This window comes from Macaca fascicularis, chromosome 8 (genome assembly GCF_037993035.2).
Source record: "Macaca fascicularis isolate 582-1 chromosome 8, T2T-MFA8v1.1".
Taxonomy (NCBI): domain Eukaryota; kingdom Metazoa; phylum Chordata; class Mammalia; order Primates; family Cercopithecidae; genus Macaca; species Macaca fascicularis.
Window position 1 is genome coordinate 29,937,694 of NC_088382.1, and position 144,179 is coordinate 30,081,872.

Here is a 144,179-nt window from a genome sequence, read left to right on the forward strand (position 1 = left end):
ATTGTGTGAGCCACTTTTATTTGGTTGGTTTTATAGATGAGCTTGAGGAGGCGGTGTCTCATTTACATGGGGCATAGTGGATTGGTTGGACCAGGTGTGTCATTTACATAGTGCCAGAGGAGGCTGGTCATCCCACCCTAATCTTTTATTATGCAAATGAGGTCTTTACCTGGCCTGTGCCATGTTACTTGCGCATGTGGCAACAAAGAAAAGGGAAGGGAAAACCTCCATTTTGAATATAACTGGCTTCCAGGTATCCCTTTTTTATTGGTATAACTGCTGGCATTTACCTATGCAAGCTTCAAGCTTGCTTGTCTATGCCTGCAGCTTGATTTTTCAGGCTGCTTTTTGTTAGAAAAGAAATTATTTTGGGGCTGCTTTTTGTTAAAAGGAAATTCCACCGAGAACTCTTTTACCCTAACTGCCTAAATCATTTCTTTTTAGCTCCTGTATTACTATTATTTGACTTATATGCCAAGGACTTTGGGTGGGAAATAATGATCCCTCCTCGTCGGGACGCAGATGCTCACCTTTGTGGATAGTCAAAGTGACAGCCACAAAAATCCCCCAGCAAGATCAATGAGAAAAAAAAACAACCTGTGATTGCTGAGTGCTAACTCTATGTCAGGCATTTCCTTAAATCATTACCTGCATGGTTTTATTTCATTAGCCCAGAAGCCCTCTAATGATGCGCAGTAGCCATTGTTCTCATTTTTGAGAAGAGGAAGTGAAGATTTGGAGATGTTGAAACATTGGCTTAAGATCTTCTAAGTGGCGAGTGGTTGAGGGAATTTGGAGCCTGTAACAGCTGCCAGGCAATCTGACTCCAGAGTTCATGTCCCCAAGGAGGAAACCATACTGCTGAGGAGTCCCACTGAGGGAGTGGGGCCGAAAGGGTAGCCCTGAGGCTTCCAGGTTCTGAGCCCTTGGCCAGAGAAGAACCTCCATCAAAGCACTCCACCAAAACACAGCTGTGTTGTCGGCGATCTTCTCTGACCTCGGCCCTCATAACCTATTGCCTTGACTATGGGTAATTTAATATGTCCTGCCTTGAACACATCCAACATTTCCATGTGTCTGACTTCTAATACCACATTCCCCCACTACCTGCTTCTAAACCTGATGATCCAGGTGTATTCTGGTCCTTGCCCATATCTTGAATGCAGTCCCTGTACACCCTATGTCCGATCTACCCTATTTATTATTTTTTCCAGTATACTTTCTATTTTATTTTTTTTAAAGTGAGGATATAAAAATGAGATTCTTGAAGAAAATAATAAAGTGTTATCTTTGGAAGGTAAACTTAAAGGTACCTTCTATTGTGCTCTTCCTATACTTATTTACTTATTTTCTACATTTTCTATAATGAATGAGTTATTTCTATAACAAAAAGATGCTACTTACAAATGGATAAATGAAGACAAATCTTAAAACAAATCTTAATACCTATTCATCCAAAAAGCAAAGGACACTTTGCAAACTATTACAATCTACCTTATGCAGCTGGCTGAAGATACTAACTTTCTTTGCGCTACCCACTCCATTTCTCAAGAGACATTAACAACACACCATGATTGAAGAACTAGGGTGTTATGTGTTTAAAGAAAGAGGTTTAAAATATTTTATTAGAGAACACATATCAATATTGAACAACACTTAAATAGATGGCATTCATATTAATAAGGACAATATAAATTCTTATAATTTGAACAGTCACTTTGTTCAACAAATAAAATAAATTCATTTTTATCAGTGGGCATGATCCATGAAGTGTATATTTTCAATAATTTATTCATCTGCTTAGTACTATATACATTCATTTTCTTTGAAAAGAAACATAAAATCAACGTGATTGTTTATCACATCACATCATAAACAGATGGACCTGTAAAAATGGCGTGTAGAAAATTCAGAAACACTTAAACAGCACATTCCAAGGATACTGAGTCCATTTAAGAGAAATTAAATGCTTTGAAGCCATTGTAGTCAGCCTGGGTGTCATATATATGCATCAATACAAAATGTTGCCACAAATTCAAGTATACTGATTCACACACATAAATATATTATTCTGACATAGGAGAGAATGCTCCCTTGAATAGTATAGCGTGCATACCAAACTCTCAGCATGATTCAGATTAACTTTTTTTTTTTTTTTTGTAAAATGGAAGGAAAGGTAATGACATCGTCAACTTAGTCGACCAAATACCAAACCTGGAGAAGGTGGATGTGGTTCACAAACACTGCACAGTTAGAAATTGCACCATACATGGAATCTTATTTGTCACAACAATTGTTAAAGGTTACAGAAAAACCATAGCAGCTAAAACCAGCCAGTCAGCCCACATTTGCTTCTGTGGCAACGTGGAAATGCTGTGTTTGTATTTTGAACAAATGTAACAAGGAGACAGAAACGCTGCAGCAAGCCAGGAAATGTCACCGGGTTCATGGTTAAATGGCGTCAGCTTTATTTACTGAAGTATAATTTTAATTTCACAGGCAAAATGAACCTCCAAATTTGTTTTCCTTAGCCCCAGCAAGTCAAGTCCTTCCTAACTGCTAGTTGATTGCAAAAGTGCAGCTTCAAGTCTGTCCCTTTTGCGTTCATTTCTGCGCCCCCCACCTCTAGTCCATCAGGTTTCTAACACGAGCAGACACTCTTTCATACGCTTCAGTGTAGCGTGAGATGTGACCCTTCGGTGATGTGAAAGTCAACCTTTGGGGGTATTATAGTGATTCAGTTATTTTCTTTGTTGTTGTTGTTGTTGTAAAACTTGTTTTTTAAAAACATGCTGCAGAACATCTTCTTGCTAAAAACAATTTCTCAATTAGTAGGAACACTGAATTGCCTTGTATATGATTTGCTTGTTTAGACGTCCAAAGCATTTGGTTATTCTTAAGAATTAGGCACTTCCATTCTTGAGCAAATATTTATTTGTGTGAAGAGAGAGAAATAGACCTCCTTTTTTTTTTTTTTTTTTTTTTTTTTTCTGTTTAGCCATCCCACTGTAATGCTGCACCAGGCCTTGAGAACAAAGAGAATCAGACAACTGGGAAACCAAGGCTTTGTGATTTTTAGCCAAGCCAAACATAGTCACTCTGTCAGGAAAGCCTTGGACTCACCACCGACTGGCTGTTTCAGTGAGTTCTTTCTTGGCTTAAAAAAAGAGTGAGAAGAAGAACAGTTGTGTGGTTTGCCTGTGGAGACTTGGGCAATGGGGGTTTGTAGAGCCAAGTGGTCACCATGATAAGTGAGACTGACTGCCCTGTGCCCCGACATTTGGGAGGAGGCAGCAGCCCCAGCACACGCCCAAGGTTTACCAACCCCTGGGCCTTTGCACAGATTCCTCCCTTCTTTGCCTGGAACAACTGTTTCTGTTCCCCACCCCACTGTGTCCTCCAAGACTCACCGTAGAGATCACCACTTTTGAAAAGCCTAACTCTGCAGTCGACTGAGGCCCTCCACCAAGCTCCCATGGCACTGTGTCAATATCATAGATGCTTGGAGGGCAAGGACTATGTCTCTGCCCTTGTTATTCTCCACCCCTTGGACTTGGCGCTGGAGCACAGTCAGCCTACACTGAATATTATAGAGTGAATAAAGAAATGAGAGAGCAGAGAGTGCAACAGCAGCTCTCTTTGAACAAAGGGGATTTTGTTTTGCAGCATGATTTTCATGTCTATGAATGTTCCAGAATTCAAGGGACACTGACTTTTACAAGTTAAATGTGCCTTTTTTTTCTTTTAAAAATATTTTATTCTGAAAAATTTCAAACATGAACAAACATAGAAGAACTGCGTGTGGCCTTGCCTGCCATTCTTATTTCATCTATCACCCTTGCTTCTCCACTTTTGGCAATAAAACTTTAAAGCAAATTGTAAACATACTTCGATATGCACTTACCAGTTAAGGACAATGCCATTATCACATCCAATAAAATTTAAAGTAACAATCTAATTATCTAACATCTAATAGGACCCAGCCTATTCTTAATTTTCTCCAATTACTTCAAAAATGTCTTTTTACACTTTGTTTTAATAAAGATCTAAATGAACAACGCTTATACAGTATACTTGATGAATACATCTCTTAAGAATATTTTAACCCATAAAAGTTCCCCTTTTTAAAATGCCATTTACTTATTGAAGAAACTGGGGTGCCTTATGGAATTCCTCACACCCTACACGTGGCTGATCATTCTCAATGAACTTTTAGGAATGAAATAGGGGAGGGAGGTTGTACGAAACTGATTTACAAAAAATCGAGCTATTTGTCTCCGAAGGCTCTTTTCCTCTTGCCCTTTGCATTCATGATCATTCCTTAAGTTACGTTTTTCTTGCATCAGCAACAGTAATATATTGGATTTGTACCTTAGTCAGGATTCTTGATAAAGAAGTAAATCCATGTGACACGCAAGGCTCCTGGGCTCCTGGGGTGGATTCCAAAGACAGTGGTTCACAGGATGAGTGGTGGGTTTGCTTCACTCGTGCATTTGCTTCAAATGCTCCCCTTCCTTGGGCAGTAAGGACAACAGTCGTAGACAGGAAGCTGGCTTCATGTTATGGGTGTGTGTCCCTTTAAAACACAAGGTAGACTAACCTTTAATTAATCATGCATTTTTAATATCCTAGGCATCATGCATCAATGTGATCACAATTTTACCCTTTTGTAGAGTAAGAATTCTTACTCCAGACCCAATGTGTCCATTTTCACAAGTTCAGACTCCGGTAGAGCGGGTTCTTCTCAAATTGAGGATCCCTCTAATTTTCTCATTAGCCAGGCTGCTCACATTCTGCTCCCTGTGAGATGATGCTTTTGGTCTTCTTTCTCCATACACTGAAAGAACTGAACACTCTTCTTTTTAATTTGGGCCAACACCAATCCGTTCATCCTTGCAGCTGCTTCTCAAAATCCAGAAGACTGAAATAGTCATAGACTGTGTTTACATAAAGCAGAGTTGGGCCAAGAACCTCATCCCTGAAAGTGACTTTTTTCCTCTCTTTAAAACAATTTTGAGATTCTGAGTCACGAGAGACCATTTGGCAGGGAGATGGCAGCAAGTCCCTGTCAAATTCAGCCTCCGAGCATGGCTGACTGCCCTGTCAGCCTGAGTTGTGGTGAGCTGAGCTTGCAGTGTGGACCTCCCTCTGAAGCCACCTGCCTAGAAGGCTGCTGGAGACCACTTAAAGGGCGCCCCAGAAATGTCTAGACTTGACTGGCAGAACCTGAAATTGGAACTAAGATTGTGACCTGGAGCTTCCATGCGAGTCTGGAAGTGCAGCGTCAAGTCTGTCCCTTTTGCTTCCATTTCCCCCACCCCCCACCTCTGCTCTGTCAGGTTTGTGACACAAGCAGACACTCATACGCTCAATGTAGCATGAGTCATGACCCTTGGATGATGTGAAAGCCAGCCTTTGGGGGTATTATAGTGATCTTCAACTTGCAGTGAAATCAAAACGACCTCTGTTCATGATTGGGAATTTGCGGTTTTGGCTTGTAAACATTTACTTCCAATAGTTGCCCAAGCCCGGAGGTGCTCATCCCATATTTCCTTAGATGATGTGACATCTTAGTTTTGCTTCAAATGCTGTACTGCCTTCCAGTGGTCAAAACTACTTCTCTTTCCCATAACATCATTTATATAAGCACACGCACGCACCCACACAAAGGCAAACACACACACCTTTTCTATAATGACTGCATTTTATGTAGTGTCTTTCATAGGACAACTATGATAACTTAAAATACTTTCTATTACTAAGCAAGTAGCCAATGTGAGGAAGATTACAAACACCAGCCTTGGATACTCTTGTTCTGGCCTGTCTACAATTCAGAGAGCTTGGTGGAAATCTTCAAAGTCGTGCAGTTTGCCTGATTTTTAAAAGCTAAGACAAATTTTCCAGGTGGAGATATTTCCAACCCAAAGAAAGTAGCGTGGTGTGGGGAATAACTTGAGAGCTGGGATTTTGTGCCTAGCACATTGATTGCAGGAATGACAGGACCTGACCCACGGTGCAGCAGGTGCTTTGTGACCTGCTTTCTAATTACAGAGAAATGAATGTCTTCGGGTGGGCATGACCAACTCCTGGAAATGTAAACCTGAAGTGAGATAAAGAGCAAAGGAAAGTGAAGGACTTATTTTCTCTCTTCCTGCACATGGCACTTTCAGTGCTTGAAGATACTTTAAAGGTCATCTAATTTATAGTTGCGTCTTATTTAGATGGCATTTGAGAAGGGAAATGAAGACGGGGAAAGAGTGCTAGCATTTATAGGGGGCCTACTATGATTTTATAGCTTTATCAGCTCATAAGGCATTTCATGTACACAATTTTATCTGCTAATCCCATTTCACAGGTGAGGAAAATGGCTCAAGAGAGGTCACATGACTTGTTTAGGGCCTCTTAAATAGGTACAGAGATGGGGACTGCAATGAAGTCCAGGCCTGTGACTCCTAGTCCATCACTGGTCTTCTCTCAACACCATTTTCCAGATCCTTCCAGTGCCCTTCCTAGCATGGGCCTTGGAGTGGAGTTGGAAAGGTCACGTTTAGCAAGCTAAGCGGTGAGCACGGGAGAACACCAGGAGAACATAGAAGAGAACACAGTTCTTTCCAGTCTTTCTCTTTTTCAAAACTCCCTGCAGACTTGACTTACTTTCCTCGTCTCATACACATAATGTATTTATTCTCTGGGAAATATTTCTTTTGTAATGTGACTATGAAATCTCATACCTTACCATACCATGTGCAAAAAGCTTGGCATGTAGTGGATACTCCGAAAATACCATTTTTACTATTTAAACTTTATCTTTGTATAGATCATCATGGATGCATTATAGGGAGCAAAATGATTTCATTGTTGGCAATACTGGGTTAAGTTTCTGTGTTAATACTGGAGAGTGAATTGCTTGTGACTTGTTATACCCAGAGATAAAAATAGTTTGTTTTCCCTCACATCTGATGAAGAAAGCATGTGTTTTTGATTCAGCTTTAAATGCTGAGGCAGAATTTCTGTTGCACAAATGTCAGCTCTCACTTGTTAAAGTTTAAGTATCAGGGTTGTGTATGATGTTCAGAAGAAGAAGTTGGGGCCAGACAAGCTGCTGGGAATGGAGATGAGAGCAAGCAACGGACCTCAGTTTTTATTCAATTATTTCCTAATAAAAGTTTGACTCTTTTTGTTTAAAGTATGTAGAAAACTAGCAATAGATTGTTATTTAAATATTTGTAATGCTTGCTTTGATCTTAAAAATACTTCACAGAAGTACTTTTTAATAGCCTTCCTACTTGTCAGATTGACTTTGGACATCCTTATTTGTAGATTCAAGCTGCTCATTCCCCACCACATTCATCAAGATCCCCTCCTTCTCTGCTCTTTACAACCACTGTCACCTCTGCTATGACTCCAGGACTGACGAGGGGAGGCACTGTGGGGCACGAAGTACTTTACCCGATGCTCAGCTTTTGATTAATGGGCCACAGCCTTCCTATCTCTTGAGACTTCAATTAGTCAAACTCTTTTCATTATGAAAGATAAGGCTGCATTTAGCAACAGGAATGAAGACAAGGGAGTGGAAGAAATGCAATGTTTAAAGATAAATCAATAAGCCATTGCTACACTTATTTGAACCTGGTTTTGGATGACTTTTGGGCTTGAATAGACTGAATACTTTTGTAGGCTTTTCCTTTTGATGTGATTTTCCCCCTGTCATTTCCAGATTGGACTAAAGTTGGTACATCACGTGACTCTAGACAGCAAAGGTGTTCTGATGTGATTGATATTGTGGAAGCAGAAACACTTGCAACCTGAGAGTGCCCAGGGAGGAAGGAGGGGGATAGGAGGCCACAGCGGCATGGTGTCTTGCCCAGAAAACACAACAGCAGGTGCAATGCAGTTAGAACAGTCCTGATTCTTCCAAATGAGGATAAATGCTCGTTGCTTCTTAGCAGGAACCAGGACAGAAGAGAATATATCACTCTGTGGCTGTCAGGGAAACACTGTGAGGCAATACAAGTCTCTTGGGTTGGGTGATTAAGTGGAAATGGCAAGGAATTTTTCAAGAGGCACAAGGTGTGCAGGCCAGGATGCCCTGAGACCAGGCAGAGTGAGCAGCAGGGCAGCAGGACCGTCTTATTGCGCTCACGAAGGCTTAGGCTTTAAGAGTGGGAGGTGGTCTTCAGAAGGTCGAAATTAAGACAGCTTTTAGCAGGGCCTGGCTGTCTACATCCTCATATCAAATCCAAACAATGCAGCTTCCTTTCCTCTTTTCTGTCAGTTTTAGGCTATGAGAAGAGTAGAGGAAAATTACATGAAGCTCTTTGGCACCCATTTTTTTAAGCCAGTTGTGTGATACAGGGTAGACAGCACTGATATACCCTTAACCCACCTATCACTGGCACGGGGGCCTCAGCGTGATCACAGGGCTCTCATGTGGTCCTCAATGCCCCAGTTCCCAAGATTGGGCTCTGCTGTTGGTTCTTATCCCATCTTGTTCGGTCTCACCCTCCTCTCGGAGTCTAGGGTCTATGCTAGTTAATGATGGGGCTCTGCTTCCTCAGGTGCAGATGTCTCTGGGTAAGCATATGCCCACTTGACTCAAGACAGCTGGGATTCCCCACTGCTGACCTGGGATTCCCCACTGCTGACCTGCACCCCTAACTGGATCTTACTGTCCCTAAGAATCCTCAGGATCATCAACTTGAGCCTCTCTGGGTGGATCTTCTGATGTTTCCAGGTCCCTGGGGACTGGCCTCCCAGCTGCTATCTGTAACTAGTGGTTGGATCTTATTACTTGTTCTGCTGTGCACCCCCTCTGAATGTTTGCTTAGGGGCTGGAGTACTGTCATGGGCATGCTAAGTGACAGACCATTGCTGCCATCCAGGAGTTCTCCTCTAGTGGAGAAGATAGGACTTATATAAGTACAGTGTATACAAGGTACCCTTTAAAATACTTTAAATAGATACAGACTTTTAAAGACAACAGAAAAATTACAATAGACTACAGAATTAGTTGCCAAATACATTCTACAGACAATTGCTGTAAGAACTTGGAGAGAAATTGGAATGATCAGAAAGGGCCGAATTTAAACTTCTAATCTGGGAAAAGAATTATGGATACATTTCGTATGGGCAGAAATGAGAGAGTGAGGAGAGAGTCCTTATGGGCTCAAATGAGTCTCCCACAGATTCCTATGTTGAAGTCCCCAAGACCTCAGAATGTGACTGTATTCAGTGATAGTGCCTTTTAAGGCATGGTGTGGTTAAATGAGGTGATGAGGGTGGACCCTAATCCAATAAAACAGGTATCCTTATAAGAAGAAGAAAATGGGACAGAGAAATGCACAGAGGAAAGACCATGTGAAGACACAGGGAGAAGATATCTATCTATAAGTCAAGGAGAGATGCCTCACAGGAAACAACCAGCTAACGCCTTTATCTTGGACTTTCCAACCTCCAGAATGGTGGGGCAATATATTTCTGTTGTTGAAGCCACCCCATTTGTTTGTTATGATTGGCTAGGACACTAATATGATGGGGCTAGAAATGCATGGAGCTGTGCTGTATCTGCAAAAGCAGGAGCATACTGGTTGGGAGAAGATCCTTTACTTAAAGCAGAAAAGTTCCTGGAACAAGAATATGATGAGTTGGCAGAAGGACTCCGTGAACAAGTTCCAGCAGCAGATGGGCTGCTGGGGACAGGGACAAAGAGCAGCGCACCAGAAGAAAAAGAACACCCTTTGCCTGGTTGACAGTTTTGCTTAGGGTATACATTCCGATGGGTTAAGCATTGCTCAATGCTATCATAAAACCAGCTTTACTTTATGGGATTAATCAAGGCCTGGAAGGCCCTCAGGCACTCTTAAGAGGGAAAGTCAACAGGAAAGGAACAATAAGGGCAAGAGACAGAAGATGCAGAAGAAGAGAAAGAGAAGGTGACTTTGCTGGGCTCAGTAGAGACTTTTGAACCATCAGAGAGTGGTAAGAGGTGCACACCACGGAGGCTGATAGAAATACTGCAGCCACCCACTCTGACCACCAACTCTTTTCTAAAATGCGGCTGCACGTTGTGTTTGTACTTGGAAGCAATTGTATAAGAACAGAAAGGCAGCACTGCAAGCAGAGGGTAAAAGTCCATGGGGGCCTTCAGAATGTCCTCACCCTGCTGGCACCATCTCCCGCCCTGGGCTCTCTGGAGGCTGTGGGCCTGGAGCTCACAGAATCAGGCTGACCTGGGAAGAGCATGGAGTTGCTGAGGGCAGCCCCATCTCATCACCCAGAGCTATGCATGGAGCATGGATTCCATGGGAAATGGCACCCTCTGGAGGAAGGGCACCCACCCCAGCTTCTTTCACTGTTTGTAACTTTAGCAAGAAGGGGACAGTGGAATTATGGAGAGGATGGGATCAGGAAAGGAGATGGGAAAGATGAAAGGGCATAGGACCAAGACCAAACGGGACAAGGAAGGGAAGGGAGGGGAAGCTGTCATGTGGCATCAGCCCAAGGTGGCAGTGGTGTTATTACTGAATGGCCTCAGTATTTCCAGGTTCTTCCATATCAGTTCTGCACCCACCACCGTCCATGCCCCACCCCAGAGCCCTGCTGTGGAGTCTCCTCTCTCAACACTGTGAACACTGTGCCTTTGGCTGCAGGAACTGCACCTTATTTCTGATTGGGAAAGTCTTTCTCTTCCTTGTTGCCCATCAGGACTGGAGAGAGGAAGGAACAAGAGGTCCCTCCAACAAAGTGTGTCAGCTCAGGGAAACATGAATCTGGTATTCCCAGGGGAGGGACAAATATGCTTCCCCATAGTAATATCATTTCTATTCCAGTTAGTCAAAGAGAAAGGAAAAATAGGAAAAGATGAAGTGGAGAAGGAGGAGAAGGAGGAGGAAGAGGAAGAGAAAAAGGAGGAGAGAAATTCTGCATCCTATCTGTCATTTGGAAATGCCTGTCATACCCAGCATGCTTTCTGAACCCCATGACTCTTCTTGGTGAGCTCCAGGCAGGCCCTCAAATGCCCTGGTGTGGGGTGCCATGTCCAGGACTCAAGGAGCCAAGTGTGGCCCTGAAATTCTCTTGAGGGCCTCTGAGGACCTCCACTTGGGCAGGTCCCAAGGGTCTGGGAAGAATTTCAGGTTGGCCTTGCTCAAGAGGTGTGTATTTATTATTGCTACTCTTAGGGTCAACCAGATTGTGCCGTGGGGGTTTCCCTGATGAGGTGAGGAGCTGAATGATGTTGAGGCTCCCTGGGCTCCAGTGTACCTTCCTGCTCTACGGACGACAGCAGTGGGGGTGGTAGATGCTCACCTCTTATCCTGATGCCTGCTTGGAAGGTCACGACAATTCATGGAGTGGGGCCACTCTGAATATGGACTTGTCACTTTATCCAGCAACTCATGCAGGCTGAGAACTTGAATTTAGCCAAGTGGAGTTGTGTCAATGGCATATGAAAAAATATTTATATGTTGAACACCGAAACCCATTGTTTAGCATCATCTGTGCTACACTGTTAGCTAGTAATGGCATAGATCATGACGGCAAATTATGGCCCATGAGCTCACTCCGACCTGCAGCCTAACCAGGTTTTGTTTGTTTGTTTTGTTTGAGAGAAGAAGGGTTTTTACATTTTAGAGGGTTGTTCCCCCTCCCCCCAAAAAGGCTAAACAAATAAGAATGTGTGATAGAGACTGTATGACCCCACGATGCCTAAAATATTTACTATCTAGTCACATACAGAAAAGGTTTGCAAACTCCTAAGGTACATTAAATAGATTTTTATTTTTTGGTTCATCTGGGAACATCCTCCCCCTCCCCCATTTATAACAATGCCTCTTGGAAAAATGCTTTCTTGACTTTGAAATAGATGAACCTGGACTCCATCCAGCTTGTAAGCTGGGGACTCTCTGTGCCTCTTTTTCATGCCAAGTGCAGGGCAGGGTGCAGGAGAGGTTGTTTGCTGCTGCTGATGACCTGGGTGTGCAATGACCCACAGGCTGACCGGGAAAATAATTATTCCCCAAACTCCCTTTGGGACCTCTGCATTCCTGAGGACATTAAGGTGACAATCACTGCCTTACATGTCACCCTGTGGAGCAAACCAAGAGCCTCCTGCCCTGCATATTTCCTTGGCTCTGCTGCTGCCATCTAGGGAGAAAGAACAGAATCACCTGTGCTTGTCTGTCAGTCAATGACAGAAGCATAGACAAATATGCCCTTGGCCCCTACAACAGTGGCATGCCGCCCAGCCATGGCAGAGATAAGGCGGGAGAGAAAGTGCCAATAGAGCTGGGATTATAGGTCAGGGACAAATGAGTGAGATATGAAAGTCAGAGTGTCGAGAAACACAGTGGACCTGGGAAACACTGAGGTGTCATGGAAAAAGGAGTCGGAGGCTGGCTTTGGGGATATTCAAATAAACCCTTAAATCTCCCACCTCCTCTTTTCTTTATATGCTAAAGTGTAGGTAATAATCTATTTCTTCTCCTTCTACTGCACAGGGATGACTTAAGATAGGCACAATTACTTTGACAAATATAAAGTGCTATATAAATGGACAGAAATAGTAAACTCAAGTTGGGATTATCTGTCTTAGCTTTCTCTCTACTGCATTTGAATGCACCTATGGGACCCAGGCTTTTGAAGAAGCCAGTGCCTTCATGTTTTTTCTCCAAATACAGTGTACATTTGCTCTTAAATTTTCTGCCTAATTAAGTCTGTAGTTTTTATAGTTTAGTAATAGTCATTTTCAGCTTATAACGTGGCTCCACTGAATATGATATGGAGAAAAAGTAAAGTAATAACTCCTGAGCCTAAAATAATAACTGAGCCACACAAAAAGGAAAGGCAATTATTTTGTCTTTTGAAATGAATAAGCCATAATCTTTAGGGCAGTTCCTTGTTTATCAGTTGCAGCAAGGCATGACTCAAGCATCCTGCTTTGAGTGATGTCTATGGTAAATCTTCCTGCTTCTAAACCCCTCCACCCCCAAACCCCACAATCTTCCTTTTAGGTGGGAGAACCAGTAATGCATGTTTCAGCAGCAAAGCAGAAATGACAATTTCCTGCATAGAGTAGATACGGCCCATTCTCAACCCCTCCTCCACGACATTTGGGTCTGGGGAGCGCGAATGAGCTAATGCTGATGGGAGCAGGGCTGGTGTCCTCCTCTGAAATCCTAACTTGCTTTTGTCAGCCCAGCCCCACAACGGTCATCTCCACTCACTCCACTCCCAGGGGTTCTGGAGGGCCAGGAGGCCACAGCTGCCATTGCTTTCTGAAGATGGTGGGCACCACAGCAGCCTGGCTCAGCCCAGCTCCCCAGCACAGTCTGCAGACACGGAGCGGTGCAAACAGTGTTCCAACTGGGCTCCACTGGAGCTGTGTGCAGGTAGTTTCATGGTTAAAAGTCCTAGTAGTGTAAAAAAAATCAGAGTAACTGGTAAGCATACCTCTGATGTCTCCGTATTTGCCTCCTCTGCTTTCTTTTCACCTGGTTTTTCCTTGCAGAGTTTACCTTGGAGAGTTTACCTCTCATCTGCTTGGGTGTCCTTTGCTGATGAGCAGAGCTCTTTCTTTAATTAAGTCAACAAGTATTCATACACACAGGCAGCATCATTTTTGGCTAAAGGACCTGAACAGAGCAGCCCCAGAAGCAATTGAGAAAGTCTGTCAAGCTCTGATTAAGTAGCCGTGATCAAAGAGTGAACAATTACCTGCCCAAGCAAATAGTTCCTAAAATGTTCTCACTCCCAGGTCTTAACCATGAAACCTACTGGGCCAGAAGGTCAGGCTATCCAGTGTTCACTTGTGAAAAGAAATTAGGAACAAGCGATGTCACATAATACATAGCCATAACTTCCAACTGGCTCCTAATTTTCAGACTGCCTAGGTCTCCAGCTACCTGGTGATCAACATTCTGAACCCTTTCCCCACGGTGGCATTATAAAATTCATATGCTCGATATGCTGTCTGCAATTCTTGGTGAAATATCTATTCCCCTCTGTCCAACTAAAAAAATCCATTCCCCTCTGTCCAACTAAAAAAGTAGTTGGAATACAGGTGAGTGAGAATGAGTTATGTTGTATTTGTTTTCATTTATTTTTAAAATGGAGGTACTCCCCGAAAGTGTTTCTATGAACTGTGGTTGGTCATCAATAACTTCAATACAACACCCGATATGTGTCCTGTCTGCAACTGCATTTTACTGTTCTTGGCCAATGCGGCCCCTTCTGCATTCTCTTCTATGCTCATCTTCCCCCAACGTGCCATTAGTATGTCCCCCTTGCAAGGCCTTAATCACATTCCAGGCCATTAACTCCTAAAAATGTGGTGCAGTCTGATAGTTAGAAGTGCAGACACCAAACCCTTCCACAGATGCCCTGCTCTTGGGTTTGACTGGGCTGGAGATTTGGCAGCATGTTTGCCATGGTTAATTTGGAGGCAAATCCCAAGGAAACAGAACATTAAAAAGTTTGGATATGGCTTGGCATTCTCAGCACAACCAATCCAAATGGGAAAACTTTTACCCCCATTCTCTTGAGGAAGGAGGGATATGGAAAATGTGCAGGTTGAGAATAGGGAGACCTAGGTTTAAATCATGGTTCCCCCTTGGCCTTGGGCAAGTCCTTAACCTCTCACAATGATGGGATTTTTATCTGTAAAATAGGGGTAGCAGAGTTTCCAGGGAGTTTAGAGGCAATGGGGGCAAAATTTCCTGCAGATGCCTGGCACACAGTATGACCTAACAGAAAAATCTTAAGAGAATATTTGTTTACCCAAACACTACTGTCTACCATGGAATATTTATTTTTGAATATTTTGGAGAGTGTTAGACATGCTATGTGACTACTATCCTCTTGGATAAGACATGAGAGAGGCAAACGAAAGAAAACTGACGAGTAAAATGCTTTTCTGAAATCCTTGACATAGTCTGGGGAAATTTTTGAATAACGAGATTCAGGGTCTCTCTTAATGCATGCAGTTTGAGTTGCAGAATAAACTCAAAATTTCCCTATCCCATAATGTCAGAATAAACTCAAATTTTCCCTATCCCATAATGTCATGTTGATTTTTGTGATATTTAGACAATCCCAAAGCAAGTACTTTTTATAACACATTAGAGAAGACATCGTTACTCTGGGTAAATTCCTCAAACTCCAAATAGAAGCAGTAAACATGTGAGTATAAATATGACAATCATTTGATAAACTGCAACAATTTTAGATATTTTTTGGCATGCCTAAAGGTACAGAGATGTAGGGGGAATGAGCGAAAAGTAATTCAACTCATATATTGTTTACCCCACTTTGACTAAGTTTTGGTTGACGTTATCAATTTCTTGTAAAATTGGTGTATCATGCTATGGGAAAGGAAAAAAATGTTAAAAGTTTACCTCCCTGGAGAGAGGGAGCTGGAGAAGAGTGTAGCAGACAATTATTTACGGATAGTTTTACATGGATACAATTGTCATGGTTTTAATCTGATGACCGAAAGATTCTCTAGTCGTTTATTTAGATTAGATGTGGCATTAGCGCCAGATTTCCTGTGTTTCTAAGCTTTCCCATATCTAAAATTTAAATGTGTCTGTAAAGGTGTTTAAAGGATCATCTCTAACATGGAATCATAATTCGCTGAAGAAAAATGATAGTCATTCTTCCCGTGGGGACGCTCTTTCTGTAAGGAGGAGCGGGGCAAGTGATTTTCTTATTCAGATTCTGGACCAAACTCTTGTCAGCAATGAAACTGATCTTTCCTATCAAGGCCAAAGAGAAGCGAGGGTTTGCATATTCAAGTTCTTCCTAGATGCCTGCCTCTATAATAGGACATCCACATCTGGCAGAGCTCTTATGGGACACACAGAGAGAACAGAAGAGTCTAAAAATCCAGCCAACATCTCAGTGCCAGAATCCAAGTTCTGAACACAAGGCTGAATATGTATCTGGCCAGTAAGAAGACACTCTTCAGAAAAAGGCTGAAAAAACAGTCACACTCCAGGTCTCAACACAACCTATAACAAAACTCAAATAAACATACAAACATACCCTCCATTGCAACGTGGAAAGAGATTTGTTTTTTTAGACAAGGATTTAAGGAAATTATCATTTTGCTGCAAGGGAAGAAGAAAAGGATGATGAGGCCACCACTCTTGCTGTGAAGGTTAGAGCTGCTTTGAATTTCTTGGAGGAATTACCCTAATAGAGGAAAGAGGCTAGGCAAATGGTCTTTAGTTTTAGACCACTGATTGTTGTCAAGAATTTTCCAAAAACATAAATCCTATTTTAAATCCTTATTGTGGAACGGCAGCCATATATAATTTTTGCATATAGTTACCATCTTCCTCATTAGTAAACTATAGCTTGAGCAGCCCTAATCCGAAAATCTGAAATCCAAAATGCTCTAAGATCCGAGATTGTTTGAGCACCGACATGACGCCACAGGTGGGAAATTCCACACCTGACCTCATGTCTATGGGTTGTAGTCCAAAACAGTCAATTAAAAATGTTGTATAAAATTACCCTCAGGCTATGCATATGCAGTGTATATGAAACATAAATGAATTTTGTGTTTAGACTTGGGTCCCATCCCAGAGATATTTGATTATGTATATGCAAGTCTTTCAAAATTTGAAAAAATCTGTAATCTGAAACACTTCTGGTTCCAAGCATTTCAGGAAAGAGATACGCAAGTTCTGTACTGAGTTATTATGGTTTACCAAAATTTGGTACACATAAAGCAAAATATAGCATGTTCCCCAAGTTCTTGCAGCAAAGTAGGAATAGATGAAGTTGAGTTGACTACTGGATCTTTTTCCAGAACAAATGGGCTTCTATCAAAAAATGTTTGCAAACTCCTGCTTTAGACAGGTCTTTGGTGATCCATCAGTATCTCTCTGAAGCTAAGCATTAGTATATTTCAAAGTTCGGGAAGAATGTATTTGGATCATAAGGCTCATTCCAACATGCCACAGGTGAAGCTCATTCATTATGCAATAGTGAAGCAGATGAGAAGTAATGGGAGACAATCTTTTGCCTTTCAAAATATTATAAGCTCTGGATTTTCATAACAGAGTTCTGGAACAGGTAAGTGATTTGTCAAGAAAGCCTTTTGTAAGCCATGTTGAAATGGCTGTGCAGTAAGTGAACAGCCTCTGTCTTTGCAAGAAATTAACAGCCACCCCAAGCTCTTGATGTTTAAAGATATTAGAGAGAAAGCCTATCATCATCTGATCTTGGAACTGTTTAATGGGTTTTCTCTCTAGTAGTTAAATTGAAAGAATGATGCTCAGGTCTACTGTCTTCTCTTGGGAAAAGCCATACAGCCCTGGTTGGTTCTTTCAACGCTCTCCTGACCCCAGGATAGAGAATGCTACATTCTGAGACATCATGAGTGCCCCTCACTCTCATCTTTGGGAAATGAGGAGCAGCATCCATTCAAAGTGCAGCCAAAGATAAACTTGACTGTCAAGTTTCCCTCAAGCTGAGAAATTGGATGTGTCAGAAAGGGTGGAGTTTCAGAACTTGCTCTAAAAATAATGTGCCTGGATCTTGGCCACCATCTTAATGCTCTTCCTCTCTAGGCCCTCTCCCCATAAATGTCAAATGTGGCTGTCAGTAGGTTTAGCCTGAAAATAAAATCCCCTCACTTCCATCAAGAAATAGCTCCAAACTTAGAGTGTGTGCTCAAAATATTCATGATGAAATCATAATCCTGTATTTATAGTCTTTTGGATTGTGCATGAAATTCTGTTTCCCATGGTGGTTTTCGTTGAAGCGGGCACAGAGTGACCGAGAAAGCATTAGCTGCAGGGAAATGCTGTTCCGTATCGTTCTGAACTGGTTGGTTGTGAGAAACCCTCCCTCTTCCCTGTGCCCTATCCACTGCCTAATGAGTTGGGTTTACCCCCCACCCCATTCCCAGAAGGTCCCCTCTTTGATTGGTCCTGTCTTGTCCTCCAAGAAGAGCTGGCCTTCTGAGAAGGAAGTGGGGTGGGTACCTAAGATTATTCCCCTTTCCTCTGCATCTTTCCTGTCCTAGACTTCCTCCCCGTTTTCACTGAGGGAGATGGTGTGGACCTTAATGGTTGGAACTTGATGGTTCTTGTCAAGGCTGGGGGTTGAGGGCCCTACACAGCAGCAGACCTGCAAAAAGCTTTTACTTCTCACCCGGGCTGTGGTGCAGGAGGATTGGTCTTTGGACACTGTAATCCTGGCAGATCCACGGGGCATGGAAGAGAAAAATTTCCATTCACAAACGCCATCTGTCTTGGAGATCCTGTAGAAGGTCTCTCCTGATCCCACGGGGATGCGCACCGTGTCCTTGTGCTGCCCTTCCAGGGCCTGACTGGGCGGGTGCAGGGTGTAGCCCAGGGCATGTTTGGAAGACTGCTTTCTGCGGAGACACTGGATTCTCAAGACGTTCTGAAAGGCCTTTTTGAACTCTTGGCTGGAACATGGGTATATGATGGGGTTGATGCAGCTGTTTAGATATCCGAGCCAAAATACTATTTTAAAAACTGTTTCAGAGGGCTTGATATCAGGGAAGAAAGACCCTGGAAGAAAACACACAGATTGATATATATTATTTGCAAGCCAGCAGGCCAGTTGGCTAGGAAAACAATCAAACAAACATCTTTCTGTGTTTTTAAAAAGGTTAAAATGATCCCAAACACATTTGAGTTTCTCATATTTGACTGACTAGCTCCTGTGACTGTCACCCTTTTGCAGTATCTTCAAAGACCATTCCTACTTGGTTCATGTGTGTCATTAATTACAGGAGCAGGCCCAGTGGATAGGGTTGCATTGGCTCACAGTGACCAATGCCTGCTGTGAAGTTTTACCAAATGAAAATGTGAAACTCAGACTGATCCCACATATGTACATTGTTTTGCCTAAATTGAAAAGTAAGTTGGAATCCATGCAAATAATCCGTATTAAAATTCAGTTACCTGAACATGCCCTTTATTCTCTGATGCAGTGTTAGGTAACAGACACAGCCTCAGTGTTTATGAATTCTTCCCCTCTCGAATATTAGAATTACGGATTTTGATGAGAATCTCAACTTCACACAATATTGGCCTTGCCAATGTTGGGCCAGTGATTCTCAATCACTTTTCCTAGATGATGTCTTTTGACGTCACCGTGAGTTCCCTTTTTCAATATCCCTCAATGACTCCCAAATGTGTGTCATTTGCTTCACATTCAGAGTCCTCCACAGCCCCTGGTCTGACCAGCTTTCTAATATGATTGGTTGTTATTTTTTCTCTAGCCAGACTCACTACACTTTTTCTCCAGGTCATTGGTCAATATTTTTTTGTCCTCTCAAGTTGGGCCACTGTGTCCTTGATGCCCTTTTCCACCTTCTCTACCTACCCAAACCCTACCCGTTGATGTGCATAGCAGGAACCCCGCCTCAGGACCTGTCATGTCCTGCACAGAGAGTGCCACGGGGCATTTGGCAGCAGAAGAACAAAACTGTGAAGTCTTAAAGGGGAACAATCTTAAGGATTATCTCCTCCAATTACTCAATTTACAAATATGAAAAAATGCTTATTTAGCCTTTACCCAGCTGCCGCCAAGACGCTCCGCCCTTCTGAGCTGAGGCCGCCTTGGGGTGAGGCCCTCACTGCATCCAGCACTAGCACTATTCCGGGCAGCCCAGCCTTGCACTTGTCCACACCACGGACTCCATCTCAGAGCTCGCCTGCACCGACTCAGCCCTCGTTCTACATAACGCTGAGGGGATCATCACAGAGGATAAGGTCAATGTCCTTTCTAAAGCAGCTGGGGTAAATGATGACGACTTTTGGCCTGGCTTGTCTGCCAAGGCCCTGGCCACTGTCAACATCGGGAGCCTCCTCTGCAGTGGAGGGGTGGGGTGGGACGACCTGCTCCAGCAGCTGGTGGTGCATCTGCAGGAGGTCCTGCCCTTCCATCACTGCAGCCCAGGTAGAGGAGAAGAAAGTGGAAGCAAAGAAAGGAGAATCTGGAGTCTGATGATAACATGGGCTTTTTTTTTTTTTTTCTTTTGAGTAAGCCTATTTTATAGCATGTTCAATAAAAAGCTGAACTCTTAAAAATGCTTATTAAAGAGATTGTCACAAACCTCATAGCTATAATACTGATAAGAGTGATGGATAAAGGGTATGGGACTCCCAGTCAAATGTTCTTTATTCTCTGATTCTCAGACTTCCATGGGCTTTTACTAAAGGAGCTTTATGAATTATGAAATCCCAATGTCCCTCTTCACTCCTTTCAGAGAAATTGCAAAATAACATCTTGACTTTCCTTCCACCTCCTTTCTTTTCTTTCTCCACTCCCAAGCTCGTTTTCCTTCTCCACAGGCTTTTAGCCACAGCTTTGTGTACAGTTGGCAGAATGGCTTTGGGAAAGTCCCATGATCCCTTTGGGCCTCCAGTTTTCTCATCTGAAAAAGGAGTAGGTTGAATGGATGATTCCTAATGGCCCTGAACAATTTTTTTGTTGTTGTTGTTTCAAACCTAAGGTCTTGATTTTATGTCTTTCTTTTCTTCTCTGCTCTGTGGACCTATCAGAGTCATGACAAATTGCTGGTGCTCTTAAAATCTACTCTGGCAAACGCTGCTGTGAAATTAAGTCAAAAAGTTCATCAATATAAACAGAGAGTAAACTTAAATACTGAAGATCCCAAAGAAGACAAAATATTGTGGTTGTTGATGGGAGCATTTATTATCTCTGAAGCAACGCTCCCTGCTAAGTTCCATGTATCTCAAATTCACACACACACACACACACACACACACACACACACAATGGGTGTTTATTTGGGGAAAAAAAAACCATGTAAAGTGAGAAAGTTTTATTCTTTAGCTCTAAAGCTCTTCACATTGTCCTTTAATTATAATAAAGTTTACAGTCTTTGAATGCCTGATTTGAAACAGGCAAGGCAGTGTGCTGAACACTTTCCATATGATTTAATCATCATTAGTACCATGAAGAGTTATGTTACTCTTCCCTGTTTTACAAACGAAGAAACTGTGGCTTAATGAGTTTGAATAGCTCAACTGAGGTCACTCACATAGTTACTGGTAGGTTTGAAATTGGGCAGTGTGATTTCAGGGCCCATGCTCCTTTATGGAATCTCCAAATATATTGGAATAATACATCTCTTAGGAGGATGGCCGATGGGGAGTGATAAAGTGTGCAGCTAGGGGAAGCTGAATTGGAAAAATTCTTTCTTGAACCTCATCTGTGATGGAAAAAATGGCTAATGCCAACATGACTGATGGTTTTGTGCAAATGCGGTCAGTTCCAGAAAAAAATTTGTCTTACATTATGATACCTATATATTGTCCAATATTTCCTCCTAATAGTGACAGTGATGTGATTAAGGAAACCCATTTCACAAAGGCCTGCCTGGGCCTGTGCTTAATGACTACAAGAATGTCTGAGCTGAGCACACCAAAAACTCACCTTGTCTGGGAATGTCACTACTCTGTAAATCAGCGAGGGAGGGGAGGATCTTTCCCTTATCTGAATAATTTCAATTTTTAAGAAGGACAAAAAATGCACTATGAATGTGAATGCTAATAAATATGACTTGAGAGTCTTGGAACTTCCCATAATTCCCTCAAGGACGCTCATTCTGCTTCCAGAGCCCAGTTTTGCACTCATAAATCTCAACATTTCCTTTTAGTCACTTCCTTTACATCCCTTCTTTCCTTGCATGGCCCCGCTCTTAATTCCAGGTCTGGCTGACCCAGAGCCAAGCTCTTGGGCCCTCTCTCTAGTCTCTTGCTGTGTTCCTGTCTTCACAGGTGAATCCTGGACTCCCCCTCTCTGTACCCCACTCAAAACACTCATTTCTTCAATGTGGCTCAGGTATAGGTATAGGGTGAGAAAGAGAGTTGGTTAAAACTAATTTACACTAAGATCTGAATGTCATATAATCTCTAGCCCTAACCCCAGGAATATTTTCTTTTTAATCCAAGCAAATCTCTAGATTTTGGCTTATGCTTCCAGGCCAGAGACCTTCCTGTAAATGACAACGTTTGGTTTGTCCCATCAAGTGTGTGACAGCAGCCAGATGTGTGTAAGTGTAGCACGGATTTGCATGCTCACAAACTGACAATTCCACCAGGGCCAGGTTGCAGGATCCATTCTCATGCTTGGAGTATTCTTCCCTCGCGATGGGGAGCAGGTGCAGGGAGCCACGTAATTTTCTTTGTGCAGCTGCTGACTGGCTGGGGTTAGAGGAGAGACTCATAGCTGTGCTTCCTTCAGGAACTTTCCAAAGAGTGAGAAGAGATAGCAAAAGGGGTAGGCACGGTGGCTCACACCTGTAATTCCTGCACTTTGGGAGGCTGAGGTGGGCAGATCACTTGAGACCAGGAATTTGAGACCAGCCTGGGCAACATGGTGAAACCCCATCTCTGCTAAAAATACAAAAATTAGCTGGGTGTGGTGGCATGCGCCTGTAGTTTCAGTTACTCAGGAGGCTGAGGCAGGAGGATTGCTTGAGCCCAGGAGGTGGAGGTTATAGTGAGCCAATGCGCACCACTGCAGTCCAGCCTGGGCAACGGAAGTGAATCCCTGTCTCAAAAAAAAAAAAAAAAAAAAAAAAAAAAAAAAAAAAAAAAAAAGAAAGAAAGAAAAAAAAGGACAGCAGAAGGGCAGCTCCTCTCCTTATTGACGTTATTCCCATCTACATATCTCTTCCTTCATTTTTCCTCTCCTAGGAAGGAGAGATGGGGCTGGAATCAGGCTTGGAAAGCAGCTGCCTGGTCCTATTCAGGGTTCCCTCCTCCTGCTCTCCCCTCCATCTGTGCCCGTTTCTCTGAACTCTGCATTAGTTCTATCCCCAGCCTCCATTCTTCCCAAATCTCTTTCTTCATGAGGACTGGCAATGCTTTTTAGGGTGGGAAGACAGTTGGATAATGCTTGTCCCTGGCCTCCACCCATCAGGACCTAGAGTGTCAAGGCTGAACCAGCCTGGTTTAGGGGTGGGTGCCTCTGATCCAGTCACTGGGTGGGGAAGTCCATTTGAGCAACCGTCCGGCCAGCTTTGCTCACTCACAGAGCTCCAGAATCCAGTACAATGCTAGAGTCTTGAAGGCATTCTCCAAATTTTTGCTGCATGAATGGCCAACCTCCTGACTGACGGATGGACTGACTGACTGAATGAATGAATGGCTGTGTCTCTGTGTTCTTGCCATGGTTCTTCTTCTCAATGTGGCTTGGTTTTCTTCTCTGCTTGATGGCTGTAGCCTCATATTCTCTCCCAACCCTGCCTTCCTTCTGCTGTCTCATTCTCCTTTTTTGGCCCACCATTTATGTTCAGTCATTTGGTTTTTTTCTGTAATGCTATTTTGCTACCATTTTTTCCTTGCCCTATCATCTGGCATCAGACCCTCTAGTTTTTCTCATCATGCTTCGTAGGAAGAGCCGGACTTCCGAATCACCCACATGAGAATAGGAGCTCCTATTTTTTTTGGTCACCATAGCTATGGTTTTTCTCCTCAACAATCTCTGCTTCAAGAGGAGCCAACAGCTCCTGACTTAATCCCCTAAACACCTTGCCCTGCAGCTCAAGCCATCCTTTGCATGTGAATTTGCCTGGTTTAATTCTTGGGCTTTGGAAAATCCCCACACCCTAAGGACTATTCCTTTCACTGAGTTTCTTTCCACCATTTGCTCTGCTGTAGAATTTCTGCCTCTTTCTTGACCCTCTGGACACCCTGACCAACATACTACTGGTCAGACTGAGGTGGAGAGAACAGGTGTTTATGGCCAAACACCATCAACATTCTCATTCATGGAGATTCAGAATCCTCACTTCCACTGTAAAGGCCTCTAGATGCCAAGAAGATATTGAAACGAATAATTTAAAATGTTGCCTCTATGTTTTTCCACTGAATGCTATATCCATTGGGAACATCTTACTTCATTTTTGAACTGGGGCTCATCTAATAGGCTTATGGGGAGGGGGGCACTAGGAGTCATCCCAGGAAAGGCTTGGCCACTAGAGTCACCTTTTATAGCTATAAAGTTACAGCAACATTTGGCTCAGTGACTCCAATACAAGATAAAACCATTTTTTTCCTGCCCATGCTGGTCTCCTTCATGAATTTGATACACCGGTGAGTGCTACGGTTAGCTTCAAAAGTCAGTGAGAGTAGGAACTGAGTTCTCAAATTCCCATCCAGCACTGGTCATTAGGGGGTTCCTCCTTAGTTCAACTGTTTCTCTCAGAATGAGGGTGACTTGATGTGGAAGCTGAAAGCTGTGAGTCAGTCTTCTTGGTTGCAGCCTCCAGCTTCTGTGCTTCATTTTACCCCCTGGAAAACTTGACATCTTAATGACAACTTTGAGAGACACTGGGCTATGGTAAACCCTACTTAGCTGGAGTCGCAGAAGGCTAAAATGTGAAGACTGGCAGGCACTTTGAGATCAGCGCTGTCAACCTGTCCTTTACAGGTGAAGACAGTAAGGCTGAAGATGGGAGTAGTTCCCCAAAATCACACAACTGGACCCAAAGTTGGTTCCACTTCACCCATTTCCACTCCTGATCTTTGTGTGCCATTTAGCAACCCTACGATGGCATGGAAGCATTAATGGCAATATGTCCAGCTTTCACTGAATGACAACAGGTTTTGCAGAGATATGGAGAAAGAAGAGGAGAGTAGTATCCTCAATAATTGCATTATTTTAAAAGTCAGAGTGTGCTGTTTAGAAGGGTTTGTCGGCAGGGCATCACATTCTGAGAATTGGAGTTTGAATGATCTCAATTTAAAAAAATGTTGACTCCAAAGAAGAAGCTAATGTTCTGTGACCATGGGATAAAATAACTCTTAATTGTTTCTCCTTGTCCAGTGAGTGGTCTCTCTGATGTGCCTGGTACACATCCAATGAGCAGAGGAGAGAGACAGGCTGCCACACCAACAGGCCAAGGAGCTCCAGTGCCAGTAACATTCAGGCCAGACTCGATGGCGCCTTCTTACCAGGAAGAAAACTGCCCCATCAAATTAAACCCCAGAGACAAGCTGTAGAGTCAAAGTTTAAGGGCAGACCATATTCTACCAGATGCCTTTGTGCTGAACTACTTTGGCCTGAGCCCTCCTGGGGTTTATGTGGGGCCACTTGGGCAGCTCTCAGTCAGCAAGAAGTTTTTGGATTATCTACCCTAGATGGTGACCAGGGCTGTCTAAGAAGGTGGCCAGAATAACCATGGACTGTAACCTTAGGCGTGAAACCTCAGGTTCACAGACAAACTTCCCATGATTGACATTAAATGTGTATGCCCAGAGATACATTTTCCTGGGAAGAGCCCTTGGCTTGTATTAGCTTCTCGCAGTGGTCTCTGGTGATAGTAAAGATGGTTCAGCCTGGATTCCAGGTAGAGAGGACAAGCTGTACCCTGGCTGGGGAACCCCACTTAGCCCGTATGTCCTAATGATAGAATCAAGCTTACCAACAGAGCAAGCAGATGTGACTTCAGTGCCTCTTTGGAAGGACTTCACCAGTCTTTTCTTCCCCGATTTAACTGGGGCCTGAAATTGTACAGCTCTCCACTCATGTATCTGAGTAAAGTCATGTGCATGCTCACTTGAGAGTGTTGGTATGTGGAGTCTTTTCTGAACTTTCTGGCAGAAAGCATGAGTGGTTGGCAAAGTGAAGAAGGTGGCACTGAGCAGGAATGGAATTAGCTCTCCTCCTGCATGGAGCAAAGCATGGGAACATGGCATGGGAGGGTGCAGTGAGTAAGGGGAACCGGGCACACTGTGCGGGGTACTCAGTCCCAAAGGAGGCAGACTCGGGGCACCCTGGGGGCCTGCCCAGTGTGGGATGGAAGTGCTGCCCACTTTTCCAGGGACCTGGGGTATGTTGGTCTATGATTACTGTGAAAAAACATTGCTCTTTCCAATCCAGGCACGGAAAGAAGTCACTTGGGGAGATGTCCTCTCATCCCTCAAACTTCTGCAAGTGGCAGCTAAAGCTCTCTTGACAGGATCTGTCTGGCTGGCCAAGAAGAGCTCTGCGGAATCAGGAACTTCATCCTGGGTGAGTCTGAACTGCTTGAATTAAAACTTGTCAAATGGTTTGTCTTGCCAGTTAACAAAGCCTAAGCAGCATTTCTCCTTTTAGGAAAAAGGAGCAGGTCCACCTGAATGCATGATTTGGACCCCAATGCCCATAGGAACGCTGGAAAGAGTAACAGGGGACCCCACATGCAAGCATTTCTCCCTAGAAGACCTCCTTGCATTGAATAAATAATTTGATTTGAAACACTCTCAAAAGATAGCAAGATTCTCTACCCCACCCCCTTTATTTAAAATATTATTTGTTCAGGGAAAAGCTAGCGATGAGGAAGTCATCATGTGCTTTTATGGGCTGCTTCCTTTAAAAAGCAGATCTGCTTTCATAAGCCAGTGTGTTTTCCAAGCCTTGTCACTTTCACTAAGGTCACCATTGTTTCACGAGTCTTCCATTTAAAACATTTTTTAATTGTCTCTGCACAAAAGCTCTCCCTGAGACCACCCAGTCTAAAGAAGAGTAATCTTCAAACTCACACCTGCTGAATGGCTTATTTATTTCACGGTACATATCACAGTTTTTATGTTTTCTTATTTACTTGTTTTCTTTGATTGTCTCATCCTCCAGAGCACAGATGATATGCTCTCCAATGGCAGGAGACCAGGTTATCTCTCTCACTATAGTGTGAGGTGGGGGCAGGAACCCAATTAACAGTTCCTGCCAGAAGAATGTGTATCGAGTTCCTTCTCCCCTTTTTTTGCTTCTTACATTCCAACTGGTCACCAAACCCCACAGGTGTCTTTCCTTGAAACACCTTCCAAATTTGCCTTCTCCATCACCTCCATCCGCAGCACCCCTGAATGGTGAACTGGTTATTTAAAGCTGGGTGAGTCATTTTTCCCTCTTGGGCCTCAGTTTCCTCATCTGTAAAATTAAAGACTTAGAACAGTAATTGATACTACCCCTTCCTATCTGTAAGAGCAGATGCTTCTAGGCAAATGGAAACAGTCAAAAGGGGAAAACAGGCCCATGACAAGCAAGATGATGAAGAAGCATGGTGGAGAGATGGCCAGAAGGGAAGAGGGCAGGCTTTGGAAGGAAGAGGGAAACCTGAGGTTTGGGGGAGGTCTTTGGGAGGACATCCTGATGTCTGTCCTAGAGATTTACTCTGAGATCACAGAAAGGAGGGATGGGAGGAGAATCCAAAGGCTGCTGTCATGGAGTGCACCTGCATAGGGACCCAGGCAACTGTGATTGCACCAAGCGGGAATGGAATTAGCTCTGTTCCTGCTTGGAGCACAGCACAGTTTGGGCTTCTGGTCACGTCAGAACTCATGTGCTCCTTAATAATACATGGGCCACAGACCTCCACATCTGAGGCCTGGGAGGCTAAGGCTGTGCTCATCTGGTCCTTTCCAAGGAGATGGGATGGAAAGGGTAGAAACCATGGGGGAAAATTCCCAGAAATAACTAAAGGGAGGGGAGGCTTATCAAGGGGCTCAGTATTGTAGCTAAAGGAACCTCATAATGGGGTATCTGCCAAGACATGTGTTATGCATTATCTTTTTGCTGCTGATAAGATCAAGTTCAAGCTTCTCACTCTGTCATTCAAGGCCCTTCATCATTTGGTTCCACCAGTCCTACACAACCTTCTCCATTCCTCATTCACTTAACACATAATTTACTTAGCACCTGCTCAGGCCAGGCACTTCCATAGATACTGGAGGTAGAACAGTCAGGAACATACAAAGGTGTTTACCTTCTATGAGTATCTCCAACAAATGCCTAAGTTGGAGGCATTTGTTGCTCCAACAAATGAATTATGAGTTTCCAATACCAAGGCTTTCTTCCTGCCACAGTAGACTTTTCACTCTAACTTTGTTAGTTCGCGAGGTGACTGTGACCTCAAGCTCCTGTGGTTGTGGTTCTCTGCTGCACTCTTCTGCTCTTCACTCAATGACCTGTCCCTCTCCCCTGTATCTACTCAAACTGGAATTTGTCCAATTCTCTCTGTCTTCAAGGCTGTGTTCAAAATCCCACTCATCGACAGGCCCTTCTTTGTTGCAGTATAACTTGCAAGAAATTGCCATTTCCTCTATGGATTTAGCACCAGTTACTTTTCTCTATAGCAGGGGAAACCCCCGGGCCACAGACCATACCAGTCTGTGGCCTTTTAGAAACTGGGCTGTACAGCAGGACGTATGTGGTGGGCCAGCAAAGCTTCATCTGTATTTACAATTTACAGCCTCTCTCCATTGCTCACATTACCTGTCAGATCAGCAGTGGCATTAGATTCTAATAGGAGCAACAACCCTATCATGAACTGCACATGCCAGGGATCTATGTTGTGTGCTCCTTATGAGAATCTAATGCCTGATGATCTGTCACTGTTTCCCATCACCCCCAGACAGGACTGCCTAGTTGCAGGAAAGCAAGCTCAGGGCTCCCACTGATTCTACATTATGGTGAGTTGTATAATTATTTCATTATATATTACAATGTAATAAGCATAGAAATAAAGTGCACAATAAATGTAATACACTTGAATCATCCTGAAACCATCCTCCCATCTCCAGGTCCATAAAAAAGTTGTCTGCCATGAAACCAGTCCCTTGTGCCAAAAAGATTGGGGACCACTGCTCTATAGCCCTTATCACCATTTTCTGTGCTTTACTTATTTCTATTTTTGGTTGTTTTTCTTGACTATAAACTCCCTTGAAGGAAGAGATTCTTGTCTTTTAAATTTACTGCTGTATCCTCAACACCCATAACGGTGTACAGCATTTAGTAGGCTCCCAACAATGTTGCTGAATGAATGACACATTCAGTCCTCGTGGTTTTAGTCTCCTTAAAGATACACCATCCTTCTTATCCTTCATTCGTATCTCTCTAAGTGATCAACATGATTCTCAATGAATGCTTATTGAACCAATGGATGACATTGGTTGATGGAAGAAAACAACATTTTGAATACAACTCCTGCTTCAATTACTCACAGCTGGAGATAGATTCTCAAATGCAGAAACGGAGCCTGTCTTAACTTACATTCCAGGGAGGTCTTTCAGATCTTCAAGACACTCACATTTATTTACATGAAAACAAGACCATTCTCCAAATAATTTTATACAGCTAAGTTGCAGGCACTTCATAAAATGATTACTTCCAGTACTTATAAAAACATTTTATGCAGTCCTGGAGGAAGGGTTGAAGCCTATAATTCAGATGTGATAGTCATCATCTCCTCTCATATTTGTGGGATTCAAGTCCAAGGCCAAACACCACACGTCTGAAGCAGCGATGCAAACAACCAAAACTGATCTCCCAAGGAGGAAGTGTGAGGCTTTCTCAGGACTGTGTCCCTTCGTATTCAGCTTAAAGGCTAAAGCAGGTTCAGGTCCTGATCCTTGCCAGCAAGGACATAGGTGAGTTGGCTGATGCTTGAGTAGTCACAGGTGAACAGGGGAGCAGGAAAATGGGTTTTTGGTTCTGGACTGCTGCAAAGATGCTTAATCTGAGTGCTCTGGACAGTTCCGTACTTGGAGAGGACATACCGGGTCCTCTCCCGGGCCACTGGCTCACCCAGAGGCATGGCCCTTGCATCTTCCAACAGCATCTTCTAGCTCTGTGCAAAGTAGGAATATGAATAAACCCTTGCTCTTCACTCCCAGCTCCTGCACAGCTCCCTCCCCTGCCTGAATTAAGCTAGGGATGAAGATTGGCTGTAGGTCTCTGCTGTTATAAAGCTGCATAAGATTTTATAAAGCTTAGATTTTATACATCTTGACTAGATCACCTGACCAGGGCCTGACCTCCATCAATCATGGGTCCTGTATTCAAATGGACATAATACATATATATATAAGAATTTTAATAGCTCATTTAAAACATGAAAGATGTCTTTTTGGAAGCTATAATATAGCTTCTAAGTATAGCTGGGCAGACCAATTTTAAAATGCAGAAAGGGATTGGGGCAATTTCCTCTTTAATTTTAAAAGGCAATAGAGTATGGTACTGTTTTGATTATAGACATTTTTGCAAATAGGAATTGGCCATGCCTCCTTCTTTCATATAAATGCCACATTTAGAAAGCTCAGCTTTGCTTGCAAGACACATCCTTGCTCTTTTCAAACTTAACGAAGCCTTCTGCATTCTCATCTGAGAACTGGCTGGTACTTTCAGGGGGAAGAGCAAGGTCAGGGCAGCTCATTCATTTCATACCTTTAGTTTCTTTCTTTTCCCTGATGACTTGCAAATCTCTATGCCTAGACCATCTCTGCCTCCTGAGCTCCTGTCCTGCACACACAACTTTTACCAGACATCCCTCCTGATGTTTCCAAACTATCTCATCCTCAACATCATCAAGCTGAACTCATCATCAAGCTGAACTCCCCATCTCCCACAAAACCGACTCTTGCTCCTCTGCTTCACTTTTGGCAGCCTTCCTTTCAGTTGTCCAAGCCAGAAACCCACTGTCATCCTCAACCTTCCACTCTCCAACCTCTTCCACAACATCCAATCACCCAGCCCTGACTACGAAACCTGTGTTCACTTGCTATTGTCCATTCCAGTTCTGGCCACCACCACATAGCTAGAACCTCATATCAGTTTTCTAACTGGGCTTCCTGCTTCTGGTCTTATCTGCTTCCAACCCATTTCTCACACTCTTGCCAGCGAGATTCTGAGAAAGCAAGCATGACACTATCCCTCCCTTGAGTAAATCCTTTCAATGATTCTTCGCTGAATTAAAGATGAAGTATGAGTTCTACATGAAAATTTATTAGGCCTGGGAGACTGAAAATTCACTTGACTGGTTAAGTAGGTAGTAGAGCATGGTAATCCAAGTGCCCACCCAGAGACTCTAGTCAGTGTCATAGAAGAGCAGAGAATTACATCCGCCAGGATGTGATCATTTGCATAACTGTTAGCTGAGCAATGTGGAATCTTTTGTTCACTAGGATGTAGGCTAGCGTTATAGTGGTTGAGATATATAGAATTTAATTTTAAGAAATAAATATACATCTTCTATAACGCAGTGCATCCACCAAAAAACTCTTCCCAAGGCCAAATAATATTAAGAATGAATTTCCAACTGTTCCAGAGATAGTGGTGACAATGATTCAGAAAGTTTTGTAAAACCTGGAAGACCCAAGACAGGCATAAAAATACCTGAAGGATCAACAAGAGAAGTGGTAAAAATACCATTTGACCCAACAATCCCATTACTGGGTGTATACCCAAAGGAATATAAATCATTCTATTTTAAAGATACATGCATGTGTATGTTCACTGCAGCACTATTCACAATGGCAAAGACATGGAATCAACCCAAATGCCCATCAACGATAGACTGGATAAAGAAAATGTGGTGCATATACACCATAGAATACTATGCAGCTATAAAAAGGAATGAGATCATGTCCTTTGCAGGGACATGGATGGAGTTGGAACCTGTTATCGTCAGCAAACTAACGCAGGAACAGAAAACCAAACACCACGTGTTCTCACTTATAAGTGCGAGCTGAACGAACACATGGACACATGGGGGGAACAACACACACTGGGGCCTGTTTGGGGGGTGTGGTGAATGAGAGCTTCAGGAAGAATAGCTAATGGATGCTGGGCTTAATACTTAAGTGATAGGTTGATCTGTGTAGCAAACCACCGTGGCACAAGTTTACCTATGTAACAAATCTGCACATCCTGCAACAGGTACCCCGGAACTTACAATAAAAGTTGAAGAAAAACAATCAAACACAGAAACAAGTGCATTTGAGGCTGTCTCAGAAGAACTAATCCCTGGTACCCGTTGTGATTTTCTGTGACCCCAAACCAGCCATGTTTCTAAGAAAAAAGTCATTTCCCACTGTCGGGATTGCCCTCTGAAATGCTCACCCAATATCTGCTCCAATTAGGTGATTAATTTGGAACATATCAGATTGCCACCAATAATAGTTTCTAGATATGCTATTAGGGAACAATAGGTGTTCATCAACAATCTCAGCACAGATGTACTAATTCCCCAGGTGGGTGTGGAAGCAGTGGAACTTTTACCCAACTGTAGTTATCAATTTCTCTCTCTCTCACTCACAGAAAAATGTTCATGAGAAGAAAAGAAAGCGGGCATAGTTTGTCGAAATGAAAATAATGAGACTCACTATTGTCGTTTATTCAGATTTGATTTTGGAGAATTCTAAATCTCCAAAAAATCCTCAGGATAGGAATTGGTGTTAGCAAGTGACTGCCTTCAGAATGTGTTAGAACCTGGGGATCTGGCATGACTCTATTTTCCTAAGTTTTCCATAAGGCTTATACTATCTAAGAATAACTGAAGAAGAAGGCTGCTAGGGAGACCAACCAGGAGGCTAGCAGCACATTGGTTTGGGGTCAGAACTCTAAGCGATGGCTAAAAGCTATAGGAAGACTGATTTGGGCTGCCCTGGAACTTGACCTTACCATCAATGACACATAAAAAGTATCTCAGAATAGGCTGGATACCCACTCACTGAGTCCCAAGACTGGGGAGTTCAGCATCACACAGCATCCTATTAAAATTCTCATTAGGGGACATTTAAATCCTGAAGTTTTAGAACTTACTGAGAAAGCAAACACTATTGTAGGAGAGAAAGTTAATTATTTTTTGAATGTTGAATGAATGAATGTTGAATGAATAAAAAAGTTGACTGTCTTGCTTCCCTTTTAATATTGCAATAAGGTGTACATTAGAAGCATTTTAAAGAGTATATATATATATAAAAGAATATGAATATATTATTGGACATGACAACTTATTTATTTAACACGATTTATCTATTTCTGAGAATGGGACTAGTGTGCATGTATTTCAATAATTCCTAAATTTTCCCCATTTAGGATTCATTATACACATTTTGATCTAATTTGTTGTTGAAGTCATTTATAATCAAGTTGTATAAACACTTAAGGCACCGAGAGTTGAGCTGACATCTGGGCTACAAATAGGCAAGGATGTCAACATTCAGAAAAGATCAGGAACTTGCTCAGGGTTACACAGCCAGTGAGCAAAAGGACTAGGTTAAAAACTCTGTTCTTCAGATATCCAATTTAGAAATCTTTCTTTTAATTGATACATTGAATTTTTTCAATTGCAAGACTAGCAATATCCTCCAATTATTTGGGGGCTCTCAGAAACCCTACTCTAAAAAAAACATGAACATGTTCAAGCTGAGTATCTGCAGTTAGCATTCAGCCATCAAGCGAGGGGCTTCAGTCCTTGCTTATTTTTCCAGCTCATGATTCATACATACCTCTCCATGTAAATGTCTCACAGAAACCTCAGGGTTAATGTGTTCAAAACGACACATGCTAGTCTGCTTGCTTCTAGCATTTCCCATCTTTATAAATGATATTTAGCATTCACTCACTGTTATAAAAACATGACAATCAGTCCTGATGCCTTCTTGACATCTCCAGTAGATCAGAACTCCTAGTATTGCCTCAGTCTTTTCACATCTCTCCATCTCCACTGTTAGCTCCTACTCCAGCCACAACACCTGTCACCTGTAAGAGCCTTCTTATTGATCTCCTGCATGCCTGGGTCACCTTCCCTTTTCCCTAGGATGACCTTTATGGAATACAACCCTAATTCGGTGACATTTCCACTTCAAGACCTCAAACACTTTCCAGTACTCTTAGATGAAGCCCAATGTCCGTAGCATGGGCCATAGGGCCGTCCGATCTGCTCTTGCCTTCCTCTCCTGGCCTGCCTTTCACTCTCTTCCCTATCCCCTGCTCTGGCCACCCCGATTTCTTTTTTATTTTTATTTTTAAATTTTTTTTTTTTTTTGAGATAAGGTCTCACTCTCTCACCCAGACTGGAGTGTAGTGGTGCAATCTTGGCTCATTGCAACCTCCGCCTCCCAGGCTCAAGCGATTCTCCTGGCTTAGCCTCCCCAGTAGCTGGGATTACAGGTGCACACTACTATACCCCGGCTAATTTTTGTATTTTTAGGAATACAAAAATTGAAATACTCCATTGAGGACATCTCTTGACCTCAAATGATCCACCTGCCTCAGCCTCAGCCTCCCAAAGTGCTGGGATTACACACCCTGATCTCTTGATCTGTGGAATACTTCTCTGCACCAGGCCCTTCACTTCTGCTCTTCTCCTTGCATGGAGTGTCCTCTCTACCTCTGTCCCCTCCATTCACCATTTATATCTTAGCTTAAGTCCCCCTTCCTCAGGGAAAAGATCTTTGATCCCCTTCCACCCATCCACGTACCTGAGACTCCATGCTGGGTTGGGGGGTCTCATTAAATGTTATCAAAGCATCCTAAACTTTTTCTTCATAGCTCAAGCAATTGTTCTTATTTGATTTTGTGGGTGATGATTTGTTCAACATATCTCCCTATATAAATTTTATAAAGATAGGATTTGTGCCTGGTACATTGTAGTTGTTAAATAAGTATTTGTTCATGAATAAAATATTTATAGAGCACTCATTATGTGCCAGACATCGTGCAAAATATTACACAAACATTATCCCATTTAATTCTCCCAAGAACACGATGTGACTGTATTACCAACCTCATCTTACAGATGAGGAAACTGAGGCTTAAGGAGTTTAATTTGCAACTAAGGAAAATGGCTGACCTCAGATTCAAATCCAGGCTTGATGCCCAAACTCATGTTTTAAATTTCTAGACGATGCTATCTGTGAGTCTGTCACTGCTTTGCGGTCTTCATAGTGAAAATAGTGCATAGAGTCATAGTACTTGAAGTTCAAAACAAAGACAATCATCAGAATAGCCAAGAAAATTAATCACACATTCCATGTCCTTTTTTTTTCAGAAAGCAGAGACGTGTAATTCAAATTATTAACACAAAAACAAAATTCTCAAATGTTAATAATTAGGTTTGTTCAGAATAGACATGTTTGGACATGAAAAAAAACCACACATACTATATTCTGTCTAAAAAGCCTTTGACAAAATGCAACCAATAAAGTATGCCTAAAAAACAATCAGGTAAGACTGGTCAGAAAGTATGATCTGTTATTTATGACAAAATCGGAGTGAAAGTATAGGACTAAAAGAACTGTCATCTGTAGTTCTTGGATATGGAGAGAAGGGAAGAGTGAAGGAGAGATGATAACAGAAATAGTTACCATCTTGTGTGCTGCATAAAAATATCAATGCCTGACACGGACTTCTTAGTGCTTAGTACTTATTCCCCAGGGAGGAAATCCCGATCGCTCACTTGGTAGTTCAGGGATGAGGGCAAGATTGTTCCCTTTTCTGTGCCTCAGTTTCCTGGCACACGTAAGTGCAGTGTCTGGCTGTAAGCATTTGCTCATTTGCTATCCCAGAGCTATGATCAGTTTCCTTCCTCTGCATGTAGCAGCTCTGCATCTACTTTCAGGGTATCTGCTCAGTCATTAGTGCTCATCTTGTCTATTTTTTTCTAACACTTGGGAATAATTTCCAAGGTCAGAAACCGGACATTGAGTACGTCTTCCTGCAGAGATGCCCCTGGATGTGTGGTTCTGGTTTACCCAATGGTTACTGAGATGTCACACCTGTCAGCTGCTCTGAGAATCCCCAAGTATTTCCAGAGAATTTCTCTAATTCAGAGTTTTGGGGAGAAACACTGTGCTCGCATTTCTTGCACAGCCTGTTGTCTGATACTACCTAATTGTGGCTACAGAAAGGTAAGCTATAATTTTATTTATTTGGGATGTTTTTCAAGACTAAGTTGAATCTAATTAGGTAAATAATAGGTGTGTTTCTACAAGTTGCGCTGAGTCTACTCTAGAGCTAAGGCCCCATGGTTATTACATTGGATTTCTTGCTGGAATTTCTTCCTCATTAACACCTGGGCTTTCTATCACATCTGGCACTTTGTTTCTTATTTTTGTCACTTTTAAAGAAAAAGCCTCCTAGAAATTAGACATAATTTTTGAAAAAGAGTTTGAGAAGTTTTTAAGTTTCATGATCTCATAACCCATGTGGAGAGTTCTTCCGAGCACCATGAGGTTGATGATGGTGGCACTAGTAATATTAACTATAGCAGTAGATGTAATTTATCAGTAATTTCAACTGTCCAGCAATGTGCTAAGTACTTTTCATGCACCACCTCATCACCTCATCTCAACCCTGTAAGGTATGCATTGTTTATCCCCATTTTACAAATGAGGAAAATGAGACTTGGGGAGTTTAATAACTTGCCATAAAACAATCAGCCAGTAAGAGTGAAGCTGGGTTCAAACACCCTCTAACACTGAACGTGCTACAACCCACTGCCTGGTTTCTCTACTGCTGTGTAGTGCTATGTGCTTATTGCTAAATTTTCACTGGCAAACTAGGATCCTGATTTAGACAACAAAACAAAGCAATTTGAATCGATTATTAAGAAATTGTTTTTGTGATGGTTAAAATATATATTTTTAAAATTTTACTTTAAGTTCTGGGATGCATGTGCTGAACATGCATGTTTGTTACATAGGTATACATGTGCCATGGTGGCCTGCTGCATGCACCAACACATCATCCAGGTTCCAAGCCCCACATGTATTAGACATATGTCTTAATGCCCCCCTTCCCCTTTCCCCCACCCCTGACAGGCCCCCAGGTGTGATGTTCCCCTAAATTGTTTTTAAAAAGGGTAAAATTTATATGGAACCACAAAAGACCCCAAATAGCCAAAGCAATCCTGAACGAAAAGTACAAAGCTACAGGCACCACACTACATGGCTTCAAAATATATTGTGAAGCTATAGTAATCAAAACAGCATGGTGCTGATATAAAAATAGACACATAGACCAGTGGAATAGGATAGAGAATCCAGAAATCAATCCATGCATTTGCAGCTAACTGATTTTCAACAAAAGTACCAAGTACATACAGTGGGGCAGGGATAGTCTTTTTGATACATGGTGTTGGGAAAATTGGATATCCATATGCAGAAGAATGAAACTAAACTGTTATTTCTCACCTTATACAAAAATTCATCAAAGTGGTTTAAAAACTTAAATGTAAGATCCAAAACTATAAATATACTAGAAGAAAATGTAAGGGAAATGCATCAGGACATCGGTCTGGGAGAAATTTAATAAACAAGACCTCAAAAGCACAGGCCACAAAAGCAAAAATAGGTAAATGGGATTATATCAAACTAAAAACCTTATGCACAGCAAAGGAAATAAGCTATGCATCTGACAAGGGATTAATATCCAGAATATAAAAGGAACTTAAACTATTAAATGGTGAAAAATGTGATAATCCACTTAAAAAGGACAAATAATCTGAACAGATATTTCTCAAAAGAAGACATACAAATGGCTAACAAATACATAAAAATGTCACAAATCATCAGCTATATGCAAATCCAAACCACAATGAGATATCTTCTTACCCCAGTAAAAATGTTTACTGTCAAAAACAAAAAACATGACAAATGCTGGTGAGGATGTGAAGAAAAGGGAACTATTATACACTGTTGGTGGGAATGTAAGCTAGTACAGCCATTATAAAGAACAGTATGGTGGTTCCTCAAAAAACCACATACAAGTAGAACTACCACAATCCAGCAATCCAGCTATTGGGTATATAGCCAAAGGAAAGGAAATCAGTATCTTTAAGGGATCTCTGTACTTCTGTGTTTATTGCAATGTTATTCAAGATAGCCAAGATATGGAATCAACCTAAGTATTTATCAACAGATGAATGGATAACAGAAGAGTGGTATATATACACAATAGAATACTACTCAACCCTAAAAAAGAATGAAATTCTCTCATTTGTGGCAACATGGATGAGCCTGGAAGATACTGTGTTAAGTGAAATAAGCCAGGAACAGAAAGATAAATACCACATATTCCCACTCATATGTAGAAGCTAAAAAAGTTGATCTCATAGAAGCAGAGATTAGAATAGTGGTTACTGAAGGCTGGGAAGAATCGTGGAAGGGGGATAGGGAGAGATTGGGTAAAGGATACAAAATTACAGCCAGATAGGAGGAATAAGTTCTAGTGTTCTATAGCACTATAAGATGACTATAGTTAAAAAGTTATGATATATTTATGGCTAGAAGAGAGGAGTTTGAATGTTCCCAACACAAAGAAATGATCTTACAAATGTTTGAACTGATGGATATGTTAATCACTCTAATTTGACCACTATACATTGTATATATCAAAACATCACTGTGTGCCCCATAAACATAGTATGTATGGTTATTTTGTGTCAATTAAAGAAATAAAATAAAAATAAATTGTTAAAAACTTCCTAACATAGAAATTATAATGACTTTCTTTTTGGAATAAGTTTGATCTATATTCAGGCACCAAAACAGTTTGAAGAAGGTCATAGCAACTATGTTTAAAAATTATTGTGCTTTTTAAGATACAAAATTAATATATGCCAAATTTGTAAAATCTGTGATATCCACAATTGGTATGCCTCCCATGCACATATAGGTGCATGTGTACACACACACTCACACACACACACAAAATACAAAACTCAACCATGATGCTACAATCTAGAAATAAGAACAGATTTTAAACAACTATGATTGTATTTAGAGCACATGCTTTTGTGACCAGCGTTTATGTAATATGTCATGAACATTTTGCTATTTTATTTTCATTACAGAACACAATTTTTCATGGCATCTTAGTGTTTCATCACATGAATATAACAAAATTTATCTACTTCTGCTAATTTGAATATTTTGGTTCTTTCCAGTTTCCTCTATTATAAATAACTATGAAATAAATATTTGTGTGGATAGATTTGGAGTATTTTCTTAAGTTACATTTCTAGAGAAAGAATTCTGGGTCATATAATATAAATTTTGTAAGGTTTTTGATCCATATTGCCAAATTGCTCTCTGGAGAGAATATACCTACTTATACTTGTCCAGCATTGAAAAGTAATGACAGTATGGTGATGATGATGGCAGTAAATTATGAGTGCCCACTGGGTGCTAAACTCCTAGAGCTTCACATGCAGCAGTTAATCTAATTTTCCCATGTGTTCAGTGAGGTTGGGTGCCACGAAGCCTGTTTTATACAGGCAGGTTTTATCTGCATAGGTGCTAAGAAAGATAACCTTGCCAAAGACTAAAAGGATCTGCCTGACCTGGCCTCTGCCATTTTGTAAGAAAACATTTAACAGTCATGCCAAAATGCTTTTTACTTCTTAAACTGCCCAGATTTTCCTAACAAAGCTTTTGTATTCATTAATGTTCCCTCTTGCTGAGATGTTCTTCCCTTGGGTTTGCAGGTCTAGACCTTTCTCTTTTATGTCTCAGCTCAGAGGCTGTTCAGTGAGGCTGGGTGCCACAAAAATGCATTTTCTAAACATGTAATCTAAAGGATACTTCTGTCCCTACTTCCCAATATCCCTAACACCAGCCTCCCTATCACATCAGCCCACTGTATTTCTTTAATGGCTCTTGTCTTTTTCTGAAACATTTAAAAACTGTCTGTTTCACTTAGGAAAAGTAATTTCCCTAAGGACAAGGAGCACTAGAATAGGGCCTGGTAAACAGTAGGAACACAATACATGCTTGCTGGCTAATGAATAAATGCCCACATGAAAGGACAGCTAAAAAACAGCCATCAGGATTGGAACCCAAGTGCGCTTTTGAATCTTGCTTTAATCATTGCAATGTACAGAGGATGTCTCCTATTCCACCTTCAGCAGCAGTATGTATTTATTTGCTCTTTGCCAGTTTGATAGGTAAAATATGATATATTTTTATGTTTTATTAGTTATTTGTATTTCTGCTTTTGTTAATTACCTCTGTCCATTTTTTTCATTGGTTAGTCATCTTTTCTCATTTTTGTATTTATCAATATTTGTATTAGACTTCTAAATATATCCTTGCCAAGTAAGAAAACAGGTAGAAAAGAAGAATACATGATTAATTTGATAGATGGACAAAGACGTTAAGTAGAATTCATCACCAATTCTGGATAAAATCATTTAAATGCATATAGACTGGAAGGACACTCTCTTAGTAGCACAAAGAAGACCTGTAAGTTCCATCACAATATTTCACAAAGAGCTACTAAAAAGATAGACATTTAACTCAGTACTTTCTCACTCCCCCTTTGCCTTAGGTTCTTTATGTAGTAAATGTTTACTTTGTAAGCATCAAATGAATTAATATAGAGAGGAATATATAGATCAGTGTCTGGCACATAGTAAGGTCATATACATTGGTGATTATTGTTATTACCACTATATAACATACACAATTAAAATAATGAGTTTGTAACCAATCATTAACTCTTGCTTATATTTTTAGTACATCCATGCTTGCCCTTTCATGACTAAAGTATGAACATGTTCCAATATGTGAATTATAAAAATAAATGTAAATGGATTAAAGCACTGTATTAAAAATTAAAGCCTCTCACACTGAGTTAAGAAAAAAATGGAATATATACTGTTTATGACAGACATAAAAGACATGGTTACAAAAATAACATGGCTTGGAAATATATACTAAACCTAGGTTAAAAAAAAAGCTGAGACAGTAATATTAGTATTAAACAAAGCAGACTCCACAACATAAAGCATTTCATGGAATAGACAGGATTATTTTAGGTTGATAAAAGTCATGCTTACCAATAGAGCCATATCTATTAAATTTTACGTACCAAGAGATAGCAAATATGAAGGTATATGTATGTGTGTTTTTAAAATGCTTAAAAATTGATAGAATTTTGCTTGAAGTAGATGACTAAGATACAGACAACAAAATATGTATCAAGTTTTCAGTTCAAGAGTAAATCAAAACTAGAATGACAACTTAGAAAATACTGAAAATGAGAGCTTCGTGCAAGAAGCCAAAGTTATTCTCCTCTGTGAAGTCTTAGATGGTTATATTTAAACAAAAAAAGACACAAATAGCTTCATTGGGGCATTAGAGTAAATAAGTTGGAAAAGAACTACAAATGAAAACAAAGGAAGCAAAAATTAATGAATTAAAAAACAGAAAATCTTTAGAATTAATTAGTACATTTAAGCTGATTCATTGAAAAGACTTTAAACTGGGAACGCCTCTGGCAATCCTGACCAGAAAGTAAGAGGAAAAGCATAATTGTCCATCAGTAATGAGAAATAATTTATTTTCAGATGCTGAAAAAAGTGAAAGCAGTTTCAAGTAAAAAACCGTATGCAGATAATATGAAGAATTTTGATAAATTTGAAGATATTTGTCAAATTTTATTCAAGGAGAGATAATATATGAAAACTATAATCATTATAGAAGGCACAAAAACTGACAAAACTTCTCCTTAGAAACTGTTGGATCCAAATAGTTTATATTCATGCTATGTAAGTATTTTCAGAGTCTTTAAGTCTGTAAAAATGCTTCCTAATTTCACTTTCAAAGCTAGCATAATCTTGATCTCAAAACTGAGAAACAGAGCCAAATCAAAAGAAAACAAATAAAAAATAAATATGAACAACCCACTGTCACCACAAAACAAACAATTCCACAGACTTGTATCATTTAGAAATGAAGTTGAAATACAATAAAAGTTGTCAATTATATCTACCAGTCTATGAAGTAAAAACAAACCATGATCAAGTAGCACAGGAACTGGCAAACTTTTGGAGTTTTATTATTAAAAACATTAGGGAATAATGGAATAATTAACAGGAAGGGAACACTTTCATTTCAAGGATTAAAGTTGTTAACTGAGGTGGCTCTTTTTCTATTCAGTGATATACCATTAGATTCTGCATCATCTTCATGCAACTTTATCTGTCTCTTCATTGTTGTTCGAATGAATTAAGAGAAAAAGTGAAATTTAGAAGGAAAGAAGCCTGCTATCTGGTAATAGATAGTCTGTGTGGTTCTTCTGGCCTCAGAATTGTGGTTCATGAATCTTGCATGAATTTTGGGATACAGGGCCAGATAGTAAATATTTTAGGCTTTGCTAGCTGTATGGTCTCTGTTTCTATTATTCAGCTCTGCCATTGTAGCTTGAATGCAACAATAGTCATTAGGTAAATGAATGTGTGTGACTGTGTTTTAACAAAACTTTATTTGTGAACACTAAAATTTGAATTTCATATAATTTTCCTGTGTCACAAAATAAATTCTTTGTTTGATTGTTAAAAATTATTTAAAAATGAAAAAATTATATTTAATTCATGTGGCCATACCAAAAAAAAGGAGGCAGGTTGGATTTGACCTATGAGCTCTAGTTAGCTAACATCTAAGGTAGAATTTATCTCTTACTTTAAAGGGAATTAAGAACAAAAGTGTTTCTTCTGTCCTTTGATTATTAAGAATATTATTATGAACAAGAAATAGATGTTTAAAATTATAATTAATGAACGATGTTCTAGAGGAGTAAGTCAATGTAACGAGAGAAGAAAAGAAAGAAGATATAAATAATGGAAAAGGCAACTTATTAAGATTTGTATCCTGTGTACTATAATAATTTGTTACCTGGAAAACAAATGGTGTATTTTTAAAAATCTTTTTTCCTAACTTTGAATTCTAAAAAACCTAGAAGCAATGATCAGTGCAGTTGCAATGAATATTCCATTAGATTGTGTCCTTCAAACACCATCTCCTACTAAAAAGACCAAGACTTCCTGGAGAAACGGCTGATTCCAGGTCTGGGCAGGAAATATACAAGAACAGACTTACTGCTACAGGTCAGGTAGCCACAAGAGACTGCAGCATCGTGTCAAAAGAACTCAGGAACTAACTTAAATAAACAACCGTTGGCCAATGATGAGATAATGTGAGACTCGTTAAGGATTCACAAAGGATTAAAAATTTCTGCAAGGATTAATAATGTGTTTCAATTAGTAAGCTCTCAGTGATGCTGGGGGAAAATAAACCTTCTTTTATTACCTTTGAAGGAAACTAATAACTGCCTTATTATTTTGAAAATTGATAAGTAAAGAAACAGGCGTACAGCCCACCTTTCTTGTAAAATCTACACCTCAGTTAATCAAATGGTTGATGAGCGGAAGTTGCTCTTTCTATGTGTTTTCCAACTAATAAATTAACGTGGAATGATAGAATGTCACCATTTTGAAACCCTAATAAATAAAATAAATTAATAAAATATAGGCAATTACTATAATTAGTAATATTTTGAAAAAACAATAAAACATGACGTACCTCCTGGTGGAAGTGTATACCATCCAAGCATTAGTTTTACCACAAATAAACAGACAAAGTGATAAATCCTTCTAAGTCCAATAACCAACTTCTAGGAACTATAAGGAGGAGAATATATTAAATGACACCACTGTGATGAAGTCAGCAAAATTCAGACTATGGAAAATTGTTTATTCAAAGGAAAACTAAATCGGAATTCCAAGAAAAAGAAAAGATAAGGGAGAACTTGTACAGGAAACAAATTTAGACATATAAACTATTCATACTATATGGACCTGATTTGGATCTCAATTCAAATAAAAAAGTTCTAAAAGTGTACTAAGAAAATTGAAGATATTTGATAATATAAAATTATTGTCAGCTTTTGTTTAGATATAATAGTATTATTATTATACTTTTCAAAAAAAGAGTAATATTTAGAGGTAAATAGTAAAATATTTACAGGTGAAATGACATGCTGTCTAGAATTTGCTTCCAAAGAACCTGAGTAGAGTGAGAAATCTGAATAAAATAAAACTGCCTATGAATTAGTTTACAATTATTAAAATTGGGTGATAAGTACATCAGTTTCATTATGTGATTTTCTCCACTTTTGTACACATTTGATAATATCCATAATAAATACTTAAAATATTAAAGAAGAATAAAAGCACATAACTAAAAAATAACTCAGTGATTACCTACAATATTTTGTTACCTTCATCTGCATTTCCAAGTTGGTTTTTAATAGCTTTCTTAAGTAAGTTTGCTTTTTAATTCATCCTGCTTGAAAGCCAAATGCATTCAGGGCTGTGAAGGACGCAAAGAGGTGGGATTTTGTTCCCAACCTTCTGGATTCATTATGAACCAAGACTGGTAGAAATCCTACAGTAATTCACAGCCTACAATGTGTGAAGACACGGAGCAAAGATTCGAGGACAAATGTATCCTACATGTGGCCACAGAAAACAGACACCATGGGGACATGTGACACAGTGAAGCGGAGGGTATTTTAAATGAAGGGGAATGATGCTAAAGGAGGGTCAGAGTGAATGTGGATAGAGAGATGATTAATTTCGAAAGGGGGGTACAAGATGAAGGGATGCCCCTGAAATCGGGCACAGGCAGGTAGATTTGATACCAGGATTATCAGGCAACCTCTGTAATGTGTGATCACAGGAAGCTCTTGCATATGGCTTTGTTTTAAAAGGCAGATATGTTCAGGACATATTGGAGAGGTTTATTCCCTCACTGAGCAAATTTTTATAGAGATGAGACTAGAAACGAGAGTGAAATGAAGGGATTCATATTAGAGCATCAGTTCTCTCAATGTTCTCCTCCAAAGGGTCTGCAAAGTGAACAATATGTTCACAACGATACTAAGGCAGTATTTGCTTTTGCCATTATCATTCTGTTATGAAAGTGGAGTGAAATGTTCCAGAGATGAAATGATATGTGTTATTGTAACAGATTAAATGAAGGGCAGATATGAGGATCTAGCTATCATTTATAGCCGGAAATCAAAGACACTTGCAAAAATGTAAAACAATATCATCCCTCTGACTTTTTAAAATTTGGAAAATGCAGTTTGTTTTCACAAAAGTATGTTATTTATGTTAATATGTAATGGGTTTGTTATTTTTATTTTATTTTATTTATTTTTGAAACAGGGTCTTGCTCTGTCGCCCAGGCTGGAGTGCAGTGGTGCGATCACAGCTCACTGCAGCCTTCAACTCCTGGGCCCAAGCAATCCTCCTGCCTCAGCCTCCTGAATAGCTGGGACTACAGTCATGAGCCACCATGACTGGCTAATTTTTTGATTTTTTTTGTGAAGATAGGGTCTCATTGTTGCCCAGGCTGGGCGCAAACTTCTGAGCTCAAGTGATCCTCCAGCCTTGGCTTCCCAAAGTGCTGAGATTACAGGTGTGAGCCATCATGCCTGACCTATTATTGTTATTTTAAAGAAATTAATAAATATTTTTTAAATTTCTCAGTTTTAATTTTGAATATGGTAAATATCAACGGAGTCAACGTACACAAAAACTCTTTAAAGTCCTACATAATTTTAAGAGTGTAGAGGGATCCTGAGACCAACAGGTCTGGGAATTACTACATTTGAGTGTTTATTGAGGCTATGGAGAAGAGGGATTCAAGAGGAATTTCAAAGGAAAAGTGATCATGACATGGTGTTTACATCAATAAATAATCGTTAAGCACTCCCAATGTCCAAGGTCCTAAACATGAAGTAGGACACAAGGTGTCTTCAGGTGGTCAAGGTAGAGATCGGTTTGATTCAGATACAAATTGTCATCTGCATTGACAAGTAAGTTAGTCTTTTTTTTCTTTTTTTTTTTTTTTTTTTTGAGATGAAATTTCACTTGTTGCCCAGGCTGAAGTTCAGTGGCACCATCTCTGCTCACTGCAACCTCTGCCTTCCAGGCTCAATTGATTCTCCTGCCTCAGCCTCCTGCATAGCTGGGATTACAGGTGCTTGCCACCACACCTGGCTACTTTTTGTATTTTTAGTAGAGACAGGGTTTCGCCATGTTGGCAAGGCTGGTCTTGAACTCCTGACCTCAAGTGATCCTACCACCTCAGCCTGCCAAAGTGCTGGGATTACAAGTGTAAGCCATTGCACCTGACTAGTCTTCATAACTTCTAGTGATGTTCCAAGTGATTTGCTCTTTCAGAGAATTAGATGGGCGAGGTTCTAAATCTCACTCAGAAAAGCATGGCTTTTTTAACCCACAAAGAAAGAATGCTTTCCCAAAAAGACTCAATATGTTAAGCAGATCCGAATATACTTATTCCTTTGCTTACACGAGTCATAAACTCTGTCGGCTCTCACCTACCTCCTGCTTATTCTCATTTACTTTTGTTCAAAGAACATATTTTTATTCCCAAATTATTTCTCCAGACAGAGGTAATAATTCAGTATCTTGATGTTCATTTAATGCATGTGCATGGGAAGCCAAGTCATTTGACTAACTGGAGTCTAATGAAAAACAGAATTAGAATGGTATCTGCCTGTAAAAAAGACACAAAGTTTAGAGAATATACTAAAGTTCACAAAAAGAGGATTTTGGGGGTTATGTAGGTTACCATTATTAAATACCCAAATAAGATTATTTCTATAAGAAACAGTTTAAAACAGCACTCACCTATCACCATCCCCATGCCAAAATTAAACACTCTCCTTGTGCTCCCACGAGTACTACAATTTTCCTCCTATAGTATTACCAACACCTCTGGTATATGACAGTTTGTTACATTTCTTTCTTTTTTCTCTCTCTGCCCAGTGAGATCTTGCAGAGCAGGTATTTTGCTTTATTCCCATTTGATTTCCAACAATCCCTTACATAGCGCATTCTATCTAGCAAGTTTCAATAATGGATGTTGAATTTAAGGAGCTAAAGAAAGCCCTGGATGTTGTCAAGATTGCATTTGTTTATTTAATGTATGTAGTTGCTCAAAATTTCACTAGTGGGGTCCAGTTATGACACAGTAATGGGTATGATGTACTCTTCTGCTGTAAAAAAAAAAAAAGAGATATAATTGATTACAATATATGAAGTCCTTGTTTTTAAGCATTTAGGATTTTGATCCTCTGGAGAAGTGAACACATCAGATGAGCTCAATGTTACTCTGTCTTTCTCCTTCAGGGCATTTTCTAAATTGTGGCACAGAGAAGTTGGGCCCTAATGAAACTGATCTCTGCGTGGAGAAAACAGAGGTTGTTGCCCAGGGAAACTGAGATGGGTGAAATTTGCAAGGCAGGGTGCCACAGAGGAGAGAGCTGTGCAGTGACTTCCAGTGAATCTATGTGCTGGGTCTCAGTGAAACTACAGCCAAACATTTGAATCTATGGTCAAATATACCCAGTGCAAGCATAGAGTAATTGCCTGCAACAACACCAGTAGGTGGATTCGTTTGGTTCTTTGAGGCATGGCCTTAAGCTTTGTCATTACTTTTAAGGCTAGAGCAATGCTGCTCTAAGATATACTTTTCTGGGGTCCAGCTGAGCCCAGATTACAGAACAAGCTCTCTACTGTAGCTTGTTTCACCTTCAATGTGTCATGTGTGACCTCTGGAGTCTCTGTTGAGTTTGCAGCTCTCAGGGACAATAAGTGAATATTTTAGACTGTATGCCAATAAATTAAACAAACTAAATGAATTGAACAAATTCCTTGAAGTACACAAATTTTCAAAAGTGATTTAAGAAGAAAGAACATTTGAATAAATCAATTTACATGGAAATGCAAATAATCTATAATTGCCAATTCAGTGTGGAGAAAAATAAAGTTGGAGGAGTTATGTTACTTGACTTCATGATGTAATAAAAAGATTATAATCTGCTGGGCATGGTAACTCATGCCTGTAATCCCAGCACTGTGGGAGGCCAAGGAGGGTGGATCACTTGAGGTCAGGAGTTCGAGACCAGCCTGTTCATCATGGTGAAACCCTGTCTCTACTAAAAATACAAAAATTAGCCAGGCATGGTGACACATGCCTGTAATTCCAGCTACTTGGGAGGCTGAGGCATGAGAATTGCTTGAACCTAGGAGGCAGAGGTTGCAGTGAGCTGAGATCATGCCACTGCACCCCAGCCTGGGTTACAGAGTGAGACTCTGTCTCAAAAAACAAAAGAAAAAATCATCATCATCAAAACAATATTACATTAGCCTAAGGACAGACTAATAGATGAATAGAAGAGAACAGAAACTCTAGGAACAGGTCAAGACATGAAGAATGATTTTTCAAAAACGGTATAAAAGTAGTTCAATGGAGGAAAGTAGCTCAGTGGCGGAAAGTCTTTTCAACAAATGGTGTAAGAGTAACTGAATATCTATATGCAAAAAAGATCATCCTTGAACCTAGAAGAAATGAATATATTCCTAGACACATACAACCTACCAAGACTGAATCAAGAAGAAATCCAAAATCTGAATAGACCAATAGCAAGTAATAATATCAAAGCCATAATAAAAAGTTTCCTAGCAAAGAAAATCCTGGAACCCAATGGTTTTATTGCTGAATTCTACCAAATATTCAAAGAAGAACTAATACCAATCCTATTCAATCTATTTCAACGAATAGAAGAAGAGGGAATACTTCCAAATACTCATTATATGAGGCCAGTATTACCTTGCCACCAAAACACATGAAAAATCATCAAAAAAATACATACAAAACCCCAAAACAAAATTACAGGATAATCTCTCTGATGAACATTGATGCAAAAACCCTCAACAAAACACTTGTAGCAAAAGCCAAAATTGACAAATGGGATCTCATTAAACTAAAGAGCTTCTGCACAGCAAAAGAAACTACCATCAGAGTGAACAGGCAACCTACAGAATGGGAGAAAATTTTTGCAATCTACTCATCTGACAAAGGGCTAATATCCAGAACCTACAAAGAACTCAAACAAATTTACAAGAAAAAAACAAACAACCCCATCAAAAAGTGGGCAAAGGATATGAACAGACATTTCTCAAAAGAAGACATTCATACAGCCAACAGACACATGAAAAAATGCTCATCATCACTGGCCATCAGAGAAATGCAAATCAAAACCACAATGAGATACCATCTCACACCAGTTAGAATGGCGATCATTAAAAAGTCAGGAAACAACAGGTGCTGGAGAGGATGTGGAGAAATAGGAACACTTTTACACTGTTGGTGGGATTGTAAACTAGTTCAACCATTATGGAAAACAGTATGGCGATGCCTCAAGGATCTAGAACTAGAAGTACCATATGACCCAGCCATCCCATTACTGGGTATATACCCAAAGGATTATAAATTATGCTGCTATAAAGACACATGCACACGTATGTTTATTGCAGCACTATTCACAATAGCAAAGACTTGGAATCAACCCAAATGTCCATCAGTGACAGAATGGATTAAGAAAATGTGGCACATATACACCATGGAATACTATGCAGCCATCAAAAAGGATGAGTTTGTGTCCTTTGTAGGGACATGGATGCAGCTGGAAACCATCATTCTTAGCAAACTATCACAAGAACAGAAAACCAAACACCGCATGTTCTCACTCATAGGTGGGAACTGAACAATGAGATCACTTGGACTCAGGAAGGGGAACATCACACACCGGGGCCTATCATGGGGAGGGGGGAGGGGGGAGGGGGGAGGGATTGCACTGGGAGTTATACCTGATGTAAATGACGAGTTGATGGGTGCAGCACACCAACATGGCACAAGTATACATATGTAACAAACCTGCACGTTATGCACATGTACCCTACAACTTAAAGTATAATAATAATAAATAAATTAAAAAAAAAACACTTGTAAACCAAATTCAACAACATATTAAAAAGATTATTCATCATGACCAAGTGAGATTCATTCTAGGGATGCAAGGATGGTTCAACATATGCATATCAATCAGTGTGATACAGCATATCAATAGAATGAAGTACAAAAGCTGTATGATCATTTCAATTGTTTTTGAAAAAGCATTTGATAAAATTCAACATCCCTTCGTGATAAAAAGCCTCAAAAAACTGGGTATAGAAATATTCCAACACAACAAAAGCCATCTATGACAGACCCACAGCTAGTATTATACTGAATTGGAAAAAGTGAAAGCCTTTCCTCTAAGTTCTAGAACAAGACAATGATGTTCACTTTCACTGCTGTTAGTTAACATGGTACTGGGAGTCCTAACTAGAGCAATTAGACAAGAGAAAGAAAGTAAAGGCATCCAACTTCGAAAGGAAGAAGTAAAATTATCGTTGTTTGCAGATGATATAACCTTATGTTTGAAAAAATCTAAAGACTACACTGAAAAGTCATAAATACTGGTTAAAAATTCAGTAAAATTGCAGGATACAAAAATCAGCAGCATTTCTAAATGCCAACAGCAAACAGTTTGAAAAAGATATTTAAAAAGTAATTCTATTTACAATAGCTACAAATAAAATAAAATACCTAGGAATAAACTTAACCAAAGAAGTGAAAGATTTCTACAATGAAAACTATAGAACACTGATGAAAGAAATTGAAGAAGACACACAAAAAATGGAGATATTCTATGTTCATGGATTGGAAGAATCAATACTATTAAAATGTTCATACAACACAAAGCAATCTACAGATTCAGTGTAATCCCTATCAAAATAACAATGAAGTTCTTCATAGAAATAAAATAAATAATCTTAAATTTATATGGAACCAGAAAAGTCCCAGAATAGCCAAAGGTATCCAGAGCAAAAAGATCAAAACTGGAGGAATCACACTACCTGACTTCAAATGATACTTCAGAGCTATGGTAACCATAATAACATGGTACTGGCATAAAAACAGACATACAGACAAACGAAACTGAATAAAGAACCCAGAAATAAATTCATACATCTACAGTGAACTCATTTTTGACAAAGGTGCCACAAATATACACTGGGGAAAGAACAGTCTCTTCAGTGAATGGTGCTGGGAAAACCAGATATCCATATGCAGAAGAATGAAACCAGACCCCTATCTCTCGCAATATACAAAAATCAAATCAAAATTGATTGAAGACTTAAATCTAAGACCGGAAACTATGAAACTACTAAAACAAAACATCAGAGAAACTCTTCAGGACGCTGGACTGGCATACATTTATTGAGTAATATCCCAAAGCACAGGCAACCAAAGCAAAAACGGACAAATGGGATCACATCAAGTTAACAAGCTTTTGCACAGCAAAGGAAACAATCTACAAAGTGAAGACACAATCCACAGAATGCGAGAAAATATTTGCAAATTATCCATCTAAAAAGAAACTAATAACCAAAGTATATAAGGAGCTCAAACAACTCATTAAGAAAACATACAATAATCTGATTAAAAATGGATGAAAGATATGAATAGACATTTCTCAAAAGAAGACATACAAATGGTAAACAGGCATATGAAAATGTGATCAACATTATTCATCATCAGAGAAATGCAAATCAAAACTTCAATGAGATGTCTCACCCCAGTAAAAATGGCTTTTATTCAAAAGACAGGCAATGACAAATGCTGATGAGGATGTGGAGAAAAGGGAACCCTCATACACTGTTGGTGGGAGCGGGGATTACTACAACCACTATGGAGAACAGAATGGAGGCTCCTCAAAAAACGAAAAATAGAGCTACCATATGATCCAGCAATCCTACTGCTAGGTATATACCTGAAAGAAAGGAAATCAATATATTGAGGAGATGTCTGCATTCCCATGTTTTTGGCAACACTATTCACAATAGCCAAGATTTGAAAGCAACCTAAGTATCCATCAACAGCTGAATAAATAATACAAATGTGGTAAATATACACAATGGAGTACTATTCAGCCATAAGAAAGAATGAGGTCCTGCCATTTGCAACAACATGGATGGAACTGGAGGACATTTTGTTGAGTGAAATAAGCCAGGCAAGGAAAGACAAACTTCACATGTTCTCACTTATTTTGGGGAGCACAAAATTAAAACAATTGGACCCGTGGAGACAGAGTAGAATGATGGTTACCAGTGACTGGGAAGGGTAGTGGGAGGGCAAAGGTGGGGAATGGGGATGGTTAATCTAAAAATATAGTTAGATATGAAGAATAGTATCTAGTATTTGATAGCATAACAGAGTGACTACACTAAGCAATAATTTGTTGTATATTATAGATTAACTGAGGGAGTACAATTGGAATGTTTGTAAAACAAGAAATGATGAATGATTGAGGTGAAGAAAACCCCATTTATTCTGATATGATTATTACACAGTATATGACTGTATCAAAATATGTCATGTACTCCATAAATATATCCTACTATGTATCCATAAAAATTAAAAATGAGAAAAGATGACTTTCAAATTATACCTTATACTATGCACAAAAATTAGTTTGTATGGAGTCTGAACATAAACATAAAAGCTAAACCTGGCCGGGCACAATTTCTCACGCCTGTAATCCCAGCACTTTGGAAGGCTGAGGCAGGCGGATCATGAGGTCAGGAGATCGAGACCATCCTGGCTAACACAGTGAAACTCCGTCTCTACTAAAAATACAAAAATAAATTAGCCGGGCATGGTGGCGGGCACCTGTAGTCCCAGCTACTCAGGAGGCTGAGGCAGGAGAATGGCGTGAACCTGGGAGGTAGAGCTTGCAGTGAGCCGAGATCACGCCACTGCACTCCAGCCTGGGAGACAGAGTGAGACTCCGGCTAAAAAAAAAAAAGCTAAACCTATAAAGCTTTAAGAAGAAAACATTGAACAATACCTTTGTGATCCTAGAGTAGTGCAATATTTCCTGGATAAGACTTGGAAAGTGATAAATGTAAAAGCAGATAAATAAGCTTGATAAAAATGCAAACTTTTGCTCATCGAAAGATAGCATTAAGAAAATAGACAAAACACAGCCTACGAGACAATACAGACAATATAAATATCTAACAAAGTACTTGTATCTAGAATATATGCAGAGATGCTAAACTCAGTAATTTTAAAAATCCAATTAAAAATAGATAAAAGATGAGAATAGACACTTGACATAAAAAGATATACAAATAGCTGATGAGCACAGGAAAGGAGGCTCAGTATCATCAGTCATCAGGGACATGCAAATTAAAAGCATAAGGAGATACTACCACATACCTACTACAATCACTCTGCAAAAGAATATTTTGGAAGTTTCGTTTTTTTTTAGATGATTTCACTCTGTTGCTTAGGTTGGAGTGCAGTGGCAAGATCATAGCTCAAGAGATCCTTCCACTGCAGCATCCCAAGTAGCTGAGGCTACGGGTGTGTGCCACCACACTTGGTTAATTTTTAAATTTTTTGGAGAGTCGGGGTCTTGCTGTGTTGTCCACGCTGGTCTCGAACTCAAGGGTCAAGTGATCCTCCTGCCTTGGCCTCCCAAAGTGTTGGGGTTACAAGAATAAGCTGTGAGTTTCTTGAAAAGTTAAAGGTGTATCTATCTTAGGACCCATTACTCCCCTTAATGCTTACCCAGGAGACATGAAAACACATCCACAGGCAGGCTTGTCTATGAGTGTTCAAAGAGGCTTTATTTGTAATAGCCACAAAGCGGAAACAGTCCGCTTTGTGAAAGTATAAAAAATTATACCTATTACTCTAGAATAAAAAAGAATAGACTATTGATACATGTGACATGCATCTCAAAATCATCATCATGAATGAAAGGAAAGAGGCCAAAAAGATTCATACTGCATGATTTTCTTCATGTAGGAATCTAGAAATTGCAAGGTAATCTACAGTGCTGGTAAACAGATCAGTATTTGCCTGGGGACAGAATCTGTAACTCCATGGATTCCATGGGTGTCAGAGTTGTGCTCTGACTTGTCTGACATATATCACTATTTGATGAACAAATGATCATATAAAGTGAAAAATCAACCTCTAAACTAAAAGTTTGGGGTCTAATTCCAGAATAACACCAGTAACCTCTGTGTGTCTCATTGGAAGAACATATGATGCTTCAAGGATGGTTATGTCAGAGATCAAATGAGATGGTATGTGAAAAATAATGGTAATTATAATATCTGATAGAAATTTAATTTATTCTTATTGTTTGTTATTAATAACAAACTCTGATAAACTGTGTCTTTACCAAGGGCCAGCGTAGCTTGGCTTTGGCTCTGTTAATAATGTCAAACTTATGTCGGGGGGAAAGTGCTATAAAAATAAACGTGTTCACTGAACGGGCTTTCTAGTGACTCTTGGCTTGTCAAGTTTCTTGTATCAGGTAGAATCAACACGAAAAGAAGCCTTGTAATACTTTTCACAGCAAGTGATTATTACCTTTCATAAGAATCACAAATTTAAGTTAGAGATAAGCCTGAAATTATAATTTCATAGCTCATCAGTCAGGGTAACGAAGAATTTGCATCAAAATAAGGTTTGGAGTCAGTCTCTCTCTCTCTCACATACACACACACATACACACATGCACTTATGCATGCACACACACAAACATATACCACTCAGGTTTCATAGACATTATTTCTGGAGATAAAGGGTATGGCTCCGAATTTTGTTTCTAATGCTGTTGATTATTTGTATGCTAATTCTAGGCTAGGAATCAAATCCTAAAAGGTCGGTTAGATTGTGTCCCACTGTGACCACCAAAAGTGGGGCTCTCACCTCTGCCTACCTGGCTCTTCACTTGAAGTCACCTTCCTTATTTGTCCACTCTCAATTTACGCCTATTGCCTCACTATGGTTATTCATTGTAATTTCTTACATTTTGAGTGTTTTGAGCTAGACAGTAAATTAACATTGAATTAATATTTCCTGGTTTGGATCTACAAGGTGGGAATTATTCCTACTTTAAAGATGAGGCAAATCGCTTGCCTACTACGCTGCCACATTGTCTTAGAGAAGGGAGACCAAGACTCTGGGTAATACAAGACTGAATACTTACTGCATGTCCACTCTATGCCCAGTGCTTTTGAAACGCTTTCCATCTATTAGCTCATTTAATTTTCCAAAAATGCTAGGAGGATACCAATACATTAGTGTTATTACAGATTAGGAAACATGCATGAGAGGCTAAGTAACTTGCCCAAGGCCATGTAACAAGTAAGAGATGGGACTGGATTTGAACTCTGGTACCCCAGCTCCAGAACTGGTGGGTAATAATTACTTGCTGTGAAAAGTATTACGAGGCTCTCTTTTTTGTGTTGCTTCTACCTGGTACAAGAATCTTGATGAGCCAAGAGTTACTGGAACTTTAGTAAGCTCATTACTTGAATGCATTTATTTTTAACCATTTCCCCCCGACATAGGTTTGACATTATTAACGGAGCCAAAGCCAAGCTATGTTGGCCTTTGGTAAAGACATAGCTTATCAGAGCCTGGGTCCCCCTTCCCCTAAGCATCTTCTCTCTCTGTTGCAGATGCTGGCCCCCTCCACACCCACTCTGGAAAGCTGAGGGTTGTGGCTGGTTCTCCTTTTCTAGGAGGCTCCCTGAAGCCACTTCTAGCAGCGGCCAATGTGGCAGCTTTACGTAATGACTGAACTCCCGAATGGTCGTTCCCATTCTGTCCTGCCTCTCTTTCCCCCTTACTCCAAGAATGACCCATTATGGGGAATTAGCACTGCCCTGTTTTTAACTGGGTTGCAATTCATGCAGCTTCCTAACTGAAAAATCACTTCCCTACAGCCTTCCTTCAGACATGGTGGAACTGGCCCCAGAAGCTGGGTGTTTACACCAAAGTTTTTGTTTGTTTGTTTGTTTTGTTTTGTTTTGAAAGCTGCCTTCTGTTTTGCTCTTCTCTTATTGTATAACAGATAGCAGGGTGCAAAAAGCCCTTTATCCTGTTAATAGTGGCCTTAGGTAAGAAAAAAAGAAAGCATGATTCAAGTTTTCTGTGGCCTCTGGCTCAGTTGTAATGGAATGTAAGTGCAATGCCAGAGCCTGGTAAAAATAGAAACTCTCCAGTGTCCAGACTCCTCTCCAGATGGTGTGGGAATCCAGATAGTAACTCATCACTAAGGAGAGTTGCCATTAATTAGTGGGGAGATGTCATGCCTCACACTGGGGAGTAAATGAAATGGCCTATAGCTTAGAGTGGAACCTCTCGTTAGAGTGGAACCTCTCGTATCGCCAGAGAGTCCCAGGTTGCTCCCTAAGTCTCTTTACTCTGGCTCAATCAAGAGTTTGGTCATTACATAAAGCTGCCACATGTCTGGAAGGAGGAAATAGGAAGAGCAAGCGCAGTGGCCGCTGCTAGAAGTGGCCTCATGGAACATCCTAGAAAAGGAGAACCAGCCACAACCCTCAGCTTCCCAGAGTGGGTGGGGAGGGGGCCGGCATATGTGATAATGAGAGAAGTTGCCTAGAGGGAGCTGGGCCCAAACTCTGATAAGCTGTGTCTTTACCAAGGGCCAGCGTAGCTTGGCTTTGGCTCTGTTAATAATGTCAAACTTATGTCGGGGGGAAAGTGCTATAAAAATAAACGTGTTCACTGAACGGGCTTACTAAAATTCCAGTGACTCTTGGCTTGTCAAGTTTCTTGTATCAGGCAGAATCAACACAAAAAGAAGCCTTGTAATACTTTTCACAGCAAGTGATTATTACCCTTCATAAGAATCACAAATTTAACCCCTTTCCATTAAGCTTAGCCTCCTAAAAGGAATTAGCTTTGGGCCCTGGGCAAGCCACTGAGCTCTGCTAGTCTCCCCTTCTTTATCAATGTCATGAGGGTGATCATACCAATTTTCACATGACTGCTTCTTTTGGCAATTAAATAATAAGAAGGTAGAAGAATCAAGAAGGGTGACAAGCACATGGGTGGCTAGAAATATTAACTGAAGAAATCAAAGCAATACAAATGATTGGCACCATTAAGTTAGAAAGAATGTATGAGAACTGGAAGGAACCCCTCCACTGGTCAATTTTTATTTTTTGGAGTAAATGTCACCTCTCAGAGAGTCTAAGTGCTCTCGAAGATCATGTTGCGTTGTTAATTTCAGTGTCTGTCTCTCTTAATAGACAGTGAACCTTCAAAGTGGGGAGGACCATGGCACGTTCAGGTCTCATTATAGCATCTAGTGCATAAAGGTGCTTGGATGTTTATTGAATAAAAGAATGAGTGAAGATTTGGAATAATGGAAAACATTGGGAAGGGTGTTTCTTTTGTTGGGAATGTAGCATGATGAAAACTATGAAGTTACGTAGAATGTCCAGGAAAAGACAGGAGAGGGTGGCATGGGTGGAAAACAGGAATTGGGGAGTACTGAGCAAGAGACACAATAAAGAGGCCAGGACCCACCACCTTATCTCCTCACCTATACATTCTGCTCCCCTCCTCCTTTGCAAGGTCCAAGCCTCACAATATGGCTCCCTCTCTCCACCATCACATCCTGCTCCTCTTTGGAAACAGAGCCACAGTTCCCAAGCTCTTTATATTAGACACAGGGCTATGCATTCTGCACTTATTTTTCTAAGTTCATACTTTGAATAGGGTAATACATTTATGTGGCTCAAAAATTAGAACAATATAACAAATTATACTCTAAGGTATTATACCCTTGACTTTATCTCCCCTATCCCCCTTCAATCCCTACATCATAATCCTTTTAATTAGTGTCTTTTTTATTCTTCCAGTGTTTTATGAAAATATAAGAAGTATGTCTATATATTATTTACTTATGTTTCCTACACAAAAGATTGCATACTACATATACTTCTACATATTGCTTTTTCCACTTAATACACCCTGGTCCTCTTTTCCCTATCAATGTGTAAAGATCTTCATCCTTTTTTATAGCTGTGTAGTATTCCATTGTATGTATTTAGCATAGTTTATTCAACTAATCTTCTAGTGCTGGATTTTTTTTCATTATATGCACTGTGGAAATAAATAATAATTTTGAACGGTTTTTGAACTTAGCCTTTTACCTGATTGTTGATGCGTTTTTTTCTTCTTTGGTGATCTTGGCAATTCTTAGGACTCCATAGATCACTTCTATGCTGATGACAAAGCCCCCTTGCGGTGTGCATCCCCTCTCCTGCTTCTAGCTGCCTTCCTGATCTATTACAATGTATTATCTCACAAACATCTCAACAGCAACTCTAAACTTGACCTCATTTTCTCCTCCCACGCTCCTCCGCTTAGGAGGTTTTCTTAATGAAAAGTATACATTTAGATGTCACATTCTCTCTCCTACTCACTAAGATAAGAAACTTCAGTTGCCTGTGATTTCTTCCCTGCTTTGAACTCTGCATCCATTGGGTGCAACAAATACATTGTTTTCTTGCATAATATTTTGGACACATGTCTTTTCTGTTTATTCTTATTGTCATAAATAACTGATTTTTCCACTTCTCTTTTACATGTCCTCTGCAATAATCTAGACAGCTTTGGTAGGAAATGTCTCACAACTTTGGTGGGATCATTTTTCTGCCGGTAGAGGTATCCCAATGCCTAATGAAGAAAGTGTACATTGCTGTTTGTAATGAGAAACTTGCTTTCTCTTTATTGACGGGTGAGCTCTTTAAGAGTAGACACCTGCCTTATTTACTACAATACCCTTACCACTTGCCATGATGCTGGTCTTAAGGTATGTGTTCAGTAAATAATTGCTGAATTTGTCTCTGCAATATAATTTCAAAGGGCATTTTCAATCTTACCTCCCATTATTCCCCTAAATGAACTTTATTGCCAAAGCTAATTTGAACTGCTGTCCAGATATACTATTTAACTTTCATGACTCGGATTATGCCATTCTCTCTGCCTAGCATAATCTTCACTCTGTCTCTATGTGCTACTCTGTTCAGGTACTGAAAAGCCAACAGTTTCCAAGGCCCAGCACCTCTGAGAAGTGCTATCTGACTACCCTGAAAACACTGAGGCCCAAAAGAAAGCAACTTTCTCAGTAGAGGAAATGGGCCCAGAACCCTGGTTTCTCAGCACTCATGAGCCTAGAAAGAGTAGAGACTCTAAGATCCAGAACTACACATTCTATTTCCCAGTAAGCCATGACATCCTGCCTTGGAGGCTAGAATGATACATGTCTTACAACCGTATTGGATAATAGGGAGGATTCCATGGAATGATGGAATTAGTAATCATTTATAAAAGCACAAAATCTTATAAACTGTAGTGAAGTATATAGTCATTTCTATTCAATTAAATAAACATGTATTAAGCTCCTACCTCTACTATACACTGAGCAATGTGCTACAAATGGAAAGGTTTCTTCCCACAAAGGGCTGAGAAAGAGAAAGCTGTAGCCTTACTGAAGCTATTGATTTAGCCTCAATAAATGCAGAAGGATGTCATCTACTCACACGAAGATAAAAGAGTTACAATCATGGACATGGCTTACCTCTCTAAATAGCTTGCTATATAATTTTGGCAAAGTCCTTTGAACAATTTTGTCCTTAGACTTCCTAGGTTGTTCATGGAACTTTCTTCTTAGATTATTATACCCTGTTCTGTGTCTCAGTTTGCAATTTTTTTTCCCAGCAGAGGAACTCTGGTTCTAAGATGGAGATCTGCCCTTAAAAACCGGCTGCTCTTATTACTTCCTGTCTTTCTTTTAAGTGAGCTCCACTGGCTCAGACACATAATTTTTGTTAACCATGAATGCTTTAATAAACTCAGAGGTCGAATCAATAAAGCCAAAATTTTTGACCAACTGTGGTCATCACAAGTACCAAAGTGAATTTTTATAAAAGGTCTGCCATTCAATTTCTAGTAATTCAGGGCAAATTCCACTTTGGGTTAATTTCATGCTGCATTTCTGAATTCCCAAAGCAGTTTCTACAGAATGTCATCATGATTATGGGTTTTTTCCCTTGATCCATCCTAAGACTTGATGACAGGCAACAAGCCTAAAACAGTCACTCTGTTTCACTGGGGAGAGAGATTGCATGTGTACCCTGAATGAAACCATCTACTAGAATCTTCCAGCAGTGCAATAAAGGAGAATGAAATAGAGAATTGTTCAAGGATCTCAATTGAAGGTAACAGTATTTATGGGATGATCTAAAACAATTCAAATAAGAAAGCCAGCTTTAAGTAACAATATCCCACTGCTGTGTCACACTAGTGAGGCAGTTCTGGCATGGTCCAACTTAAAATATGGCCAGTGATTTGATTGTAAAAAATTAGCTAGTTCACTGGAGTACAGTACTTTAGAGAAGACCTGGACTCATTTTTCAGGCCCCACTTTCAACCTCAGCATTCCCACTCCCATAGAATCATATATGACCCACACATCTTTGTTCCTTGGATGGCACGTTTTGCAGTTACTCTTAATGACCATGCTTCCTACTCAAGTGACCCTAAATAGTTTGGAAGTAAAATAAAGAGAATTGCCCTAATTTCAACTATGACTAATCAATTAGTTGAAAAATCAATTATCTGAAAAAAAAAATCCAAGATTCACTTGGCATGAACTTTTAGTCTTTCATCATTTCCCCCATTTGTGCTCCTGTGTTCAACCAGCTTTGGAAGTAAATTAATAGAAAACGATGAAGGAACTGCTTTGAATCCATACAAGACATGGTTTATCAAACACTTAGTTCACTAGCAAACATAGACGAACTCTGGCTGCATTTATTCATCATCATTTTGTGTGAGGCTCTAGGGTGAGAAACAGAAATGAAGGCTGGTCTCTGTCCATTTGGGTCTCACTGTCTAGCTTTCTAAAGACAAACCGGTATTTCCACCAATCTCTCCTTGTCACTGCCACTAAACTCCAGTCCACTAGAGCCCACTCACAGAGCCTTTCTCAACTGATGGGAGCATAAAATTTGAGATTTTGAGATCACTCTCAAATTTCTTCTATTTTTTAGATGGATATAACTTAAGATTTGTAACATTCCAAATCTTCAGATATAGAACATTTCCAGCACCTCAGAAGGCTCCCTCATGCTCCCTCCCTATAAAGGTAACAACTATTCCAACCTCTAACGCTACAGCTTAGTTCGATTTGCTTTTGAACTTGATATAAATGAGGTCATGTGGAATGTACTATTTGTGATTGACTTTGTTTACTCAACAGTACCTCTGCGTGATTCACCCACATTGTTATATGCATCAGTGCTTTGTTCCCTTTCATTGTATAGTAGGAATATAACACAATTTATTTACCTATTCCACAGGTGAGGGACATTGGTGCCGTTTCCTGCTGTTGGGCTATTACAAATAAAGCAGCCAAAAACATTCTTATAAATATCTTTGGGCCGATACGTCTTTTCTAAAGAAATCAAAATTTCTAATTTAATAAATTATATGTTTTCTACCCTGGAAGACGAAGACAATGAAATCTAATGAAATGAGAGCTGAGAAAACCGGACCTGATTAGATGCATGCAGAGGTAACCTGTGAGAAAACTGTGTTTTTTCCATCTTTGACATTCACATGCCTCTTTCTTCTTCCTTCTCTGCTCTCACTCTTAGCAGTGGTAACTCCTGCTCACCCATTTTTCTTCTGAGACGTTTCTCAGACTATCTCCATATTCTGTCAACTGATAACCACTCAGAAAACTTATAATCAAATAACTGATGCGTAGGTTAAAATAATAGTTACACTACTCTCCTAATAATCAAATAACTAATAGGTTTAAATAGTAATGACTACTTTCCTAACGATATGTGCTCATTTAAAGGAAACAGGGATCTATCTCTGTGGAGAAATTTTAGAAGTCAGTAAAGTTCAGGAGATAGTTTTTGAGTGGATAAAAGTGATTTTTAGTACCAGAAAATCATAAAATAAACATCTTTCTTCTGAATCCAGTTCTTAATACATCCAAAAAAGGGAGTTGCCTTTTTATAATAATTTAATTTTTTAAAAATGCTGATAAAGACCTCTAGTTTGATCTATAATTCTCAGAGTTGTGCTATCATCTAACTACAATTTTCCGTTGTTAATTGTAGTCATACCTTTCTCAGCAATTGCAAGCTAAGGGACAGGTAATAAAAGACTACACTTGCATTAATAGTAAAACATACTAGGGAAAAGTTTTTCAGTTAGAGTTTCAGAAAGTTGTTCAGTTGCTGTGAAAAAGTGGAAATTAAATATTTGCTTCCTTCTATTATAAACACAGCAGGCAACCTAACCTAAGTCACCAAAGAAGCAGTTAAAATTATTTTCAGTGACATTGCGGGGTTAGGCTTTTTAAAGCAAGATTGAGAAGATTTTTTAAAGCAAGATTGAGAAGGTAAAACAACTATAAGGCATCCTTTTGTTTTTTTCTTTCCTAACCCACTCATCTTTCTGTCTCATTGAGCTTCCTTCTTACAAATAAGTGAATTAATTAAGACCCTACTTGCAAGAAAACCTGTGATTAAAAGGCGTCTTAATTCCCCTTGCATCCATCCATCCATCCATCCATCCATCCATCCATCCATCCATCTATTAATCCAGCCAACCATCCCTCAGATGCTTGGCTTGGATCCCAGGCCAGTAGGTTACACTGTGGACATCCATCCTATGCTTGAGTGTTTCCAGTGATACGGGATTCATACAAGCCAAGCAGCCAGCTCAGTTCTGACAAGGTAACAAAGTTGCCTAATTAGAAGGTAATCAATAGGTAGTTTTGATAAGATGGCATTTTTTTCTCATTATTTTATTTCCCATTTTTTAAACCCTTTTTTCAAACACTGGGAAAATAGGATATTAAAAACAAAAAGCAATTTCATATGTAAATGTCCTTTTAGACTAGGCTCAAACACCTGGACACAGTGAAGGATGATGTTGACAGCTAACATTTTTCTATCTGACTTGGAGCAGGTGAAAGATTTCTCTACAAGTGACATGGACCTACCAAGCCAAACCAGTGATCCTCAGGTCAGGCCAAGCTTTGTAACTTGGGGCCCACAGATGCGGTTTGCTTGGCTAGCACAATATTTTTAAAATAATGAGTTAGTTGCCAAGTTTTAAAATTAGACTGTTTCACATAAAATTTGAGTCTGGCTGATCCTAACAAAAAGAGGGTGCTTATTTATTTTTATAAAGGTTTTTTCTTAGCTTTACAGGAGTGGTTTTAGTGATTGCTATCTCCTATGGTGAAAAAAAACACACACTTCCTAGAATTAAGTGATTCCTTTTTTAAATTTTTTAATTTATTTATGTTTTTAGAGATAGGGTCTTGCTCTGTTGCCCAGGCTGGAATGCAGTGATGTGATCATAGATTATTCTAGCTTGAAACTCCTGAGTTTAAGCAATCTTTCCACCTCATCCTCCTGGGTAGCTGGGACTGCAGAATAGCTGAGACTTCAGGTGTGAGCCACCACACCTGCCTAATTTTAAAAATTATTTGTAGAGATAGGGTCTTGCTACATTGCCCAGGCTGGTCTTAAACTCCTGGCCTCAAAGAATCCTCTCACCTTGGCCTCCCAAAGGCCAAGGATTACAGATATGTGCCACTGCACCTGGCCAAGTGATTCCTTTCATTTAGCTTTAATTTTACTTCTGTTAAATAATTAAAATTTAACACTTCTTTCAAATAAAGAAATATATATCATCTGTTTTATAATTTTCTTTCTCTCCATCTATTTACTCATCCATCTACCCTTCCATTTAGAGAGCTGTCTAGATTTGTGTTGGCCAAATGATAATGGTGGTTACTTTAAGATGGTGGAATTTTAGATGGCCTTTAACTTTCTGTTTTGTATTTTGCTATGCTGAATTTTTAGTACTTAACATATTTCATTTTTATATAACATTAGTCCTTGTCACTTAAGAAGTCCTTTAAAATTAAAATATGTCTCTCTTCTTTTATCTCTTGAACTGGACCTTTAATGGATGTGATTAAGTGAAATCTAAATTAATGGTGAATGCCATTTTTCAGGTAACAAGAAAAATTTGAAAATTTGAGCTTTCTTGTTAGACAGCCTTCTCCTCTGATACCAATCCTTATGTGTTTAACTCACTTTAGTAATTTAGTAAAACGTGTTTTATTTCTTTTGTTGGTCAATATAATTTAGATGCATGGGCCAAAGTATCAAAACTTTCCACTACCAAATCCTCACCAAGACATACTGGGTTAAAGCTTCTGGCAAAATATCTTAAACAGATACTTGAAATCACATGCAGATTTCCTTTTCTGGAAATAGGGCATTCTAGAATACTGAAAAATATTTTGCCAGAGAACACCTAGACAGAGTGGAAAATTTGATAAGCTTTCTTTTACATGCATGGTTAGGTTTGCAAGATAGTAAAATTTTTCCAAGACAGCAAAAAATTCTCCAAAGCACTAAAACAAGAGGTAGCTGAAAACCTAAGTATTAATGTAACACTGACTTCAAGCTACCTTATGGGATTTGTTGGTCTTGACAATCAAGTGATGTGGGTTGCATAAACCACATCAGGACAGAAGATGAGGCCTTGGGCTTACATAAAATTGGAAGGAACATACACTGAGATCCCTACATGCAAACTTGAACCCTCACAGGGCTAGGTCTTTACTGAAAGGCAGACGACTAGGAACCTGATCAGTCTCAGCCTGGATACTGTTTGTGGGAGAGAAAGGTCTCTGTTGGGTACTGAACAAGAATAAAAATAAAGCATACCAAAACCTGTAGAATGCAGCCAAAGCAATAATCGGAAATGTGCAGCCTCAAATATTTCTACTAGAGAAGAACAAGGCTGAAAATTAATAAGCAAAGTAGCTGTCTCTGTTCCCTATAAAACAAAGAGTAAGGCAGTGATTAAGTGCTAATCCTTCATTGGGGAGGTTCCAGGGCAGAAGGAATGAGAGGAAAGGGAAATGAGACAGGACAAGATGAGAAGCGAGGGAGGGGGCATGTCCAGGTGCTGCTGGTTTCTTTATCATGAGCCTTGAAAAGACCTCGCTGGTTGCCTGGCAGCTGTACCCATTTGGCCACTCTTCAGGACCTCCAGAAAGGCAAGACACAGAAACAGTGCCTCACAGCAGCATCCCGAGGTGTCCCTCTTAGTGTAGACCTGAGGGGGTGGGGAAGAGCAGCCTTCAGGATAGGTGTAAAATCCCACCTGGATCTGTCTTTCCTCTATTTCTTTTGAAACAAAAGCCTTAAAGTGGTGTGGGAAGGACACAAAGCCTGTCACCTTTAAGGAATTGGAGAAAATCCACTAAAACTGGGGAAGGGCATGGGAAAAACCATATTCCTTGAAGGTGGGGCAAACTTGCTGGGTTCAGACCTATTGATTGGGATCAAGGCAGATCACTGAGGGACTCCTCTCCTGAGACCCAAGGATGCAGTGCCTGCCAAGGACAGAGACTTAACCAGAGCATCAGAGTACACCCATGTGCTGCCCCTGGAACCAGTGTAGCACACATTGAGTAACAAGTAACAGTGGTCTACGGCTGGGAGAAGGGCAAAAACAACAAGAGAGATGCTCATGGTGTGTGTGTGTGTGTGTGTGTGTGTGTGTGTGCGCATCCACATTGTATGCACACACTCATGTACACATGCCTAACACACGGAGGCAGCCTGCATGGCACCCAGACCAGAGCACCTGTGCGGTCACACAAACACTTGAGTGGACACTGGCTCACTCACACCTCCATGTGGCACCTCAGCGCCCACCAGCTGCTCAGCAGCTTGTCCACACATGCTTCTTGTAGCGCAAAGGGAAGACCTAAAACAGAAGATGGAGAAGACACTATGAAAGCCCCTGGCATGCCAGCCCCCATCCTACAGGAGTTCGAACCCCCCCTCACTCTTTGCAACAAACTAACTCAAACATACCATAGACTCAAATGTAAAACCCCAAACTGTAAAACATCTAGAAGAAAATATAGTCGAAAAATCTTTGTGATCTGGAGTTAGTCAAGGATTCTGGGGTTAAAGATTTCTTAGCTACAATTCCAAAAGCATGACCCATAAAAGAAAAAGATAAATTGGGCTTCATCGAGATGAAAAACTGTTATTTAAGAAGTCTGTGCTGACAGAATGAAAAGTAAGCCATATACTAGGATAAAAATATTTACAAATCATGTATCTGATAAATGACTTATATTCAGAATATACAAAACCATCAAATGAAGTAATAAGAAAACAGACAATTCAATAAAAATAGAAGTGAAATATTTGAACACACACTTCACCAAAAAGATATGCAAATGTCAAATAAGCAAATGAAAAGATGCTCAACATTATTAGTCTTTAGGAAAATGAAAACTAAAGCAACAATGAGATACCATTTTACATGTATTAGAATGGCTAAAACCAAAACGAAAACAAGAGCACCCTGACAATTTTGTGTGCTGGATTGTTCATATATTGCTTAAAAGAATGCAAAATGATACAACCACTTTGGAAAACAGCTTGGTGGTCTCTCATAAAGTTAAATATATGAGCTGGGCACAGTGGCCCATGCCTGTAATCCTACCATTTTGGGAGGCCGAGGCAGGTGGATCCTTTGAGTCCAGGAGTTTGAGACCAGCCTGGGAAACACACAAAACCCTGTCTCTACAAAAAATACAAAAATTAGTTGGGCATGGTGGCCGATGCCTGCAGACCCAACCACCAGGGAGGCTGACATTGGAGGATTGATTGAGCCTGGGAGGTTGAGGCTGCAGTGAGCTGTGATTGTGTCCCTGCACTCCAGCCTGGGTGACAGAGCGAGACCTTATCTCAAGTAAACAAAAACAAAAACAAAATAGGCTTATCCTACCACTCAGAGATTCATTTGCTGATGTTAACCCAAGTTAAATGAAAACTTGTTCATTTAAAACCTGTATGTGAATGTTTATAGTGGCTTTAGTTATAAGAGCCAAAATCTAGAATCAACACAGACATACATCCCTCAGCTGGGGACTAATGAATACACTGTGATACATCCACATAATGGAATGCTACTCAGCAACAGGAAGGAACATCCCAAGAACACATGGATGAATCTCAAATGCATTACACTGAGTAAAAGATGCCTGACTCCAAAGACTACAAACTGTATGCCTCCATTTATATGACATTTTTACAAAGACAACACTATACAGACAGAAAAGTCAGTGGTTGCCAAGGATAGAGGTGGACAGACGGTTTGACTATAAACAGACATGAGAAAATTTCTGTGGGTAATAGAACTTTTCTGTCTTTTTTATGGTCATGCCATGTGACTGCAGAAATTTGACTCACAGAACTGGATACTACAAAGATAAATTTTACTCTATATAAATTAAATCTTAATGTTAAAAATGAAATAATATTAAGTCAAAAAGAATTCCATGGTATCTCACTATCCAAAGACAACTTTATTAACATTTTTTTATTTTTAAAATTTTCTGAAATCATTTTTTTAAAAACTGCACTTGCTGCTTCCTACACATGAACAATAGACCCAGAAAACTTTACAAATGAGTTTCACAAAGCATTCAAGGAATTGATGGGTTAACTATCTCAAAGTATAATATATACGAAAAGGGGGAAAATTTCCTAGTTCATTTTATATGACTATAAATAAAAAGAACCAAAGAGAAATTCTGGAGCTGAATAATACATTAAAAAAGAAGCAAAGGGAAATTCTGGAGCCAGATAATACAGTAATACCTCTGGAAATGAGGTAGACAGCATCAACAGCAGACTTGATCAAGGAGAAGAAAGAATCTGTGAACAAAAAGGCCAGTAATTTGAAGTTATCCAGAGAAGAAGAAGTAAAAAAAATTAAAATAAAAAAAGTGAAGAAAGACTCCAGGATTTATGAAATGTCATCTAGTAAAATAATATATGCATAATGAAGAATTTAAGAGGAAAAGAGAGAGAGAGGGAAAGGGGCAGAAAGCTTGTTTAAAGAAATAATGTTGGAAAACTTTCCAAAACTTAGAAAGGATGTGGACATCCAGACTTTTGATGCTCAGAGTTCCACCAAAAGGATCAACTGAAAGATAATTACGCAGAGACACATTATAATCAAATTATTAAAAGTCAAAGACAGAGGATTCCAAAGGCAGCAAGGCAAAAGCAGGAAAATTCCATGAGGCTATCAGTGGATTTCTCAGGAGAAACCTTGCTGGCCAGGCGGGGAGTGATATACTAAAAATGCTGAAAGAAAAAGACCACCAACCAAGAATATCATACTTGGAAAGCTGCCCTTCAGAATTGAAGGAGAGAGAAGACTTTCCCAGAGAAACAAAGCTGTGGGAATTCATCACCATGAAACTGCCTTATAAGAAATAATAAACGGAGTTATTCAAGTTGAAATAAAGGGATACTAATAAGTAATTTAAAATCATAGGAAAGTATAAAACTCACTTTTACTCTAGTATAAAAGTTAAAAGACAAAAGTATTAAAATAACTATAGCTACAATAATTAATAAATAATACAAAAGATGTAAATTGTGATATCAATAAAAAATGTGTGCTGGGGGAGAGAAGTTAGGGGTAGAGTTTTTGTATGCAATTGAATTTAAATTGTTATCAGCATAAAATAGATTGTTACAACTATAAGACGTTTGATGTAAGCTTCATGGTAATCACAAAGCAAAAACCTTTAGTAGATACACAGAAGATAAAGAAAGGAATCAAAGCATACTACTACAAAATATCATAAAGAAAGATGGTAATATAGGAAAAAAGGAACTACTCAACAGTCATAAAAATAATAAATTGGCAATAGTAAGTTGCTATCTATCAATAATTACTTTAAATATAAATGGATTAAATTCTTCAATAAAAAGACACAGAGCAGCTGAATCGGTTTGAAAAACAGGATCCCAAAATATGCTGGCTACAAAAGACTAACTTTAGATTTAAAGACACAACTGAAAGTGAAGTGATGGAGAAAAGATATTGCATGTAAGTGGTAACCAAAAGAGAGCAGGGGTAGCTATACTTACACCAGACAAAATAGATTTGAGGTAAAAATCTGTGACAACAGACAAAAAAGGTCATTATATAATGATAAAGGGGTCAATTAGCCATGAAGAATAATTGTAAGTGTACCCAACACTAGAGCACCCAAGTATATAAAGCAAATATTACCAAAACTGAAAAGAGAAATAGACAGCAATACAATAATAGTAGCGAACTTCAGTACCCCACTTTCAATAATGGGTAGATCATACAGATGAAAAATCAATAAAGAAATACCAGACTTGAATTATACTACAGACCAAAGGCTAACAGACATAGAGAATATTTCATCCAACAGCAGCATAATATATGTTTTTCTCAATTGTAGGTAGAACATTCTCCAGGATAGATCATATATTGGACCACGAACAAGTCTGAACAAATTTAAGAAAACTGAAATCATATCAAGTCGTTTTTTGACCACAATTATTGTCAATTATTACCTCAATAGTGCTGGAAAAAAAGTTTAAATCTAAATCTTAGCCCCAGGGATACTTTCTTGACTAAACATCATTGATCACCACAGATTTACTTTGTTTCTGGCTGGATAGTATAGCCATTCCCTTCTCAGTGTAGACTTTTCACCACCTTCCCCATGGCATAGACTGAGCATTTTCTGGCTCTTTGCACCTTACACCTTCTCATCTTACAAATCCACGCATGTGTGGGCACATGCACCATATGCCCATAGGCATATGCTAATATGCGAGCATTGTTAGAAAGAATTGGCTTGATGACACTGAGATTCTGGGAAAATGCAGCTTCTATAGGTAATGAGCATATATATCTAGTCACATTAAAAAAGAATTTATTTTGAGTTAATTGTAGATTCATATATGGTTGTAAGAAATAATACAGACATATTTAGTGTAACCTTTACCACATGCATTAGGCCATTTTGTTGCTGTTGTTGTCGAGACAGAGTCTTGCTCTGTCACCCAGGCTGGAGTGCAGTGGTGCCATCTTAGCTCACTGCAACCTCTGCCTCCTGGGTTCAAGCAATTCTCCTGCCTCAGCCTCTTGAGTAACTGGGATTACATGCGGGTGCCACCACGCCTGGCTAATTTTTGTATTTTTAGTAGAGATGGGGTTTTGCCATGTTAGCCAGGCTGGTCTCGAACTCCTGATCTCAGGTGATCCACCCACCTTGGCCTCCCAAAGTGCTGGGATTATAGGCATGAGCCACTGTGTCCGGCCACATTAGGCCATTTTAGTGTTGCTATGAAGAAATACCTGAGGCTGGATGTGTTATAAAGAAAGAGGTTTAACTGGCTCGTGTTGCTGCAGGCTGTACAAACATGGCTCTAGCATTTGCTTCTGATGAGGGCCTCAGGAAGCATACAGTCATGATGGAAGGCTAAGGGAGAGAAGGCAATATCACATGGTGAGAGTGGGAGCAAGAGAGAGCAAGGGAGTGGGAAGGCCTCAGACTTTTAAACAAGCAGATCTCAAGTGAACTGAGAACTCACTTTTCACCACGGAGATGGTGCTAAACCATTCATGAGGAAGCCAACCCCCTGATCCAATCACTTCCCACCAGGCCCCACCTCCAACATTGGGAATCACATTTCAACATGAGACTTGGAGGGGACAAACATTCAAACCACATTACCAGGTTTCATTCAATGGCAACATCTGGAAAAACTTCAGTACAATATCACAACCAGGATATTGACAACGATACAGTCGAGATACAGAATAGTTCCATCCTGGCAAGGAGCTCTCAGATAGCCCTTTTATAGCCATACCCACATCCCTTCTGCCCCACTCCTATCTTCACTCCTGGCAATCACTAATCTGTTCTCTATTTCTATAATTTTGTCATTTCAAGAATGTTATGTAAATAGAGTAATACAGTATGCAATCATTTTGGGATTGGCTTTTTCCACTTAGCATAATTCTCTGGTACTTCATCTAGAGAATGTTGCATGTATCAATAGCTCACTCTTTTTTATTGCTAAGTAGGGGTGTATTACCATTCGCTTAACCCTTCATTCACTGATGAATATCTGGATTGTTTCCAGTTTGAGGCTATTAACAAATAAAACTGCTGTAAAAATTCCTGTACAAGTTTTTGTGTAACCATAAATTTTCATCTCTCTAGAATATGTGGCCAGGAGAACAACTCCTGGGTTGAATGGTAATTGCATGTTAAGATTTTTAAGAAATTGTGAAAGTTTTTCCAAAGTATGGTATCATGGTTGAGAGAGAAAATTATGGAGCCAGACCAACCCACATCCACCGCTTTTCAGTTGTATGTGTCTTGATATGAGAGCAAATCTCTCCAAGATTCAGTTTCTTTGTCTATAAAGCTATGCCTACTTCATAAAATGTTTCATTAAATTGTCTGAGGGTTAAAAGGGATTATACAAACAAGTTCTTAGCATGCAACTACTCAGAACTTGAAATGTGGCCAGGATCATTGAGGAAGTGAAGCTTTTCATTTACTCAATTTTAAATCACTTAAATTAAAATAGCCACATGTGGCCAGTGGCTACTCTATCAGACAGCACAGGTTTATGTTGTTATAAAGTGAAGATTACAATAAGGTTGATACAGAATGAAAAAATGCAAAAGAAAACTGCATTGAAGACATTGTAGTATACAACCTAAGGTGTTATTTATAGACAATAACTAACTCAAGGACGGTTTAGATACAGTTTGTATTAGTCCGTTTTCACATTGCTGTAAAGGAATGCCTGAGACTGGGTAATTTATAAAGAAAAGAAGTTTAATTGGCTTGTGGTTCTGCAGGCTATGCAGGAACCACGGTGACTTCTGCTTCTGGGGAGATCTCAGGAAACTTACAATCATGGTGGAAGGTGGAGGGGGAGGAGGCACATAGCTGGAGCAGAAGCAAGAAAGTGGTGGGAGGAGGTGCCACACACTTTTTAATAAACAAATCTCATGAGAACTCACTATCATGATGACAGCACAAAGGAAAGACGGTGTTAAACTATGAGAAACCACCCCAATGAGTCAGTCACCTCCCACCAGGTCCCACTTCCAGCATTAGGGATTACAATTTGACATGAGATTTGGGTGGGGACACAGATCCAAACCATATCACAGGCCAAGAAAGATTTTCTCTCCTTTCCAACTGTGAACTCTAATTTTTTGTTATAGGTATTAACAGAAGAACAAACACGAGCAAGAAATGAACAAAAAATGGGGGAGGGCAGTGTCATGAAGCAAAATATGTGGTTAGCCTTTCTGCAAAGTGTGCTCCTGTCTGTGACACATGCTCCTATGGCCACATGGTATAGTGTCTGCCTTACACACTCTGTCACATGCTGGGGGCTGGGCATGGACGGTGACTTCCAGCTGCTTCCTCATGGAGCACAGCCTCACAGAATTCATCATGGAGATAGGTCATGAATGGGAATACACGCCAGTGTAATATCTTTGTCCCTGGTGAGCCCCATCTCTGATACCTTCTAAAACGTTAGCTAGAGAAAGTGGAGGTGTTTCATTGACAGGTAATTATTGTTGTCTCATGAAATCTGTGAATTCTATGAAGAACAAAACCTTCCTCCATCTTGGAAGTTGGGACAAATGCACTGGCTCGGGGAGTGCTGGGCTAGGGATCAGGCTGCTTGGGCTATCAATATATTTGTGTCACCACCTATCTAAGTGGCACCAGGAAGCCCACCTCCCTTTTTCCTATAAGACACAGGATCAGGACTAGGTGGCCTAGGACCCCTACCAGGACCATCATTTCATCATTTATACTTGACACCTGCATATTTTTGCAACTTCAAGGGCAAAACCACTCTCTGATATGTGTTATAATTACAGTTGTCAAGGTGAGGAACAAGGGATACCATAAGACTATGGCTTGGTCAAAACCCCACAATATCATAGGATGGTGGCAGAATTGGAAATGAAATCTTCATACTCCAAGCCTTTCTTTGGGTCTTTGTTCCATACTATGTTACTCTGGGCTCATTTAGAAGAAAGTATTGCCCCAGGCTGGAAAATGGAGTACCCAGTGAATAGAGCTGCTCCTCTCTCCTTCCCCTGCCTCTTCTTTCTCAGCCCCCACACCGGCTATACTGGCCTTTGTCTGGATATAGTAGGAGAGAGAAGAAAAGCAGAACAAAATAGGTAGAGGGCAAGAAAAGAGAAAGATATTAGAAAGGTAATAGAAAGGATGTATAGTAGTTTTCCATCTGTCCAGAAAGAAAGGCACTTAGAGCTTCAGAAGAGCGAGTATTTTTACAGAATCATGAACAGTTAAAGCAATCAAGGACAGAGAGGTGAAGTGACTCATCCTGGGTAACAGGGGTCTATTTAGTAAGAAAAAGCTAATAAAGGATGGCAAAGCCTAGGAATTAAGGCCAACTAGAGTCTCCATGTCAGCCCTGTTGCATGCCTGCCGGGAAGCCATGGTCAAGGCAGCCTCCTCCAAACTTTGTTTCTCATCTCTGTAAAAGAGGCCATGATACTAACATTGTAGGGTTATTGTGAGGATCAAACAAGGTAATGTCTGTAACACAGCTGACCAAAATCTAAGAGCTTAATAGAACAGAAAATTGATGAGTTTGGACTAGAACCCAGATATTCCTGTTCAATCAAGTGCTCTTCCCAGTATAACACGCTGCCCCTCCCTGCTTCCTCCCTTTTTGCTCAATGCCAGCATGCTCCCTTAAGCTCTCTAATTAGCTAAATAAAGAGTGCAGACAGGGCCTATGTTAAAAAATGCTTTCTGAGCCAAGTGAAATCCCTAGGGAAGTGAAAAGAAAAGAAAAAAACACACACATGGCCAATTACCATAGCATCATTTCATTTCCTCAGAGTGACAAATACCCAGAGACAGTCACTTAAACACTAATTGCAGGAGAACAGGTAGAAATCATGTTAAATGAGCCCATCTTTATTCCTGGAAGAAAAGACAGCAAAGCTCTCCGATGCCTGAGTACGTCTGCCTCTTAATCATCTGCTGAAAGAGAAGGCGGCTTCCTTCTCTGATTGAACATTGGATTTTGATGGCATCGTAGTTCTTCTTGAACTAGCCGGCAGACCTGCAGCATGGAAGGAGTTACCAGTGGAGCAACATGTCAGCTTCCTTCTGACAGTGTTTGATGGTTCAGAATTCAAGCATGGCATAAACAATGCCTGCATGCTCCAGAGAGACTCCCAGCCCCCACATGTCCCACCCTGAGCTTGCCAGGCCTTCCAGGGCCTCGGTCCCCACATCTGTGTTGGGAGAGAGGAGACAGCTCCTTCTTTAGGAAATGGGGGTTATAGAGATGTCTTCACTCTTTAGCTTGTTTTCTTCTTTCTGACTGTAGCTCCTTTTCTTTTCTCCTCTCTTCTTCCTGCCTTTAACCCTTCTTCCATTAAACACTCAAGTGGGAGAGTTTGGTTGTTTGACAAAAAACGGGGAGGGTGGGTAGGGAGGAAGATGGAGTTCCTTTGCTTTCTAACTCTGCCCTACTTCATTTCCTATAAAGTGACCGTGAGCACTTTTCACTGGTCATCCTGGAACTTCTCATCCCCTAAAGGCCATATTACCCCAACTTCTGGTTGTCAGCTATTCTTGTCAAAATTTCCTAATTTTGACACTTATATCCCACTTATTCACTAATCCCAGGTCAATCTTAACTTCCTCCAAAAAGTCTTTTTTAACTATGTCAGCCTTCACAGAGCAACAGTCATTCTTTAGGAAAAATCAGATTTTAGCTTGTAATGATATATAAATTGTACAAGCACGCTAATTTATACTCTCCCTCCTGATTTAACAATCCTTAAGAGAACAGTCTCACTTGTATCCTGTGGGCGTTCTGGTTCGATACTAGGCACAGGGTTGATTGCCTGTTTGATACCTGCTTAAAACAGAAAATCCACTTCCAAGTTCTGCACACTGGTGTTTGCGTGAGGACATGAACCCCGTTCCTTGAATTCCTACAATGTCCCAAGTGCTGAGCTGGGCACTGTCCATGCCAAAAACACATCTGTCCGGAGAGTGCTGACCTCTTCTTCCTGAGGAGATGGCCGGCTCACTTACACACTGACTTCATTCTCGTCATGGAGGTCATGAACAGAGGGTGCATTCCAGCTGAGCTAGTACTTCTTGCCCCTCAAAGCTCAGCTCAAACTGAGTTTCCTTCTGTGGCCTTCCTCAGGCCATGCAACCTTAAGTTGCTTCATTTTTTTCCCTAAGACAATGAAAGGAAGAACGCTACAGTAATTAACGAAAGTCTCATGAGTGATCTCTTGCATCTATTTCCAGTGGGTAGTTGGGTGTTTCTGATTGTCAAGCAGTTCTCCTGCAGACCAAATTCAGGGACCCAGGCTCCTTCTACTTGTGGCTCTGCCACCTGCAAAGGCCTTGGAGTGACCTGCATCCAGAGGGCAATGGCAGGGTCACATTATGACTTTTATGGCTCCAATGACTCTTGCCTTCATGGGCTCCTTCTTTCGTGCAAAGTATTAATTATATTCTATAACTTTGTTGGCATAAAGATGACTATATTGTATATAAATATATTTTATTTGGCCAAAAAGTCTATTTTGTTGTTTTGATTTTAAAGAACTAGAAACATTTCCATGAGGCCTTAAAACTCTTGTGGACCTGTGCTCATCTTTGTCTGTGCTTACCTCCCAGGCTGACCCCTGCGGTGCTCATTGGTCTTATGCCCTTGGCTCCAGCATGTGCCACCTTGCTTTGCCTTCTTAATATGTTCCTTAATATGTAGCCTCCCCAGACAGACAGCAAGATCTTAGGTCTTTGGCTAGCTGCCCAGCACATTACATCATGCCTTGCCTAGGGTGAGGGTCTCCCAGTCTGAACCCTGAATATGACCAGTAGGACATCTATCTGCCAACCAGAAACACCCAGTTACCAGCTGGAAATAGATTCAAGAGATCATCTCATAAGACCTTAGTCAATTACTGTAGCATTCTTCATTTCACTATCTTAGGAAAAATGAAAAAAACTTAGGGTTACACAGTCTGAGGGAAGCCACAAATTTATAGGTATTGACGACACAGCTCTGCATGGTTGCGCCCGTTCTGCAACTCACTAACCCTCAGTTTCCTCATCTGTAAAATGGAGTGCAAGAACTGAATCTCCCTCATGGCACTGCGTGAGGAAGAAATTAGATGATTCATGCAATGTGCTTAAAATAGCATCTGGCACATGGTAAGCACTAAATAAAGGTTAACTTTTTTATTATTATGACAATACAACAATGATTCTTATTTATGAAATACGTGTGTTTTCCTAAAAACTGCCACAGGGTGATACCAGAGCTATAATTGTAATGTCTCATTGCAGCCAAAACTTGTTTATGGGAAATGTTGAGATTGAATGGAAATGTTAAAGACAGATGTGGATTTAAATCCCAGCTTTGCCACTTGCCAGCTTAGTGACATGTGATACCTACCGAATTTCTCTGAATGTCTTAATCTGTTTGGGCTGCTATAACAAGATTCCCTAAACTAGCTGGCACATAAAAAACAGAAATATATTTCTTATAGTTCTGGATGCCAGGAAGTCCAAGATCCAGGTGCCAGCAGATGCGGTGTCTGGTGAGGTCCACTTTCTGGTTCGCAGAAGGCTCCTTCTATCTGTGTCCTCACAAAGTGGAAGGGGCAAGGCAGCTCTCTGGGGTTTTTCTTTTCTTTTTTTCATTTTTTTGGTCTTTTTAGCAACAAGAATGCTCAATTTATTTATTTTTTCTTAGCTGCAGGAATGCTCAGTCTTGGGCTTTTCCCATAAGGACACGAATCCCAAACATCAGTGCTCTGCCCTCGTGACCTACTCACCTTCCAAAGATCTCACTTCCTAATACCATTACAGCGATGATTAGGTTTCAACATAGGAATCTGGGGAGGGGGGACACAAACATTCGGACCACAGAACTGAGACTCTGTCTTCTTACTTGTTTTTATTTTACTTTATTTTATTATTATTTTTTTTGAGATAGGGTCTCTCTCTTTCACCCAGGCTGGGGTGCAGTGCCATGATCATGGCTCACTGCAGCCTCAACTTCCTGGACTCCAGCAACCCTCCTACCTCAACCTCCTGAGTAGCTGGGACCACAGGCATGTGCCACCATGCCCGGATAATTTTTATATTTTTTGTAGAGACAGAGTTTCACCATGCTGCCCAGGCTGGTCTCAAACTCCTGAGCTCAAGCGATCTACCTACCTGGGCCTCGCAGGGTGCTAAGATTACAGGTATGAGCCACTGCACCTGGCCTCCATCTTCTTATTTGTAAAATCAGATAATAATACCACTTACTTCACAAGTATTAAGAAACTGTTCTTGGCATGCTTGACACCAGGCTGCCTTTTCTTTTTTTTCTTTTGTCGATTGTCTAAACAAATACCTCCTACTCATCCATGGTTACCAAAGCTTCAAGTCCTCATTAGAGACAAGCTTTGGTGTTAGGCTCAAGAATGCTAGCGCCCTTCCCTTTTCCCTATCCCTATTAAAATAAAAAACACTACACACCTCGAAGGATAACACATGAGTCCTTCCTCAGTCATTAATACCTTAACCTAAATGTGCTTCTTGTCTCCAGAGAGCAAGCTCTATCAGCTGGGGAAAGAAGGGAGGGTTTAAGTATGCAGGGCCAGAGGCACAGGTCTCTGATGCCGAGAACTGATTTTGTTTCTGTTAATTTTATTTTTCTGTGATACTAGCATTCGCATAATATGTCATTTTCTGGATTTTGGAGGATCACATTCTCTGTCGAACTCTTCTTGATTAGATGAAGTCACTGGGTGAATATTTCAATTATTTCAAGTCTTTGTGGTCAGTGATCTAGTATTCAAGTGACCTGAACGCTGAAAACAATCATCATGCCTATGGTTATTTGCTTGGGACATGTGATAACCACATGCAGGAATTCTGGGTAAGAACCCAGGACCTCATTCCTGAAAAGGAATGAGGACCTTGCCTTTCCCAAATACCTGCTCTGTGAGCCAAATCACTTAATCTTAGGATTCTTTTGTTTCTTCTTTTATAATTTTAAAAATAACATCACCTACCTTATAAAGTTTTATGCATGAGATGGTGCACATCAAGTGTATAGTGGTTGGTGTGTGATAATTTTGCGAAAGCGTCACATCCCAGTACAACAGAGCCACATGACATACATGACTGCTGGGAACTGGGAAACACACTAGAAGCAGTGGTGCCTTCCAGCTGTCACCTGAGCAGACACTGAACCACCACTCACAATGCTCGGGAGACTCACCTAATGCCAAAGCCAGAGTCTGGATAAATCCTGCTTGATACAAGACTATATAAAGAGAGAGAGAAACATAGGGTTGACAAAAAGTGGCTACAAAGCAAGGCAAATTCAAGTGGCTATTAGTGGTGTATATAAAACTGAACTGCCCTGGGAAAGGAACAACCAAAAAACAAGATGGTGCCTGGGGAACTTTCTCAAAAGTGAGGAAACAATGAGCTATGTGTGCTCCTTAAAGCAAAGATACAGCAAAGATCCCAATCCATCTCATGTTTTTAATAAATATGTCATTCTAATAGAATTTTCCTTGGTACTTAAAATTACATTATAAATTTTACCCATAGAAAAAAATATAGGTAGGAAAAAGAAGGATGATTGAATGAATGAGAAAAGGAAAAATAACGAGTGAGCAGTCAGTAATATGATAATATGATAATATGCTTAATCACCTCTCAAAGAAATACAGCTATAAGTTACATAATCCTGGATTCCACATCTGGAAACAAGGCGCACTCCCTGTATTTTGGAGTTCATTATAAAGATAGGCAGAAAGGCTGCAATGGAATTCAGAAGAACAACCTAGTAGAAAATTAAAACCTGGAAAAAAATCAGCAATTCCATAACACATCACTTATAGACAGCCCCACGCCCCGCCCGCCCCACCCAGTAAGTTTTTGCAGAAGAACACGAAAATCCTTAGCTGAGGTACAAACAAGCCAAGTAGAGGTCGAAGCATTTGGGAAATAGTGGCTCCACACTCCTAAATGTCAACGGTGTGTGTCTGGGGGGTGGGGGTGGGTGGGGAAGGATTGTGGTGTTTCAGGGAGAAGGAATGTCATATGTTTGAAGACAGTACTAAGTGCATATGAGAGTGACCACTGTCCTGAGCCTCTAATGGACTCCATTCTGAGATCCGTCTCAGAACTGTCAAGAACCCAGCCTAGCCCCAAAGAGTTAATTTATCACCTCCCACTCAGAGCCGACCCTGCTTCTCAGATTGCTTCCGGGCAGGTCCCCTGCAGAGAAAGCCAAAGCATGGGTAGACACACAGGACTGGTATTAGAGGAGATGTTTCATGGTTTATTTCTTTTGCAACCTGCCCTCAAAGCTTGAAGGTAGCTCTTGAAATCCTTATTTCAAAGAAAGGGGAGGAATTTGGCTGTGATATTATGATGCTCCCTAAGATCTTGCGCTCTAAAAGCTGGCTTAGAGACTTGTTTTCTTCTGCCATCTCCAGAACCCCAAATGTACTAATCAAGACTCCCTTGTTTGTGCTAGGATAACACATGACTGGACCACAGGGAAATAAATGGCCGTGGAAAGATGACACCCTGAGGCCAGACAATATTCTTCTAACATAGAAAGGGGAAGAGTTAACAGAGGGTTAAACCAAAGACAGTTTGGCTAGAGAGAGCATAGTTGAACCTTCTCATCAGTTGTGGCTATAATAAGAGTTTGCAAAGATGAAGGTTTATTTAAGGAATTAACCAAGAAATAAGCTGTTCTGCCCACAGTCATCACAGCTGCCAAAAGTCAAATTATTTTCTTACCCTGAGATGATCCTAGGGGAAAGCATGATTCAAGTTCTACCAGAGTGTCAACTACCCCCTCTGGGCTTGTGTTAACTCCCTTGGAATATTAAAATTGTTTCTGTAGCCTGCCAGAATAGAGCTGGGCTGTTGCAGTAGCCTCCCAGATGAGGTTAGGGTCATTGTGGGTGGGAGGGAGTCTTTCTCTCACCTTTTTTCTCTTTATCTTATATACACAAAGTTAAATGACTGGATGAAAGCCCAAGATACTGGTCTGCAGAAGTGTCTTTGTTCTCATGGATGCACTGTTACTTCCTGGACTTTGGAGGACTGAGGTCTTTTATAGTTAAAGAAATATACTCGGGAGATGGATCTGGTTGGGGATCTGCCATCACAGTCTCTGGAGCTGTAACCTAATCACATATCCTTGGCAGCAAAGGCAAGATCCCCTGCTGACTTGTCAAACTCTCACATGGATGTTAAGAAGATTAAGATAATAGCGTGCCTAACATAGCTAATAAGAGAGATTTAAAACAATTGGCAGAAACAGATTGAGTTATGAAATGCTTATTATGGATAATGATTCTGTGTCACAAAAACAGCATATAGGGTCAGCTTAATTTCTCACACCAGTAAGGGGAGAGGAGATGCTAATGATGATGAGGCAGAGAGAGAGAGAGAGCTATGCCGTGCCCAGTAATCAAGTGGGCAGGCTGATACTGAGCTCTGCTGGGACTGCCCAGTACCAAACCCCTGCCCACACCCCACCACTGATCATGGCCAGTTTGGAAAGGGTGTAGAGGTCATGGAAGTGCCAGGTCACATCCAATGTCCTAGACACTGGAGGAGGTGCATCTGTGTCCAAATATCCTAAATAGATTTTCCTAAATTTAAGAATAGTCACTTCAATCTTTCTTCTTTCCAGCCTGGGTAGATCAGCCACATGCCAATTGTCTTCCTGCTTTCTTTCCAGGACAAGAAGAACATAGTTTCACTTGCAGGGAATGAAGGACCCCTTTGGGCCTTGGGGGGAATACGATGCATGCAGCTTCCTTTCCATCCTTGCATCTTCTTTGCTGTCTAGCGCTCCTTGTCGTGGTCTCTGGGGCTGTCAGCAGCCACTGCCCTTGTGCTTTGGGCTCCCTGCCCTGTGGAGTCCTGTGCTCCAGGCTCGCTCCTTCCTCTCCCTAAGAGACGCCTGGGCCTGGCCGTGTGGTTTGTAGGCTGGAGTGGGGAAAGAGTCCTGCTGGTCTCACCCCACATTTCTCATCCATTTAGAGGAAGGAGCCACCTGAGAATCCAGGGATGCTCCTGAGGCCCACCAGGCTTCTCTCTCCCCTCCCAATCTTCCCTCCCTTTCACAAGGGAAGGGAGGGGATTGGGTTTGCAGCGAGATATGTTAGAGTTGTGAATGAAGTCTTTGGAGTGGATTAGCCCTTTCATCTTCAGGTGGGCTCTCCAGGGGGGATGCTCATGGTGAGAACAAGCAGCAGGCTGCTCTCCTGCCTTGCTGGTGAAACCGTGTCCCAGACCCCTGAGAAAGTGACCTGGCAACGTCGTTAAAATTGCAAGCACACATTCCTTTTAAACCAGAAATCCCCCTCTTAGGAGTCTCTCCCACAGAAGTAAAAGCATCTAGGTACAAAGGGACCTCTGTAAACAATGTGCACTCTTTGCAGAGGCAAAAGTCTGTAAACTAGATAAGTATCCCTGATAGAGGAAAGGAGGAATACAACAGACTACAGACACCGTTCAGAGAAAACTTAATGAAAACCCTGGCAGATACAAATCAGGTTGTGGACACATGTTTTCTTGGGAGAAATTAAGGAAGCTGAAGTTGGTGTATGGCGCACGAGATGAAGAGGGGTTGGCCGCTCCCAGCAAACAAAAAAGAAAAAGAAACCCAAGAAAAATGACGACACTTTAACAATTCAAGCAGATTGTCTAAGGCAGGGAAGTCTAAGCCTGAGAAACAGGCTCTGGGAAGTAGACTCTGAGATGGAGATTTGCCTGCAGGAGGATGTGACCTCCATGTTACATCTGTGGGGGAGGGAGGCAAGCAGGATGGGATGGAGGGAGAAGTCGGGCTGCCATGCAGTCAGGACAAAAGCTTCAGCCCATCCCAGGGAAGCTGGCATTGCTCTGAACAGCTGCCCAGTCATTAGATGTGGGCTGCCCCCAGGAAGAAGGAGACTCTCATTTGCAGAGAGCAGCCACCAGGAGTGAGACACAGCCGGGAGCTGCCAGGCATTGGCCCTCCCAGCACCATAGGGAAGGGACACAGAGGGCACACTGTAGCGCCCATCACACGGGTGCATGGTCACATGTATGTATATTAGTAAAGTTATAGATATATGTGGTGTGTGGAAATCAATAAAGGATGAGAGTAGGCAGAAGAAAAGAGGGCCTCTGATTCTCAGAGTGTAAGATTTATTTCTAACACTGGTGAGTCTGAAGCCTCACTGGACCCCATTCCAATGGGAAACAGACGAGACTCTCAGCCTGGGTAGTTTCAGCAGTGACACTGGCCGGGTGATTTCCCTTGACTTCGCCACATGGAAGCCAGGCACCCAGCCCCCCATCGTCTTAGCTCCTGAGAACTTTGACTGCCTTCTATTTTTGAATGGGTTGGAAATAGAACCAAGGGATAAATTTTGTCTCCCTTTTGCTTGTCAGGGATGGGTGCCTTGAATATGGGTTCAAATTGGAACCAAAAATGAAATTCAAAGTAAACACCTCAGAAGGACACCCAGCTATCTCCATGGCACAACTTTGCATAGGGTGCTGGAAAATTCAGGCAACTGCTCTGACCCAGCCCAAACTAAGAAGCCCAGCGATGACTCAGTCACTCCTCTTTAGAGCAATTAAGATGCTAGAAAACATGTAGGAATCTGATAAATAGACATACAATCAGTCCCTAAATCCCACCTTCTCCTAGCACCATATTGCTAAGGCAAAGCAGAGACAATTCATTTGGCTTGCATATTTTCCTCAAGACTGTCTTTCATACTTCTCTGAATGAGATTTTGTTTTTATCAGCAAGTGTTTGAGAAACTATGGAGAGGAAGCGGAGGCTGGCATATGGTTTCAAAATAACTTATTTCTGTTGATATGAAAAGAAAGCCTGTTATATTTCAATAGGATATCTTCATGTATTCAGCATTGTTCTGGAAATAACAGTTAATGCAATGAGCCAAGGAAAAGGTGATTATATGTATTGAGAAGGAGGAGCAGAGTTAGTAAATATTGATAATTTTTGTATGTCTGGATAACCCAAAAGTTATTAGCTGGAAAAAGTTATTAGTAGGATATAATAAGAAAGCAGGAAGGTAGCTGGGTAAATATTAAATACATTAAAATCTATAGCTTTCTTATATGCCAGCATTAATTGTAAGTAGAATGTAAATATTCTACTCACAGTAGCAACAAAACTATAAAATGCCAAGAGATACATTTAATAAGCAATGTATACAATAAACAATAGAGAAAGGTACAAAAATGAACTGACTTGAAAGAAGTAATACATTCTGGGATCGAAATCTTTAGGTTGTGAAGATATCAGTTTTATCCATTCTGATTTATAAATTAACAGCATTCCAACAAAGAGTTTACTTATAACTAGACAAAATAATTCTAAATTTTACCTGGAAGAATAATTATAGGTGAAAAACTAAAATGAGATGGGTGGAAGCGGGGAGCTTTTCCTATTTGATATTTGGATGTGTGTGTGTGTGTGTGTTTTTTTTTGTTTTTTTTGTTTTTTTTTTTTTTTGAGACGGAGTCTCGCTCTGTCGCCCAGGCTGGAGTGCAATGGCCGGATCTCAGCTCACTGCAAGCTCCGCCTCCCGGGTTCATGCCATTCTCCTGCCTCAGCCTCCCGAGTAGCTGGGACTACAGGCGCCCGCCATCTCGCCCGGCTAGTTTTTTGTATTTTTTTTTTTAGTAGAGACGAGGTTTCACCGGGTTAGCCAGGATGGTCTCGATCTCCTGACCTCGTGATCTGCCCGTCTCGGCCTCCCAAAGTTGGATGTGTTTTTAAGTTGCATTCATTTACAGATAGGAAGACCAAAATACAAATCAGGCCATCTGCTGATTATTCAGCCATTTCTGATGTTTTCAGACATGGAAATTAACATTCTCTCTTTCCTCAGTTGACCATAGATTCTCATGAGTGTTATTTAGCCTTGTAGAGCACAGCAATCTCCACCTTGATCCCACCAGCCCAGAAGAGCCGTCAGCCCCTGGGTCAGATAGCTCTTCCCTTTGGACCTGTATTCCTCTGACAATACTGAGTGCGTCTCCAAGGACAGAGCATGTCCTCTGGCTGGGTCTACAGGACACCAACATCTGGCAGAGAACTGACCCATTCAGTTGGAACTCTGGACTTTTTCCACTTCCACGTTTTCCTGAATAAGTAAAACATGCAGACTTCTATTTTAAATCTTCACTTGTTTCCTGGGATTTTTGATGTCACACATGCCAGAGCTTTTCAAATCATCTGTGTAAAGAGCCAGTTTTTCTCAAATCCATTGTGCACCATGATGTTTTTCAAATGTATGAAAAATAAATCATAAATAATGAAATTGAAAAGAAAGCCAATGTCAAGCAAATACAAGCCCCCATTTTTATTACTACATTTCATAGAAATCAAGTGACTCTGTCATGTTGCTGTATATGTCCTTAAACATTTATTTTCTTTGGTGACCTGGGCCTTGTCAACTGACTGCACTATTATATAACTCATCACAGGTGGACTGGCTACTATTTTAGCTAGCGATTCTTTATGCTTTGTGATCTATGTAGCACAATCTTACATTTTTATAACACTTAACTTTTTGTAGTATGCGAATTTTTTTCCTCTCCAACAACACTCTTCTGAGGTAATTGGGGCAGCTTTTCACAAAGCCAATTTCTCAAGTAGTGTATTAGCCTGTTCTCAAACTGCTAGAAGGATGTACCCAAGACTGGATAATTTATAAAGAAAAGAGATTTAATTGACTCATAGTTCTGCAGAGATGGAGAGGCCTCAGGAAACTTACAGTTATGCTGAAAGGGGAAGCAAACACATCCTTCTTCACAATGCGGCAGGAGAGAGAAGAGTGAGAGCCAAGTGAAGGGAGAAGCCCCTTATAAAACCATCAGATCTTGTGAGAACTTACTATTACGAGAATAGCATGGGAGAAACTGCTCCTGTGATTCAATTACCTTCCACTTGTCCCTCCCACGACACATGGGGATTATGGGAACTACAATTCAAGGTGAGACTTGGGTGGGGATATACTCAAACTACGTCAGGTAGGAAATGCAGTTCCTCACAGAGATACTCAGTGACATGGTCAAAGGGGTTACTGACAAAGCTAGAATGCACCCTGGAATGCCCTCCCTGATTCATTATTTTGTGTTATTTCCACTCCTTTCCCCCTGCTTTTCCAATGCATTTTTATTCATAGTTAAGTTATGATTAAGGGCTCCAGGGTGAGAATCACCATGTACCCAGGTTTCCCTTTGCCTGGGAGAAAGATGGAGGACATAAGAGGAGTGAGATGCAGCCAGTTCAGATTTTTCCAGGAAATGTGCCTTTAGCCCAGCTGTCATCCTAGGCTGAAACCCAGGAGCAGGGCAGAAGAACTTGTACACACACTGGTATCACTCACACATAGAGACATCACCCCCTTCAGTGGTTGTCTTCTCACAGAGGTGGAAGTCCAGGAAGTTCTGCCAGTAGTTCCTAGTCTGCTTAAGGAAGCATCTGTCAAAAGGGGCAGTCTTATAGTTCTTGATTTTGGTCTTCATGTCTTTTGCCAAGGTGCTGACTTCTAAAGATGCTCATGATGCAGCTGGTAGCTCAGTGTGACCCTCAGCAAAGGCATCAAGGTTGGACCTTGTTCCACTCTTTAACGAATCTTTTACGACTCAGTGAGTGGAGCTACTGATCACTGACTCAGTGAGTCTAATCCCATGGCCCTGACTGACATAGCATTGTAAATGCTAATCCTGCAAAAGTCCCTTCTACCATTCTCTACACCTTGAAGAGAAAACCCACCAAACTGAACAAAGATGATGTTCTTACACAGCATCACTGCATTAGGAAGAATATTTCAAATAATTCATCACCTAGTATGAATATTTCTACAAAACAGTAGCAAAATTCACTAAAAACTCTCATTAAACACTTTAAGAAGAGAAGTGTAGTGAGTTATTTAGGCTACACAAACCAATTGTTGCTTTGGTAGCTCTTTCTTAAAACAGTAGGTAACACATGTAAGAGCAAATAAGTAGTGTCTTATAGACCAAGTTTGCAAAAATAAACTACAAAGAAATGTGAGAAATTTTAAGCAAAATCTCTGCTCATTGTTCAGAAGGAGATGCTCTTCTCTGTGCTCTGCAGGAGAGGCCAGCAGTGGTTTTTGGACTGGGTGGCAAGTGAAGAGGAGTGCTTAGGTCCCCTCAGACTGTGTGCCAGTAAATGCTGTTCCAAAGAGCTGAGAGAAGGGCAAACGACCAGCCCAAGGAGGCATCATTGTACAATGGAAAGTCCGTGGTTCCAGAATCCAAGGGTTTTGGTTTGAATCCCAGCTTTGCCACTTCCTAACTGGGTAATGGGCCCTCACCTCACTGTACCTAATAGAACTGTGATTACTAAACAAAGGTAGATATACAATGGCTAGTATATAAGTGCTGAGAGATATTTGTCCTTATCAATAGAATAAAAAGCATATGGAATTCACCTTCCTCTACTAGGCATGTGCCTGGACCTCTTCAGGTTGTTTAAAAAAGATTTTTAAATTTATTTTTGCCTGACATTGATTATGTGGAATAAAAATATCTCCAGGTGCGGTGCAAAATCTCTATGAAGAAACACAGTTAAGAAGAGAAGTAGTCACATTAAAGTCAAATTAAGAGTCCTATCAAAGTCTACAATAGCCAGGATAGGCATGGCAGCCTACACCTGTAATCCCAGCACTTTGGGAGGCTAAGGAGGGCAGATCACTTGAGGCCAGGAGTTTGAGACCAGCCTAGTCAACATGGTGAAACCCCATCTCTATTAAAAACACAAAAATTAGCCAGGTATGGTGGTGCATGCTTGCAATCCTAACTACTTGGGAGACTGAGGCACAAGAATCTCTTGAGCCTGGGAGGTGGAAGTTGCAGTGAGCCGAGATGGCACCACTGCACTCCAGCCTGGGTGACAGAGAGAGACTCTGTATAAAAAAAAAAAAAATTCTACAGTATCCATTGGGCTAGATAGCCTGAGGCCTGACCAGTGCCCACAGGGAGAATGTGTTATAGCACAGGGAAAAAATCTTTGCTTTATGAGACAATTTTGCAAGGGCTATTCTGACACTCACCTGAGTGAGCTGACATGTTTGGAGAAGGCTCAATGAGTAGAAGCTCAGTACCTCTCATGTATGCTCAGAATGTTCCCACTTTTACTGGCTTTGATTCCTATCTCAATACATTACTTTAGTCTCTACCAAAGTAATACAGAAGACAGAATTAGAATTGTCTTTCAGTGATTGTATGCAGTGCAATGTACAACCAGGACAGTTCTGTTGTTTTTCTGGCTTCAGTTGCTCCAGTTGGCTGTCTATACCAATCACGAGACTTGTATTTCTCAGGACTGTGCAAAGTTAAGCCAAGTAGTTGAGTACAAACCAGGACAACGTTTAATGACACAGATGTTCTACACCGTGTTTTCTTTTTTTTTTTTTTTCAGGCACCAAAAAGCTGCGTGGTTACTTTCTTTAGTTTATAAGACCACATTTAAGTACTTTGGACAATTGATGTATTTTTCCTTTTTACATTCAGATATTTAACAAAGCAAGGCACAGGTCCAGGCTTTGTATGAATCTATATCTGAAGAAGCCAAGTTGGAGCAGCTTACAGATCCAACTCACTGACGCCACCTTCCGAGGCTTAGCGATGGGTAGAAAATCCAGACCCTTCACCTGGCTGTTCATATGAAATAGAGGACAATAACTGGAATCTCTACACTCTCCAATAATGCAGGACTGGACTTGGAGTCTCTTCAATTTAATTGAACAAATATTTATTCAGGACTTACTACTGTGCTTAGGCCCTGAGGATTCCAAGCTGATAAAGACTGATTCAGGTTAGGCCTATGGAATCCAATTTAGAGCTTAAAAGATGATCACCTAAGCCACTTCCATCATTCAGCTGATGAAGAACTGAGGCCTGGAGAGAAGGACGCTTCCCACGGGCACAAAGCAAGGGAGAACCAGCGTCATTCAAAAATTTGAAATCGTAAAAATGTAGATGCCATTACTATCAAAGAAGTGGTAGAAGAGAAAAGTACTGTGCGCAAGTCCCTATTCTATAGCTTTGGGCTTAGATGTGGATCCATTCCTCACCTGGACACAGAGGAAAGGCCTCCCTTCTTAATGTCTGCATAGGGCCACCCCCTCAGGTAAACCACCTGTGTGTCCTCTAATGTGTCCCCTCAGCTCTGGAACCAGAGTTAAGGCCACCTGACCCTCACCATGTGACTAGCTCTATCCTGGACAAGTGAGATATTAAACTCAGTATAATGAAAACCAGGTCTTTACATTCGAGATTTTTGTTATTTCAATAGATCTCAAGACAGACTTGCATGCAAATTTGTGTATTTAAAGTATATGATATAATGATGGACTATGCATGCTAATTATAGTAATTATAGAAGATAATGAGGATGCTAGTTAAGTGGTGCTTCACTTCACTTCTCTATGAATAATTTTTTTTTTTTTTGAGATGGAGCCTTGTTCTGTGCCCAGGCTGGAGTTCAGTGGCACGATCTTGGCTCACTGCAACCTCCGCCTCCTGGGTTCAAGTGATTCTCCTGCCTCAGCCTCCTGAGTAGCGGGGACTACAGGCTTCTGCCACCACGCCCAGCTCATTTTTTTTTTTTTTTTTTTTTGTATTTTTAGTAGAGACGGGGTTTCACCATGTTAGCCAGGATGATCTCGATCTCCTGACCTTGTGATCCACCTGCCTCGGCCTCCCAAAGTGCTGCGATTACATGCATGAGCCACCACGCCCGGCCTGAATAATTTTTTTGACTTCCTGAACTTCAAATTGGAAAACCAGCCTCCTCTGACTGTACCTGTACAATGATTTTGGTCCTTTATTGGGCTCGATTCCATGCTAGTCTCCATCTTGAAGTCAGGGTCTGTTCCTGTCTGGCGCCCAGTAGACTCTCAATGTTTCTTGAATAAAGTAAATAAAAGATATTTTGAGATCTTAGTCCACTCTGGGGTGGCTTCCCAGAAGAGAAAAGCTGGGATTTATTTTAAGAAATGGAAGTAATTTGGCGGAAGGAGGCATATTTCTTCCTTAGTGCCCTCATCAAGCCTAGAAAATAGGAGCAGGTCTTGGGGTGTTGTGGTGGTGGGAAGGGTGTCGGGGGAAGAAAGGCGCAAACTGTTTGTGTGATTCCCCCATGGCTAGAGAGAAGCTCTCGGAGGCAGGCTAACTCTGCCAAGGTCAAGGAGCAAACAGGAATGGAAGCCTTGACCCTTGGCCCAGCCTCACACCACATGTTCTCTGTAGGAGACACCTTTGTACGGAGCTTTGCACTGACCTTGGGAAATAATTTCCATCTGGAATCCTGGGTGAATCACAGGAAGGCAATCTGCAATTTCTCAAGTTTTCACTTGGCTGGGGTTGTGGGATCTATGTTGTAACCCTTATGAAACACTGTTGCCCAAGAACATTCGAATGGATGCAACATTTGTAAATTAAAAGCCTGCTGCTTTAATTCCCTTCCAGTGGACACAGTTAGGCATATAGAGAAGTCACAGTTGGTTGCAGCTGGAGGTTTGACTTTGAGAGGATGGGAGACTGGAAATCCCTGGGCATTTGGTCAGCACAGTAGCAGAGTGCTAGGGTTTGGGAAGGTAGCGGTTGGGTTGGAGAGGGTGTTGCATGCAATATTTTTCTTTCTGGTATTTGTCCCGGGAGATCCATATTGACACCTGAACTTTGTGACACAGTCGAGCCTTGCTCCACTGGCTTCTATACAAACAACATGATGCAAACCAGCTGGGGTCAAAGCGGTTACCATGGAAACCCTAGACTTTGGTTTGGAAAGTAAAAGTAAAAGACATTTACGATGACCACAGCAGTGGTTTGTACGAATGCACTTCTTGGGAAGTTTCTTTTTTATTCTGAACTTTAGCGTTCTTTTTTTTTTTTTTTTTCTTGCCCTGTGGAATTTGGCAAAAGAAATATTTAAAATCAGATTGGAAATATTACCTTCCCCGTTAAATAGCTAAAACAGGAAGTCTTGATTTATTCAAACCATATTTGCTAAAGACAAATTTAACTCTAAATGGAGAAACTACTTAAAGGTCAAGTTTTGTCTTGGATACTTTGGAAGAGTTGCTAAGCATTTTTGTCCCCTATGGAGGCTGGGTTGACACCAGGAGGTGTTATTTGTGTTATTTCCCCTCAACCATTTTTCCACCTCTCAGTAACGACAGGAGAATTATGGCTATAGAGAGCAAACACAGCCTTATGTGGGCATGATCAGAGTTGTAGCAAGCCAGTCACGATAGCAGGAATAGGCTGGTTGCGTGAGTGCACTGGGTGAAGAATACAGAGGATGTTAAGGGCACCAGAGAGAACAGGTTCAATTTCCACTCCGTCACTTACATGCTGCATGATCCTGGGCCAGTTGCTTAACCACCCTCTACCACAGTTTCCTCAGGTTGGAAATGAGAATCAAAATACCCAATTGCCCCCAAATGTTTCTAGGGATTCAATGAAATAAAGCACATAAAGCACAAACTGAAATCCAGATGGAAAGCAATCACAAAAAGAATCCAGTCGAAGGGAAGTGAGGAGTAGCAGGCAGATCAGGCTGACACGTTGGCTTCAAGCAACTGTTCCAGTTTCATAGGACGACAGTCCCAAGGCCACCTACAGCTCTCTTTACCTCCCACTGCCTGAGCCACCAAAGCCTACCCACTCTTGCGCCTCCTTTCTTACTCCATTCCAACTGTGAAGGCATCGGGCTCTCCCAGATACTCTTTTCATTCGAATCCTCTCAATCACCACCCGCAGATTCTCCCTTCTTCTGTACTCATCTTTCTTTTCTTGGAAAAAAACAAAAACAGTGTTGGACTCTTGGTGGAGCCCTTGATGGTGACAGCACAATCTTTCATCCCTTTGCTTTGTCCTTTCAGCTCCTGACTCTGTTCCTCACCTCCATTTTCACTTCCACGTCTCCATGGCAAGCCTCCCATCCCTAACATTCTGCTGAAACTGTTCCTAGATCCCAAACTCCTACCCCAGCACAAGAGAAAGCTGGTGGCATTCCTATTTAGTGACATCTCTTCCCGACTCTGCATCAGCTTTGATAGGTCACAAATGACCTCATATTACTAAATACTACTTCTTTTTTTCTCATTTTCTTTCTCCTTGACTTCTCTGCTGCATTTGACATTGGTGCCACTTTGTCCTCACTCAAATTCTCTCTTCTTTTTGTTGCCAGGATTTTATGCTGTGGTGAGTCTCCCACTTTTCCAAAACATCGTGCAATTTCTGCTTGTTTTTCTTCTGCCTACACATGCCAACATATTCTAAAATGCAGCCCTCCTTAGGAGATGACCCATTCCCTTAGCTTTGCTATTTTCTATTCCCATGACTCTCATCTCAAGAGCTCTCCTTCACCAAATGCCAATATTTCTACTGATCTCTAGGTCAACCCTGTCCAACAGAACATTCTGAGGGGATGGAAATGTTCTATGCCTGGGCTGTCGAATGCAGTGGCCATTAGCCATATGAAGCTATGGAGCACTTGAAATGCAGTTAGCCTGACTGCAAAACTGAATTTTCAATTTTATCTAATTTCAATTTCAATTTAATTTATTACATGTGGCTAGAGGCTACCATATTGGACAGCATAGTTCCAGATAGTTTAAGTTAAACACCATCATTTCAGGCAAAATATGGTCAATACTAAAGGTTTTCTGGAACCAACTCCTCTCCCAGCATCTCTGTCTGTGGACAACTACTCCCTACTGCACACAAAGCTCAAAAGCCTCTTTTATTAATTCCACTCTGATTCCTCAGATGCAGTCTCTGATTCCCATTGACCTGCCTTGAAATATCCCTGTTCTCTCCCCGACCTTCTGTATCTTACTGCCACACCCCTGGGCAGGTCCTCATTCAAACCTAAACAGCCAGCCTGATTCTGTCACTTCAACACACCTTGCCATCCCTGCAGATGGGATCTTATTCTAATACTGCTCTGCAATGTTGCTTCCCTGCCTCAGACCCCCAGTGGCTCTCCCACTTCTTCTGATTTCTTGGCCAAAACCTTTGTCTGGTTTTCAAAAAGACACCCAGAATAATATTGTCCCACCAACTCTGATCAATGTTGTTTTTCATGACTCCCTCTCTCCCTCTCTCTCTCTCTCTCTACACACACACACACACACACACAAACACACACACACACCCCATTTGAGGATCATCTCACGAGCTCATGAATGTGCTGTGTTCACTCCTGTCTTGGAGCTTCTACTGGCTTTTCAAATCCTCTATTGTCTTTTCAAATCCTACCTTTCAAGACCCAGTTGAAGACTCCTTCCCTCTACGGAAAATTCCCTAATTAAGACCTGCCTGGCATATCTCCCCTCTGGATTCCTAGACCATTTATAATGAGTGTTATATTGTCCTGATGACTATTGTTTCAAGTGTGTTATCCTTTTCCCCAGATTAGACTTGAAGAAAGTGGCTCTTCTTGTTCCTGACCTCCAGAAGACTTAGCTCAGAACTGAGCCTGCAGCAGATGCTCAGTGCTTTGTGAATATGTCTTGATTAATCAGCAAGTGCAGGATAAGAACTGGATGTGACAACATCTGAGAACTCAGTGAACATTAGACTCACCTTGTTAATAATTTACTCCCTTTGCCCCTAGTTTTCTGCTCTTCCCTCTATTTCTCCTGGCCCTTTCCAGCTTCAATTCCTCTCATTTGTCCACTTTTTCCCTTTGTCCAGTAAACCACATGAGCTAATCAGGGTTGGAGTAAAGAGCGTAGGATTGTTTATTTTCTCTTGGAATTGATGGCCATGGCGAATACCTTGTTTGCCATATGATCAACATGGCTCTATGAGGCAGTTAAAACTATCTAGACAACTTTTTTTTTGTCAGATAAAATGAGGATAAAAATACCTCCTCATCATCATATACAAGAACTGTGGAATTAAGTGAATAATGAGTAATGGGCTAAGAATATGGGATTGGATGTACCAGAATCACAGTGCAACTGCCTCATGGAAAAGCTGGGCAGTTTCATCTCAAAGGATGATCCAGAAGGGCAAAGTTTAAAACAAAGGAACTGATTAAAGTGTAATATTTTACATGGTTTAAACATCTGAAGGAATTCACAAACGGACCACAATGGCTGCAGAGACAGAGTGGTAAAGTGCTTAATAAATTGGTGAACATGTGTTGTGCCATAAATGTTAGGTGCATAAAGCAAATTATGATTATTTGTTTCCTTTTGTGTTTTTCTAATCAAAGATTTAAAAATCATGGGAGTTTTGAGCATCATGAGATAACTAGTGTTGTGATACAGGTCCACCATTTCTTTTCCAAAACCTTTGGTATTAGATGTGTTTTGGAAATCAGGATTTTTCAGATTTTATAAAGGTCATCTGGATCATATGTTGTATATTGTATACTACTACCAGTGGGATATGGTTCAGTACCCTACAATCAAACACATAAATATTTCTGCAACACAACGTGTAAAATATAAAATCTACAAATGGACTCACCTGAGTTAAGATTGAGTTCACTGACAAATTAGTTCTGATAAGGTCAGACTTTGGCCCCAAATTATTAATGGAGAACTTTTGATTTTCAGAGCCTCTGAATTTAGGAATACAGACATTGTGTACCCGTATTATTCTACATCATTTTCTTTAAAAAGAGGTAGTCTTTTTGAAAATTTCTATTAAACTTTTAGAAATGTAAAAAGTAGTGGGTAGTAATTACAGAACTTACTACAAAGCTAAAGTAATCAAAACAGTGTGGTACTGTCATAAGGATAAAAGACATATGAAATGTGGAATACAATTCCATTTGATGGAATATAATTTAGACTCCAAAAATGAACCCATACATCTATGGTCAATTGAATTTTGACAAGGGTGCCAAGACCACTCTGTAGGAGAAAGAATAGTTTCTTCAATAGATGATGCTTGGACAACTGGATTTCTACATGCAAAAGAATGAAATTGGAAGCTTAACTCCTATCATGTATAAAAATTAACTCAAAATGGATCAAGGACCTAAGTGTAACTATAACTCTTAGGAGAAACTATAACTCTTAGGAGAAAACCTAAGGATAAATTTTTGCAACTTTGTCAGGGATGTCCAATCTTTTGGCTTCCCTGGACCACAGTGGAAGAAGAAGAGTTGTCTTCGGACACATATAAAATACACTAAAACTAACAATACCTGATGAGCAAAAAAATTGGGAAAAATCATAATGTTTTAAGAAAGTTTATGAATTTTTGTTGGGCTGCATTCAAAGCAGTCCTGGCCATGGGTTGGACAAGCTTGAATTAGACAACGATTCCTTAGACATGACACCAAGAGCACAGGCAACAAAAGAAAAAGTAGATAAATTGGATGTCATAAAAATTAAAGACAGCTGTGCACCAAAGGATACTATCAAGAATGTGAAAGGGCAACCCACGGATGAAAATAATTGCAAATCAAATATCTGACCAGGGTCTGGCATCCAGAATAGATAAATAACTCAACAGCAAAGAGACAAATAACCCAATTAAAAAATGGGCAAAGGATGTGAATAGATATAACTCCAGAGAAGTTATATGAATGGCCAAACATGCACATGAAAAGACGCTCAGCATTATTAGTCATTAGGGAAATGCAAAGCAACATCACTAGAGATACAATTTCACACCCACTTGGATGGGCATCATTTCAAAAAATGACAAGTAATAGTGAGGATGTAGAGATACTAGAACCCTCAAACATTGCTGGTGGTTATGTAAACTGGGGAATTTGCTGTGAAAAACAATTCGGCAGTTCCTTAATTAGCTAAATGTAGAAGTTCCATGTGACCGAGGAATTCAACTCCTAGGGGTATACGTGAAAGAACTGAAAACTGGTACTCAAACAAAAACTTGTACACAAATGTTCATAGGAATGCTATTCACAGTGGTCACAAGGTGGAAATAACTTAAATGTCCCTCAATGGAGGAATGGGTAAATAAAACACAGTATATTCATACAAATAAATAGTATTCAGTCATACAAAAGGAATGAAGTACTGAAACATGCCATAACATGGATGAAGCTTGATAACATTATGCAAAATGAAGAGGTATACACAAAAGGTCACACATATGATCCTGTTCATATGCAGTGTCAGTAATCAGCACATCCATACAGTTTGATGGCTGCCAGGAACTTGGGGAGTGGGGAATGTAGAATGATTGCTAATGGGACCCAGATTTCATTCTGAGATCATGAAGTGCTTTGGAACTAGGTAGTGGTGATGGTTGGATAACATTGTCAATGTATTAAATGCTACTGAATTTTACAATTTAAAATGGTTAAAATTGTGAATTTTATGTTATGTGAATTTAATTACAATAAAAAAAATAGTGAGTAGACAACTATTGCCTCTGGAGAACTCAAGGCATCTGGAGACCTCAGGGTTTGTTTGGTTCATGTGTTTTGTTTTGTTTTGAATCACTAGCTAAGATATTGGCAACAGAGTAAATAAAATCTGAACAATAATAATTGATGTCCGCTTTAAATGTGCTGTTTCTAATGTATTTTGGTAAATTTCAGGAATTTCTGTAGCATAAACCGGAGTTTGTTAATCTTGGCACTATTGCCATTTTGGGCTGGTTAATTCTCTGTTGTAGGGGCTGTCCTGTGGTTGTGGAACATTCGGCAGCATCCCTGGTCTAACCCACACAATGCCAGCAGCATTTCCCACCCCAATTGTGACACTGTGGCAAAAAGAGGTCTTGGGCCAGGCGCAGTGGCTCATGCCTGTAATCCTAGCACTTTGGGAGGCCCAGGTGGGTGGATCACTTGAGGTCAGGAGTTCGAGACCAGACTGGCCAACATGGAGAAACCCGATCTCTACTAAAAACATATAGGTGCCTGTGATCCCACCCACTCGGGAGGCCAAGGCAGGAGAATTGCTTGAACCCAGGAGGCAGAGGTTGCAGTGAGCCGAGATCACGCCATTGCACTGTAACCTCGGCAACAGAGTGAGACATCGTCTCAAGAAAAGAAACAAAACAAAACAAAAATACTAACAAAAACAAAAACACAAAAAGAAAAACATCTCCAGACCTTGCCAAGTGCCTCCTGGAGGTCAAAATCACCCCTGATTGAGAACTACTGATGTGACCTCTTTAGGAATAGTTTATTATCCTGGGATTTTACCCTCCCTAAAGTTTCTTTTTAAAAACCCATTTCTGAGATTGTTCTTTAGTAATTTCCAAATGACAGCAAAGTCATGAAACAAACATGAAAATTCCAGGTAAATGTCAAAAACCTTTTGCATTAAGAGGAACTAAAGCTACGTGGTCCACTAGTAGACAGCAGGTTTCTCACTGGCAACGAATGCCCTGGCAATAAGCTAAATGTGGATAGCACATAAAAAAAGTGAGTGTGCAATGTTCCCTTTTCAAACCCTTTTTGGGCAAAGACGGCTGCTCTGCCAGCATTCCAGTATAATGACAGCTCATGCGCCCTTTGTCAACCTTGCCTCCTTCTCCTTTGAAAATGCAAACCACACTTCTTCCCAAACTTCTTCTGATACCATTTAATGAGTCTGGGATCAGACACTGTTAGCACAGAGAGCAACCTGTGCTCCGGATCCCCCCTCAGCAGCTGCTGCCAGCAGGAAGGGAGGGCTGAGTGTTCAGGACACAGGGTTCCCTGGCTGCTTCACCAGTGCAGTGCTGCCTTTATCCATTTTATGTCTTGGGTTTCTGAGTGGGATTTATTTTGCACAAAGAGTTCTGAAGCTGAGAAGTCTGAAAGCCACTGGCTTGACCCAAGCCCCTCTCCTACAGATGAGGACACCAGAGTGCAGAGGGAAGGGCAGGACCAGGTGTGATCCCAGGGCTTTTAACTGTAGCCAGGCCCCTTTCCTCTGTTCCAGGGAAGGCAGCCAGGCAGCTGCTGCAAGATGTCACTAATCCCTTGTGGTCTCAGTTTCCTTATCTCTACATGAGCATAGCAACCTCCATCTTCCTGGCTACTTCTGGGATTTAAGTTAGACGTATTAAGTGCCACGCAAGTACCACTAATATGGACTGAAAGTTTGTGTCCTCCCCAAATCCACATGGTGAAACTCTAACCACCAGGGTGATGGTGTTAGGAGGTGGGGCCTTTGGGAGGTGATTAGGACTAGATGATGTCATGAGGGTGAACCCCCATAATGAGATTACTGCCCTTATACAAGGAGTAAAGGATCAGAGAGCTCTCTCTCTCTCTCTCTCTTCATCAGGTGAGGATGCAGGGAGAAGGCAACCATCTGTGACCCAGGAGGAGAACCCTCACCAAGAGCCTGACAATGCTGGCACCCTGATCTCGGACTTCCAGCCTCCAGAGCTCTGATAAATCAATGTCAGCTGCCTAAGCTGCCCAGTCTATACCTGCCCAGGTATTCCATTATGGCAGCCTGAGTTGACAAGGCTACTGCTTGACATCACACACATCCTCAGGTGTGTGAATGGTTTCACTTCCTTTTTCCTAGGAAAAGAGTCATTAAACTCTACACGTTTCACATAATCCTCTTGTGATCACAGCCACAAGGGAAAGCTTAGCTTACTGAACTGTGTAGGGACACTGCTACTGTCTGACCCCACAGTTGTCTTCCTCTAACTGTTGAGAATCAAAGGCTGTAGGAGAATGGGTCTACTTTGTCTTGAACCACAAACTTCTGAAGGACTAAAGGAGAGAACCACACTGCAGGTGACTCACTTCTGCTTCCCACTCTTATATCCCCATGAAAAGGAGCCTGAACGCAGGCAGTGAATTCTAGATGGAGCTGAACTCTCAGGTCCTCTTTCTAAATTCTCTGTCTAAAAGAATACACTTACAGGTGAAGTTTTACCTCGCTGATAAAAACCTTAGGGAAAGCCAATATTCATAAGCCAGAATCTCTGAGAAGTTTCTTGAAACTACAGTTTGGTTAGAACCAGCCCGAATAAAGAACTGATGAGTCCTCGGTTCACATCAATGAAAGATGGGAAAGATGGGCTCCAGTTGCTTCTCAGGAGTAGCCCCGAGGGCTTGAGATAATAGAAACTGCGACACACACACACAGGATCAGGGCCAGCTTGTCAAAGGCAAATCTCAATGCTCACATCCAGGCAGGATGGGAAGGACCCTGGGCTTTCCCAGGCAAGGTCAGCAGACGAGGGAGGTTCTCTACAACAGCTGCCCAGGCAGTCAGTCATGCCACCCAGAGGAGAGGGCACCACACCCCCTGCATCAAGCAGACAAGAGGAAGAGGCTTTGCTGTGCAAAATTAAAACGCATTACTTCTATCTCCTGATGGATAAAGAGATCTGTACTCTCGCGGATTCAAACCACAACAAAGACAATCCATTTCCTTCTCCCCTTAATCTGGATCTGAAAGATTTGAAGAGGAACCTACCCAGTTTCAAACAAAGCCCATTTCAAATTTTAATACCAGATCACCCTCTATGGGGCTGAACAAAAAGAGAAAAAGTACTGTTCCTATGAAAAGCTTCAGCTATTCAATAGAGGAGATTGATCTGAGGAAACAGAGCAAGTGTACATCTTTAAAATGGTGATGCGGCAGACGATCTCTGAATTGTATTCAAACAAGACTTAAGCAGCTATTACGCTCACAAAACAAGTGTAGGAGGTGACGAAGACGGACAGTGTGCCCACCGAATGGAGTGGGATGGAGGGAGTATGGAGATTGTGTATTACAAAAACCAAGTAAGTCAAGTGGAACATGAACTTGAGAAATTCAAATGGAAATAAAAAAAATAGTAAAAAAGTGACTAAAGAGAGAGAAATGCAAAAGAAAAAGAGGGTAGGTATAGGAATTGAAATTCCAAGAGAAAGAGCTGAGCAGAGGACGTCATCATTAAAGGAGGCTGCCTTTGGCTTCAGAGCAAAAGGTGCACCGGGTTTCAGGCAATAGCAATTAAAAGTTACCCCAAACAGAAGTCCCCAGGATATATATTTTTTAATTTAATAAAGAAAAATTTTTTTTATAAACATCTTAGTTGAAAAATAAATACATAAACAAAGAGAATACTTGACAAAAAAACAATAATCAAGGGGACCTTGTGTCTTTTATGAAGTATTAAATGCCAAGAAACAAAGAAGCAACAAGAGTATTTTGAAATGAAAAAAAAAAAAAAAAAAACTCACTTGAATTCTAAGTTGTCTTCACATAAGTTGTCTTTCATGTATTAAGGCTCAGGCCTAGAAGGGCTGAGAAAATGTGTTTTGCTTGTATCTTTTTTTGTTGCTGTTGTTGTCAGAGAGAAAGTGTTGCTCTGTTGCCCAGGCTGCAGTGCGGTGTGGAAATCTCGGCTCACTGCAACATCCACCTCCTGAGTTCAAGTGATTCTTGTGACTCAGGCTGCTGAATAGCTAGAATTACAGGTGTGTGCCACCACGCCTAGTTTTTGTACTTTTAATAGAGACGGGGTTTCGCCTTATTGTCTAGGCTTGTCTCAAACTCCTGGCCTCGAGTGATCCGCCCACCTCAGCCTCCCAAATTGCTGGGATTACAGGCGTGAGTCACTGCACATGGCCCTTGCTTATATCTTTATTGGTAAAATTTTGTTTGGTGCTACAGTCTTCTCTAATATAATAATAAATATTTTAAACTTTGTGGGCCACACAGTCTCTGTAGCATCTACCCAAGTCCACCACTGTCGCATGGAAGCACCACAGACAATATGTCAAATACAGGGCATGGCCAACCCAGCTGGAAGAACTTTACTCCCAAAAGCAGGCCATGGTTTGCTGACCTCTGCTCCATCTGGGAGGTTAAGAAAAATCCAGAGCACAGGAGTGAGTAAGTCATAATATATAACAGGAGGACAATTGATAAACTAAACTATGGAAAGTTACAAAAGATAGGAGAGGCAAAACAAAATTTAATGAAAATAATCTAGATTTAAAATGCACTATTTTATTAACTAAAAGATAGAGGTTTTAAGAAGAGAAAAGAAGAGTATGCTAAACTTCTCACCTTCCATGGGCAAAGGTGGGTGGTGGAGTAACAGTAAGAGAGAACTGAAGGTTTAAACATGATTTTGAAAAGCTCAAAAGTTACGTCTAGTAAAATTAAACACAGGAGACAAGCTTTCCAAACCACCACAGAATTAAAAAGCAAAGAAAAAAATTACCCGTTTTATGAAAGACTGAAAATAGTGAAAACGAAGGAAGCATAGAACCAGAAAGTATATGGTAAGTTGACAAAAATCACACCAAATAATCTGTCACGATAAATGAAAATTAGTTAAATACTTAGTAAGGACAAATACCCAGATTAGAGACATGGATTATGAGAAATCCATCTGATGTGAAATACACAAGCTGATAAATAAAATGATGAACAAATGTGAACAAAAGTAGATTAGAGATTGAAATATTATTTTTTTAAATGTGCATATCCAGGAAAAATAATTAAATAGAATAAAAAGTCTATCTTTAAATGAAGATATTATTGACTTGATCTTCTATGCATGAAGCAAAAGCATAAACATATATAAAGCAAAACTTGTTAAAAATTTAAGAAATAATGGGAAGAAACCCTGTAGCAAAGGGAAACTTTATCATACCTCTCTCATTATTTGGCAAGTAAAGTATATAATAGATAGTGGTAAGATAAATAAAGATGAATGGATAAACAGGATCTGGAAAACACCACTATTAATGTTTAGTTAATATATGCACTAAAGATTAAATCTATTAAGTGTGTTAATTATTTATTACATATTAAGCCATTAAGAAAATCTCAATAAGTCCCATAGCTAAAAATTACTGAGCTCACACTCTCTGACCACAATGCATTGAATTGGAAATTAAATTTGAGAAAGTGGGAGATAAAATTACCAATTATTTTCAAATGAACAAACAACAACAACAACACAACGAATCCCTTCCTGTCTGCACAGGATGAGGGAAATACTAAAAGAAGAAAGACAGACTGATTGGATGAGGGCACTCCCTACCCAAACATAAGGGAAGAAAGTGAACTTTGCTTAGAAGCAAATGTACAGCTTGGATTGTTTTTAATCTTAGACAAGAAAGAATTAAAATACATGAACTAAACATTCTGGGTAAGCTAATATTGAAAAGCAAAATATAACCAGAAAATAAAAGAGAGAAATCTCTAGAGATTACATTAATGCACTAGAAAGGAGATTAAAATAACTAATAAATTCAGGACTTGGATTCTTTGAAAAAAAACTAATAAAATATACAGGCTCTCAGAAAGTGAAGGCGGAAAGAAAGAAGAAAGACAGCAAAGAAATAAAAAGTTACAGAATTTCATGTAGAAGTCTATGCTAAAAACTTGAACCTCAATGAGAAGGCAAATGGAAAATATGAAAATAAAAATTATCAAATCTGACAATCAGAACAGACCACTGTCCTTGGAAGAAATAGAAACCAGTCTCAAAGAATTGCATCCATAAAAGGAGCTGGGCCCGAATGTTTTATGGGCAAGTTTTTCAAACCTTCAAGGAACACATAATTCTTATGCTATTTAAGCTGTTACAGTTCATAGAAAAAAAATGAAAAGTGTCACAATTTGCTTTATGAAATTAACATAAACCTGCTACCAAATGCAACAAAGACAGTGCATTAAAGTAAAACAACAGACTCATTTCACACAGAAATATATATGCAAATGAGAAGTGAAATATTTCCTGTGATATAGCAACATGAATAAGGGTAATGTCACCTGATTGAGTAGAATTTAATCCAAGAATACATGGATAGGTTAATAATATGAAATAAATTTTTATCAAATCAATGTCAATGAAAAAAGATTATATTGATTGATATCAATAAAGCAAATGTTTAATTTAACAAAATTAAAAATTCATTTTTGATTGAATTATATTAAAAATGCAAACAAATTAAAATGCATTTTAAATCTAGATCAGTATAGTTTTGTAAACTCTAGAAAGATATTTCTTGGATATGATCGAGTATATCAATCTAAAACCAATGGTCAGTGTCATATCTGTCAAAATATCAAAGCAGCATTTCCCAATTTCGTTGTTACAATCAGTTTTCCAGGAGATGTTAGCAGGTGTGCTTAAAAGTAAAGTGTAAACAATAGTTCAAAAGTAGTTTGGGAAGTAAATGCAGTGACAAAATGAATCCAGAGTTTTCTTGGCAGAATGAATGTACAAGAATAGACAAAATAATTTTGAAAAAGAATATTCATCCAGGCCTTAAACTGGAGAATATTAAAATGTATTATGCAACCACAGCCATTAAAGTAATGTGACAGCAATACTAGAGCAGAGAGACAGATAAATGGAAAAGAAGCGAGTGTGTTCCAAAATAGATCCAAAATTCTTTTTAATATAACAAATGTGGTTTTCCAAATAAGAAAGGAAATGATGGATTATTTGATAAGTCTTTTGAGACTATCTGGCTAACCATTTCAAAATAAATACAGTAAGGCATCATCTACCAAAATACAAACACGAATTCCAGGTAGATTACAAATGATGCTCTAAAAGAATGAGGAGGAAATAGACTTACGCTGTGGAAGCTCTCTCTGAGCATCCCTGAGAAGGCACATTCCATGAAAAAACAGATGAAAATATTTGACTATATAAATATTTTAAGTGTCCAAATATTTGTAAAAAAACCATAAAACAACAAAATGCAAATAACCAAGTGGAAAAGATAGTTTTAAATATGTATAAGGATTATGATATTTTAAAATACTCCTCATCTTTATTCTTCTCTTCGTAAATCTCTCTCTCTGCCGTCCATTGTATGGCTTTGCTATTCCATACAAGGTGGATGCCACTCTGGAAAGGAGGAGGAGTATCCCCTTTAGCCAGAACAAGGACAAGGAAAGACTTCGCTGTCTTCCCCAAGGGACTGTGAGAAAGGCAGAGAAGAAGGTAGTAGAAAGAGGCAGTTGGCATTTGTTCTGATTTCTCTCTCTCAACAACAATGGTAGGAATGCCTGAAGATTGGCTGGGCGTGGTGGTGCATGTCTGTTGTTCCACCTACTCAGGAGGCTGAGAAGAGAGGATCACTTGAACCCAGAGGTTCTAGGCTGCAGTGAGCCATGACTGTGCCACTGCACCCCAGCCTGGGTGACACAGCAAGACCCTGTGTGTAACCAAAAAAAAAAGCCTGAAGTTAAAGGTGGGAACAGAGGTGCTTTCTCCCATTCTCCATTCTGGGTGTCTTCAGTCCTTTATATGAGAGCCACCATACCTGTTAATGTGGCAGCCAGTGTGTTGGGGCAGAGAATGTGGTGTGGAAGGAACCCACAGGGCTTTCTGTGCCCTGAGACTGGGATGGAAACATTGTTGAGAATTTGGTGGAGAAGGTTGTCAAAGTTGTTCACAGGGCTGCAGGGACAAAGTAACTCCCTGGCCAACAGCAACAGAGCCAATGTCAACAGAGCCAGGAACCAATGAAGTCATAGTCAAACCCTCTCTGACTACTATGAGGTTCGTAAGCACCTAGGCCTGGTCAGTAACTTAGAGGGCAGATCTGAAAGGCCCTGTGCTGTGGTCTGCGTCCCACCCCCAAAATTCCTGTATTAGAATCCTGGCCCCCAGTGTGATGATATTAGGAGATGGGGCCTTTGGGAGGTGATGCAGAAAGAGGCCCTAAGGAGCTGCCTCACTCCTTCCACCAAGTGAGCACACAGCCAGAAGGTACGATCCATGAAAAAGAAGGTAGGTCCTCTTCAGACACTAAATCTGTTGGTACCTTGAGCTCAGACTTCCAGTCTTGAGGATTGTGAGAAATAAATTCCTGTTGTTTATAAGCCACCCAGTCTATGGCATTTTATTATAGCAACCTGAATGGACTAAGACACCAAGCCATCCAAAAGAGACTGAATATGCAAAGGTGATGCATAAACTATTAGACTGGAATAAGTTTATTAAATTTATCTAAAAGTGTGTGTGCATGCATGCGTGTGTGTGTGTGTGCGCATGTCAGTACATGCGTATGTGTATTTCCATGGAAGTTTGTAGAAAAGATCACATCTGTTTTTGGAAAATAAGCTATATTTTCTTGGCACATTTGCATATAGTGTGAGAAGACTGGTAACCCAGGATTTATGCTAAACAAGTAATTATTTATCTTCAATGTATAAAATGAGCTTACTGATTTAAAAAAGACAGAAAAACAGCTGTATAAAAAGTGACCAAAAAAACACAGATAGGAAATTTCACAAGAAGAGAAATATAAGTGACAGATAAAAATATAAAAAGAAATGTTCAAATGAGAACACATGGACACAAGGAGGGGAACATCACACATCGGAGCCTGTTGGGGATTGGGGGGCAAGGGGAGGGAGAGCATTAGGACAAATACCTAATGCACGCCAGGCTTAAAACCTAGATAATGGGTTGATAGGTACGGCAAACCACAATGGCAGATGCGTACCTATGTAACAAACCTGCACATTCTGCATATGTATCTCAGAACTTAAAGAAAAAAAAAAAAGAAAAAGTAGAAGAAGAAAAGAAATGTTTAAATAGCAAAGAAATATATAACGTAAAAATGAGAAGCCACAAGGCAAGTGTCAAACTGGCAAACCAAATAGCAGGGCTAAAATACAGTAAACTTGTTAGACAAAGAAAATGCGTTAGAAAACTGTCCTCACATCCACCATGAAACCATGAGGTGACAGAACACAGCAATGACTTTGTTACTAAGTGACTAAGGATTATTACTCCACCCAAGTAATAACTCACCTGTCTATAGCCTGACTTGAGAGTCAGCTATTGTTCACAGCATTGTTAGAGCTCATTGTTGACATCTTCTGGGCCTGCAGCACGTTCTTTTGAAAATGATGGTAAATCTTCATTGACAGATTTGTCTTGTGGAAAGAGCCAAAATTAATTTAAAGCCTAGTCTGGTTATACTGTTTCTGATCACGAGAAAGGTTTTCTCATAAATCTAAGCTCTGAAGGCAGTGACAAAAGAGGCATTCCAGAATGATGTGGCAGCTCACGGAAATAAGTTTTTTAAATGGCATGGTAGAAGGATTGCACTTGTCAGGATACAGCTCCCCCTGTCCTGCATAAAGGTCTCCCAACTGGTGTATCCACAATCTTGCTTTCACTAAGCCTTTGATATCTTGAAATGCTGTATAAACTCAATCATGTCATTCCTGCTCGTCTTTGGATAAAAACACAAACTTGTATAATGGCTATAAAGCCTTGTTTAGTCTGGTTCTTCTCTTTCCAGCTTCACTGGACACCAGTTATCTCTTGGCCTCTTGTTTCTGGCCACAGTGGCCTTCTAGAAAGTCATTATGGGCATTAAGCCGGCCCCACTAGAGTCTTTGCATGTTCTCTTCCCTCCCTCCCCATTTTTGCCACTAAACACCTACTCCTTCAATAGATCTGGACTTAATAGTCAAGCCCTCCTTCCCAGAAAGACCTTTCTACCCTCCCAGTCCAGGACCACCCTTAGCCACAGGACATATTTTTAAGGCACCGTTTATGTTCCCTTCATTGCTCTGTACGCGGTTTTCGATAACTTTATGTGGCTATCCGATTAATGTCTGTCTCCTGGAGATTAGAAGCCTGCAGGGAGGCAGAGACCCCAGTTGGTTTTACTCTGTGCATTGCATGAAGCCTGGCATACAGGGTTCTCAATATAACTGATGGATGAAAGAGAAATGTAATTTGGCACACTTGTGAGGTCGGTGATCTGCAAGAGGACTACGATGATCCGCCCCTCCCTGTATGCACCTGCTGCTCTCCCATCAAGATGTGAATCTGTCTCACTTCTCCTTGAACCTAGGCTGGTCTTCTGACTTGCTGTGACTGCAGAATGAAACAGCAGTGATGCTGGACCAGGTGTGAGCCCAGTTCTTCAAAGGCCTCACAGTTTCTGCCTTGGCTTTCTTGGGGGAGAACTGCCATGCTATGAGAAGGCAGTTTAGACCATGGAGGGAAGAGAGGCCGCCAAGACTCACAACCAGTTTCAACTGCCAGGCAAGCTGGGTGCTGACGTACTTCTGCCCATAGAATCATGAGATATAGATGGCTGTTGCTTTAAGCCACTACCTTTTGGTATGGTTTGTGGTGTAGTAAGAGTACCTGAAACACTGACTTCTTATCTTAAAATAAATTCTAGCCAGGTGTGATGGCTCATGCCTATAATCTCAATGCTTTGGGAGGCTAAAGAAAAAGGATTGCTTGAGCCCAGGAGCTCAAGACCAGCCTGGACAACATAGCAAGACCCCATCTCTATAAAAATGAAATATAAAAATTAGCCAGGCATGGTGGTGCATGCCTGTAGTCCCAGCTACTCAGAAAGCTGAGGTGGGAGAACCACTTGAGTTAGAGGCTGCAGTGAACTATGATTACCACTGAACTCCAGCCTGGGTGAAAGAATGAGATCCTGTTGTTAAATAAATAAACAAAATAAAATAAATCCTAATGGCATTAGTTTCTCCTCACACCATTATCTCTAAGAGGTGAACTTTTTCCATGAGAACCAGGGGACTGCTCCCCTTTGTACCTGCAGTGAAGCAACCCTCAACCCCTGGTTATCTTGGGCATCCACAGAGGGTTTGGGGTTATCATATAGCATTGTATGTACTTGTCCTTTTTCCTTGTCATTTTTCATATACTTTTACTAGGTATCTAATTGTTCAGATGTTCTGCTCCTTTAGGGCAGGGATGTATTTGTCTTTATCTCCAGTGATTCTATAGCCTCCTGGCAAACAGTAGATGTTCAAGAAATTCTGCTGAATGAATGAATGAATCATTCTCTGTGTCGCTGCCTCCACCTGACCAATCCCCTGCCAGCTGTGCCCTCCTCAAACATCCAATCTTAAAACATTCTCCTGCTCTATCAATGTGCTGCCTTCTCTTCTTTTATAAACATAATCCTCAAACATTCTACGTCTATGTAAGCCACATCTCAGCCCAACACTGCCTCTTTTGATGCAGTGGCAATAGCAATCAATGGCTTAGGTCCTATAATAACACTGGGTTTTGTGTTTAAATCAGATAACATGTCCAGAATTCAGACACCTAACTATATTTTCAGTGAATGTTACCTTTTCATCTTCTTTCCAATGCTTTCTATTTCTCAGAATGCCAAGGACATCCACCCCTCAACATGCAACATCTGCATGTTGACAGACATCAGTAATAGTCTGTGAATCCTTTGAATTCTGGTAAGATGGACATTTATTGACATTTACTCTGTGTTAGGCACTATGCTGGGCAGCTGACCTATATAACATCCCCTGTCATATGAAAAAGAAAGCCTAGGTTTAAATCTCAGGCCAACAGTTTCTCCACTCAGCAGCACACTGCCTCTGGAACTAGTGGGCTCTAGACGATGGGATGAAATCAACAAAGATGATTCACAGGTTTTAGATGCTGGAGCTTCCTGAGAAGCAGAGTCCTTATCCTTCCTTTTCTTTCGTAGTTTGAAGGCTAACAACGTCATAGTCTCTCTACTCATCTCCATGACCAAAATTTGCTTTTTGAAAGCGTTTGCTCCAAAGTATAAATGACTGTTAACAACCTCACAATGCAACCCCCTCCCTTGAAGGCATTCTGAATTTCAACCAAACATTTAGGATGCAGAAACGGAACAAGACTAGCAAGATTTAGACTTGGAAGCAGGCAAGTCAGATTCCTCCCAACAGTCATTCTATTGAATGCAGCAAGCAACCCAGCCTTAGTGGGGAGAAGCTTGGGAAAAAGGGAACGTGAGACTTCTCGTAATATACAGGAAGGACCTTCGCAGTCAAATAGCCTACTCACCTGATTTTTCTGGGTCAATCCCTATTAAACGTGGGTGTTTCACTTCTTAGCTGTGGATAGCACACTCATCCCTGCCCTGGTTTTAGTTTTTAATCTCTTTCCTCTCCTGCAGTCTAGTGCAGACCGACAGCCGTTTTTTCCAAAACAGCACATGTCATATTTAAGAATGAATATCCCTTGCATATAATAATATGATAGCATATTTATTCTTCTGTTCACATTTTGCATGAAAAACACACTTAAGACAGTTAATAAAAAGACATATAACATCTAGTTGATGACCCAGCGGAAGTAGTGCCATCTTCTTTAAGTCTCTGCTCTGTCAATGGCTATGCATATAGAAGCTTCTCAGTGACCTCCAGACACAGTTAACAGCTATATAGCTTAGCACTGGGTAATAATGTCATTCTGAGCACCATCCTGAGCACCATGTAATAATATCACTCTGAGCACCAATCTTACAGACTTGCAATAATTGTTGACAATTTGTCTCCTTAACTAGACTGTGAGGCCCTTGAGGGCACTGTGCTTTATTCATCTTTTTTATTCTGTGTAGCCCAGAGCCTGGTGCTTATTACATAGCCAGTACATTCTTAGAGGAAATCACCTCTTACTCAACTGGTGTCAGGAGGAAACTGGGGACCACAGATTGGCAGGTTCAGGAATGCTTTGCGCTACTGAGCAGCTACTCAGACCTTGTGAACTGTATGTTCCCTACTTCCCTCCTGTCATATAATCTTTTCCCTTTTTTTTTTTTTTTTTTTTTTTTTTTTTTTTTTTTTTAGACAGAATCTCGCCCTGTCGCCTAGGCTGGAGTACAGTGGTGTGACTCAGCTCACTGCAACCTCTGTCTCCTGGGTTCAAGCGATTCTCCAGCCTCAGTCTACCAGGTAGCTTGGATTACAGGTGTGCACCACCATGCCCGGCTAATTTTTGTGTTTTAAGTAGAGATGGGGTTTCGCCATGTTGGCCAGGCTGGTCTTGAGCTCCTAACCTCAAGTGATCCGCCTGCTCAGCCTTCCAAAGTGCTGGGATTACAGGCATGAGCCACCGCACCCAGCACCTTTCTAGGATTTAAAGTCCACTGATTCCGAGGGCTCCTGTCTACCACCACTTCTCTCCCCCACAACATCTTCTCCTCCACACTGCTGACTCCCTGGGAGAGCAAATCCAAGAGTGAGCTATGATTAGACAGAGAGTCCACCTCCCCTAGATGACTGCAGGACCCAGGCCATTGTTTCTCATCTCTATGCATAGCTCAGCCACCACCACAAGCTCCAAACTCTCAGCTCCACCCATCGTCACCCGGGCTCCTTCTACCACCTGGCTGTGGATGCTCCCTAACCTGACTGAGTCTGTGTCTCTTCACAAACACACTCTCTGGGACTCACAGTTGGTCCTCAGCAATGCCTCCTGTATCCCTCAGCTGCTTAGCTCTTAGAGAAAAACACACCACCCTCCTGACTGCTCTACTTTAATGTTATGACCGTAAATCTCAAATAGGCCTCCAGGACTATCCAGTGACTCTACTAAACTTCCGTAAAATGTTTACTCTTCCACTCTCAAAGATGGATCTTTCACACCTTCTCTGCTGCTCGAACCGCCGTCGTTCCCCATTCCTGACTCACTCTTAGCTGATGACCTTGCTTCATATTTCACTGAGGACATAAACATATCCTAAAGGGATCAATAGATCTCTCCCTCCATCTCTGCTTGCCTCAGGACTCACACACTTTACTTTCCTTGTCATTTTCCAATGCTCTCCTTGGGCACTGAATCCTGTCTCCTCCCTTGCTTATCCCATCAGTGCCTCTCTCTATCCCATCGTTCCCATCAGAGTGTAAATATCATGTCATATACCCACCTCCCACCATTGAAAGCCTTCTCTAGACCCCTCCAGCTACACCACATCTCCTAGCTCCACTGTATAGCAAAACCTTTCACAAGAGTTGTCTATTTTCCCTGTTCCCACTTTTTTCATCCTTTGTTCTTTCTAGAAAGTACAAAATCAGGCTTTTGGTTCCATCACTCCCCTGGAGCTGTGAGCCTCACGTGCCTTCCTCCTATCACTAAGAACCTCCTTACTGCCAAATCCAATGTTGGCTCCCAGTCCTCCTCTAACCTGACCTCTCAGTTGCATGTGACACAGTTGATTATTCCTGCCTTCTTGAAACATTTTCATTAGGCTTCCAGGATATCACATTCTCCTGATTTTTCCTCTCCCTGGCTAGTCCTTTGCAATCTTGTTTGCTGGCTGTTTCTCCTCTTTTTTTCTGACCTGACTCCCAAGTATCAGAATTCCCTGGAGGTTTTGTTTTTTTTTTTTTTTTTTTTTTGAGATGGAGCCTCGCTCTGAGCCCAGGCTGGAATGCAGTGGCGCGATCTCGGCTCACTGCAACCTCCGCCTCCTGGGTTCAAGCAATTCTCCTGCCTCAGCCTCCCGAGTAGCTGGAACTACAGGTGTGGAGGCTCTGTTCTTGTCTCTTTTCTCTCTTTACCTTCTCTTTTGTCAACCTCTTTATTCCTATAGCTTTAAAGATGTTGACATATCCAAGTTTATATCTGTATCCCGCCTCCTCTCTAAGCTCCAAATCTATGTACAGTATCTAACTCCCTACTTGCCATCTCTACTTCGATGTCTAATGAATGTTTCTCAATACAGTGTACACAAAAGAAAGGCTCCTACTTTTCCCCTTGCAACCATGTAACTCTTTGGTTTTGCTAGTCTTAGTAAAAAGCATTATTATTTACTCAGCTGTTCAGGCCCTAAACCTCCCTTTTTCTCACACCTTTGTCCAAACTCATCAGCTTTACCTTTAAAATAAGTGCTAAATGTGATCACTTCTTACCACCTCTACCTGTCCCACCTGAGTTCAAGATGTCATGACCTCTATCCCCTTGACTTCTAATAGCCTTTTAACTAGTCTCTGCTTCTGCTCTTGCCCCCAAACAGCCAATTTTCCCCCCAACAACCAGAATGATCCTTCAAAAATATAAATGAGACTGGCCACTCACCTGCTAAACACCCTTGAATGACTTCCCACCACAGTTAGAATAATACGGAAATTTTACTTTGGTCTAAAAGACCCCACATGACTTTGGTGTTGTCTATCTGTCCAATCTCTTCTTGAACTTGACTGCTCCCTCCCTGTCTGTAGCTGAGTCATACTGGCCTCCATGATCTTGATTAAACAGGTCAGGCTCTTTCCCATCTCTGTACTCACTGCTGCCTCTGCCCAGGATGCTCTTCTTCTCAGATCTTGCAAGCTTTGCTCTTCAGTCCAGTCAGGACTCTGCTCAAATATCACCTCTTTAGACAGAATTTTCCCCACTACCCACTAAAGCAGACCCTCATTGTCTTTGTCACTTTCTAACCTCTCATCCTGTTGATGTTTTGATAGTGCATGTTAATCTTGACTTTTTAGGATACATTCATTTGCTTAATTCATTTCCAAATGCAAACATCTCATTGGCAAGGACTTTTCTGCCCTTTTCATCCAAAGTGCCTAGAACAGATGGTCCATAAATACTTGTTGAGCGAGCAGATGCATGAATAAATGTGCAAAGGGACTCAGGTAAAGAGTGTAATTTCTGTAATTTCAAAGCTGTGATGTACTTCCAGGAGCAGAGTAAGTAATAATGATGGGCAGGCACAATGGAAGGCCAGGTGTTGGACTAAAGAGGGCCTCTCTGGCAGCCCTACAGGACAGACATTTCTGCAAAGATAGAAATGACCTATATCTCTGCTGTCTAAAACAGTAGTCACTGGCCACGTGTGACTATTGGGCACTTAAGATGTGGTCAGTGGGACTGAGAAATTGAGGAACCGAATATTAATTTAATTTAATTTCAATTAACATTTAAATAGCTATCCATGGCTTGTGGCTATGGTATTAGGACCTGAAGCATCCCTTCCCATGACTTGTGATTGCCGGATAATTGTGTATAACTCACCGAGTTGTCGAGAGGACTAATGAAATAAAAACTTGGGAAAATGTCTGGAACATAAATGGCACAAAAAATAATAGTTGCTATTATTGCACAGAGTTGCAAATTAAAGTACTTTAAGTACATGCCATTTAAATTAGGCTGTAAAGCACTTGAAATGGACTTTTACTAATGTTAACCATGATGTTTTGGTTTTTAGAGTTGGTGGATAAGCGATGTTTGGGTCTATATTTGAGCTTCCAAACTAAAAATAGCATACAACCATTTTGGGATCTCACTGAAGGAGATAGATGACTATTCCAAGTGGATCAGCTTGCTGATACTTATAACAAGCTAATTAATTTTGACAACAGCTAATTTAGCATCTGCAAAAATTGGATTTGTAACATTATGTGTACTGTATTATTTTCAAACAGTGTCATCTGCAACTTTCTGGATGATTTTGGGTAAGAGAAGTGTTTGTTTTAATATTTACTATTAAAGTAAAAAAAATAAGTATTTACTTATTGGAAACGTTATGATTAATTATTTAAGGCTAAAATTGGTTTGGACATAGAATCATTTTTTTTTTTCTTAGTGGCTCACCGTAATTCCTTCCATACTGAATCCAGAAAATAAAATTAGCACATATATAGAACATAAACAGACCATTAAAACAAACCCTTATGAATAACTAATGCAATAATAAAAACACACATTTGTCCAGAATAAGCGAGGTACTTATTTTCAGGCCAAAAGAATTTGCGTTCTGTAGCAGAGTGAAAATGGCATTCCACAGTCAGCCTAAACACTTGGTGGAGACTCCGAGACTAGAGAGAGCAGATGCATTTAAATTAAACACGTGCTTATAGGCATTAAGAAAAGTTGACATTCTTATTACAGAGAACAATTAATCTGCATCAGTTGGAAGCCACTTTGAAACACTTTGAAAAAGTGTTCTAGGACCTAATATAAATGAGACTGGAGTAGAAAGAGAATGAAAATTCACTTTTCTACACGGGAGCCTTTTCTAATTGCCCTAGAGCTGTGCTGTTTGAAATGCTAATCCGTCCTCTCCCATCCAGGACTGGGAGTCTGGGGTAACAGAAGCCAAGAAGGGTGAAGATCCCCAAATGCTAAAGTGAGGGGTGGTCAAGACTTACCAATGGGCATCACTAAGAAAAAAGGTAGCCAGCAGAGGACGAAGCAGCCCACCACGATGCCCAGCGTTTTGGCCGCTTTCTTCTCCCGGGAGAACTTGAGGAGCCTCACCGAGAAGTGCGTCTTGGTCTTGGTGCTGGCCACCCCGCTGCCTCCTGCAGGGGCGTTTTTCCGATGGATGCGGAGCGTCACTTGCTCCGAGTCCGACTTGTCGGTCTTGAGGCCAGACTTGAGGCCCCGGCTCTCCCTCTTGGCCACCACGTAGACGCGGCAGTACATGACCAAGATGATGGCCAGCGGCAGGTAGAAGGAGCCCAGCGCTGAGAAGAGCACGTAGCCCGGCTCCTCATTGATCTGACAGATGGTCTCGTCCTCGGGGGCCGGCTGCCTCCAGCCGAACAGGGGTCCGATGGAGATGACCAGGGAGAGTGCCCAGACGCAGAGCAGAGCCATGAGACCCCTCCTCTGGGTGACGATGGTTGGGTAGCGCAGCGGGTAGCTCACGCCGATGTAGCGGTCGATGGAGATGATGCAGAGGCCCATGATGGACGCGGTGCAGCACAGAACATCCACTGCCGCCCAGATGTTGCAGAAGACCCTGCCAAAGGCCCAGTAGCCTAGGACCTCGAAGATGGCGGAGAAGGGCAGCACCGTGGAGGTGAGCAGGAGGTCGGCCACCGCCAGGTTGACGATGTAGTAGTGTGTGACTGAGTGCAGGTGTCGGTGACAGGCTACGGAGAGGATCACTAGGATGTTCCCCAGCACCCCGAAAAGAATGAGGCCCCCCAAGATCACCCCGAGCAGAATGGCCTTGGAAATGTTCACCGGTGCCGGCGGTTGGGTGCAGTTGGAGCTGTCGGAAGCATTTCCGGAGAGAAACACCATGGTCCCAGCCGGGGCCGGGCGAGGTCCGGCTCTCCAGGGCCACCCCGCGGGCAGGCGCGGAGGCGGGAGCGCGGGAGCCGGGAATCAAAAGGTCTCGGCTGGAGGGAGCCCTGCCAGCTGGGTTTGGCTGGGAGTGAGAGCGCGCGCGCGGGTGGGAAACAACCCTGGCCAGCCCTGGGAACCCTCAGAAGGCCACACGAAGGGGCAGGGCATTAAAGGCGACATGGCCAGGGGCGCGCGGGGCTGCCCGGGACCCTCTCCACCTGCTGGGCTGGCCTAGCCCGGACCCCAACTCCCTCCCTACCCGAGGGTGGGCGTGAAGATCCAGGAGACTTCTTGCAACATGCAATTCCAAAATTACGAGAGTCTGCTTTTCCGCGTTGTGTGATTCGTCCTGGCTCGGGGAAGATTCAGCATTCTGCACATGATTCGGAATTCAAAATTCCAGCGCCAGTCTCCCCCTCAAACCAAAGGATCAGCCGTCGACGCTCAAAGGCAGGGACCGATGGCATCTGGGCACTGCTCCTGGCCCGCAGTTACCTACATTTTGAGCTGCCCCACCGAAGGCTCCTGCTGTCTCCAGCTTCTAGGAGCACAGGCCAGGGGACGTGGGTGTGAAATATGTGTTGAGACACAGGCGGCTGCCGGGCATCGTTTGACCGCGTCCACCTGAAAGAGCGCAAAGAGAAAGGCGGGCTGTGAGCTAGGCGCCCCAAGGAGAGAGGCTGTGCTGAGCTCGACGGGCTGCGGGACGCCAGCTGGGAGTCGGGCTGGTTCTGCGGTCCAGAAGCTGCTTCGCCCGGCTGTGGCGGAGGCGACTCCGGAGCGCATCTCGCGTCCCCACCACTGGGAACCTGCCTCGCGCGCTCTACTGAGTCACCTCTGCCCGAGTTCAGGATTCGAAGCGAAAAACAAACAAACAAAAAAACAAATCCCCCTAACCCCAGGCTCCAGCGCTCGAAGGCTGGATTTCGAGCGCCGGTACCGAGAAATTAAAATCCTCGAAGCCCGGGAAGGGCGATCGCGGCTGGCGAGTGTGTCGCACTGATCCTAGCCGGGGAATTCTGGAGGATGTACTCGGTTTCCATTAGAACAGGTTGCTTCGCAGTCACCTGGAGGGGGCGGCCTGGGAGAGGGAACCGCTGAGACCCAGGGACCGCAGGGCCAGGACCACGCGCACGCTCACGCTCACGCCGGTGGAATTCGCACTCGGGTGCGCAGAGCGCGCCGGTCTGTCCACCAGCCAAGCTGACTTGAGAGCCAGGTCCCGAGCGAAGCCGGGAGGGACCCGAGGGCTGAAAGCGACCCAGATCTGTCCACGACGCCTCTCCAAGCCTCACTGTTGGCCACCCGAGGGGCTCCAGCTGCCAGCCGTAGCGGGACTGCCGGGGCACGGAGTGGGGAGGACGTCCCTCTGCAGAGGCAGCTTTGCAAGTGACAGTCACTGCGGATTTTGCAGGCGTAAACATGAAGCCGGCATGCCAGCGGGCAGGGGCCGCCTTCGATTTTCTGGGCTAGGGGCCACCATCTGCGTAAGAAACCTGGGTTTCCACAACTGCGAACCGACCGCAGGGACTCGGCAGGACCGCGGGGCGTGAGGAAGTGCCCACCTTGCCTTCTTGGGTTGGGCCCTGAGAGGAGACCTCGGGCAAAGACTGTTGTTAAAATCCCAAGTTTAAGACCTCACAGGTGGTATTAAAATCGTGCCACTGCAGAAACCCTTTCCCTCCTACCTCGAGGGTGATAAACACAGGGTTAAAAAGACACTTGTTAAGTAGAAGGCAACTTCGCAGAAGATGTAAGGGAATCGGGGGTGGGGTGGAGGGGCCGGTATAAAACCTGGTGGAAAAAGCGGGAGGCGCTGGGAAAAGTGGGGGTTCGGTCTCACCAGACAGCGGGGGATGTCTGCCCTCACCCACTCGGCCCTGCGGGACGCCCGCCCCGGCGCACTCACCTGAAGCGCCGCTGCTGAGCCACCAGCTCGCGAGCGTGGGAGGCGGACCCGGCTTGGGTCCCGGGAGCTGCCTGCCTGCTCTTCTCTGGAGGCGGAGAGGGGACCGTCTCTCCGAGGAACCAAATCCTTGTCCTTTTGCACCCGCTGACTCACCCCTCCACCAGCGATGTCTTTAAGCTCCTGGCCCGCTGTCACTTTACCTGCATTTTTTAAAAGAGTCAAAATAGGAAAAGAAAAAAAAATACAGATAACCGATAACTCCACAATCACCCTTTTAATATTCAGCTCCCCGACACCAGAAAAGAATAGCAAGGAACTTTGCAGCTCTCGCTGACGTAACACAGGCAGTAGCCCAGCTAGTACCGTAATCTCCTGCTGCTACCGTATTACTCTACGGCAACAGGCACAAGTGCGTGTACAGCTGTAATGTTTTCCTCTGGCCTAAAGGGGGTTGGGTTCTAGCGTTTCTTTAAAAAGGTGTGCGTGTGTGTGTAGAGTCATTTGTAGTAAATAACTTCTTTAAATGATCTGATTTTAAAAATAAAGAAAAATTGACACCCTTGCTAGATATTGCTGTGTGTATGGTGTGTTCATAGGAATGTGTTATAAAGTAACTTTGAACAGTTTGATTTGATTAACATTTGTCCTAGGTTTTGTTAAAATCAAGAAGTATATTAAGAACATTGTAATTCCAAATATGCAAGTAAATTATAAAGTATTTTAAATAGCAAGTCAAATCAGATAAAATTTGATAAATTCGATTGTAATGAAATTATATTTTCAGGAAGATAAAGTGGATATATCTAAACCTTATTTAATATGATTCACTTCTAATTTCTTTAGACAGATGAATTTTAAGAGCATTATGGCCACAGAGTTTGGTATGTTTTAAATGCCACACATTCTTTTCCAGCTTTCTTGAGAAAATGGTATCTTTTCAGGAGTGTTACTCTCTTTAATTCATTAATAGCTGGAGTATGAAAACCTAGCACCACCAGTCTCATTACTTTTTTCTGGTAAATTACATACTCTGTTTACCTTATGATTGAATGAAGTGATATGTGTTTCAGAATATTGGGAACATAGAAAAATGTTTCCCACTCCAATTCCTACCTCCTAAGTCATCTTCTTTCATCTTTATTGATGCAGACAAAGTGGAATGTTCTTATTTACTAGTTCCCCTTAAACCTAGGAACAAAGAAATAACTTTAAGCAGTGGTGTGCACTTAGATTCTCCCCTGTGAACAAAATCATATTAGTATGATTACCTTTTCTAAGTGAGATTATGTTTGGGAGGCTCTTCTATAGCAATAAATCTCAAAATGCTTCAGAGGAATGCCCATGAGAGGGTCAGTGAATCCTATGTCATGGAAGACCTAATATTTATATTTATTTCTCTATTGTATACAAAGTCCTCCACCTCTGCCTCACACCTGTAGGGATAGAACTCACACTTAACACATTTGATTTGAATTGAATATATTTTTAAAACTGAATTTTGTGCCATAGGAGGAGCATCCTGGTTGAACAGACAGCTCCCCTTCTCATTACTAAGTCACCTGCTCTCTCTGGGATTTAGTCCCCTTAGGAGGAAGCTTGACCTCAATTCCCTGCACTTCTAGTACTTTATCATCAAATATGTGTATAATGTCTGTGCCTCCGAAATCCCATCCATCAGAGGGATATACACTGTTTAGTTTCATATTCATTAACCGGATGCTGTGAATGCAAATTCTTCATTAAGATGTGTTCCATGGTAGATAAGGGAAGCAGTGTTATCAGCAAGTAAAGCAACTGGAAATTGCTCAGCTCTGCAAGGTCGAAAATCACAAAGGTCTTTGTAACTCCCAGTACCCACTCTCCAACAATTAAGAATACACATAATCCATCCCTGCACCTACCTCCAATAATTAACTAGTTAATGCCAAGATAAGGAAGAGCAGCTCTTCATGCTGCTAGCAGGTAGGTCTTTCAAATCTGCTTCTCAGCCTGTGACCATCAATCCTTGCAAAGCAACCTCTCAGAACCAATTTTTCAGTCACCTACCATTGATTCACAAACAGAAAACTATCCATCTGTTGGTTACTCTTTAAATAATAGTTGACATGGACATCCCAGGAGGCGTCTGAGTTGGACACATGGGTAGGTGGAGTGGAGAGGAGTATGCTCTGGGGTCACAAAAATGCTATTCTGACCCTCCTATGAGACCATGGCAAAGCCTTGGTTTCCTAATTTTTAAAGGGAGACAGTGAACCCCCACAAGGTTGTTATTAGTGTTGAAAGAAATTATGTTTCTCAAAACTCAGTTCATAATGTAAACTAACTCTATTATTAATCTTATTAACTCCCTTTCTGCTCATTTGTATGTTACTTTATAGTGAAATATATTTCTAAACCAGGTAGTCCATGAACACTGGTAAATTCAGCTGGAGAATGTGCTAAGTGTCTTGAGCATTGCACTTGAGCTAAGTGGTGTAATCAGAAAGACCCAACATGGCTGAGTTGCGAGAGCTGGTCCTGATCACCAGCTACTTCTTTTCTTCTTACTTTCCCCCCTTGTTCTTTGAATTGAGGGGCCATGCAAATGTGTGTGAACACGTCAGCCCCTACATCCAGAAAGCTGCCTTCTTGGCCTCGGGCCTTGGGGTGCACACATTTGTGATGTCTGCCCAGAGAGGATGGACCTGAAAGTGATTGTGTGGCCATCTATCTAGGGTAAGGGATTATGAGTCCCAGGGCATGGCCTAGAAGGGAGGGCACGGGCTCCAGGTGGGCATATCACATTAGTCCTATGGCCAAAAGGAGTCAGAGCTGGACTCTCTAAAGCATGAAACCCTAGCCAGGAGTCCCTCTTGCCTGGCTCTGAGGGTGATACTCTGAAGACTTCCTGTGTGAATTGAAGAATCCCCTGAAGGGGTGGTTGTGGAAAGGCTCATAAAATGATATTGCTTGATGCAGGATTTGTGGAATCAGCAGGATTGAGATTTGTAGACAAAAGTGAGGAAGGTGAACCATCAGCAGCCGCATTTTAGAGTGGTGTGTCAGGGATGCTGGGGGAATGAGTCTGATTGGAGAAGGGCTGAGCAATGGACATAAACCCATGCGTTGATTGACAGGACTTTCTTAGTGACTAGTGAGGAACTCAGCAAGTGTGGTAGGCTTAGGGGTTTAAAAAATAAAGAATCTGTCTATCATTCCCTTAGAAAACAATACACAATGGAATTAGGAGCTGTGTTCTGGAATTTATGATTGCAAATGACAGAGTAGAAGACTTAATGTTAGTATCTACCCCAAAGACTTGGCTTTTCAACTAATTCTCCTAAGGCTTAAGAAGTTAAAGAGGCAAGAAAATGAAAAACATTTCTCAGAAAGATATTGATGCAGTATCAAGTCACAGTTCTCCAAAGAAGCATTGTGTCCTAATCCTTTATCGAACTGAGAACACTGCACAGCCCACAGACACTGCTGAGGGATGTCTTTGATGAGATAATAATTCTGTCTTTGCTATCATTTGTCCAAATCTTCATTGCCCTGAGAAAATAACATACTCCAAGTCTTGGGAGTCATACCACCCCATCCCTACACTGTGGGACTATCATGGTAGGAATGTGAGGTCAAGTCACCCTATAGCTGATCAGCAAATAATTCCTTTAAAACAATAAGACTTTGCTCTTGCATAGCAAGTCTGAGCTGAGGCATATCAATCACATTTTTTCAATATCTTTGTCAATATCATCTGGAAATGGAAGTAAAAGAAAATCAATATGTGTACCAAGTGCAGACACATTTTTATCTCATCTCTTCACTTGCTGATGGGCTGTTATAGGCACATTAAAATGCTTATTTACTTGTATTTAATTATAAAATTTGTGCTCATAATAGCACATTTGGAAAAGTCAGACAGAAATGTATGAAAACAAAAATTATCTGTAATCCTGCTGCTGGAGAAATAGCTACTGTTAAATATTTGTCATATTTTCTCATTTTTTGCTAATGTGTATAAATTATATACATAAAAATATATATACACATGTACATACCAGGAAATATTTTATGTACATGTATTTATGTGTACATATATATTTCATATATTATACATTGTATACATTACATAAAATAGTGTAATCATACTGTACCCATAGTTACATATCTTATTTTTTCACTTATATTATTTCATGAACTCATTCTATTATTACATTTATAACAAAACATGATTTATAAGAGCTCCACAGTGATTCTATTCTATGTATATGCTATTGTCTGAATGTTTGTATTCTCCCCAAAATTCATATGTTGTAGCCTAACTTCTGAGGTGATGGTATTAAGAGGTGAGGTCTTTGTAAGATGATTAGGTCATGAGGATTCCACCCTCAGGAATGGAATTAGTGCCTTTATGAAAGAGGAAGCCTCTTTGCCCTTCTGCCATGTGAGAACACGTAGAAGGCGACATCTATGAGGAATGGGCCCTTGCGTAGCACCAAATCTTCCAGCACCTTGATCTTGGACTTCTCAACCTCCAGAGCAACATATTTCTTTTGTTTATAAATTATCCAGTCTAAGGTATTTTGTTATAGCAGCCTGAACAGACTAAGACACTGTATGTCATGCTAAACTAAATATTTAAATATTCAGGTTTAAAAAAATCCTGATCTATAACTTGAACTGTGGTAAATACTCTTATTTATTTATTATTTTACTTTAAGTTCTGGGATACATGTGCTGAATGTGCAGGCTTGTTACATAGGTATACATGTGCCATGGTGGTTTGCTGCACCTATCAACCCATCATCTAGGTTTTAAGCTCCACATGCATTAGGTATTTGTCCTAATGCTCTCCTTCCCCTTGCCCCCCATCCCCTGACGGGCCCCAGTGTGTGTTGTTCTCCTCCCTGTGTCCATGTGTTCTCATTGTTCAACTCCCACTTATGAGTGAGAACATGTGGTGTTCAGTTTTCTGTTCCTGTATTAGTTTGCTGAGAATGATGGCTTCCAGCTTCATCCATGTCCCTGCAAAGTACATGAACTCATTCTTTTTTATGTCTGCATCATATTCCACAGTGTGTATGTGCCACATTGATAAATACTCTTATATATAACATTGTACTCCAAATTTTCCTTAAGATTAATTTCTGTAACTAAAATTAGAATAACAAAGATTATGAACATTTAAGAGGTTATAACAGATATTGACCTCTAGAAAGGTTTTACAAATGTAAATGTAAAATATAAACTCCCCACAGGAGTGCATAACAGTACCTGTTTTTTGTCTTTTTACTTATTTGTCTTTTGTCTCTTGCCAACTTTGACTGTTTATAATAAACTAGACAAGTACATAAATATATGTAAATAAAATAAACCTTAGCCAGTTTGATAAGTAAAAAACACCTCATTTAAAAATATTTGTATTCTTTAATTATGATTTTATTTTTATACATTTATTTCTATATATTCGTTTATGACTTCCTTGTTCATGTTTCTGCTAGCCAGGTGTTATGGTTTGGCTCTGTGTCCCCACCCAAATCTCATCTTGAATTCTAATCCCCATGTGTCAAGGGAGAGATCTGGTGGGAGGTGATAGGATCATGGGGGAGGGTTCCCCCATGCTGTTCTTGTGATAGCAAGGGAGTTCTCATGATATCCAATGGCTTAAAAATGACAGTTTCTCCTGCACTCCCTCTCTCTCCTGCCACTCTGTGAAGAAGGTGCCTTGCTTTCCCCTCACCTTCCATCTTATTGTAAGTTTCCTGAGGCCTCTCCAACCATGCAGAACTGTGAGTCAATTAAACTTCTCTTGTTTATAAATTACCCAGTCTCAGTGTGAAAACCAACTAAGACACCAGGATTTGGTCAGAAACCGCTGTAGTTGTTTCATGCAGGAAGGATTTAATACAGGGAATCAGACGGTTATGATATTGCTTGGAAATATTGGGAAACAGATTAGAGAAAGCTACTGTTTGCTTCCAGAAATTCTGAAGTGCAACTGTATCGGGAAACCATGCTGATGATTTAGCTGTCTAAAGCACCAATGATGTGCATGCAGGTCATCCAGGAGCTCCTGGCAAAACCTCACCTCTACTGTTGGCTGAAGTCTTCATCCTTGCACAACACGGTTACAGGGTGAGAAATGGCTTCCACTTCTCTTCCACTTTCCAAAATCTCACAAAATTCCTCTCATTGGTGAATTGTGACTCAGAATCCTGATGGCTTTTGCAATGCAGAGAAGAGTATAGAAAGAAAAAAATGTGACCCTGAGTGGACAACAGACAATTTGGTATAGTGTCCATTACCCATTTTGATATTGGTATTTTCCTCTTTTATCTTATTGATTTGTAAGAACTTCTTATATATTATGGTGGCCTTGAAAACATGCCATTCGATCTGCAGCAAGGAGCATAATTGACTTAGATTGTCTTAGATTTTGCTCTTCTGGATCCATTCCTGTGTTCATGCCACACTTTCTATAGGCTGTTCTCAACCAATGGCAAAGCAGGGCAAAGGTTCTAATGCAGGCTTATTACTGTAATATATGGGATTTCTTGAATTGGTGAATTTGTCTCAGGTCAGCTAAAACTTTCTTATGACTGTGCAACAGTCTGACACTTTTCCTTCCCTTCTTCTTCAGAAGGTGTCAACTTGGATCATAATCTGGAGGCTCTCCTTACCTTCTGAATTAATCTCTTCTCATGCTGCTAATAAAGACATACTTGAGATTGGGTAATTTATAAAGGAAAGAGATTTATTCGACTAACAGTTCCACATGGCTGGGGAGGCCTCACAATCATGGTTGAAGGCAAATGAGAAGGTCAACATCTTACATGGGGGTAGGCAAGAGAGCTTGTGTAGGCGAACTCCCCTTTATAAACCATCAGATCTCATGAGATTCATTCACCAGCATGAGAACAGCATGGGAAAGACCCTCTGCCATGATTCAATTACCTCCCAGTGGGTCCCTCCCATGACATGTGGGAATTATCAGAGATAAAATTCAAGATGAGATTTGGGTGGGGACACAGCCAAACCATATCACCTTTCCCAGCTCCCTTCCTCCTTGCCTTTACAAGCACTTCCCAGTAAATCTCTTGTATGCTGAAATCTTATCTTGGTGTATGCTTTTTGGAGGGCCAAATGTAACACGTATATTAAAGATATTAGAACTTTGTGATATTCTTTGCCATTTCTTCTTATCATAGACATTTAAAAAGAAAAATTTCATGAATTTACATAAAGAGAGAGGCTTCCACATAAGTTCTTCCATAATCAGTATATAAAGTACCATATTATTTATACCTGGGTAACCTGTAAGCTTCATATATTTTGTGCAGATTTTATAGAATTTTACTTATTAGTGATTTTTCTCTATGATCAGGATGGTTGACCTCATGAAAGAAACCACAGGGGCTTCCTTACTTCCCTCTACTCAGGGAATTTTCCTAAAATTAACCTATATGAAGAAGATAAGAATTTGCACCAACTTTAAAGCTCTTTCCTTCTGAAATGAAAAGAGTGAGTATTGATAAGGAGCGGTCCCTCGATTTCTTCTGGCTGAAGATCAGCAGATAATAACACTATTACTTTAAAAGCTTAAAATCAGAGTGTTTTGTCTCGTTTATTGATGGATAAGCTTGAGTTCTGGATCAATATTCAGAATTTCTCTAGTCTTGTTAATTTAACAGCCAGTTTATTTACTTTCTGAATGAAGATGTGGGACATGTATTGATAAAATGGTTTTGTTCCTCTGTCCAGCATCAGAAAAAGCAAAACAGAATAATTTTTACCGTTCTTTTTTTTCTTACTTACTGAAACCACCTTTATTACCTTGTCTGCTCCCTTGTAGCAGTGACATGAATCCAACTATGAGGAATTAAGGCTATAAGAAAAGACACACATCAAAAGTCAGGCTAGTCTGATTTTATCAGAAGTACCAATTGTACCTGGGGAATCCTTGGAAAGAATGGTTGAATTATCAACTGAGAAAATCTTGGGAGAAAAAAAAACCTTGAAAGCCAAGGATCTAGATAATCTATTTTATATTTTTGATGACAAATGTGTTTATAAATATGAAGACAGAAAGTTGTTTAATGATATAAACACTAGTTTAAACTAACATAGGGAGATTCATCTCCATTAGCCAAATTTCCAAGTATTCCTGTTATTGATTTCTAGTTTTATACTACTGTGATCAGAAAAGATACTTAATGTCATTTCAATCTTTCTACATTTGTCCAGATTTGTTTTGTGATGACGTATGTCTATTTTGAAGAATATTCTGTGTGCACCTGAGAAGAATGTGTATTCTATTGCTATTAGATAGAATATTCTACGTATGTCTGTTAGATCTATTTAGTCTAAAGTGCAGTTATAGTCCAATGTTTCATTACTTACTTTCTGTCTGAAAGATCTGTCCTTTGTTGAAAGTGGGCTATTGAAGTCACCTAGTATTACTGTATTACAATGTGTTTTTCCCTTCAGACACTTTAATATTTGCTTTACATATTTAGTTGTCCCAAAGTCAGGTATGTATATATTTACAATTATTATATTCTCTTGTTAAGTTAATCCCTTTATCATTATATAATGTCTGTCTTTGTTTATTTTTTAAATTTTTAACTTAAACTTTATTTTGTCTGAAGTAAAGTATAAGTATCAGATTACCCCTGTTCTCTTTAGGCTTCAGTTTGCATAAAATAATCTCTTCCATTTATTCACTTTCAGTCTATGTGTGTCCTTAAGAGTGAGGTGAATCTCTTGTATGCAACATATATTTGGGTCTTAAAAAAATCAGTTTAGCCACTCTTATGTATTTTTATTGGACAACTTAATCTATTTACATTCAAAGTAATTATTGATAAGTAAGGACTTATCCACTGTCATTTTGTAAATCATTTTCTGTTTTGTATTTAATAGATATTTTGTTTCTTTCTTCCTCTTTTTCTGTCTTTGTGGTCTGATGGTTTTCTTTAGTGGGATGTTTTGAATCCTTTCTATTTATATTTTGTGCATCTACTATAGATTTTTATTTTGTGGTTACCATGAACCTTACATAAAATGTTTTATACTTAAAACAGAGTATTTAAAGCTAACAACCTAATAACAACTTAACTTTGGTTGCATACAACAACTCTGCACTTTTACTTTGTCCTCCCCACATTTTATATTTTCAATATCAAAATCAATATCACTTTGTAATGTGCTTCTCTTTACAGCTTATTTCTCCTATAGTTGTTTTTAATAGTTTTGCCTTTTAATCCTTGTACTAAAAGTAAAATTCCTTTAAAAACTACCATTACAATCCCAGAATATTCTGAATATGACTCTCTATTACTTTTACCACTGAGTTTTGTGCTTTTGTATGTTTTATGTTGTTTATTAGCAGTCTTTGGTTTAGCTTAAAGACTTCATTTAGCGATACCGGTATAGCAGGCCTAGTGGTAACGAACTCCCTTAGCTTTGTCTGGGAAAGTTTTTTTTTTTTTCCTTATTTCCGAAGTACAGATTTTTCAGGTAAAACTGTTCTTGGTTGTCAGGTTTTTGTTTTTGTTTCTGTTTTTTGTTTGTTTGTTTTCACCTTCAGCCCCCTGCATATATCATAGTACTCTCTCCTGGCCTGTAGGGTTTCCGTGGAGAAATCCACTGATAACCATTTTAGGACTCCCTTATATGGATATGTTTCTTATCTCTTGCCACTCTCAGAATTTTTTCTTTGTCTTTGATTTTTGATAATTTGGTTGTTATGTGTCTTAGTGAACTCCTCTTTGGGTTTAATTTTGCTGAAGATTGTTCTTACTAAACTTGGATTTTTGCATCTTTCTAATATTTGGGAAGTTTTCAGCCATTATTTCTTTAGTTGTGTTTACTGGCTTTTTAATCTGTCTCTTATCCTTTTGAACTCCTGTTATAAAAATGTTAGTTCTAATGAGAATACGTGGACACAGGGAGGGGGGAACATCACATAATGGGGCCTGTTGGGGAAAAAGGGGAGGGAGAGCATTAGTACAAATACCTAATGCATGTGGGGCTTAAAACCTAGACGATGGATTGATAGGTGCAGCAAACCACCATGGCACATATATACCTATGTAACAAACCTGCACGTTCAGCTCATGTATCAGGTAAAAATAAATAAATAAATAAAATAAAACATCAAAAAAAAAAAAAAGAAGAAAATGTTAGTTATCTTAATGGTGTACCATAATTCCTGCAGATTTTCTTCATTATTTTTAATTCTTTTTCTCTGACTTCTCTGACTGAATAATTTCAAATATTCTGCCTTCAAGCTCCCTGATTCTTTTTTTTTTTTTTTAATGAGATGGGTCTCACTTTGTCACGTAGGCTGGAGTGTAGTGGTGTGATCTTGGCTCACTGTAGCCTCGAGTTTCTGGGCTAAGGCAATCCTCCCACCTCAGCCTCCCGAGTAGCTGGGACTACAGGCACGTGCCACCACACCCAGGTAATTTTTTGTATTTTTTTTTTTTTTTTGTAGAGACAGGGTTTTGCCGTGTTTCCCAGGCTGGTCTTGAACTCCTGAGCTCAAGGCTTGGCCTCCCACAGTGCTAGAATTATAGGTGTGAGGCACCACACCTGGCCTGATTCTTTTCTTTTCTTTTTTTTTTTTTGCTTGATTGAAATCAACTATTGAAGCTTGTTATTGAAGCTTTTCATTGAAATTTTTAGTTCAGTCATTGTATTCATTTTTAGAATTTCTACTTTTTAAAACAATTTTGCTTCTATTTATTTGTCAAACTTTAAATTTGTTTGCATATATTTTCCAGATTTTATTTAATTTTCTATTAGTATATTCTTGTGATTCATTGAACTTCAAGAGGATTTTTCTAAATTCTTTGTTAGTCATTTCTTAGTTCTTCATTTATTTAGTGTTCAATATTAGAGCTTTATTGGTTTCTTTTGGTGGTGTCACGATTCTCTGATTTTTTTGTAATCCTTCTGTCCTTGCATTGACGTCTACACATTTAAGGAGACAGCCACCTGCTCTGGCCTTTACAGGTGTTATTGGCAGGGATAGAACTTCATTATTTAGTCTAGTCCTGATCCTAGATGGGCCAGCTTGTACCAACCCCGAGCAGACAGAGATTCCTGTCAGGTTGTTTAGTTGGGTGGGCTGCTGTCTTTGCTCTGAGGTCTGAAGGGACTACTGGCTGGGCTCCACCGTTTGGCAAGACTATTGGCTAGTCTCTGCAAACAGGCCCAGCTGCTGGCTGGGCACTGCAATAACCATCCATTGGGCAGATTTGCAGTGTGTATTCCCTGGCCAGGTTGAACTACTGTTTGCATTTTGCAGCTGGGTTGGGCTGCAGGCTGGGCTTTGAGGTCAGGTGGAGTTACAGCTTAGGACAAATGGGTCCAGAGACTTTGCTTCACAGAACTGTCTTTCTTTGCTCCATAGAACTGTCCTTCCTTGCTCCATAGAACTATATTTCCTTGCTCCATACAACTGCCTTCCTTTGTTCCATACAACTGTCTTTCTCCATTCCATGCAACTGTCTTTCTTTGCTCCACAGAAATGTCTGATTGAGACTTGTCTTTCTGCCTGAGTGTGGTTTTGGAGTGAATTCCAAGGCTTGCCTTACTTTTCTGGACTCCCAAGTTGAGCAAGACCAGCCCCTGTTCTCTGCTGAAATGTGCTGTGGCAGGTGTTTCCCTCCCTGAATGGAGCCTTGGTTTAGGCTCTGAGGCTGGGTCAAGCTGCTGTTTGAAATATATGGTTTGCAAATAATTTCTCCAAGTTTTTACTTTGTCTTTTCATCCTCTTAACAAAGGCAAATGTTTTTAATATCAATGAGATCAGTTCATCAATTTTTTATTTTATGAATCATGCTTTTGGCGTCAAGTCTAAGAATTCTGTCTAGCCTTAGATCCCATTTTTTTCCTATTTTCTCTAACGTTCCATAGTTTTAACAATTAACTTTTTAACATTGTTCCTTTTAGTTTCCATTAGTATTGTTTTTATTTCTTTAAACTAATGTATGTTTTAATTTTGATTTCAAATTTAATTGCATTGGGATCATATTGTGTTGCACTGCCTTCTCTCCCATTAACTTCTGCTGTTTTTAAATTACTTTTCCCTTTTTAAAAAAACATTCATTTTAGTCTTATATGAACATATTTTTTGGGCAGTTTAGACTGTAGCAGTTGAATGTTTTATAATTTATTTTTAAATTTTCTTTGCAAAGCAAATGCAGTTATAGCAACAAAATAACTGAATTCCACTTAATACCCCACAATGCTTGATTTGATATCTAGTGTTTTCATAGTCATCCAGTTCTAAATATTTCACACATTCCAATATGGTTTTCTTCTTTATCTAGGAATTAATCAGCAGTGCGATTTTCTTAGTATCAGACTTCAAACTATTATTTTAATGTCGATATGTAATTTAATTACATGGATGTCTGGGAAAATCATCTATGTGATATTTACTCTATAAAATTCTTGAGACTCACTTTGTAATCTAGAATGTGGCCAATTTTTGAAATGTTTTCTATGTGTTTGGAAAACATGTATATTCTCTGTTTGTTGAGTGTGGGGTATCTGTACCACTATTAGATCAAACACATTAATTTTGTTATGAAGATTTTATTTGTTCTCTCAAATTTTAGGTCTGCTTGATCCACTAGTCTCTGATCAAAGTGACCTAATGTATTCCATTCTGATTGCAGATTTACCATTTTCTCCTTATAATTCTTTTTTAATGTATGTTTTATTCTTGTAAAAATAGCAACCTTTAATAGTTATTTCACAGATGTTTTTTGAGTTTCACAAAATTGTCTTAATGTGTGTATATTTGAAAACATCCTTATTTCATGTTTTCTCTTGAAAGATAGTTTCATTGGTGATAAAATTCTAATATATTTTTCTTCACCATTTAGATGATTAATCATTTGTATGACGTTATTCATTTTTGCTGATGGTAACTTTGCTATTGCTATAGTTATTATTTTTTGTAATAATCTTTTATCTCTAGTAGCTCTTAGGGTCTTATTTTTATCTTTTATGTCCTAAAGTTTCATAAAATGTGAATTTGTTTCTATTCTGTTGGATTCTACTTGTGTCATTTCAAAATGAAGATTCATGTAATTCTTTTTTTTTTTTTTTTTTTTTTTTTTTTTTTTGAGACGGAGTCTCGCTGTGTCACCCAGGCTGGAGTGCAGTGGCGCAATCTCGGCTCACTGCAAGCTCCGCCTCCCGGGTTCACGCCATTCTCCCGCCTCAGCCTTCGAGTAGCTGGGACTACAGGCGCCCGCCACAACGCCCAGCTAGTTTTTTGTATTTTTAGTAGAGACGGGGTTTCATCATGTTAGCCAGGATGGTCTCGATCTCCTGACCTCGTGATCCACCCGCCTCGGCCTCCCAAAGTGCTGGGATTACAGGCTTGAGCCACCGCGCCCGGCCTCTCATGTAATTCTTTAATTCCTGAACATTCTCATTGATTATCTTTTGTTTAAACTTCTGAAATTGAAGCAAAATACACAGTGCACCAACTGTAAATATACAACTTGATAGATTATCACATTGCCCAAGTATGAACCAGAACATTGCCAAAGTCCTAGAAGCCTCCTTCATAGCCAGTCATCCTCTTCCCCATAGGTAAACACTATCTTGATGTCTAATTTTATACTTATGCCTATTTTTGAGCTTTATGTAAATCATACAGTATATATTCGGTCATATTTAGTTTCTTTAATTCAAGGTTATATTTGTGAGAATTAATCACGCTGTTTTACATGGATCATGCTGTTTCTTGTAAATCATGTAGATCATTTACTGACACTGTTTATTCATTTATTTCTGTGTATGAATATACCATTTTTATAAATCCTTTATACACTTAGTAGGCATTTAGATTACGTCCAGTGTTTAACTATTATGAATAATGTTGATATGAACATACTGTAAAAGTCTTTTGATGTGTATGTGCCTGAATTTTTATTTCGATGTCTATTTCTAGAAAATGAAATTGCTGGATCATAGGACAAGTATAAATTCTACATGTTCTTCTTTAGTAAATATTGACATATGCTTTTCCAAAGCAGTCGTAGCAATTACATCCCTATCAATAGTACAAGATTCTCTGTTACGAGTCTTATTAGTTTTAGCCTTTTTGGTGTGTAGGAACAGCTTGTTTTAGCTTTAGTTTGCATTTTCCTTATTACTAATGAGGTTGAGCAACTTTTCATACGTTTCTTGGGTATTTGACTATCTTTTTGTGTGATTTGTCTGGTTAGTTCTTTTTCTGAAATTTCTACTGTGAAATTTCTACTGTGTTCTCACTACTCATTCAGCAGACTTGCTCTCCCCTCCAGTATACTCATAAACACATTTCAATACTCATCCAAAGGTCACATTTTCTGTGATACTTTCCCTAATACACCCAGCCAAAATAGATCTATTTATCTAGCAGACTTTCTAAAATGTTTATATAGGTGTTGGTAATTATCACTTTACACTTAAGTTCATAGTTATTTGTATTTGTTTGGTCTCCTGCAATATAGCCAAGGTGCCAGGGGACATGAACTGTTGGTATTATATATGATTTCTAGCATCGTATTAGGTTGGTGCAAAAGTAATTGCAGCTCTTGCCACCAAAAGTAATGGCAACAACCGCAATTACTTTTGCACTAACTTAACCCTTGGCTAAGTTGACTGTATGTTCCATTTTCTCAGGACAGCCCAAGTTGATGCTACATCCTGCTGGTCCTGATGGACCGTCTAGTTAGCACTTCTTTCTGCTCTCAACATTACCCTGGTTTTTATGTGGTGTTTATGGTCACCCTGTTCATATTAGAATAAAAAAAAAAAAAAAGACTTGGCAGCAATGATAACTTGCAATTAAATCGATGCCTACTGAGGGGAAAAGAGATACTTCTAAGTGACTTAAAAATCGTGGCGCCATTGGTATAATGAAGTCAGGAGGAGGAGATTTGTGAGGCGGCTACTAAATGTGGTAAGTGTGGCTTGGATATATTGAGTTTGAGATCACTGGTAAGAAATGGGGCAGAACGCAGAGTTATGCACAGAGTGTTAGATAGACGGGGTGACAGAAGCCCTGGGAGTGATATTTTGAGCCAGCTTTCATATTCCTTACGTAGGGATTTAGCAGGGAACAAGACAAAGTCCCTGCTCTTGCAGAGCTTATGAGAATTAGAATAGGCACATTAGATAACTATTTACGAGTGATTTTATCATCTGAGGGATGGAGGTGAGGTGAGAGTTTGGGGACAATAAAAAAAAATTGGGAAATGCTCATGTTTTCAGGGGAGCATGAGGATGAGGGCCCAGAGAATAAAAGAGCTGGCAGAGTTAAATGTTAAGCATTTCAAGGTTTTTAAAAGAAAGATGTGGTCTGATATTAAATGCAGAATATTAAAATAAATTGGAAAATTTGAGATAGTGTTTTATATTTTTGTATGCTTTTCATATTTTTAATATTTGCACAAGCAAACAAAATACAAACAAAATTTGTAATACATATTTTTGAAATAGGTATGCTTCATTATCGCATTGACCACAATTTGTTGAAGCTCTTATTTAACTTTTTTGGGAGACATACCTTAAGAGTCTATTGCCATGCTGCCAGGAATATACCTGCTTTCACCTGAGAAATACCTTAAAAGTCTCATGGAAAGAATAAAAATTTATTTTTTGTCTTGACTGTTGCCCAAGTTTGGTGACAATTACTAGCTGTTCAATTCTGAAATATATTAAGCAAGAAAGCATTGCAGCCACAGCCAGCCAACAGCATTTAGGTGAATGTGCATTTCCTCCTTACCAAAGTATATTATATTAATTTTTAGCAAAATCTCAATTTCTTTTTTTTCAAAGAAATGAGTCATCACTCATTTTAATTTTACGAGGACAAAATCTTTGGCGTTTGAAAATTGACCTCTACAAATATGTTTTATAAAAATATTTTTTTTCTTTTGTGGTTTTTAGCCTTGAATGTGGAAAGTTAGGAAACCACAACATTTTTTCCTTAAAAGTAGTTTCCCACACAAACAAAATAATAGCTTCTAAGAAAAGTTAGAAGCTTTCTAATAATTTATAATTCAAACCAATATTTTTTTGGGATTTTCCCACACTCTATCTATCACTGGAACTGTATATGTACAAACTAAACCATAATGTCATCAGAGTAATTATGTTTCCTGAGAATTCAGTAATGTTAACAATAGTAACAGCTAACATTTAAATAGAACTTGTGGTTTACAAAGAACTTTCACATACATTATCTCATTGGAGTCTTTGAGCAACACTATAAGATGCTTATCTATGACCCATGTTTTCATGATGCAACTGAAGATTAGAGAAGTCCAATGAGCAGGCCCAAGTCACACAGTGACTTGAAGGGAGAAAACTGGGTTATCTGAACCTACATCATTAATTCTTCAATAAGAAAGCCTTCCTTAAAATAAACTTATTATTGTGTTGGTAGTACCACCAAAGTAAAAGAATATTGCTAACCTTTCTCATGGGTTGCTAAACTGGATCTTGTGGGCCAAATCCAATTTTTCAGCCTAAATTTTTGTAGTAGAGTCTTCCAGTGAAGAATGCTTTTGTAATGCTTCCAATGTTTGTAAAAAACAAACAAAAAGCAAGAAAGCAACAGAAAACCAAACACCGCATGTTCTCACTCACAGGTGGGAGTTGAACAACGAGAACACATGGACACAGGGAGGGGAATATCACACACCAGGGCCTGTCAGGGGGTGGGAGGGCACTGGGGGAGGGATAGCATTAGGAAAAATACCTAATGTAGACGATGGGTTAATGGGTGCAGAAAACCATTAACATGTATACCTATGTAACAAACCTGCACGTTCTGCATATGTATCTCAGAACTTAAAATATTAAAAAAAAAAAAAAAAAGCAAGCAAGCAAACAAAGAAGAATATGCAATTGACATGTAGGTGACACACAAAGTATTTTATACTTACAATTTGGTCCTCTACAGGCAAGTTTTGCTGAACCCTGTTTACAGCAGTGTAGGTATTGGGCACGGCAGGAGACTTTGCTGGCAAATGCTCCCTCAGGCTGAAGGTTTTAGGGGGAGGGTTGTCTAGGCTGTTTTCAGTGCACTCCTGAAAATGGTATACATAGCAGAAAGAAGCACCTCACAGAAAGTCTCTAGGAAATGACCTATGTAGTTTCTGAAGCTAGGGAGCTGAACCTGAGCAGAAAAGGGTCATGGGTTTGAATCCTGGCTTCCACTAGGCAGCTTCTGCGGCAGGGTCAGGTTTGCTGTGCATTTAGTGTTGTACACTTGATATTGGGCATCCTTCAGCATTGTGCGTAGGAGAACAATTATGGAGCCTCTCTGTATTTCAAAATTCTCCAAGAATGATCTGAAATATTTGGTGTAGAGCCCTATATCAAAGTAGTCTAAGGAATATTTTTCAATAGTGAGCACAAAACCAAGTAGGTTTTCCCCATTCTCACTTTCTCATTCACTGCAGTCATGTGAGAGGAGGTAAAGAACATTAGGGAGTTGAATAGGTTTCCTTCCACTTGACATATGGCTTTAGTCTCTTATATTTACCATTTACAAGATGTAATGTAGGATGATGCTTGCTAAAGATGGTATTTTAACAGTCTTTTACTCTGTAAAGATGTTGTGTCAAGTGCTGGGACCATGACGATGAATGAGACACTCTACCTGTCCTCTAGGATTTCAGGGACTGAAGAGGGAGGTTAACATGTAAATAATTGCATAAACACATTATAGTAAGTATTAAAGGGAAATGTAATGGAAGGATATGCGTGTATTTTTGGCATTGAGTATGTCTGTGTCTTGACAGCATGTAGCTCTTTTATTGCTAGCGTGAATATTAGAGGTAGCTCTTTATCGATGACTGATCAGTAGAGGTCAACTAAATTCTACAAATTCTATTTATCAGGGACAAAATATCTACCAGGCAAGCTTCTTCTCTTCCAGTTAAGAAGTTCTACAAATAAATGGCAAGAGGCACCAACACCAAAAACCATGTAAACCTCCAATTAGATGTTGAACTAGGAATCCCATCACTGACTAGTGACAACTCAGACAGGTACAACCAGAAATTACATCTGTTTGCTGTGTCTGCCTCAGAAAGTTACAAGGAACCCAGTGACAGTCCAGCTTCAGCAATCAAAGCAGCTATGGGAAAGTGGGTGTAATAATTCTTGCAGGGAAGTCCCTGGGGCACTGCTACGTGGATAGGTATTGCTACATGACAGCTACTTGGGGTGGCTCTGTCCTCAGCATTTTGAATCACATGCAAATGTGACCTTCATTTGCTGCCATCACGAACTGCCTCTGCTTTTTTCACATGCCAGTGTTCCCTACCCACTTTCAGATGTCACAGCTTCTACTTTACCCTGGAGTAAAATAAGCTTCCACACCAAAAACAAGTCTCCCTGCTGGCAACATATTTCCCTCTATACTCCAGATTCCAAAAGGAGAGTTTGCTACACTGGTCTCCAATCCCTGGGTATTGCTGCCTGGAGCTCACAGAATTACTCTCTTATGCTTTGGAGTTACTATGGCTATCAGGACAGTTTGAGTTGTCCCAAGCTTCCGGATGAATTATGAGAAATTGGCAGTGGGAGAAGTGGTATCAAAACTAGAGAAAGCAAGAAGTGTTGATGCCAGGCCAAATTCAAAAGGAAATAGTCATTCTCCTTTTGGGCCCATGAAAACTTAGGCTCATGCAAAGCATTCAGGGGAAGCCTTCTTTGATTGCATCACCCAACAGGTATTTACTGGGTGCTTATCTTTGGTCATTGAAGCATATACCCACTAAGAATACCCTCCCCTGCAGAAAGACTACCTGGAGCTAAATCAGCTAGAAAAGTAAGACGCATCTGTTTCAAAGGCAAAAGCAAAATTGATCTAAAACACTTCAGAATTTTCATGTTTATAGGAAGAAATGCAAATAGGTTCTAGTTCCAGTTTGTGAGGGAGCTTATCCCATGCTGTGCTGCAAACAGCATGTACTGTGGGGAGATACAGTGATGGCTGTTGACAGATGGACCATGGCTTTAGGTGTAGGGACATCTGGAATGGAATGTTCTTTGAAGTAGGAGAGATTCAGAGGTACCAAGTGAAAAAAACATCTCCTTTACTTTTAGATTGTATCCGACTCCAGTCAATGTATTCCAATTCATTTTTATGGCTGGTTGTTAATGGAAGGCTGGGCTTACATTACATGCATTCGGGGTGAGTCTGGAGAAGGGAAGAACTGATCGCCAAAATCCATTGAGGAAAGCAGGCTGTATTCTGCATTTCTTCAGACTTATCTTTGTGGAGTTCGATTGGAACCATGGATGCCTTTCCTGGGGCTTTCAAATTCCTTGTTTCTGAGACATTCCACAGTTACCTAAAAGCAGAGGGATCTGAAGGTTAATCCAAAGAAGACAAGCTCCTCCATTGTCACCTTGTGTGAATTTGGGCAATATACTCCACAACTCTTCATCTTTGCAGGCACAGATGACACCATATTTCTTTATTTTTTTCGGTTAGCACTTGCTTAAGCCCCTACCTGCCAGTCTTTATTCTCTAATCCAAATCTTCCCAAACCCAAGCTTTAGAAATGGACATTGATGTCCATTTAATGTCCTCACACTGTGCCCACTCAATGGAGAGTAGTGGATGAAAGCACAGACTCTAATCAGAGTTCCTGGGATTGAGTGCTGACTCCACTATTTACTACCTATCTGAACTTGGACAAGTTTCTTAATGTCTCTGTGCCTCATTTTTCTCAGTGATGAGGTATAGATAATAAGAATAGGTCTTCATGATGATTAAATTAGTTTGTATACATGTCTTAGTCTGCTCTGGCTTCTATGACAAAATACTACAGACTGGATGGCTTAAACAACATACATTTGTTTCTTATAGTTCTGGAGGCTAGGAAGTCCAAGATCAGGGTACCAGCAGATTCATTCCTGTTAAGGACCTTCTTTCTGGCTTGCAGACATCTTGCTTCTTACTATGTTCTCACATAGCAAAAAGAAAGAGAGAACTACTGTCTGATTAGTGTCTGATAAGGACACTAATCCCACACAAGGGGCTCTGACCTCATCTAAATCTAATTATCTCCCAAGGGCCCCATCTTTTAATAGCATCACATTGGAGGTTAGAATTTCAACATGCGAATTTGGTGGGAGGACACAAACATTCAGTCCCTGAAAACATGTAAATTGATAGTGTTTGCATAGAAAAATGTTCAATAAATAGTGGTTCTTATTGTTTCCACCCCCCTTATTTCTCCCAGCCACACAGTGTCATGATGTCACTGTTGAGGGTCTGTGCTCTGCAGTCAGAAGCTGCCGACCTCTCTGTAGTGAGAGCTTATTGGTCCATCCCTGTGGTGGGAAGCCTCCAAGAAAACCTACAAGGATTTCTGCCTCTTAGCATTCATCCCCTTGTGTAGTTCCCTTTTCTTTAGTGTGGGATGGATGTAGTGACTCATTTCTAATAACTGGAATATGGTGAGTGATAGCATGACACTTCTGAGATTAGGTTACAAAAAGATAGTGACTTCCATGCTGCTGTGCCGTGGCAAGGCCCACGAAGCAAGGCTCTAAGTGAGTCCTTCAGTCAACAGTCAACAAGGAATCGAGGCCTACTGAGATCCATGTGAATGAGCTTTGGAATACAGCTCCCTACCCCTCAATGGCACTTTAAGATGAGACCACAGCCCCAGCTGACATCTTGACTGCAACATCAGAGACTTTCAGCCAAGGGTACCCAGCTGACCCACAAATACCAACAGATAAAAAATGTCTCCAGACATTAATTTTGGGGGTAATTTGCTAACCAGCAATAAATCACTAATATATATGTTGTCAAGGCTGTCTAAGAGCAGATGAGTGCCAAACTCAGCCAGAATGCTCCTACATGAACTTTTTTCAAGTTGATGCTCTCATGTTCAGTTACTTTCCAACAATACAAACAACGTAACGGGGTTTGGTCTGGAGGAGCTCCCAGTATCAGCATCATTGAATAAACCAATCCTTTTCTATGAAACCTCAGGTCTTTATCTTGAATACTACTCTTCAGCTTGACTCCCACTTTTCTCAATGCAATTTATTTTAGGGACTTCAATGTACCTCCCTGTCTTTAGGTCTTGGTTGAACGGACCTTGATTTAACAAATCAGGACAACCTAAGTTCAGTTATTGAGAAATTCTGAGTGGTTTTAGTTATTTCCCTCCCACAAGGCCCAGTAATTTCGAGGATTGGCAACCAAAACTTAGTCACAAAACATTTTCTTATACTGAAATTCCAGCGCTTAGAAGAGCTACTCAGGTCTATAATAGTTCAAAAGACAGTGAAGTCCAACTTCTATTAACAAAAATAAAACCCATCCCACACAAACACACAATATATTGTACCTAATACATGTGAGGGGAAATGCTCCTCTTTAGTGGGAAATAAGGAAGAGTATTAAGAAAAGGCACAGCTGCTTTGGCCACATGACCACAGTTCAGATCATGTGAGGTCCCCATGTGTGTGGTTGTGAGAACCACTGCTTTGTGGAAGTCTAGAGGAATTGTTGAAGGGACTCTGTTGCTGTTGTTGTTTTGAACCAATCTGACAATCTTCAGCACCAGTCTGACAATCTTCAGCTTTGAGCTGAAATATTTTGTACATTTATGTTTAATGTAATTACTAGTGTAGATTTAAATTTCTTATCTTAACATGTGCTTTCCATTTGCCCTACTGGTACTGTTTGTTTTTTGATTTTGCTTCTTTAAAATTTATTGAGAATTTTTTATTCCACTTATTTCCTCTATTAGTTTGGAATTTATGCACTGTTTTACTATCATTTTAGTAGTTACTTTAAAAATTCAGCATATATACTTGACCTATCAAAGTTTCTGATAATTGATCCTTTTACTCTCCTCTGAAACAACAAAAGGACCCTAGAACATTTTGTCTTTCTTTAATCCTCTCTTTGATTTTATGTTATTATTGTCATTTACTTCAGTTGCATACATAATATCCAAATTAGACATTGTTATTATTATTGTGATACTTTCAATGCTTATTCAGGTTTATCCTTTTATCTATCCCTTTTGTAATTTTTCTCTTCTTTCTATATCTCCAACCTTTATTTGAGATTACTTTATTTCTGCCTAAAGAATATCCTTCAGATTTCTTTTAGTATGGGTTTGCTGGGAGCAAATACTCTCATTTTTGTGTATCTGAAAATGTTTTTAGTTCATCTTCATCCTCAAAGGATATTTTCAGTTGAGTATCAAATTTTACATTGAGAGTAATTTTGTTTGAGTATTTTGAAGGTCATATTCTGCTGTGTCCTAATTTCTGATATTGCTGCTGAGAGGTAGGCTTTAGTCTGTCACTCCTTTGAACATAATCTGTCCTTTTACCTGTGACTGCTTTTAAGATTTTCTCTTAAGTTTATCTTAAGTTTTCTGCAATTATGCATTATGCACTATGATATACCTAGGTGTGAATTTCTCTTTTATTTATCCTACTTGGGATTTACTGGACTTCTTAAATCTATAGATTGATATCTTTTATTGGTTTTGAAAAATTATCAGGCATTATCTCTTCAATTATTGTCTGTATTATTTTCTCTTTTAACTTCTGGGATTTTAATCAACTATATGTTAGATCTTGCTACTGAATTTCCCACATCTTTTCTCTCTTCTTTGTTTTGTCACTCTATGCTTTTTTCTTGATAAAATTTTCTGACCTATGTGCTAGTTTACTAATTTTCTCTTCAGCTGTGTTTTCTCTGCTATTAAATATATTAACATAAATGAGTAAATTTCTAGGATAACCACAAAACCCATAGTAAAACAGTGTGTACATTTTAAACTAATTAAATCTTAATTTTTATTTATTTTTTTTTAGTTCTAGAATTTTCAGGGGGAGGGGGTGGCAGTTATTTTCAACTGTAAACTGTTATTTTATGTTGGAATACAAGAGGCAATGGGACAGTTGTTTGGAAGGTTTAGGACTAGGAAAAGTCTGGGAGATGGGAGGGAGTTTGGAAACTGTTATAGTTCTGACAATAGCAGGAAAGGGCAGGAAGGTGAGGTTTACATCCACCACTGCAGAGAGCAGAGCAGGATGCAGGAGCACTGTGGAGGGACTCCAAGTCTGGAGTGATTTACTCTTTCCTATATTACCTGCTACCTGTTGGGCCTCACAGGTCTGGGACAGGCACTAAATAGAACTAAGAGTAGCAAAAATCCCACAGCTGAAATTAATTCCTAATCTCTAAGTAAGACAAGGAAGCTAAAATTCTTTGCCAGAAGACAACATAGACTGATGAAAGTTTTGTGGTAAAGCAAAATCATAATAAATAAAAGTAATATTTTAATGTTACTCTTTCTCTCTGCGTTCAGTATTTTGTATAATCCTTCAACTGTTCTACCTTCAGCACCTCTCACTATAAAAATATAATAGGGAGATGGAGGCCAATGACTACCAAGTTTCAATTTTGCAGGATAAATAAGCCTAGACCTCTAATGTACAGCGATGACTAGAGTTTATAATATTTTATTGTACACTGGAAATGTGCACAGTTACCACACAAAAAAATATAACTATGTGAAATGATAGTTATGTTAATTTGCTTGAATGTAGTAATCATTTCAGTATGTATATGTGTATCAAAACATCATGTTGCTCAATAAATATATAGGATAAATGAATAAAAAATACAATAGAAGCATCTTCCTGGAATTAAATTTTAAAAAAGAAGAAAGGAAGATTATATTTAAACCTAGAATGATAAATGAGAATTAAATACACAACTTTTAAGTTTTCTTTATCAATATGAACTGTGTAACCAATTTTGTTTTTGCAATTTTAGGCACTTTGTAATTTTATAACCTGCCTAAATGTTTGCAGGGCCTTCCTGCTGAGAAAACAACAGGCATTTAATCCATGTGATTTCTTTCTCCTGTTCACTGCTAACACATTTCAAAAATTCATATCCTAAAAAAAATCATTACATTAAAGAAATGCAAATATGGCTCAATTAATATATCTTCCAGGACTAAAGCATTTTTGGAGGTATTTGCTTTGTTAAAAATGACAATGAACCTTCTTTTTAATCTGGTAGAACCCAAGAGGTCAAAGGTGAAAGCAGTTCCAGTGTTGGAAGGATGTGGGGACTGTATTGGTTTTTTCATTGCCAAATTGAGGGTGGGAGCAGTATCGGAGGTGGGATTGGCATAAGGGTGGGCGACTGAAGCTCCTGTCAGTCCATAGTGGTGGCAGGGACAATTGTAGTGATGGTGTCCAAGGTCCAACAGATGGCCCAGAGGAGGTGGAGTTGGTGGCTCTGGAGTGGTAGCTGTATTGACTTAGCTGCAGACCATCTGTGGGCAGGACAGAATCCAGGAATCAGAATGTGGTTGCAGAGTTGTACCTAGGAGTCAGGAAACTTTATCTCTCCTTTAAATTCTGTCACTGTTCTCACTGCTATGTAGAAATACCTGAGACTGGGTAATTTGTAAAGAAGAGATTTAATTGACTCACAGTTCCACATGGCTGGTGAGGCCTCAGGAAACTTACAATCATGGCGGAAGGCACCTCTTCACAGGGTGGCAGGAGAGAGATTGAGTGCAGCAGGGGAAATGCTAGATGCTTATAAAACCGTCAGCTCTTATGAGAACTCACTCACTCTCAGGAGAACAGTAAGGGGGAAACCACCCCCATGACTCAATTACCGCCCACTAGAACATGTGAGGATTATGGGGATTACAATTCAAGATGAGATTTGGGTGGGGACACAGCCAAACCATATCAGTCACCAACCAGTTATGTAGTCTCAGGTAACTTTCCAGTCACTTGAGGCAGCAGCTTCTACATCTCTAAAGGGAGGGTATTGGAATCAATGTTCTCCCATGTCCTTCCCAGCTCAAAAAGTCTCTATTATCATTGGATTCTCACACCTTATATTGTTTCTATGGTTGGAAAATTAAAAATTTTTATAATGAAAATATTTAAGAATTAAAAAGTATTTTAAAATATTTTAAATAATTTTAAATAAATATTTTAAGAAATATTTTAATACTTAATTTTGAATAAAATATTCAAATTTTAATTTTAGTAAGAACTTTAATAATGAAAAATTGTAAGCACAGAGAAAAATAGGCAAAATCTTATAATCCTCTGAATAATCCTCTATATTCAATAACTATTAGCATTTTGCTACATTTGCTTTATCTATTTTTTTGCTTAATTTTTGAAAATTATGAATATCTTGACATTCTTCATGCAGAATACTTCAGAATATCTCTCTAAAAATAAGGACATTTGCCTGCATAACCATAATATTATTTTTACAGCTAACAAAAATAATAATTCTTCGACATTTCTAATACCCAGCCTGTAGTCAAATTTCCCCAGTTGTATCCCAAATATTTTCTACCTTTGGTTTGTTTGAACTTGCTAAGGTCCACACATTTTACGTTGTCATTATGCATTAAAATTCTCTTTTAATAAATATCAATCTCCACCTTTTTAATGTGACATTAACTTATTGAAGAAAATAAAATTTTGATGCCAAATAAACTATTAGCCTGCATCTTCTTTAGCGGAAGTACAATATTATGATGCATTGGATTGGTTTATAAGCACCATCTAACTTAAAACCCCTTTCCAATAACCCTGTTCCCACTAAGAAACAAAACACAACAAAACTGACATCTTTGGCTCAGACAACTGTGGCTCAAAGCAGCAAGCTTCTGTCCCCAGACTCTGGGGTCACAATTTATCAAGGAGTCCGGCCGGGGTGCTGGGTCAGTGGTTGATAACTGCACAAGGAGACAGAAAGAAAATGCTTTCCTTGCTGAATGGGGAGAAATTTAATGGAGGACATGAAATCTGCGATATCATTCATAACCAGTTTCTATTTTATTAGATACACGTTTTGAGTTTCTTCAGTCCTAGGGGAATTTTCAAAAACAGCCAGCCACCTTTTTCCATTACAAAAGCTATAATTTTTAATATGTTTCTTGAGGCTATTCTAACCAAAGATTATGATGTTTTTTATTTTATTGTACACAAGTAAGATGAGCTTTTGGGGGGAACTTTAAACTTTGATCAAACAATTTGGAGTGAGGCTGCTTATTATACAGGATTCTCACTAGTGGTATCTTTTTAAAAAATAATTTCAAGTTTTATTTTAGATTCAGGGGTACATTTGCAGGTTTGTTACATGGGTATATTGTGTGATGCTGAGGTCTGGGATAAGAATGATCCCATCCTAGAGCCAAGGAGTTTGAGGCTATAGTGAGCTATGATCATGCCACTGCACTCCCTTTTCTCCATGTCCCATGTCCTCACCAGTATTTTTTTTTTTACCTTTATGATAATAGCCAGTCTAACTGTGATGAGATAATATCTCATTGTGTCTTTGATTACATTTTCCTGGTGATTAGTGATGTTGAGCATTTAAAAAATACTTTTGTTAGCCATTTGTGTATCTTCTTTTGAGACATCTCTGTTCAGATCATTTGCCCATTTTAAAATCAGATTGTTTATTTTTTTGCTATTGAGATGTTTGAGTTCCTTATACATTCTGGTTTTTAATCCCCTATTGGATGAATTGGTTTGCAAATGTTTTCTCCCATTCTGTAGGTTGTCTTTTCACTTTGTTGATTGTTTCCTTTGCTGTCCAGAAGCTTTTTAGTTTTATATAATTCCATTTGTTTATTGCAGCCCTATTCATAATAGCCAAGATATGGAATTAACCTAATTGTCCATCAACAGATGAATGGATTAAGAAAATGTGGTATATATACACAGTGGAATACTATTCAGCCATGAAAAATAATAAATAATGACATTGTATAAAAATAAGTATAAAATATTATAAAATAATAAATAGTGTCATTTTCTGCAACATGGATGAATGGCATGGAGGACATTTTGTTAAGTGAAATAAGTCACCAACAGAAATTTAAACACCATGTTATTACTTATATATGGAAGCCAAATAAGTGGATCTAATAGAACTAAAGTGTAAAACAGAGGTTACTAGAGGATGGGAAGAGTAGGGAGAAAGGAAGAATAGGGAGAGATTTATCAAAGCGAGTGTCCCCAGTCCCTGGGCCATGAATCAGTACTGGTCCATGGCCTCTTAGGAACCAGGCTGCACTGAAGGTGAGTGGCAAGTGAGCAAGTGATGGCTTCATCTGTATTTACAGCTGCTCCTCATCATTCCCATTACTGTCTGAGCTCCCCCTCCTGTCAGATCACTGGCAACACTGGATTGTCATAGGAGTGCAAACCCTATTGTGAACTGCACATGTGAGGGATCTACATTGCATGCTCCTGATGAGAATCTAATTCCTGATGATCTGTCACTGTCTCCCATCACCCCCAGATGGGACCATCTGGTTGTGGGAAAACAAGCTCAGGGCTTCCACTGATTCTACATTACGATAAGTTGTGTAATTATTTCATTACGTATCACAATAAAATAATAGAAATAAAGTGCACAATAAATGTAATGTGCTTTAGTCATCCTGAAACCATCCTTCTCCATGGTCCATGGAAAAATTGTCTTCCATAAAACTGGCCCCTGGTGCCTAAAAGGTTGGGGACTGCTGTATTAAAGGCTACAAAATTACAGCTAGAGAGGAGGAATAAGTCTTAGTGTTCCATAGTACTGTAGGATCACTATAGTTAACAATGTATTATATATTTTCAAATAGCTAGAAGGAGGATATTGAATGTTCCCAACACAAAGAAATGATAAATGTTTGAGATGATGGATATGCTAATTACCATGACCTTATCACTTACATTGTATGTATGGAAACATCACTACGTACTCCATAAATACATACAACTATTGTGTATCAATTTTAAAAATAAATAGTTTCTAAGAAAACGAATTTGAAGGTAATCCAATGGTTTAGTGGTTTCAGCAAATTTAAGTCTCTAGCTTGGCTTGTTATTTCAGTAGTGTATTCTGTCACTTAGTTCTAGACATTATGCCAACTCAAAGGGATGGGTTGATCTTCAGTAGAGTCCTTCAGAGTCTCATATTATACATTTTATTGTGGCAAGTCAGGTCTAACAATAATATTGAACTGCTTTTCATAAAGAAAACAATAAGATTTAGTGAAGGTAAGGATCTATTCTATTCATCATTGTTGAAACCAAGTCCTATGGCATTTGGTTCTTGTAAATAAAAGAGAAGAACCCCAGGAGGCGCATGTTTGTAATACTCCACTTTGATGAAGTTTTTCTCGATGAAATGTTTTGTCTATATTCTGTATACATAAAAAGGGTTACTACTCATATGAGCTGAGCCACAGTGGAAAGTTTCCTGCAAAGTCAGTGAAACATAACATGTGGATTACTGGGAGGATGTGAAAATGCAAGCAAAGTTCCCTGTGATGGGAGGAGGAAGCATTAAGTGCTAAAGTTCAACACAAAAAACAAAAATAAAACATAGGCAACACTAAACCATGAGAATTCCTTAAAGTGCCCATAAAAATAAGTACAAAAGTATACATAGTTTGGGGCTCTTAACCCAGTACAGTAATACATACTGTATGTATTAATATAGTGTATATACAAAATCTACAAAATGTAACTTTATGGTATTATAAATTATACCATTTAAAACTGTTATTTTCCTTTCTCTTTAAAAAGTGCCAAGTATATCTCAATACATTTATATATATGTGATATTGACAGCTAGATATTGAGATATTCTTTGTTATGCTAATTAAGACTACTTAGATGCTTCTTTAAAGTTTGCAAGGACAGATGTTGAATATTGACTAATATCTTTTTTTGGCTTCTAATGGGACCACCATATGACTGTTCTCTTTTGCCTTATTAATGTGATTTCTATCAGTTGATCTCTTAATATTAAGTCAGCCTTCTTTTCTTCAGATGAGGCTTCCTTGATATGGTCTATTATTGTTTTGAATAATTGCTGAATTTCATTGTATTTTCTGTAGTCTTTCTAGTACTATCATTTTCAGGCTTGGATATCAGAGTAAAACAAATTGGGAAGCTTTCTTTCCTTTGTTATGCTCTGGAGCAGTTT

The 144,179-nt window shown here is 40.2% G+C and overlaps 1 protein-coding gene and 1 pseudogene across 7 annotated transcripts; one reads left to right on the forward strand and one right to left on the reverse strand.

The window, feature by feature from the left end:
• Window positions 1-1,593: 1,593 nt before the first annotated feature.
• On the reverse strand, window positions 1,594-115,468 carry ADRA1A (adrenoceptor alpha 1A). 7 transcript variants are annotated; one of them, XM_005562892.5, is made up of 4 exons: window positions 115,127-115,468; window positions 112,290-113,841; window positions 18,163-18,548; window positions 1,594-4,576 (listed from the first exon to the last, which is right to left on the reverse strand). In XM_005562892.5, the coding sequence occupies exons 2-4, from the start codon at window positions 113,170-113,172 to the stop codon at window positions 4,556-4,558; spliced, it is 1,290 nt and encodes a 429-aa protein (XP_005562949.1). In that variant the 5' UTR covers window positions 113,173-113,841; window positions 115,127-115,468; the 3' UTR covers window positions 1,594-4,555. The 7 variants fall into 7 exon arrangements, with proteins under 7 accessions (XP_005562949.1, XP_045253989.1, XP_073856627.1 ...); XM_045398054.3 differs by having other exon boundaries at window positions 3,654-8,282; XM_005562893.5 differs by lacking the exon at window positions 1,594-4,576 and adding an exon at window positions 11,760-13,409.
• Window positions 19,120-22,604, forward strand: LOC102128090 (large ribosomal subunit protein P1 pseudogene; annotated as a pseudogene).
• Window positions 115,469-144,179: the final 28,711 nt, after the last annotated feature.

Coding starts and splice junctions, on each gene's coding strand:
- ADRA1A (XM_015454603.4), bottom strand. CDS start 113,172: ATGGTGTTTCTCTCCGGAAATGCTTCCGACAGCTCCAACTGCACCCAA. Junction 18,549..112,289: donor TTTCTTAGTGATGCCCATTG/GTAAGTCTTGAC, acceptor GTTTTCTTCCAG/GGTCTTTCTTCCCTGATATC.